This window comes from Aethalodelphis obliquidens, unplaced genomic scaffold (genome assembly GCF_003676395.1).
Source record: "Aethalodelphis obliquidens isolate GAN/ISIS:26980383/991018 unplaced genomic scaffold, ASM367639v1 scaffold18, whole genome shotgun sequence".
NCBI classification, from domain to species: Eukaryota; Metazoa; Chordata; class Mammalia; order Artiodactyla; family Delphinidae; genus Aethalodelphis; species Aethalodelphis obliquidens.
The window spans coordinates 11,672,234-11,798,116 of record NW_020837962.1 but is presented as its reverse complement, the minus strand read 5'-3'; the positions used below and the strand labels follow the sequence as shown (position 1 = coordinate 11,798,116).

Genomic DNA, 125,883 nt, shown 5'->3' with positions numbered 1-125,883 from the left:
CACAACACTGAAAACACCAGCCGGGACCTCCGAGCGCCCGTTACGCGCGCTCATCCACTCCCAGCGCCTCTGTCCCTCTCCGCCACCGCGGTTTCCAGAACGCCTGGCACACAGTAGGCACTCAATAAATGCGCATCGCCTCCTCTCGTGGAGTTACCAGGGCGCCGGCGAGGAGTGGCGGCTAGCTCTCGCTGTCACGGTGGTGACGCCCAAGTTGGGCCTCACCTGGGCGGTGAAGTTCAGCCTCCCGGCCTCCCGCCGGCCGCTGGGCATAGGCTGCGCTCTGCGAGCCAGGAAGCCCACGTCCTCCCGCTCCGGCCGCAGTTTGCCCGCTCTTTCTGTTCACGGCGCAATGTACTCTGTGCTGTGACTCTGCCAAGGGAGATTTTGTTTCTCTGTGTGCGCAGGATTTGATTACGAAACTAACGCAGGTGGTGGGAAGAATCCAAGCCGAACAACATGTATGAACCCTGAAAACATGCTAGAAGCTAGACAAAAAGGACCACATATTATATGATTCCCTTTATTTAAAAATGTCCAAAACAGGGGCTTCACTGGTGGCGCAGTGGTTGAGAGTCCGCCTGCCGATGCAGGGGACACGGGTTCGTGCGCCGGTCCGGGAAGATCCCACATGCCGCGGAGCTGCTGGGCCCGTGAGCTATGGCCGCTGAGCCTGCGCGTCCGGAGACTGTGCTCCGCAACGGGAGAGGCCACAACGGTGAGAGGCCCGCGTACCAAAAAAAAAAAAAAGTCCAAAACAGGCAAATCCATAAAGACAAGAAGTAGATTAGTGGCTCCTGGGGCTGGAGGGAGGGGGAATGGGTAGTGACTGCTAATGGGTGTGGGGTTCCTTTTGGGGATGATGAGAACCTTCTGGAATTAGATAGTGGTGATGACTGCACAGCCTTGTGCAGTGTACAGGCTAAATCACTGTGCAGTGTACTAAAATCACTGAATTGTGCTTCCTAAAAGGGTGAATTTTACGGTATGGGAATTATATCTCAACTTTTAAAATAATGAAGAAATAATAAAATTGTTTGACCATTGGGCCACGAGTGGATACCTGACCCACCCTGGTCAGATGAGTCCCTCCTCCAGAGCCTGGACAGAGTGGTCACAGGGAGGAGGTCCCCAGACCCCCATGTGAGCAAGGCCTCTGTACCACTGTCTGGAGACTTGGTGTCAGGCCTCATCCTGAGACTTCCCAGCTTCCTCTCTGTGCTCTGTCTCTGCTTAAGCTAGCTGGAAACCTCAACTAAACCCACAGGTGCTGGGCCCATGTCCTGCTGCCACTTGCTGGGGGAGTCCAGGCAGGACCACTGTGGGGCACACTGAAGCTCTGCTATTCACCTGGGCATGAAGCAGCACCCAGATGCCTGCCTTTCTCATCTGGGTAATGAGAATAGTAAACCTACGTTTTAGGGCTGGGGGAAAATCACAACAGCTCAGAGCCAGCTCCCAGGAAAGACCCAAAGAAGAAAAGGTCCCCAGCACAGGCACAGGCCAGGGATGAACAGGGAATAGCCTGCCATGTCTCACAGGTCAAACAACCCAGGAGCAGACAGAGGATCTCCAGCCTGTGGCCTGGGGTAGGGGAAGGGGATGGTCCTGCTCCAGCAGCTGTGGTCCATTCTCAAGACTCAGTTCTCACAACCCCCTTTGTCTCCAAATCAGTATCTTGGAGCAGTTTGGGGGAGTGACTTAAGTTAGACATGAGGAGGAACTTCCATCCTAACAGGGAGGGATTGTGAAATCTGCAAACCTTTTGGGACTCATGAACCTTTTTACACAGAATCACAGAGGGAGTGCTTGGGAACCCAGTTTGGAAACACTGGCATGGGGGCTAAGCCAAGGTGGGGTTGATGGGATGAGACAAGGGGAGGGGGAAGGAGCAGGAGGCCCAAGTGGGAAACAGTCTCAGGACTGGTTGTGGGAGAAGTGGGAGGAGGAGGAGGCTCAAATGATGCCCTGCCTGGAGGTTGGGAGCCAGAATGGGTGGAGAAACTGTTTGCTGGGGGAAAATGGGGGATGGGAGGATGTCCCAGGGAAGGAGAGATGTGGAGGGAAAGGTGAGGATGGGGTTCTGGACAGATGGTGCTGGGGCCACTTGAGAAGGTACCCAGAGCGTAGCTGGAAGTGGGGTGTGAAGCTGGAAGGGGGTTGGTGAGAGCACCTAGGACAGGTGGAAAAATCCAGAGGCAGGGAACCCCAACCTAGAGTTGGGGAGGAGGGAGACCTTAAGGGGAGTCTAAGTGAGACAGCCAGAGAAGTAGAAGGAAACTGAGGCACAGTGTATGGAAGTTGAGGGAACAGCTACAGGGGAGAAGTCAACAGGGGCTTGGGCTACAGGAACAGAGCAGGGCTGGGCAGGCGCAGCTGAGAGTCCCTCCCTGATCCCCCCACATACTGCACAGGCCCACATGTACCTCCACTTGGGGCTTCCAGAACTCTCTACAGCCTCACACCACCTGGACTTTCCCCATGTTCTTTCCTTTGCTTGGAATGCTTTTCCATCCCACCCCATGCAGACTCAGCTGAGGTGCCTCCTCCTCCAGGAAGCCTCCCCAGCCCCCATCTCATGCTCATTCACATCACACAGCCATTCAGGGGACACATTTTTGAGCTATCTACTGCAAACCAAACATTTGTCCCCCAGTTTGTCAATACCCCTACTGGACAGCACTCCTCAGGGTCAACCTGTGCCTCCACCCTGCCATGTTGCTGCACGAAACTGAAGGCATGGTGTTCACCAGTGACCTTTACTGAGGGCACGTTGAGTGGAGGGGCTGGTAGGAAGACATATGCCAGCAGGTTGGTAGTAAGTGAGGGGGTGTAGACATGGCTTGTTTCACTGTTTCTAGAAGATTAGACATGAAAGAAAAGAGTCAAGGGACAAGAGAGGGACACAGAGCAATGGCAAAAGTTTTTTATTTTTTTAAATATATTTTTAAAAATATTTTTATTTATGTATTTATTTGGCTGCGCCGGGTCTTAGCTGTGGCATGCGAACTCTTAGTTGCAGCATGTGGGAGCTAGTTCCCTGACCAGGGATTGAACCCAGAGCCCGCTGCATTGGGAGCGTGGAGTCTTAGCCACTGGACCACCAGGGAAGTCCCGAAAGTTTTTTAACATGGGAGAGACTTGAACCACTTTCCAGGCTAAGGGAAGAGTGTCAACAGAGAGGGAGAAGCAGACCACAGAGAAAGAAAAAGACTGTGTGCACAGGAAGTGAAAGGATTAGTGGTGAGAACTTCTTGAGAGATTGGAGGGAGGAAACCCACATCCTTCAATTCTACACCCATTCATTCATTGCCTTATTCCATTGTCTCTTCACAACTCTGGGAGGTGGATTCTATTATTATTCCCTCTATTAAATGAGGTAACTAAGGCACAGAGAGGTTAAGAAATTTGCCTGGTCACACAGCAGGTAAGTGAAAGGACAGAGATTACTTTCCAAACCCAAGCTTTTAGTTCCAGTCAATGACAAACTGATAAGATTCAAGGACTCAAGATGAGAGAAGGTAAACCCATAAGAGGCAGTGATGTAGGGGCTTCCCTGGTGGTCCAGTGGTTAAGAATCTGCCTTCCCATGCAAGGGACACAGGTTTGATCCCTGGTCAGGGAGCTAAGATCCCACATGCCGTGGGGCAACTAAGCCCACGCACCACAACTACTGAGCCCGCACTCTGCCACAACTACTGAAGCCCATATGCTCTAGGGCCTGTGTGCCGCAACTACTGAGCTTGTGTGCTACAACTACTGAAGCCCGCGCACCTAGAGCCTGTGCTCTGCAACAAGAGAAGCCACCAGTGCAGCCAAAAAAAAAAAAAAATTAATTATCTGGAAATCAAATTCTGTAGACTATTTCAGCAAACCACCTGGTGAGTCAGAGGAAATAAAATGTGCCAAAGATCTTGTCTGATTCAGAGAGTGGGACATGAGAGAGATGTTTAATTCTTGATAAAATGTAGATTTAAAAATTTTTATTAATAGTTAATGATAACTATTAACATAAAATAAAGGGGAAAACTAGAGGTGGGGGGAAAGAACCAAGAAAACTTGATCAGCCCAAGCAGGAAAGAATTAAAAAAGGAAATAGTGGATCAGTGTATTAATCAGAACACAAACTAAGACCAAGCATGTGGGTGATCATTATAAATATAAATAAGTTAAATTCCCCTGTTAAAGAGCAAGGATTCTCATAATAAGAAGACACACTAAATCCAGGTAAATGTGGTTTACAGGGACACAGCTAAGACAAATAACCCAGAAGGCTGAGAGTAAAGAAATAGAAAAATAAAGACACAAGAGGGTGGGGTGGCAGTATTAATACTAGAAAAATAGAACCTAAAGCAAAAGATAGTAAATGGGGAAAGAGTCCAATTTTTTTAAACTAATTAAAGGTATAATCTGTGTAGAACATATAATGCTCAAAAAATAGAACATCAGAGCTTCCCTGGTGGCGCAGTGGTTGAGAGTCCGCCTGCTGATGCAGGGGACACGGGTTTGTGCCCCGGTCCGGGAAAATCCCACATGCCGCGGAGTGGTTGGTACCGTGAGCCATGGCCGCTGAGCCTGCGCGTCCGGAGCCTGTGCTCCGCAACGGGAGAGGCCACAACAGTGAGAGGCCTGCGTACTGCAAAAAAAAAAAAAAAAAATAGAACATCAGCACACACAACTAAACTGTTGAAAACTCACAAAATCATTGTGGAGGCTTTCTTACACCTTCCTTGGAATTTTACAAATCAAGTAGACAATTTTTTTAAAAATTCAGTAAAGATATGGAGAGTTTGAACAGCACAGTTAACAAGTTCTAGTTTATGTAACAGTATTTTGTCAAGTATCTGGAAATGAATAGGCAATAAAATGGCCTTAGGAAACACTGCCCCCTAGAGGTGCTCTGGGTCCTTTCACCTGCTAACTCCACCACATCATAAGTCTAGCCCACAGCTGGGGCTCCCCCAAACCCACCCTAACCCAGGGATGCTCACCTGAGTAGAAGCCTGAAGAGCAATTCGCAGAGAATCTTCAGACAAGGCTGGACATCCAGACGACTCAGATAATTGAAAGGTAAATGTGGAAGTGATGGATATTGTCATTATCTTAATTGTAGTGATGGTTTCATGGGTGTATACTTATGTCAAAACTTATCAAATTGTACACTTTAAAAATCTGCAGTTGGGACTTCCCTGGTGGTCTAGTGGGTAAGACTCCACACTCCCAATGCAGGGGGCCCGGGTTCGATCCCTGATCAGGGAACTAGATCCCACATGCATGTCGCAACTAAGAAGTCTGTATGCTGCAACTAAGAGTCCGCATGCTGGAACGAAGATCCCTCATGGCGCAACTAAGACCCAGCGCAGCCAAATTAAAAACAAATAAATATATTTTTTTAAATGTGCAGTTATTGGATGTCAACTAGACCTCAATAAAGTTGTTTCTTAAATATCTAACCACTTACAGTGACAAAAAGCAGATCAGTGGTAGCCAGGGGCTGGGGTTGGGGTAGGGAATTACTGCAAAGGGGCATAAGAAATTTTGGGTGACAAAAATGTTTTATAGCATGAGTATGGTGATGATTAAATAAATACATTTGTCAAATCTCACCAAATTGTTTAGTTAAAAATGGTGAATGTTGGGCTTCCCTGGTGGTGCAGTGGTTGAGAGTCCGCCTGCCGATGCAGGGGATGCGGGTTCGTGCCCGGGCGCGGGAAGATCCCACATGCCGTGGAGCGGCTGGGCCCATGAGCCATGGCCGCTGAGCCTGCGCGTCCGGAGCCTGTGCTCCGCAACGGGAGAGGCCACAACAGTGAGAGGCCTGCGTACTGCAAAAAAAAATGGTGAATGTTAGTGTACATAAATTATGCTCCAGTAAAGCTGATTTTTAAAAATCTAACCCTGTAGAAATTGAAATACCCTCTTTTAAATCTTTTAACTTTTAGAATTTAACTTTAATAATTTTAAATCAAAATTAAAATCAGATTATTAGAAGTGACTAGTAATGAGCATACATCTTATCAAATCTCTGGGATGCAAAGTTATATTGATACATGGAGAGAAACTGATAACATTACTTAAAAAAAATTTTTTTTGGTATTTATTTATTTAATAATTTATTTGGCTGTGCCAGGTCTTAGTTGCAGCATGCGGGGTCTTTAGTTGTGGCATATGGGATCTAGTTCCCTGACCAGGGATCGAACACAGGCCCCCTGCATTGGGAGCGTGGAGTCTTAGCCACTGGACCACCACAGAAGTCCCTCACTTTTTTAAAATTGATGAGCATGAAAAATCAAAATAGTATATAAGTTGAACATCCCTGTCAACATTCTAGAAAAACAACTATAAAATAAACCAAAAGAAAGTAGAAGGAAGGAAATTAGAAAGCTAAGAACAGAAGTTAGTTATTTTAAAAGAAAGAGAATTGATTAATAAAATCAAGAGCTGTTTTTTAAAATTAATTTATTTATTTTTGGCTGTGTTGGGTCTTCGTTGCTGCACACAGCCTTCTCTTGTTGTGGATCACGGGCTCTAGGCACGTGGGCTTCAGTAGTTGTGGCACACTGACTCAGTAGTTGTGGCTCGCAGGCTCTAGAGTGCAGGCTCAGTAGTTGTGGTGCATGGGCTTAGTTGCTCCGTGGCATGTGGGATCTTCCCAGAGCAGGGATCGAACCCATGTCCCCTGCATTGGCAGGCGGTTCTTAACCACTGCACCACCAGGGAAGTCCCTCAAGAGTTATTTTTAATATACAAGGCTATTAATTTTTTTAAAAAAACCTGTTGGCAAGTGTAGATGAAAGAGAAATGAAAATAAAATATAGCGCATTAAGATTGAGAATGAAGGTTTATTCGCAGAAATAGAGAGTGAAAAGTTACAAGACAATTATGTGTAACTGTTTTTCGTTTTTTTTTGCGGTACGCGGGCCTCTCACTGTTGTGGCCTCTCCCGCCGCGGAGCACAGGCTCCAGATGCGCAGACCCAGCGGCCATGGCTCCCGGGCCCAGCCGCTCCACGGCATGTGGGGTCCTCCCGGACAGGGGCACGAACCCGTGTCCCCTGCATCAGCAGGCGGACTCTCAACCACTGCGCCACCAGGGAAGCCCAATTTTTAAATTTATTTTTGGCTGTGTTGGGTCTTCATTGCTGGGTGCAGGCTTTCTCTAGTTGCAGCGAGCGGGGGTTACTCTTCATGGCTGTGTGCGGGCTTCTCATTGCAGTGGCTTCTCTTGTTGCAGAGCATGGGCTCTAGGCACGCTTAGTGACTTAGTGTGGCTTCAGTAGTTCTCGGGCTAAGTAGTTCTGGCTCGCAGGCTCTAGAGCACAGGCTCGGTAGTTGTGGTGCATGGGCTTAGTTGCTCTGCGGCATGTGGGATCTTCCTGAACCAGGGATCAAAACCGTGTCCCCTGCATTGGCAGGCGGATTCTTAGTATTTGTTTTGGTTTTTTTTTTTTTTTTTTTTTGGCTGCATTGGGTCTTCATTGCTGTGCACAGGCTTTCTCTAGTTGTGGGGAGTCGGAGCTACTCTTCGTTGCGGTGTGCGGGCTTCTCATTGAGGTGGCTTCTCTTGTTGCAGAGGCACAGGTTCTAGGGGCGCAGGCTCAGTAGTTGTAGCTTGCAGGCTCTAGAGCGCAGGCTCAGTAGCTGTGGTACACGGTCTTAGTTGCTCCGCGGCATGTGGGATCTTCCCGGATCAGGCCTGGAACGTGTGTCCCCTGAACTGGCAGGCGGATTCTTAACCACTGGACCACCACAGAAGTCCCTGGCAGGTGGATTCTTAACCACTGCGCCACCAGGAAAGCCCTAGTCCAGATCTTTTAATGGAAAAATCCTATCAAATGTGGAAAGATCAGATAGTTATGATTTTATTTATACTCTTAGAGAACAAGGATCATATCTCAATGTACTTTATGCATATTTATGCATAAATATGCAATGTGTTTAGTAACATAATTTGGATACCTAAAAAAACTTGGACAAAGATAGAAAAAGGAATCCTTAGTCCAGTGACTTTTAGGTCTGTTCAGCCACAGAACCCTTGTTTCAAAGTCCCAAAATAGAAAACTTGAATGGCCCTGTTGCAGCTGAATAATGGACCCCAAAGATATACAGGTCCTAATCCCCAGAACCTGTGAATGTTACCTTCCATGGCAAAAGGGGCCTTGCAGATGTGATTAAATTAATGATCTTGAGGTGGGGGATGATCCTGGACTATCCAGGTGGGCCATAAATATAGTCACAAATGTCCTTATAAGGAGATTTGGGAATTCCCTGGCAGTTCAGTGGTTAGGACTCTGCACTTCCACTGCCGAAGGCCTGCTTCAATCCCTGGTCGTGGAACTGAGATCCCACAAGCCGTGCAGCATGGCTAAAAAAACAAATAAATAAGCAGATTTGATGGCAGAAGAAGAGAAGGCCAAGTGGCTATGGAAATGGAAATTGCAGTGATGTGGCCATGAGCCAAGGAAAGCTGGAGGCCACCAGAAGCTGAAGAGGCAAGGATTCTCCCCTGGAGCCCCCAGAAGGAATCAGCCTTGCTGACACCTTGACTTTAGTCCCATTAGACTCATCTCACACTTCTGGCCTCTGAGTGTAGGATGATAAATTTGAGTTGTCTTGTGCCACTGTATTTGTGCCACAGCAGCAATAGGAAACTCACCCAGGAGCCATTACCAAACCTAATAGTGGTTACTCCTGAAGGACAAGATCTGGTGGGGGAATGAAGACTTTTATTCTTGCCTTTCCCTTTTGTGTTGTTGACATGCCTGCAAAACTCATATATTATTTTTATAATTAAGAGAAAAGAAAAGACAATGCAAGTGAAGCACTTGGCCCACTCCAGGGGTACTCCAAGTGCGCAGACTTCAGTGGTTGTCATGGTTACACCAGGGTTCATTTTATTCCTTTACACCAACACCGATGACTCCCCTGCCATGAGGCCATGTGTGGTACCCTGGAGCCACGAGGCAGCTGGCGGTGTTCTGTGCTGCTGGAGTCCAGAGGTCTCACCCACATGGGGCCTCAGTGCAGAGTATGGATCAGATTGAGGCCTCCCCCCGCACCCACCACTCTGCGGCAGGCACGTTTTATGTCCTGAGACCGCCAAGAGTATTCAGGTGTGAGTACCTGAGCAGCTGTGGGAAGCAAGGACAGAGGGCGGACCTACAGGGAAACAGCCCTGTGCTCCAGCCCTCCCACCAATTGGTCCTTTTCCACTCAGGCAGGGATGGACACCCACCCCTTACTACCTACAGGGCCTCAGTGTCACATGGGGGAGGGCGGGGCAGGTAGGTGTGTCCTCTTGGGAGCAGGACACTCAGTGTGGCCCCTGTGTACCCGCGCCTCTGGGGCGGTGCGGGGAGGGCTCCTCTGACACGAGCTGCTTCCTCAGGTAACTCTGGTGGAAGTCACATTCCGTGCTGCTGCAGTTCCTCTCTGATGTCTCCATAGCAACGTTCACAAGGATTTCATAGAACATAAGGTGTTTGAGCTGGAAGGGACCTCAGAGATCAGTTCCTCCCGCCCCCTCATTTCACAGAGAGGGGAGGAGGCCCAGACTGTGTATGCTACACGCCCGAGGTCAGTCAGCAAGCCAGGGACCCAGCCGGGGCCTCTGCCTTCTGGCACCACTCCCAGCCAGGGTCCCTTGTCCTCAGATCGCAGACAGCTGAATTCCTTAGGACTGTCTTCTTGGGAGGTGCTCTGAGGGCACAAGTTTTGGGGGCTCTGCCCTTCCCCCTTTGCTAAAGGACGCTGAAGCCCAGCCTCACTCTGCCCTGCTCAGTCCTGTAGCTCTCATTCCTGTGCTTGGTGAGGGCAGGAGTGGGCACGATGGGCACTGTACTCTGGAAGCTCACAGGCTGGCGTGGAGGCAGTGAAGTCCCCCAAGAACCACTGGAGAACAAACATGTTTCCGTATCTGCGGAGCAAGAGTTGGGGTGGGAGAAGCCCGGGAAGTTTGTCCAGAGGAGGAGGCTCCAAGCAGAGCCTGGGACAAAGGTCGAGGAGGACTCTCATTCCTGTCTAAGGCTGCCTGGCTTGAGGGCCACACCCTGTGACTGGGTGACTGGGAATGTGAGCGTGAAGCTTGAGGGCTTGGAAAATCGGGTTCCAGAGAGAGACTGCCCCAGGTCATAGGTTCCAGAGGGTTCTCGTGTCTGGGGACTCATGGCACACATCACTCTAGGACAAGTGGGTCAGACACATGGAAGGGCAAGTCAGAGGGCAGAGTGTAGGAGCTGAAGGCCCTGGACATGAGGGGACCAGGAATCTGGGCCAGCAGAGGGTGCTGGGATAAGGGTCCAGAAGTGAGTCCTGGAGTTGTTCCATCCCTTTGCTGGGACATGGAACCATGTAGCCCCTCCCCTGTCCAGCAGAGCCAGCCCTATACCGGAAGGGTTGAGGGCTTGTAAGTCTGTATCCCCCTCCCCAGGGACACAGACCTCACTCCTCACCTGTACCTCAGCCCCAGGGCTCACTTCAACTCCAAACCCTGCTTCAGGGACCTGGCCTGGCCTGTGGGAGGTCTTCTCTCTAGATTAGAAGATCCCGAGAATCTAGGCATTCCCAGATCCCGCCAAAGCTACCTTCCTGAACTTTCCCACCAAACTGGTCCCTTTTCTCCCCCTTGCTGGGTACCTGTTCTCCTTCTCTATGCCATGTGACAGACATTTCCAAATGCTCAGAGTCTGCAGTGTGGCCGGGACGCAGTGCTCGGTGGGGACAGCTCACCTTGGCTCTGCATGGAACCTGCCAGGGTGTCTTCTTCACTCACGTAGATGGCAAGTGGGGTCCTCTCCACCTGGGCTTCTCCATGAGGCCACCTTGGCTTTCTCACAGTATGGCAGCTGGGTTCCAAGAATAAGTGTTCCAGGAGACAGGAAGGGAGAGCTGCCAATCTGGAAGGTCTGGGTCCAGAAACAGGCACAGGGTCACTTCCATTGGTCAAAGTAATCACAGCTCCTGCCAGGGTAGGAGACATAGACCCTCCCCCTCACTGGGAAGAGTAGCAAAGAATTTGCCATCTTTAATCCATCTTAGCACCCTCTGTCTCTGCCCCAGGGGCTCTGACTCTTTCTTGCCTCCCCTCTGGGCCTGCAGATTCTGTCTCTCCTGGAGTTCTCCTCCATCCCCATTACTTCCCCATGGGCTACTGCAGTCCCCTCAAATTCATCTCCCTGTCCACAGGCTGCACCATCCATCCCCTCCTGGCCACTCCCTGTATTCCTATAGCAGTGCCCTCTCTCCATTGCTCTCCTCAGAAACCATGCATGGCTCCCTACTTCTCACTGAACAATTTCCAAGCTCCTAGGCAAAACATTCAAATTCACCTTACAATCTAGCCCCCTCCTATGTTACCTATTGAATTAGCACCCATTTCTTCCAAGCCACTGGACCACACTTTGGCCTCTTCTGCTCAGGCTCTCTGAGCCTGAACATATTCACTCTCTCCACCTGGCAAGTTTCTCTATCTCCACCGCTGTTGGACTCCTGCTCAATCTTCAAAGCCCAGTGCAAATGCCCCTCCTCTACAAAGCCTTGCTCTCACTACTCATCACACTAGTCTTACTCTCATTGTATGTTGAGGCATGTTCTCCCTTAAATCCTTATTGGTAATGATGTGTCCTCTTGAAGTGGGGCCCACATTTTTAATTCATACTTCTTTCACCAATTTAATAACTGTTTGTTGCAGCCTGGAGCCAGCTGCCAGGGATATGACAGTGAGCAAGACAAGCTGTTTCCTGTGCCCAGAGAGCTTACATTCCAGAGAGTGAGACAGATGGCAAATAGAGGAACCAAGAGACATAATGATCAAAGATTAGGAGGACTGTAGGAAGGCAAGAAAGGCAAGAAGCGGTGCTGCGAGGCAGGGACCAAGAATTCCCTCTTTTCAAGAGAAATGAGAGACCTGGATTTTTATATACTCTCCTAATTTTAAAGGTTGCAAGGTCAAGTCTTTCTCCTCTGCTCTCAGCTTCTCTCCCCTCCTAGCTTCCCACTCTCTCTGGAATGCCTGCCTCCTTCTCTCTTCCTGGTTACCCTATCAGCAGCCCACTCCCCAACTCAGGACGCCCCACCCCTAGGGCACCCAAACTCCTCTGTGGTTCCCATGCCCTGGCCATGCTCTGGCAGCAGCTGGCAGGAGGATGTAGGGAGCCCACTGCCTAGGATGCTAGGGCCAGTGGGCATCCCCTACCTGAGACCCTGGGCCAACCTCTCTGATGTTGGCCTCCTGGGAGTGAGACACCTGGAGTCCCCAGGGCCCCAGCAGTGGGAACCCAACACCCCCACTGCAGGCTTCACTAACCGCATCTGGCCTGGAAGAAGTGAGGAGCCAGAGGAGCGAGACAGAAAAGGACGCCAGGGGACTCTCAGAGGGCTTCCTCAGGTTGGTCCCCAGCTCTGACAGAGCCCTGAGGGATAGGTCTCTGTCTCCAGGGAACCTCTGGGCAAACCCTGCCGGGAACAGTTTATGCTCTCTGGAGCCAGAGTTCCCACGTAGAAATCTCGGCTCTGCCACTTCCTGCCTGGTGACCTTGGACATCTCCTTTCCCCTCTCTGGGCCTCAGTTTCCCATCTGAACACTGGGGATCAGAGCAGCACCCACCTCACAGGATAGTTCTAAAGATGACATGCACCTGGCACACGATGGCGCTCGGTGAAGGGCAGCTTTCCAAAGCCTCTCCCATGCAGGGCCCTGCCAGGCCCTTTCGAGGAATTGCTTTGTTGGGCGGCATCCTTCCATCTGTGTTTTCCCAGACCTCTGAGCCCTAGAGACAGCTTCTGCCCATTATAATTATTTGGACTCTGGGCACTGCCAGCTGAGAGGGCTCAGGCCTCTGAAGGGCCCAGGCTCCCAGTAACAGCTGTCATGTCTCAGGACAGAGGAGGACAGAGCAGGAGGGCTGCCCTTCTTCTGCACCTGCTGCCCCCAAGCCCTGGGAGAGGGGCATCTCTGCTCACCACTCCCAGGATTCCATGACCACCTCAGCCTCACTCTCAAAACCCAGAGCATCTTGGGTGGGTGGAAGTCCTGGGACAGAGCCCCAGGAAGTCCAGGAGGGGAGCAGGTGCCAGGTCCTGGAGAGGAGTCTGCCAGGGACCAGCATAGGGTTTGGATTATCAGCACTTGAAAGCACTGGAAAGCCAAGGAGACAGCCACAGCCTGGCAGAGGGGCCTCCCACCTCTTTCACCTCTCAGATCCCTGAGGGCAGAACCCCAGGGGAGGGGACTCTCAGAGGGCCTGCTGCTGGCTGTGACAGTGACTTCCCTTTCCCCAAGGATCCTGAAGCTTCAGCCCAGCAGGCAGAAGCTGCAGGGTAGAGCGCCCTGCCGGCTCAGCCCTGCCGCTCAGCCTGGCCGCTATGTCCTGTCTCTGATAACCAGCTGTCAGCTGAGCCCCGAGCGGCGGGCGCACCCGGGTTTGTTTGCCAAGCCCGAGTGTTGGAGCTTCCTGGACCCTCCTGCCCTGGAAGGGAGGGGGTCGGTGCCGCAGCAGGCTAGGTGGCATCTCCGGCGGAGAAGGGACAGAATCCCAGGGTGCCTATCCCACGCAGGTCCACTGCCTCAGTGCCCCCATCTCACGGCACTCTCCTTGTCCCAGGCCCGGAGGCAGTCCAGTGGGGGTCACTGGGCAAGGGGCAGAGCCGGGCGGGGTGGTGCACAGCCAGCAGAGGAACGACAGGACGCTGGGTACTCCCTCCCTCACCCACCGCCCCCAACCCGCACCCAGGGCCGATGCAGATATGGAAGGGCGTTGCTGGCTCTAGGGCAGGGAGGTAGCTGCCCCCAATGGACAGAGGCGCTCGGACCCCGAGCACCCAGGGCAGGGCCCGGACCTCCTGACCCCGCCCCCGGGGAGGCCATCTCATTTGCATGGCCCCGCCCGAGAGCGGCCATTGGTAGCGGCGGCGGGAGGCCGGGCCTGAGTGGCTGCGGGGCTGCGGGGCGGTGGGGGCGGCGGGGGCGGGGCAGCGCGGAGCTGGGCGCCGGGGAGGTAGTTGCAGACGCCGCGGGGACAGTTTCGGCTTAGGGTCTGGGTCTGGCTCCGAGGGCGCGGGGAGCAGGGTGTCCCGGGGCGCGGCGGCTGCAGCGGGAGCGTACTGAGCGCCCGCCAGCCCGCCTGCCATGTCCAGGAAAAAGACCCCCAAGAGCAAGGGGGGTAGCGCGCCCGCTACCTCCGCACTGCCCGCCACCCACGGGTCCCAGCCCGTGCGCCCCGGGACTGCGCGCCCTGGCCCCGAGGCACCTCCCAACAGGCCCCCGCAGCCCGGCCGGTCTTCGCTTGGCGGCGGCGGCGACTTCTACGACGTCGCCTTCAAGGTGAGCCGGGCACCCCCAGCCCCATGCGAGCGCAGCAGGTGGCGTCCGGTCGGAGCCGAGTGGGGAGGGTGCAGGGCCCTGCAGACCTTTGGCGAGGAGCTGGCTCGAGCGGCACCCCGCAGCTGCAGTTGGCATGGCTGGCGCGGTGCATCACACACACACACACACACACACACACACACACACAGCTGTCAAACCCGGGTTTGGGATACCCAATATATGACAGGGCCTGCCCCCTCCCCCTCCCCACCTAGCTGGCATGGCCGGACAAGGGGTCCTGCGGAAGTAAGAGCCTGGCAGGTGTCCTCTCCCTGTTCCCTTATGCTTCTGCCCCCACCCACGCCCATCATTTCCCACATGCTGCCTTCTCTCACCCCCAGGGTCTTTTGGTCTCTTCTCTTTAGGAGGCGAGACTAAGAAGAGGTTTGCCAGTTTGGTGGGGAATGCTGGGGCCTCCTTCAGGCCAAGGCAGAAGCTTGTGAATTGTGGGGGCGGGGGTGGCAGGCCCATCTTTAGGTTTTGGAGCCTTTGGCAACAGGCTGGGGGAGGGGAGGAGAGGGAGGCCTGACTGCCCCTCCCTGTCCACAGACGTGGTCTGAGCCTCTCCTCATGTCAAAATCTGACCTTCACTTGGCAAATTCCTCTAGAGCCTTGCTGGGATTGGAAGAAGCCCCCTGGCACAGAGGCCCCCCACCCAGGCCTCCCAGCGGTCAACCCTCAGGTTCTGCTCCCCACTAAGCCCCAAATGCTCCCCTTCCAGACCAAGCATGGTGTCCAGGTAGCAGCCCCTGGATGAAGGCAGCTACTCCCACTCCCCACTGATGGAGACAGGCCAATGTTCAGGAGAGGGGACAGAACCTTCTAGAGGTGGAAGATGGAAGTCCAGGCTCTGTGTCTCCCCCAGGCCCTGCTGAACCTGCAGACTTAGGATACCTCCCTCCACTCCTGACCCTCACCCACAGCCCATCTGACCAGGCCAGCTCAGAGAAGACCAGACACCCCTCCGGGTGGGCCAGCACCCAGGTCCCCTCTGCTCTTTCTTTGTGCCCCAGGTCATGCTGGTGGGAGACTCGGGCGTGGGGAAGACCTGTTTACTCGTGCGCTTTAAGGATGGCGCTTTCCTGGCAGGGACCTTCATCTCCACTGTGGGCATCGACTTCAGGGTAAGAGTGGAGGCTGATGTCCCGAGCACTGACTGGGCCCAGCCGATGCCCTGGGCCCCCAACACCAGCTAATAGCTGCTCGAAACACCCCTGGGCAGCTGGTTCTCCGGTTCTCCATTATCCCTGTGGCACCGACAGGCTCATGAGGTGGAGCTCCTGGCTGGACCACCTGGCTCCCACGGTCAAGGTGGTTGAGGTGAGATGCCTTAACCACCAAGCTGCCTGCCTCCCGACATCTCAAGGTCCTGGAGAGAGGTGTTGGCTGTATACAATCGAAGCAGAGATGGTACCCCTGTGCCTGGGGCTGGCACGACCCTGGGGGCTGTATCTTGTGCACTGGGGGCGGTGGATGCTGGTGTCCCCATGGAAACTCAAGACCCGTGTCCACTCAGGAGGCCAGCATCGCTGCCCCACTGTACAGAGGGGCCCTGAAGTGCCAGGTGGCCTGCCCAGGCCATACCAGACAGATGGCTGAGGCATTGAAGCACACACCCAGTCTCAGAACCAGGGAGAAGTCCCTGCCCTTGGGTGAGGAGGCTTATGGGAAATGCTCCCACCTGGATGCTTTCCCTGGTGGAGCCCCCTCACCACCTCACCCCCTGCTAGAGGGCTATGTCCTGGGGTCCTTCTGGGGTATGTCCCTCGACTCTTGGCTCCCCAAGTGCCCTCCAGCACCCCAAGCAGCCTGTGGGGTCACAGGGGAATGATGGGGGCCACAGCCTTAGGCATGCAGAGCTCAGGCATCAGTCTAAATTCCACGTGCTGAGGTGATGTGTTCTCAGCAAATCCCAAATTTGCATTTTTCTCACCCTTTCATTAGACCCAGTCAGCAGAAGGCTGGCAGGGAGGCTCCTTCTGGGGACTGGGAATGGGGGGCTCCGTCCAGTCTGGGGAGCCATTCTCTACCCTATCTGTGGGGGCAGAGCCCCTCAGGTCCTCTGGGATGAAGTAAGGGTTGAGGTGACAGAAGGGGGAGGTTTAGGCCCAGTCCTCTGCCTGTTCTGGCCTCACCTCCCCCCTTCTCACCTCCCTCTTGGCTCTAGGGCAGGTGGTGAGGCTGTGTGGTTCACACCCCTGTTCAGGGTGCCAGGGAAGGCGGGATGTCCTCCCCAGCCTCCCTGCAGTGGGACAGATGGATGCACCCAGTTCCCTGGAGACCCAGAAGCACCCTGACAGCAGGCGCTGGGTGAAGAGGGAGGTGGTGCTGTTTCCGCTGCCTGGGGCCTCAGCTGGTGGTTAGCAGCTCCTGTCCCCACCCCAGCAGATAGGAACCGGGGTTGAGCCACTCCCTGCCCTAGTCCTGAACTGGGAGGGCCTGGCTAGGGAGCATCATCAGCCAGCAAGCAAGCACATAATGAGCACCCACTGTGTACCAGGCCAAGTTCTGGGCTCTGTGCTTACTGCATGGGGCCCTATCCTCAGGCAGCTGCCGTCGGAGCAGGAAGAGAGGCTTTCAAATTACAACAAACACTTTAGCTCGTACCAGGCCAGACTCGTTTCTCAGTGCTTTGCATACAGTAGCTCATAAAGTAATCGGGGCAGCCAAGTGATGAGCACCCTGGCTACCCCCATTTGTGGATGGGGAAACTGAGGCACAGTGTTAGTAATGAGCCTGGGGTCACACGACTTCAAATTAAGTCATGCAAGTGGCTCTAAGCAAAAGGAGCAGTGTGTGCAGAGCTGTGAGAAGTGCTGGTGGCCTGGGAGAGGGGGCTGGAGCAGGGCCTTGAGACCTAGGAGCAGAGTACAGGGGGCAGGCGTGCAGTGTGAAGCTGAACCGGCAAGTAGGCTCAGGGAAGCCACCGGGGCTGGGCACCAGGCGGAGGAGGGCAGCTGCGGTAAAGGAGAGGGGAGGGGCTGGGTGCAGGACTCAGTGAGTGACTGGGGTGGGTGGCGACCGGGGGCCCTGCAGGGCAGGGGAGCTGGTGGGGCTGTGTGTCAGGCCTCCAGGAGGGGCAGAGGAAAAACCACCCGGCCCAGAATGGACACAGCTAGCCATGGAGGGCGGCAACCTTCCAGTCCATCAGGACAGCCAGCTAAGCGGGGGCGGCCTGAGCACCCTCTGTGCACAGGTCACCAGGAGGGGCTCAGCAGCAGGGGATGTAGGAGGTATGGGGGAGAGCTGGGTGGACACCAGGACTTGGATTCAAGGGGAAGCATTACCTGTAGGTAGAGGGCAGTGAGGTAGTCAAGAACCAGGTGGGCCCTGGAGGCAGAGCCAGCTGAGGCCAGGGATAATGAATTAGGGACACACCGGGGTCCCCTCAGTCCCAGGCTCAGTCCTGGCCTGGCACCGCCTGCCTCCCCCACCCTATCCACCCCCTTCCCCCCCATCCCCCACTGGAGGGTGGCACCGGTCTAGCTGCTGCCTAAGATGGTGCACTCGGCCCTGGGCCCTCCTTGGAGCTGGCTGGTTGTGTTTCAGAACAAAGTTCTGGATGTGGATGGCATGAAGGTGAAGCTGCAGGTGAGAGGTGACTGGGGGAGGGGGAATTGAGGGCAGGGGGCACCTGGGAAGGACTGGGCAGCCCTGACAGCTACACTATGCCCTTGCTGCAGATCTGGGACACGGCTGGCCAGGAAAGGTTCCGCAGTGTCACCCATGCCTACTACCGAGACGCTCATGGTGAGCTCATGGGCACCGTACCCTAGCTCCAGGGAGTCGGGGCCACACTCCCGAGGCTTCTGCTTGGAGTAGAGCACCCTGGGTGTGAGTGGGCAGAAGTGTGAAGGGTGCGATGCATGAGGGTGAGGGTGATGGGGAGCCGCTGTGGGCTCTGCAGGTATCCTCACTGGCCCTCTGCCCCCAGCACTGCTGCTGCTCTATGACGTCACCAACAAGGCCTCCTTCAACAGCATCCAGGTCAGTGGCTTCCTTCCTGGTGGTGGAGACAGGCCGAGATGGGGCCTGACCCCATCCCCAGCCTCCCTCAGGCACAGATGGCATCAGGATCCCAGAGAGTTGAGGTCCCTACTGACAGTGTGGAGAGGAAAAGACTGCCCCTCTGGGCTCCTAATGGCCTAAGTACAGTGGTTCAGGTTGAGAATGAGCTGAAGGGGGCTGGGGTGACCTTCTAGTCCACCAGCCCAACTCCTTAGATAAGGTACCTGTTGGATCGCCCCTGCACAGCACATGGGGAGCACTAGTTCAGGGGCCCTCCTGTTAGCCAGACACTGACAGGCACTCTGTGGGGTGTGTCCTGGAGGGGGGCAAGGGGTGCCAGGAGCTCCAGCCTCCAGCCTGTCCTCAGCTCTCCCCCCACAGGCCTGGCTGACAGAGATCCAGGAGTACGCCCAGCATGACGTGGTACTTATGCTGCTGGGGAACAAGGTGGGCACCCCAGCCTGTCTCATCTACCCTGGCTCTACAGAGGGTGGAGGGAGGTAGGGGAGTGAGCTGGGGCCAACTCTCACCAAGACTGCTGTGCCAGGTGGACTCTGCCCAGGAGCGTGTGGTGAAAAGGGAGGATGGGGAGAAGCTGGCCAAGGTGAGCTGTGGTTGGGTGGGCAGCCAGAGTGCCCCTGGGGCTGCAGGGCCTGAGCTGTCCCCACCAGGTTGCCAACGGCTGTTTGCAGGAGTACGGGCTGCCGTTCATGGAGACCAGCGCCAAGATGGGCCTCAATGTGGACTTGGCTTTCATGGCCATAGCAAAGTAAGTCCTGGCAGTTATCAGGAAGACCCCCAGACCCAGCGTCTGAATCCCCTTGTTGGGGGTACAGGCCACCCTATTCCATGGTCATCCCTGCCCCACAGGGAGTTGAAGCAGCGCTGCATGAAAGCTCCCAGTGAGCCTCGCTTTCAGCTGCACGACTATATCAAGAGGGAGGGCCGGGGGGCCTCCTGCTGCAAACCCTGAACCTGGCTGGGGATGGCCACCAGGGTGTTCTCCTGGAAGACTGGATAGAGTCTACACACCCCTGACTTCACCACCCAGCAGCCAGTCCCAGGGTATCTGTTTCTAGGAATCCCAGGCTGAGCCTTGCCCTTCCCTCGTCTGGGCAGCCACCCAGAGCCTCAGCCCCAACAAACAGGCTTCAGGAAGCCAGAGGGTCCGCAGCCCTCCTTCACCTGCTGCTGAGGGCTGTGCCCCCAAGGCCTTCACAGAAGAGCAACCAACTTCTTCACAGGAGGGCTACCCAACAACGTATAGACTGGCAGGCACCTGGTCCTCCGGACCACGGTGCCCGTGCCCTGTGTACAGTGCCTGAACACCTAGAAAGCCATGTCTGCAGCTGCACATCCTGCCCAGGCAGGATTCCTGCCCACACCTGGGGCAGAGGGCTTCACCACGAATCATATCAAGGACCAGAGCTGCCTGCTACCAGCCCACCCACCAGGAGGCCCTGGTTCAAACATCTACAGGGTCTTTCATGTTACCCTGGAGGATGCCAAGGCTGTGGCTTTGTAATGCAGTGAATAGCATGTGGGAAGCCACAGAAATGTCAGGCAAACCAGGACTGCCAGCCCTCGCCTGCTGACCAGGGCACCATCTCAGCAGGCTGATACAGGGCCTGGGCTTGGCAAGGTCAAGCCAGGGGGGTGGGCAGGGCACTCCACCTTGTACTAAAATCTTGAAGTGTTTTGATTGAGAGTTTTTGTTTCCAGTCCTAGTGAATAAAGTTGTGTTTTCTGGAGTGCCTACCTTGTCCATTGAAAAAAAGCAATGCTCAGGGACTGTTAGTGAGGAATTACAGGAATTCACCACCCACCCCAAGGCAAAGGCACAAAAGAAAACCTATCCTTACAGGTAAAAACAGAGAAGGCTGTCCAAATGGGTGGCAAGTCACTGGCGCGAACTTCCATTTTCATGCTCTGCCCCTAACCGAGACTGCCCAGAGATGACCCAGTCATCCCATGGAGTCCTCTGGGGTGCAAACAGGCATGAAAATAAAGACACGTGTGCTCCAATCAACTCACCACCTTTGCTTTATTGCTAAGCACTTCAGAGACTTATAGATGTCTTTGAGAACAGAATCCAACGAGACCAAGAATCCAGAAGAGACCAAGACTGTGAAACAGATGTGTTGGGCTGGAAAATCCCCTTGACCCACAAGAATGAGGAAACTGTAGTTACTTTGTCTTCCACCCAGTCAGGGCCCGAAGCTCCTGCTACTACCTTATCTTGAAGTGTCAGCAGGAGAAATGGTTGCAGCTGCTCAGCCACCTATCTCTTACCTCAAATCTCCCAAGAACTCTTTATTGGGAGGATGAGGGGCGGAGGTCTGTCTTCTGTAGCTTCTTCAGGCTGGCACTGGGCTCATGGACCCTACCTAATTGGGGCCACGGAACTCTTGCCCTGTTTTGTCCAGGGGCCCCAGGGTGACTTCTGCTATTCCAGTACGATCTATTCAGGGAATGGCTGGAATCCCTATATCACCATCATCTTGATGTGGAACTGTTGCAACCTGGAAGCAAACTTAACAAGCAGATTAAAAAGGCAGGGGCCAAAGTTCAGTAAAAGGATTATGGCAACTAGAGGTCCAAGCAGGGGGCAAGAACCAGGTCTCACTTGGTAACATCTCCTTAATTGCAGTCTAGGTCAGCGCTTGGGTTACCCTGTCTGAAGGAATTAAGCCATTTGGCGTGGTCACATTTTCTTGACGTCCTCTTCTACTAGCCCAGAGTTATTGATGTAGGTGCAACATGTCTTGATAACTGCACATACTCCTCCTTGTTTGGCTAGGAGGAAGTCTAAGGCCAGTCTATTAGCCATCACTTTACTAGCCAAGGAACTTAGAGACAATGAGAGTCTGGTGAGTGCATTCCCTGTGGATTCACTCAGGACAGGGCATCTGAAAGACTGTGGAGCACCACTTCACGATAAACAAAGCTTCCCCAAGGGGCCACCAAACCAATGGCAGCTCCATTTTCTGCCGAAAGGAGACCAATTGCCCTTTTGCCCCAGAGGTGGGTGATGTTATAGATGGCAATACCTGGGTTTGTTTGGTTACTCAGTTGGCCTAGTGTTACATTGTCCTGTAAACAGAGCACTGTCTATGCAAGGAAAGGCCACAGCTAATCCCAGAAAAGGGAAAGAGGAATTGGGGTTTTTTGAAAAGGACAGTCAGTTTGCACCTGGACCACAAAGGAATAGATGTCTGGGAGGGGCACATGCCTGACATACTGTTGTGGAATTAAACCACTTCAGTAGAGTCTGCCCAAGGGGGGGGTTCCAGTACAGTTGGAAGAAAGGATCCCACCACTGAATAAGGGTGTATGAGTCTTTTCGAAGGCTTTGGGAGAGGCAAAAAACATGTACTACACGCAGGGAAGATATGTGTTAGACGCTTGGCGCCAGGCCTGTCCAGGAGACACATCCCACCAGCCAGCTGATCTTGGAGGAACCAATGGGTGGCGTTAACTGTTTGATCTTCGCAATTAAAATTAGGGGTAATGGCGGTGATGTCAACTGCTGGTGCATTGCAGAATTTAGTCCAGGCTTCTGGCATGGGCAGCAAGATGAGTTACCTTCATGACAGAGTAGAAGACAAATATGCTTTGATGGGGGGAGCTTTGTGTGCTGGATACACTAACGAGAGGGGTCAGGTCCCGGCATGGAAGCTGTGCCAAGGGCTGGATGTGGACTGAGGGGAGCAGGGGTTGCAGGACCTTCAGCCAGAGTAAGTTCAAGGTCATCATTACTGGATGTGTAGCTTAGTTCTTTAAGCTTATAGGCGTCGCTTTGAGGATTGGGATGTTAGAACCCAGCACTGAGACAGATTCTCTCCCTGAACAATAATTCTTGAGATTTACTATTGCGTTGGATCCTCACTCCCCTGACATGAATCCCCAAAGGAGGAGGAGAAAAGTTGGGGTGACTAATAACTTCATAATGACATCAGAGTTCTAATTTAGGAAGCAACCAGAATGCAAGTAGTGTTGAAAGAAATCCTGCAGTAAACAAGAGCCCAGTAACAAATACGGGCTCCCAGCCTACCGTCACTTATCTTGCTTTTGTTACCCAGAGAGCCCGAAATAAATTAATGTCAAAGTGAGAGTTTACTTATCAATGTAGTTGTCACTGGCTTGGGGATCACCTTCTTGAAGAGGTATTTGAGGTCTTGGGCAGGTTCACAGGAATAGCTGGGATGTGGGTCTTCAGGTTCCTGTAACAGATCAGTGGAAACAGGTTTAATTCTGGGTAGATGAACCCAACTAGTGACTCCATTAAGTTTAATCACTGTAGGGGTGCTTACCAAAACTTGCTAAAAGACTGTTTTGCTTTGGGAGTAGCTGGTCACCAGGGGACTCATTTTTCCAGGTCTTTAAGAGCACCCAGTACCCAGGGTTTACACTGGAGTAACTGGGGCTGTTATCTGGGGAGAGCTGAACTGTTTCCATTCTTGAATAGCCCCCTTCCGACCTGGCCCAGGTTAATAATGTATTTAAGGTGTGCCTAGCTTTCTCAGCTGGTTACCATGTCCAGGGTGAGGAATAGCCTACCATGTCATTTCAAAGGGGCTCAACCTAGTTATTTTAGGGGCTGCCCCGCTGGCAGCAGGTGGCACCACCTGCTATTACCAGGTTCTGATATTTCCTGCTAAGAGCTTACCCAAGGTTTTTTTTAGGGTATGACTGGTCTGTTCCACCTTTCCTGAGGACTGAGGTCTGCAGGACAAATAAAGGTAGTATCTATTTCCTAGGGTCTTTTGGGTAACCTTTGCTATGAATTGAGGGTCCACTGTCAATCTGGAGGTGTCAGGGCAACCCAAACCTAGGGATAATTTCCTTCAGAAGTGCTCTAGCCACTTCAGTTGCCTTTTCTCTCCTAGTGGGAAAGGCCTCCACCCATCCAGTAAAACTACCCACAAAGACTAATATTTGAAGCCCTGGAAAGAGGCCTTCTGAGTGAAATCCATTTGGCAGTCCTCTCCTGGCTAAGGCCCACGTTGCTGGACTGGGCTAACAAAAGGGGGGCGGGGTTTGAGATGCCCTCCTTATTTATGGGTGGCACAGGGCACAGGCTCAAGTAACCCTTTAATATCTGGGAGTCATTTTCTTGTGAAAAGCCAGAAAACCACTGTACACAGTATCCTTCCCCAGATGGAGAAAAATCACGTAGCCCTTTGATTTTCCATTGGTCAGAAAAAGCAATTTTTGATGCATCACCAGCCTTCTGTTCCCTTAGTTCACCCTTTTTCTTGCGCCCAGGTTTCCTCAGTAGTACCTGGGCATGTTGTAAGGGGTAAGGGATGGGATTGTCATTTGTTGTATCAGGACTTTCTCTGCTTCTCCATCCGCCCTATTGTTCCCTTTGATAATTTGGGAGATTCCCTTTTGGTGTCCATGGCAGTGAATGACTGTTACTTGATTTGCTTGGTTTTTGAGCCGCCTCTGTGAGATCTCAGCCCCATACTTTACAGGGGAATATTTTGCATTCAAGTCCTCTTTCCATATAGCTCCATTGGCATGTAGAACGAGGTAGGCTTATTTAGAGTATGTTTACAATTTTTCCTTCCCCTAGGATTAAGGTTTGGGTTAGAGTTCGGCCTTCTGGGCTGCCATGGGCAGCAAAAGTTTTCACCTCTATGATGCTCTACCCTCCTGAGCCCGTCCTTAATGAACTGCCATCAGTAAACCATTCTTCCTCAGGATTGTCAATGTCTTGATCTGTCATATCAGGCCTATAGGGATAAACCTGGTCAAGGTAGGAATGTATTACCTTTGGGATTTCAGCAGGCATCAGTGTAGTTGGGTTGAGGGTGTAGCAAGTTAATTTTATTGACGTACAGTTGATTTACAATGTTGTTAGTTTCTGGTGTACAGCAAAGTGATTCACTTATATGTATATACTTTTCCATCTTTTCCGTTATGGTTTATTACAAGATACTGAATACAGTTTCTTGTGCTATACAGTACCCTGTTTATCTATCCTATATATTAGTTTGCATCTAACCCCAAACTCCTAGTCCTTCCCTCCCCCAAGCCACCACAAGTCTTTTCTCTGAGCCTGTTTTTCAGATGTTCCTTTGTATAGTTTGGATTCCACAAATAAATCATATGGTATGTCTAACTTACTCCGCTTAGTATTTCTAGGTCCATCCATGTTGCTGCAAATGGCATTATTTCATTCTTTTTAATGGCTGAGTAGTATTCCACTGTATATATCTACATCTTTATCCACTACTCTACTGGACATTTAGGTTGTTTCCACGTCTTGGCTGTTGCAAATAGTGCTGCAGTGAACACTGGGGTGCATGTATCTTTTCAAATTATAGTTTTGTCTGGGTATATGTCCAGGAGTGGGATTGCAGGATCCTATGGCAACTGTAGTTTTAGGAACCTCCATACTGTTTTCCATTGTGGCTGCACCAATTTACATTCCCACCAACAGTGTTAAGAGGGTTCCGTTTTTCTCAGTGTTGGGAGTTTTGAGGGTTACCTCTGGGGAGTCAAATAAACCCTGGTACTTAGTACAGTGGCCTCCAGTTAGCCAGTGGTGGCCTTTGATCTCTAGAAACCTTTGTACTTGATGTTGGGGGGCGGGGGTCTGGACTTCCAGTGGCCGTCCAAGGTAAGCTTGTTAGCTTCCTCCACTGATAAAGTGGTGGCAGCTGCTGGCCGAAAGCAGCCAGGCCAACCTCAGGGCACACTATCTAGTTGTGTGGAAAAATAGCCTATTGGCCGAGGAACTTCTAGTTTCTTTTAGGTCGCCCAGAGCTTTTAGGGGGTTAGGACTTCTTACAAAATGAATGGCTTTTTAAAACTGAGGAGACCCAGAGCAGGAGCTTTAATGAGGACCTGTTTGATGCTATTAAAAGCCTTTTCCTGTGTTCCTCAGCCCAAAGTAATGGTTCGGTATCTGGGCTTTTAATGGCTTCATACAGGAGCTTAGACATTAGCCCAAACCCTGGGATCAAGAGTCAGCAAAACCCTGCCTTTTTACCTTTGTAAAAAGGTACAAAGAAACGTCTTTGGGGCACTTAGGCCTAACATACTCGTTTTCTATCTTGCGACAGCTGTCTACTTCCAGGGTTTATAATGTGTCCCATGTATTTAACTTGTTGCATTGAGATTTGTGCCTTTTTCTGGGAGATCCTGTAACCCTGGACCTCAAGGAAATTAAGAACTTCAATGATGTTCTCACTTGAGTCTCCACGGTGCGGCTACATATTAATATATCATCTGCATGCTGTAGCATAGCCCCTTTTAGGCCTATTTCCCTTGGTTCCTTTCCCAGGGCCTGGGCAAACACTGTGAGCTGCCCCCAAACCCGTGGTAGGTAGTGTTGTCCAGGTGTATTGTTGCATCTGGCCCGAGTGGGGGTTAGTCCACTCGAAGGCAAACAAATATTGTGAGGGATGAACTGGGATGTAAAAGAAGGCATCCTTGAGGTTGAGCACAGTAAACCATTTAGCATTTACAAGGTCTTGGGCTAATATATTATAAGAATTGGCCACAAGGGGGAGTATAGGAACCACTGCCTCTTTTACTGCTGAGGTCTTGCACCACCCTATATCCCCCCATTAGGCTTAACTGACAAAATAGGAGTATTGCATTGAGACTGACAGGGAACCAAGAGGCTATGTTTTAAAAATTTATGTATGAGGGGTTGTAACCCCTTTTTTGCCTAACCTAATGGGGTACTAGTCTCTGGTTAGGGTAAGCAGCTTCTGGCTTAAGGCTAGTTTCTGCAGGTTGGGCATTTATAGCCCTCCCAGGGACTCCTTTGTCCAGTTTGCTGCAAGGTTCATTGCTTGTAGAATATCGCTGGGAACAAGCCCTTGCTCCTGTGTTGATCTGCCTTAGCCAGGGTTAAGATAAGGGGCTGCTCTGCTCGGGGCCTCCTAACAGTATCGCCTTGAGGGAGCCCAGAAGATCTCTCCCTAGTAGTGGGGTAGGATACTCAACTAAAAAGGCATGTTCAAAATGGCCAGTGAGAGCCCCAGAGAAGTGAAGGGTACGAGGCTTTCCATTGACACCAGTCACTGCAGTTTTTAGAGGAAAGAGGCCCAGCGTGAGAAATCAGGGCAGAGCAAGTAGCTTCTGTATCAATTTAAAAAATTGATCTTACCTGCCACCAGGGGCTCCTCAAAGGAGATAGACATCTCGTGGGGACGGGGGGAACCGCCAGAATCCCTGGGCTGCTTCAGTTATCCAGCATGGCCATCTCAGGAGCAGGAGCCCCCATTCCCCTTGGGGACCAAGGGCAGTCCCATCTCCAATGACTGGTCTGTTTGCAGACTGGGCAAGGCCCGGGAGCTTCTTCTGGTACTCATGGGCCCAATGGTCAGGTGACTTGCATTTGAAGCATCCCCCCTTGGTCTTGCCTCCGGACTGATGGTTGAACCGTCTTCCCCCTTTGGGTTGCCCTGAGGTTGCAAGGCACGGCTGACAGCAACAGCTATCAGTTTAGCGTGAGCCTCGGCGTGCCTTTTTCCATGTTGAGTTCTATCCTCTTCCTCAGTTTGATCTCCATTATAAAAAATCCAAAGGCCACCTCTAGGAGTTTGTGGGCCTAACTAACTTTTGGAGTTTTTGCCTAATATCAGGGGCAGCAGGGACTGAACCCTGGGAGCAGAAAGATCTGTTAGCAAATTTTCTAAAAAGCCTCCACAAGCTGTCCCTGAAAGAGAACAGGGCTTTCTTCTTCCTCTTGGGTCACTTCCTTGACCTTTTCATAATTGACTGGCTTCCAAATGCACTTTCTCGTTCCTTCTAATAGGCACTGGACCTCGTGATTCCTGGCCTTCCCCCCCCCCAGGCAATTATAATCCCAAATGGGCTTATGATTTGGGACATAAATGTTGGGCTGGTCCCTGGCAAACTGGTCGGCGTACACCTGTGCTGCTGCCCATATCCTCTGCTTCTCCTCATGGGTACAGCAGGTAGGTAAGATCACTTGGACGTCCTTCCAAGTTAAATCAAGGGCCAGGGTTAGGGCCTGAAATCCCCCGTGAACCTACTAGGGTCTTCAGAAAATTGGCCCAGTCTTTGTTTGCATTGGGCTAAATCGGTTAAGAAGAAGGGCGCATGTACTCTTGATTGTGCATTTGCCATATGCCACTTCCCTAAGTGGGCGTATTTTCCCTGGTCCTGGGCGATAGGAAGTTCCACTATGGCTTACTCCAGCAGGACCAGCACTTTCAACGTGGGGTATCGTTGGGTACAGAAGAGCATAGGGAAGAAGGGTTTGGGATTGGCCAAGGGAATCCGGAGAAGTACAGGTACTTGTAGAGTAGAAAAGGCTCTGTTTCCCCCTTAAGAGTTGGAATGTAGCTAAGATAAGACTGTCTAGAAAAACGGGAGGGTTCTCTGATTCCCCACGTCTCGTGATTACAGGAGCTGCACAGAGTGGGATTACTGGAGTTGGGCACACTGGAAGGTGGCACGAGGGCAAAGGAGTGTCGGTAGATGGCGAGATAGGAGACTAAGCAACAGAAGAGTCCAAAGTCATTCACCCTGCTTTCTTGGTAACAAAAATAAAACCTGAAGAGTCCTGTGAATTCTACCCGACACAGCACTGGATTTCGCAATGTTGCGGGAGCAGTTTAGGAATGAGGTTCAAGAAATCCTTTCCCCAAATGGTGCAAAATCCCAGCTTCCCGCCAAAGAGGGACGCCTTAAAAAAGAAGAAAGGCAGAGAGAGGGAGAAGTCAGAGGTCTCCACGCGCAGCTGGGCAAGGCCCATGATCTACCTTGAATCCAGGGATCCGAGTCAGGGCACCAAGGCCCCTAGACTGATGCTGATTTACCTCAAGGTCTCCAGCCGGATCACCGACAGTCCTGGAAGTCAGAAACCGCCCAAATGCAGACAGATGCCCAATCCTGCCATTTCCGGCAAGACCTGTTTTCACCCCCCAGGCCCTTCCATCAAGAAGGCGCACCCTAAAGCCTCAGTCTTGCAAAATAATCAGACTGCGCGTGCAGTTTTCATGCGAGGTGTCAGAAATTAAAGCAATTCATCACAGGCTCGGAACTGAATTTGGGAAACCAGGCCCAGCCCAGCCTTACCTATACAGGGAAACAGATCTGGAGATTGCGACTTCCCGACGGAACTGGGGGCAGAAACGTGTAGAATGCTGAGGACCAAGATGGGTTTCAGGCGGAGGCTGGACCCGGGGTCTAGGTTGGCAGGTTTGGGCCACTTCCCCAACCCGCTCTGGGCCCGGTTCCTCCCTTGACCGTGACGTACGGAAAAACAAGAAACAAACCTTACGACCTCGTACTTGATTCGGAAAGAACGCAGAAGCCTGGGGCTCAAGCTCTTATAGAAACTGCTCCACCTCTGCGATTGGGCAATCCCAGCGGAAGTATCTTCCCTCTTCACCGCTGATACGCTCCTTTCTCTACTCTCCAAGTCTCCACCAATCGAGCCTTGACATTTCTTTTGGGGGCGGTCTCCCTGACCCGACACCCGAAGCTCCACCCTTTTGCAGAGGCCATTGAACTTAACTGTGAGCGACGGATATATATAGCCAATCAGAGTCCGATCTGCAACATAGAGTGATTCTGAAGCCACCAATCCCGCCCCGCAACATCTGAGCCGCCGGAAGTCGTAGTTTCTGAAGAGCCTCGAGTAAGGCGGCCGCCTGGGGCCCCGAGAGCCAGGGAACTGCAAATCCCGGCGGGCACAGCGCCTGAGCGCTTCCGTCTCGAACGTCCTGTCCCTTTCCCGGCCAGCGGTAGAGGGGGCACGATGAAGCGGGAGGGTGGCGCTGCGATTCCCGAGCGGCCACGGGCGGGTGAGTGTCCTAGCGGCGTGCCGGGCCTGGGGCTCGCGCCTTGGGCCCGCGCGGTGGGGCGGAGGGCCGGCGTGTTGGTGTCTGGGGAATGGGTCGGGCCTGGGGGGCGGGGCTGAGACGCTCCGGGGTCTCCCCGGTCAGTCCGTCTGTCTGTCAGCTGGTCCGTCACTCATTCCCTTTCTCCATTCTCTCCTTTATTCATTCCTTCTTCCTGCGTTTACTGATCGCCGCCGGGTGCCCAGCACTGTGGTAGGCGCGGGGAGACTGCGGAGAGCATGATCCCAGTTCTCCTAGGCTCTTCTCGTTCAGGGTTTGTCACAACCTCGCCACTCTTGATACTTCGTGCCCATCATTCCCTGCTGTGCCTTGTAGGGTGTTGAGCAGTATCCCTGGTGTCCACCCACTGGATACCAGTAACCTCCCCCACCCCCGAGGTGACAACCAAAGATGTCTCCAGACATTTCCAAGCATACCCGCTTTGAGAACGGGTGATCTAGAGAGAGGTGCGGGATTGACAATGCACAGACACAGTCATGAGGATTTGTGATAGGTGCCATGAAAAAAAGAAGCAAGGTGTTAAGAAAGAGAGTACCAGGGGCTCCTGAATGGCTTGGGGAGGGGGCACCTACAGTGAGCATCCCGTCCTGGAAAGTTGCTGGAAGAGCTTTTTGGGCAGAGGTAGCAAGATGTGCAAAGGCCCAGGGTGAGGAAGCTCAGCGGACACCCGCGGGTACTGGCAACGTCATGAGAGGTGAATTGGTGAAGACACACCAGAGTGCAGGATGGGGATTGTATTGTGCTTACAAGGGAGGCTGTTGGAGGACTCAAGCACAGGAGAGAGGGCATCAGGTCTAAGTCTAATAAAGAGCCTCTGGTTGTGAGTGGAGGATGGACTGCTAGCTTCAGTGGGGAAGTAGGAGAGAGTGAGGAGGCTGGCTTGTGTGCAGAGGAGAGTGGGTTGGGGCCCTCCTCTCCTAGTTCTCACTGGGTCTGGCTGCCCGGGCCTGGTTGTCTTGAGCCAGGTCAGGGTGGTCAGCTGCGGATGAGTCTGGGGTCCTGCTGGATGGCACCCTGCTCTAGTGGGGAGGGGTTCCACCCTACTTTGCTGTGTCCCTTGCTTAGAGCTCTATGCTGCCCAGCCTGTCAGCACACCCTTCTCCCATCCCTCAGACCCCTCCCCCACAACAGGCCCCCTCTCCTGGGACCTGCCCACCCCCTGGCCTTTGCCAACTATGTGGCCTCTCTCTTCCTCATTCCTTTTCTTGGGCCTCTCCCTTCCCACACCCCTTCCCCTCTCCGTCATAAATTCCCACTTTTCACTGCTCTGCGGATTCAAGTTTCTCCATGGAAACCCCAGGCCCTGTGTCTCAAGGTGCCTGCATCCTATAGCAGTACTATCTCCAGGAAGCCAGAACCTCCCTCGGGGGAAGAGCAGGGAAAAGGGCAGTCTGGCTGAAAGAGACAGGCTGGGAAGGAGCGTAAGGCCTGGCCTGCAGTGGATGTGAACCTTAGCCAGTTGGCTGGACAAAGGAATGGACAGTTTGGGAAATGGAAGAAGATGCAGTTGAAGGGCCTGAGCCACTTGGGAGGCTTCGGCAGCCCCGACACAGTGATTTGGCCGCTAGCTGGCATGGCTTGGGCAGGGGCTGGCTTACATGCAAGGTGGAGCTCCTCAGCTTGCCTGCGGCAACAGAGGAAGCAGAAGGAACAGGGCTTTGGTCAGCCTTGGTCATGACCCCTCGCTGGCTGTCTGTGCCTGGGGTGGCCTCTCAGCTTCCATTTTCAGTTTTCAAGGAGGAGCTGATGTCAGTGGAGCCTTCACTGTTAACTCACATGGCATCTCGCACAGTTCCTTCCAGACTTGGGTACATCCACTCCATTTAATAGGTGAGAAATCCGAGGACCTGGCAGGCAAGTAACTTGCCCAGAGTCGCACACCTGTTAAGTGGCAGAAGCAGAATTTGAACTCAGGTCTGAGTCTGGCACTTGTGGGTGGGCACCTAGGACTTCAGACCTCTGGCTCAGACCCATGAAGATGGACCCACCAACCCCTCTCAACAGATGCCTTCAGTGTCCGCTGTGCACTGGCTGTGGGGCAGAAGAGGTATGGATGCTCCCCAGAGGAGCGTGGAGTCAGGTGGGGCAGGCGAAGCAGGAGGTGGGCATTGGGGTGGTGCTGACGTCACTGTGCATACCTGGCCCTTGGCCGCCCTAAGCAGGAGGAGGCGGGCTGTCTGGAAGCCTTTTGGAGGGGTGAACAATCCCAAGAGCACCTAGGGAGGGCACCCGGCGGGGAAGGAGCAGCCCAGCAGACACCAGGACTGGAGGAATGTGCCAGAGGGCTGGATGGTGAGGGCTAGACAGAGGAGTGGGCTGGGCCAGACCTCTGCCCTCCACGCTCCCGGTCACCTCCAGACCCAGATCTGGCCCAGGGACTGCGTGCCCTTCCTGACTTCTACAGGGGAGCAAGAAGGAGGAAGCCCAGGAGACAGAAGCCACGCAGGGAGTGATGAGAAAACGGCCAAGGGAGCCTGGAGGTGCAGACTGGGCCCAGGCACTGCTGGCCACTTGGCTCTTGGGTGAAGGCCCAGGGCCTGTTTCCATGAGTTTAGACCCACTAATTTAGGGACATGCTTCCCAGTTCCGCCCCTGCAGTCGAAGCTAGGCTGGGCACTGAAGTGGAGGGAAGGTGTGGACAGGAAAAAGTGGCCCTGCAGCCGGACACTGAGATAGGGGGATGAATGCCACCTCTTCCCAGAACATTCTCTCCCTGCTCTGGATCTGGCCAACTCCTTCCTCCAGGAAGCCCTCTGCATGTCCCCCAGGCTGGGCCAGGTTCCCACCTCATACATGGCCATCAGATGTGGGAGATAAAGGATGGGGAGATGAGGCTGGCCCCAAGGGCACTGGGGAAGGGAAGGCATTCCCATTGCCAAGTGGGGGTTAAGGCCAGGCCACAGAGCAGGAGAGACTCCCTCCCTCTAGCACAGGGGCCCGGGGAGGCTGGAGAGGCTGGACCTGGACAGGAAAGGCCAGGAGCCTGGGTGGAGGGTGCAAGGGGGCAGAGCCCTTGGGAGGGGAGGTCACAGCAGGTGTCTAGGCAGGCAGCTTTGAAACCTCTGGGGAGTCCAGGCTGTGAATACCGAGGGAAGGATGGCAAGGTGAGGGCAAAGGTCTGGGCTGAGTGCTGGGAGGGAAGGGAGGCCGGGCAGACCTCAGATCAGGGCCTGCTGAGGGGGTTCCCAACATCACACCCTTCCTGTTTGGGATGGAAAAGGCATATGAAGGGGACTCCAGGAAACAGCCAGGGGAAGTGTGTGTGGCTTTGCTATGGCAACCGGGCCTGTGTCTATTGGATTTGGCAACCTGGCCTGGGCTTGGGCCTGGGGACCTGGGGGACCAGGGAAGGGCTTACTGGGGGGCTGTGCAGTCTGCAGGTGATGCCAGGGGCTGCACCTGGAGCTCCGGCCACAGTCCAGCCAGCTGGCCACCCACGGCTCCGTGGCAGGAAGGGCCGAGGATTCCCGAGCCACCCACGCTCCTCCCTGGGGCAGTCGGTGCCAAACGTGTGGCCTGACGACATTTATAGGGCAGTCCACCCCCTCGCTGGCTCAGCATGTGCTGTTCAGGGAACCCCACCACATCTGCTGCCTAGGGCTATCAGAGGAGCTGCCTTGAGGTGGGGCTCGGCCTCGTCTGGCCACCCCACTGCCCCCAGCTCTGGCATGGCCAGCCTAGGCCACCGCTCCACTGGCTGCCAGCCACGGGACCATGCCTAACCCACACCCACTCTGGGTACTTACTAAGGGAAAGGGGGGTCATGTCCCACAGTCCTGAGGGTGAGGCCCCAGAAAATCCCTTTGGGCTCCCTCCAGGGGACAGGCTGAGGAGGGGCCCCGATAGAGCTGGCCTGCCCTCCTGCGCAGGCTGCTCAGAGAAGGGGGCTGGTGAGGGGCTTTCCTGAAGAGGGGCTGTGGTGGAGAAGTGCAGGGGCTGGGGCATTCTGGGCAGATCGCTGGTTCCTCATTGGGTGGTGAGTGCACCGCAGACCCCAGGAGCCCCTTAGACATGGATGTGGGTGGACAAAGACCCCTGGGTCTTGACCCCTGGCTCAGGCGAGGCAGGGGACGGGCTGCTCCTGCACGGACTCTAAGCATCCGTTGGTCCCACTCTCCCATCAGCCTTATCCAAGGTGGACAGCCCCATTTCCATCAGGACCTGGGGGCTTTTCTCTTTCTGGGATAGAATCCCTGAGTCCCTCCCCTGGGCTCTGCTGAGGCACCTGGGAACAGGTGTGGGGACTTGGCAGGGAGTGGGGAAGGACTGAGGGGAAGCCCTTTCTCGCCCTCCCCAACCCCAGGTCTCCCTAGTTGGCCCATCCCACACGGCTTTTCCCAGTTTGAGAGAGGCCAGGCTCTGGGTTGGCTGAGGATTCTTGCTCTAGTTGACAACTTCCTGCCTGCCTAAGAGCCTCAGGCTGACTGTGGGGTGGGGAAGAGGCCTCCTTCTCTGGGGGGCCAGGGCACACCCCCAGGACGGCTGGGCCCAGCCTCCCTGTAGCCCCAACCAGGGGAGTGCTCCGTGTGCTGTTGTGTTTCTGGGGTTTTGGCCTCCAGAGCCAAAGGATACTGGGGAAGACTATTATTGCGAAATGCAGCCCCCAGGGACCGGCCTGAGGGCAGGCTGAGGGCATCTTGCTCAATTCTGAGATGCTCTGGATGCAATCTCTGGTTCTGGTTCCGGGTGGGCGGGGCGAGCAGGGTCTTCCCCCCACCCCCCCTGTCCAGGGCTGGGGCTGCACACTGAACCCTGTGAACCGGGAAATGGTTCCCTCCCTCCTTCCCTCACTCAGCTTGGTTCACTGGCCGGTCTTGTACATCCGCTACCGGGCCTGACCGCTATTGGCTGTCTGCGGACTTTCCGGCCTGATTTGCATGTTGCCCTGCGGGCCCTGCGTGCCTTTCTGTTTACTTCACTTCAGAGTGCAGGACAGCCAGACGCCAGCTCTCCCAGGCTGCAGCAACAGGCACTTGGGCACCCGGCACCGAAGGGGGCCAGGCAGCGGGCTGGCTGAGGTCCTGGGGGAGCGCCTGCTGTGGTCCTGGCCACCCGGACCGTGGGTGCTGCTTGCTGGAGCCAGCAGCTGGCTTCTTGGCCCTGGGAGCTTGCACTGGAAGGAGCAGATGGATTGTAAAATCCAGGTCAGTGTCAGCCAGTGGCCTCCCTGTGACACCCCCCACTTCCGCCCCCGTGGTGCTAAGGCTGGAGCCAACCCTGGGTTTCCCCAAAGGATGGAGCTTTTCATGCTGATGTGAGGAATCTTGGAGCTCCTACTCTCCACTGTCTGGGCCTCACTGCAGCTAGAGTGTCCTTACCCCAAGCAGGGCGGCCTCCAAGACTTCCTGCTTAGCGTGCAGACTCGCAGCGGGGCTGGAGGTGGGCTTCGGGACAAGCCCCTTTCACCCCTCTGCCTGAGGGCCTGGCGCTGCCCACTCTCAGGAGCCCCCGTCTCTCCCCTGAGAGGACAAGCCACCAGAGAGCCTGGGCTGGGGCAGGCAGCCAAGCCCCTCGAGTCACACCAGGGAGAGTGGTGGGCAGGACAGGGGGGCTTTGGCCAAGCTCTCAGGACCCCCTATATAGCCAGACCCACAGGGGCTCAGAGCCCTGCGGGGGAGGTGCCTCATGGCAGTGCCAATTGCAGGGGCCAAGAGCCACCCTGTCAATGCCTGAGTCTCAAAGTTTGGGGGGGTGGCGTGCAGGTGGCATTTGAAGGGGTGGGCAGCTTGGGAGCACAGTGCAGAGGGCCGGGTATGCTTGAGAGCCCACCCCCTCCCTGCAGACCTGCAGGCCGGGTTGGGGGACCATTGGGTGGGCCCCAGGTCACACTGCTTGGCCGTGGGGGGGTGGGGCGTGGACATCGCTACATGGTCCAGGTCAGGAGGACCTGGTGTGGAAGGTGCCAGAACCAGCTGGACTGTACAGTTGCTCTCTGCTGGACTCACAGTAGGGGGCAGAGAGCATCTCCCGCCTTCTCCCACAGTGTGGGGGGCTTAGCAGCCCTTTCCCCCTGGAGCCTCACAGTCCTGCAGGACTCCAGACCACAGAGTGGGCCCCTGCCTGCCACGCGGCCCCAGGAGCAAGATGAGCCTGACCTCCTAGAGCAGTTCCTGATGCTGGTCTGATGGCTGGGCCGGGCACCAGGCAATGAGCCCACAGTCCCGGGGATGCTGCTGGGGGTCTCCTGAGGTGGAGAGCTCAAGTGGGCCTGTTGACAGCAGTCCTGAGCGTCTGGCCTTCCTCCCCGTGGGGAGCTTGGCTTCAAGCCGGCGGTCTCGTGGCTCTCAACACAGCCGACTGCTGCAGGGGGAGACTGTGCTCCTGGCTACAGACTGTTGAGGGTCCTAACATGGGGAAGACCGCTCCCAGGGGGTGCCTGCTGATAGGGCCACCACAGGGTGGGCACTGTCTCGGGAATGGAGCAGCTCTCCCTGGGGTCCCGTCCTAGTGTGAGCTGCTGACTGGGTCTCCTTTTCTTTCTAATCTCTTCCTACTCTGTGGGTACACCTGGGCCTGGCCAGCTCTCTCAGGGCCCATCTAGCCCCTCTCTTCTTGGATGGGAGTCACCAGAGACCTGGGATGATTCCCACTGTGCCTTCTCCCTGCCACCCCATCCCTTGAGACTGGGTCACACTGGGGCACCCTTTGTTCCTGGAGTGGGTGACCTGTACAAGGTCAAGAGTCGGAGTTCTTCGCTCCTCCCCCACCCGAAGGGGCTTTCTGCATGTGATGAGGCTGGTGAGGGGCTGGGCTCCAAGTACGTCACCCACAGGTTCTCTGCGGGCACAGCCAGCATCCCCGACATCCTGCAGACCAGGTGGCTTCGGCCTGACCACACCTGCCCTGGCAGGAAACAGGCCTGTGGCTTTGTCCTGCTGTGTATACCCAGCCTTGGCCCCAGGGACATTCAGACCTCGGACCCAGAGGAGCAGACAGAGCAGGGGTGAGGGGCTCTCCAGCTCTGGGGTGGAGCTGGTGGGCTTTTCCAAAGGGTTAAGCCTTAAAGCAAGGTAGAACTGAGTGTCAGCTGCCTGCTTGAACCCAGGGTCTCCTCCTTTTCTCTGGCCTGTGCACACCTGGGACGGGAGGGAGGGGAAGGGACTTTGCCCGCATGGACCTGCCCTTGTTGGGATTGGTGGTGGAGAGAGACTGAAGCGTGCCTTGTGGTGGACTGGCCAGAGGGGGCCTGCCTGTGTGGAGCGGCCCCACCAACCGACAGGGGCTTGGCCACCATCTCCAAAGCCCTTCATTTGTGCTCCACCCATAGGGGATGCTGCCCGAGGACCTTAGATGCCTCTCTAGAGCATGAGCTCGGGCAAGAGCGCCCGCTACAACCGCTTCTCCGGGGGGCCTAGCAACCTTCCTACCCCAGACGCCGCCACCGGGGTAAGGGGGACACCCTCGGGGAATGGTCTGCCTCTGTGCACACCCCACATACCCAGGGCCCCAGAAGAGCTACCAGAGCAGTCCTCTCCCTACCTGGAGGTCCCTCGGGTGAGCCATGCCGTGTGTGTGGTTGGCACGTCTGAGTATATGCACGCATGTGGACTCGTTAGTGAGAAAGCATGTCAGCTCATGTCCACGTGTGTGTCCACATCCTCGCTGGGGTCAAGGCCAAGTCTCCTCTGTTCTCTCTCCAGACCAGAATGGAAACGACCTTCGGGCCCGCCTTTTCGGCTGTCACCACCATCACAAAAGGTGAGCCTGTGAGCCCAGGCCAACCTGGGCTGGGCAGGAGTCCCCCATCCTGCTCCCTCCTGTTCCACTGCCACATCCTCCTCCCACAACCCCACATCCTCCTACACCTGCCTCCCGGGGCCTCGCCTGCCACCTCTCTGGGGTGGGCCGCCCGACTTCTCCGGCACCACTTTGCACACCTGTCCTTTATCAAGCGACCCCTGACTCGTCCCACACAGGCTTCTAGCAGGCCCTGAAAGGTCAGGACTGGGGACCAGGCTGGGCATGGGGAGGTGATAAGAAGTACTCACGGGGTCCTTTCCCGAGTCTGGTCCCATGGTTGAGCCCGCAGCACTGTGTGTTCTGGGAGGTGGTGAGGAACTAGACCACGAGGGCACAGCCTCGTTCCCGAAGACATGAGGGCATGGGGCCCCTCCTGTCAGGACCGGTGCTTCTGGGGAGCAGTGTGTGTTCTTTTGCCTTTTCAGGACTGCCCTTCGTAGGAGAACACCAGCTGCTAATTAGTTTTTTAATTGCTTTTCCACGGTATCTTCTGGATACACTTTTCAGTGGGGTCACCAGGCCGCCATGGACATCTGCTCACACAGGCTCCTTTTTACCACTGGGTGACCCCCTCAGGGGCTGTGCAAGAGCCCTCCTTTATTCTTAGATGTTCTTTTCTGAGGAAAAAACAAATATACATACCCCTTAATCGCATCACCCGAGTAATTGCTCTTTAATTTCTTATCCAGCTTTAGAAACCATGTAGCACCCTGTCGTGGCAGTCAAAAGCTCCTGGGCAGAGAATAACGGGGGCCTGTCTCGCCCGTGGCCAACCCAGCGACTCCCTCAGTATCAGGGATGGTCAGAGCCAGTGACCAGGCACGAACAGTTGCCTCGCCCAGCCCCTCTCATTACAGACAGAGAAACTGAGGCCCAGTCACAGGGCAGCCATTTGAAGCCTGGATCATGAACCAGGCCTTTGGGGCTGGTTGTTGTGACATCTGGCCCTGGCTGGGGCCTGAGACCAGTGTTGGCCACTGTAGGCCTCTGGCTGCTGCCTTCAGGGCCTGTGAGGCTGGCTCCTATTCCCACGTGGACCCCTGACCAGTGCCTTCTCTGGGCAGCTGGGGTGACGTGCAGGAGGAGGAGGACCATGCCTTCAGCAGCCTTCCCTGTAGGAGGCCAAGAGGGCCTGTGGCCGGTTCCTGATTCTGGCCGCACCAGGGGAAGAGGTGGGCGGAGAGGGGACCTAGACCACCAGGCTGCCATCCTGGCCCCACCACGTACCAGCTGAGGGGCCTCGGACCTCTCTGCCTGTGGGTGGCAGGGCTGGGGCTGGGAGCTTCTGGACTCAGCTCTGGGACTGTCCAGGGCAGGCTGAGCCCTGCAGGTGAGCTGCAGGCACTGGTTAGACCTGGGGAGGCAACCACAACCCCCAGCCCAGCCTCCGCCCCTGCCTGGCCCATCTGCGAAGGAGCCCACTGCCTGCCACGGTGGTCAGGCCTCCCCGCACGGCCCCGCTCGCGGCATCTCAGCCCTGTTTTCTTCGCAGCTGATGGGACCAGCACATACAAACAGCACCGCAGGACGCCCTCTTCCTCCAGCTCCCTCGCCTACTCCCCACGGGACGAGGAGGACAGCATGGTAGGTCTGCACCTCGCTCCCCCCTCCCCACCCCTCCAGAGCCTGCCTCCCACCATGCCCTCCCTCCAGGCGCCCAGGGCCCAGGAGGAGCTGAAGGTGGAGCCTCAGCCGCGAGCTCAGGTCTGAGGGTGAAGCGAGCTGGTGTCAGAGGCCCAGCATGTGCGACACCCTGAGGCCTGAGCACCCATGGCTGGGTTTCCAGAGAGAGGCGCTGGTGAAGGTGGCTGAGCCAGAGGGTGTGGCGCCTGCAGGCTGAGAGGAGGCAAGTTTGGCTCTATCTTGTGGGAGTGGGAGCCACAGAAGGTTCATTCGGGAGGGTAACTAGATCAGATCCCCTTTTAAAAAATATTTATTTATTTATTTTGGCTGCATTGGGTCTTCGTTGCTGCACATGGGCTTTAGTTGCAGCAAGGGGGGGCTACTCGTCTTTGCAGTGCGCAGGCTTCTCATTGCGGTGGCTTCTCTTGTTGCGGAGCACGGGCTCTAGGGTGTGCAGGCTTCAGTAGTTGTGGCTCACAGGCTCTAGAGTACAGGCTCAGTAGTTGTGGCGCACAGGCTTAGTTGCTCCACGGCATGTGGGATCTTCCTGGACCAGGGCTCGAACCTGCGTCCCCTGCATTGGCAGGCAGATTCTTAACCACTGCACCACCAGGGAAAAAAACCCATTTTTAAAGCTTCATCTGTTGTTGAGCAGAGGATGAATGGGTAGGTTGCCGGGTAGAGGCAGAGGCCCCGAGTTTGGGGTTCTTGACGAGGGAGACGGGGTTCAGCAGGTGGGGAAAGATGGATAGGCCCAGGCTGGGGTCAGTGAGGAAGGGCTTTGGGTCAGAGTTGGAGCTGGCTGTCGGTACCCAGGCCGTGTGGCCAGGGTCACAGTGGCCATTCCCTGTTTGTCGGTCCTCGCCCGGCTCTGGGACTGCTGCGGGAAGCGAAGGCTGGCCTGGCTGGTGGGGGTGGGATGCGAGCAACCTCTCACTGCCACTCACCTCTCCTGTGCCTGCTTTCTGCTTTCCCTCAGAGCCCCCGACAGACCCCGGTCAGTGCTCCAGCCCTTCTAGCCTCCCAGCACCGAAGGCTTCTCCTCATGCTGGGCAGCCAGGCCTTTGTTTCCTATTTAATAGAGAGAAAAAAAGTATTTTTAATTATTCAAACAAACACGTTTGTGTGCCCAGCACTGCACTAGGCCCTCCCTAAACACGAGCTCCCCCTTCCCTTGGGCTCTGCCTGCCTCGGTCTCCGGGACCTGTGACCTGCCCATGGAGTGAGGCTGGGAACAGAAGGCTCGCCTGCCCAGCTGGGCCTTGAAGGAAGTGAATTCCCCGTGCCTGTGGTTTCTGGAATCCTTGGGTTTTGGTGGCTCTAAGGAGGTAGGCGTGTGCTGTGAGGGCCCTGAGCCGTGGCCACCTGGGCACCATCTCTGTTGGATGTTCGGCCCCCACAGGCTGCCCCCTCTGCTTGCCCTGGGGAGCCAGGCCTTCCCCCAGGCTCTGTACCTTAGGGCCAGCTACCCTGCCCCCAGCCCAGGCCTGGCAGCCACAGCCTCTTCACTCAGGAGGAGTGGGAGCCCAGCAAGGGGCAGGCAGGCAGGGGGGCAGGGGGCTAGGGGGGCAGGGGAGAACAGAGCCAGGCCAGGCCCCGTATGCTTAGTCCAGCTCCTGTCTGGACCTGCTCTCACCCTCTGGTTTCCATCGCTGCCCTGGGGATAACTTGACTCACTTCTTCTGATTTCCCCTCTTGTTCCTCATGTGGCATTTCCATGCAAACATGCCACTTCAGATGCTGTGACGGGAGGTGGGTGCTGCCCTGGTGAGGGAGGTCCCTGTCTGCGGGCATGCTGGGGACACTGATCTCTGCTGCACCCGCTCGGGGAAGCCGGCCCCTGGAACTGCCCGGCCAGCCTCCCTCTGCCCGCTGTGGGTCCCACACCCCGGGCTGGCGGGGAGGGGATCATTCCAACAGTCCCCACACCCACAGAGGCTCAGACAGAGGCAGCCAGGTCCCAGAGTGGCTGGGACCTAGAGGGGGCAGGTGGGCTGGGCGTGGAGGCAGGAGGTTTATGGCTCATGAATGAAGCTTCGGGGCAGGAGGGGAAGAACGTGGGGAGCGATTGCTCTTGGAGTATCTCTTCTGGAGGGTTCCAGGCCCAGAGGGGAGGAAGGGACAGTACCCCTTGCCCTGGCACTCCCCCAGATCCGTGTTTCTGGTGGCTCAGACAGAGACGAGCACCCGTGGCCCCCCCTCCTGCTCTCAGAAGCTTGGTTGGGGTTTGGTGGGGGTGTCCCCACCTCCCCTCAGGGAGCCTCACTGGCCTGGGCTAGTGTCCCTGGCCAGGACGGCCAGGCGGGTGGCTGAGCCCAGCGGGCACCTGGAGCCCTGCAGCTTCCCGCGGCCAGCCTTCCACCCCCTTCCCTCCAGCAGTCTGGGGGCCGTGGCCACCCCTGCCCCGGGATTGGCTGGTGGAGGTGTCCCCTCTGCGGCCTACATTCCCTCACAGGAAGCAGGAAGCAGGCCGAGCGTGTCCTCGTAGAATTGAATAGCAGGAAGTCTCTCCATTTACACAAAGAAAGTTGGCAGATGTAAGCAGGCGTCCCAACCACAGGGCCGGGACTGCCAGGCAGGCGGGGCCTGGGCGTCACACCGGCTCCCCGCGCACAGCCGGGCTGTGGGCTAAGTGGGCGCCCACTGGGACGGGGGTCCGAGCCCGGCCCTCCTGCCAGCTGACGGCCTCCTGTCTGCCCGCAGCCCCCCATCAGCACCCCACGCCGCTCTGACTCGGCCATCTCCGTCCGCTCCCTGCACTCGGAGTCCAGCATGTCCCTGCGCTCCACATTCTCGCTGCCCGAGGAGGAGGAGGAGCCGGTAGGTGTGGCCGGGCAGGCTCGGTGCAGACTCCAAGGGACCCTCCCCGTCCTGGGGCGGTGGGGGCACCTTCCCCTCAGGCCCTGATCGGGGCCCCTGATCCGCACGGGTCCACGTCAGGGACTCGGGGGGCTGGGCTGGGTCCCCCAGGCACCTTCTTCTCACTCCCCACCCTAGGGGCTGCCCAGGCATCAGCTTTGGGAATGAAAGGCGGGTTCCACGTGGGGCCCTTTCTAGTCTCTGTCCCAGGGAGAGGGTAGGTGTCATGGGGTGAGGGCATGGCTGGAGGGGTCCTTCCTGCTCAGGTCTGCTGGAGCTCAGGCCCAGCTGTAGGCTTCAGCGGACTCCTCCTCTCAGGACACATCCTGGCAGAGGTGCTTCCACCCCAAGAGGGCAGCCCAGGCCCGCAGAGGAAGGGGCTGGGGCCCTGGGTGCCCGCACTCATGTCAGCAGTCCCAGGCCCCACCCTCACCCAGCCCTGCCTGTTCTAGGAGCCGCTGGTGTTTGCCGAGCAGCCCTCGGTGAAGCTCTGCTGCCAGCTCTGCTGCAGTGTGTTCAAGGACCCTGTGATCACCACGTGTGGGGTGAGGCTGCCCCTCCCCGACCTGTGCACCACCGTGAGGCCCCTTTCATGAGGAGCCTTGGCCTCGCTCACAGGCCTGGTCTGGCCGCCCAGCAGGTGCCCTTTGCAGTGGGCACGGGGTGGGGGCAGCTCTGCGGCCACACCCCAATCCGCCCATTGTCTCCACAGCACACCTTCTGTCGAAGATGCGCCTTGAAGTCAGGTAGGGCCCTCTCAGCCTAGGCTCGGCCAACTTTATTCCCCAGCGGTGGGAGGTCCCTCCGGGGACGTCCGGCCTGGGTCCAGCACTGATGGAGACCCTGGCTGCACAGCCGCTTCTCCCTAGTCCTCCTGCGGCAGTGGTTCCTGGGTGACTGCTCAGGCCAGGCTCGGGCCAGGCTCAAGACCTTGACGAGCACGGCAGCTCAGAGCCCGAGCACGGCAGCTCAGAGCCCGCCCCACGGCGGGTGTGGGTGGGCCTTCTGGGCACAGTGCCCACTCTCTCGGATGCTGCCCCTGCTGTCAAGGCTGCCGGCCTCACCGTCTCAGGCCTTAGCAGCTGGCCCAGGACTGGCCCTCTCTGTGCTCTGTCCTCAGCTCTCTTGGCCCTGCCCCAGACTCTCGGGTCAACTGAGAGGCCTCTGCCACCACCTGCTCACCCAGTGGTCATTCTTGGTGGCCCAGCCGTGCACCCTTTCCTGTTACGGGCACCCCAGAGGGGAAGGTAGATGGGTGGATTAGGCCCCTGACAGAGGCTCAGCCCACCCAGCTGGGGGAGCATGTTCCAGGCCTGCCGCCCACCAGGGAATGGTCTCCCCCAGAGCAGCCTGGCCACAGTGCCCAGGGCAGGGCTGCCAGGGGAGATGGTGGCTGGGTGGGCTGTGGGGTCAGCATGCCCTCCCCCCCAGAGAAGTGTCCCGTGGACAATGCCAAGCTGACGGTGGTGGTGAACAACATCGCAGTGGCTGAGCAGATTGGCGAGCTCTTCATCCACTGCAGGCACGGTTGTCGGGCAGTGGGGGGCGGGAAGCCCACTGTCTTTGAGGTGGACCCCCGAGGGTGTCCCTTCACCATCAAGCTCAGCGCCCGGAAGTAAGTGCCCCCCTCCATCCCCAGTCCCCACCCCCCAGGGGTACTGAGAACCAGTGCCCCTGGGGACTCAGCCCCCCCCCCACGTCCCACCTCCTCCAGGGACCACGAGGGCAGCTGTGACTACAGGCCTGTGCGGTGCCCCAACAACCCCAGCTGCCCGCCCCTTCTCAAGATGAACTTGGAGGCACATCTCAAGGAGTGCGAGCACATCAAGTGTCCCCACTCCAAGTACGGGTGAGTGGGCGGGGGTGGGCGCACGGGGCTGCCCCGGGGTGGGGGTGGGCGGACCTGAGGGGGCGAGTGGGCCTGGGCTGGCATTCACGGTCCCTCCTTCAGCAAACCTTGGTTGAGATCCACTTGTCTGCCAGGCTCTGGGGAGACGACCTTAGCGGGAACCACACCATCGTCTATGTAATTACAAACTGAGGTACAGGTGCTGAGGAGACCTGCGCACCATGGGAACACGGGGGATGGAGCGGTCAGGGAGCTGCGGGTGGTTGGGGAAGGCACGAGCTGAGAATGAATGCATGCGTGGGCACGAGCCAGGCAAAGACCTGGGTGAGGGCTTCCGGCAGCAGAGGGGAGGTAGGGGTGGGAGAAGAGGCAGCAGCTGGCTCTTTAGGGCAGAAGCTGGTGAGGTGGTGGAGGAGCCCTTGAAGAGCTCTGAGCAGGAGTGAAGTGACTGGATTGCTGGGTAGAAGCAGGGTGGGTAGGTGGGTTGGTGGGCATGCAGGTATGCAGAGGATGGTGGCCCATTGGAGCTGCAGTGGGCACACAAGTGGGATTTGAGAGAGATTCTTGGGGTTGGGGAGGCAAAGGGAAGGGCCCAACTGGGCGGGCAGTTGAACAGGTGGGCAGGGCAGCTGTCCTGTCTCTCCAGGTGCACGTTCATCGGAAACCAGGACACGTATGAGACGCACTTGGAGACCTGCCGCTTCGAGGGCCTGAAGGAGTTCCTTCAGCAGACGGATGACCGCTTCCACGAGATGCACGTGGCACTGGCCCAGAAGGACCAGGAGATCGCCTTCCTGCGCTCCATGTTGGGCAAGCTCTCAGAGAAGATCGACCAGCTGGAGAAGAGCCTGGAACTCAAGTTCGGTGAGAGCCTGGCCCAGAGGTGGCAGGGGTGCAGCCCCTCCTCCTGGTCCCTGACACCCTTCTTCTGGTCCCTGCTACACAGATGTCCTGGATGAAAACCAGAGCAAGCTCAGCGAGGACCTCATGGAGTTCCGGAGGGACGCGTCCATGTTGAATGTGAGCGGGCAGGGGCCTGATGCAGGGAGGTGGGGTGGGGTGGGGGACACAGGACCATCTCTCAGCTTGGGTCCCAGCAGGAGGCTTGTTCCCACTTATGATTAGGTGTCTGTGCTGGGAGGGCTGTTGCTGCATCTGCCCTGCCCTGGCAGAGCTCAGGCCTGGGGCCATGGAGGGCTGTGGAGCCCCGCCCACCCCACCCTCTGCTCTACTCTTGGCCTCGCAGGACGAGCTGTCCCACATCAATGCACGGCTGAACATGGGCATCCTAGGATGTGAGTATGGGCCCACTGCCGCTCCCGCCGCCATCCCCGAAGCCCCTTCCAGTTCCCCCATCACCAGTTCCCCCATCTCTCTGCAGCCTACGACCCACAGCAGATCTTCAAGTGCAAAGGAACTTTTGTGGGTCACCAGGGCCCTGTCTGGTGTCTCTGCGTCTACTCAATGGGGGACCTGCTCTTCAGCGGCTCCTCTGACAAGACCATCAAGGTGGGTAGGGTCCTGCCTAGGGGCTTGGCAGCCTGGCGGGGCAGGGGTGGGCATTGCACACCAGCCTCTGCCGGCTCCAGGCCTGCTCATGGATGGGGCTTTCTCCCCTCCCCCCATGCTCACGTCATTCCTGCCATGGTGCCCCCTGCCACTGGGCTGACCCTGCTGGGACCTGCCCTGATCCTGGTCTCTGCAGGTGTGGGACACGTGTACCACCTACAAGTGCCAGAAGACGCTGGAGGGCCATGATGGCATTGTGCTGGCACTCTGCATCCAGGGGTGAGTGCAGGCACACGTGTGTCCACAGACCACGGGGCCCATGTGGAGCCAGGGATGGGAGGTCCTGTGGGCTGTGAGCTTGAGTCCGTGGCTGCACGTGTCCTAGAGTGGCTCTTGTCTGCTCCTCCTGGGAGACGCCCTCGACCCTGAGCAGGGCTGAATCATGGGTGGCAGCATGTGGGCCTTCCACCTCTGAAGCCGTACATTCACAGAGCAGAGCCTTGGCCCTGGAGAGCCTCAGGCAGCCAGAGGACAGAGGTGGGACCAGAGAGTGGAGGCAGGGCCTCAGCTACTGCTGGCCGACAGCCAGAGCCCGGGGCGCAGCACCACAGAGAAGCCTGCCTGGCCACCCCCTCACCCCTAGGGTGCCCCTTCTAGACCTTCCCTCCTGTCTTGTGTCATGAGGCTTCTTGTGGGCGTGAGTGTGTGAGTGTGTGTGTATGAGAGAGAGATGCTGGCTCACAGGAAGCAACAGCTTGACTGCCAACAACACTAACAGGGGTAATTACCTCCCAGCTCAGCTGTCAGATGCTTGCCAGGCAGGCACGGGGCTGGGCCTCCACTTCCAAGGTCCCCTCGCTAAGGCAGGAAAACCAAGGCTGGGCTCAGCAGTGATCCTGGCAGTGGCCCAGGCTGCTGGTTCCCAGTGGCCAGTGCTCCCCCAGCCTGGCCAGGGCATTGTCAGCAAGGGTACTGGCTTCTCGCACCCTGACACCTTGGCTTTGCTTCCCCAGGTGCAAGCTCTACAGCGGCTCAGCCGACTGCACCATCATCGTGAGTGGGGCCGGCGGGCGGGCCGGGACCCCCAGGCTCACTGTGCCATTGGGGCCTGGGCTCGGCCAGGGCCTAAGGCTTCCCGTCCTCCCTCCCGCCAGGTTTGGGACATCCAGAACCTGCAGAAGGTGAACACGATCCGGGCCCACGACAACCCGGTGTGCACGCTGGTCTCCTCACACAACATGCTCTTCAGCGGCTCCCTGAAGGCCATCAAGGTCAGGCAAGGTGGTGTACGTGTGTGCGGGGCGGCAGGGTGCCGGTGCCTGCCCCCCAGGCCTGCGCTCACAGCCACTCCCACAGGTGTGGGACATTGTGGGCACCGAGCTGAAGCTGAAGAAGGAGCTCACCGGCCTCAACCACTGGGTGCGGGCCCTGGTGGCTGCCCAGAGCTACCTGTACAGCGGCTCCTACCAGACAATCAAGGTGCGCCCTCCCTGTGCCGGCTCCATCTGCCCTGCCCCCACGCTGCCAGCGTGGGGAGACCCTCACATGCACCCTGGGTGGTGGGCTGCTGAGAGGCCCAGGGGATGAGGCGCCTGGCCTGGGACCAAGTGGCCCGCACTTGCCCATAGATCTGGGACATCCGGACCCTCGACTGCATCCACGTCCTGCAGACATCTGGCGGCAGCGTCTACTCTATTGCCGTGACGAATCACCACATTGTCTGTGGCACCTACGAGAACCTCATCCATGTAAGAGTGGATGCCAAAGGGCAGGGTCTGACTCTGGGCCCCTGTCTTCCCCGTCTGTGTCTCTGACCTGCCTGTGCCACCCCCTCAGGTGTGGGACATTGAGTCTAAGGAGCAAGTGCGGACCCTGACAGGACACGTTGGCACCGTGTATGCCCTGGCGGTCATCTCGACGCCAGACCAGACCAAAGTCTTCAGCGCATCCTACGACCGGTCTCTCAGGGTGCGAGCTGGCCTACCGACAGTGGGAGGCTCAGGGCGGGTGCCAGGCCTGGGCGGTCCTCATGTCCCATGTGCCCCCAGGTCTGGAGTATGGACAACATGATCTGCACGCAGACTCTGCTGCGTCACCAGGGCAGTGTGACTGCGCTGGCAGTGTCCCGGGGCCGGCTCTTCTCAGGAGCCGTGGACAGCACCGTGAAGGTCAGTGCCTTGGCTCAGGCCATCCAAAGGGGCTGCATGGGGGGAGCGGGGGTGGGGGAGTTGGGATCTAGCGGCCCTGGGCAGGGGGCAGTGAAGGCAGGTATGGACGGCAGCTGGCTCTGGGACTGGATGGCCAAAGGGGCACCTGAAACAGAGCCTTTCCCCTGCAGGTGTGGACTTGCTAACAGAATCCAGGCCAGGTCTTGGCTTCCTCTGGGCCTGACCTAGGCCTGTCCAAGTCCGGCGAGCCACATGACTGGTCTTGGGGTCTCTGCCTACCCCATAGGAACAGGCAGGCAGACTCAGCCAGGCAGACAATGCCCTCCCTGCCCTGCGCCCAGTGAGCCTCTCTCTGCTTGGCCTTGTCATCGTCACTGCCAGGACAGTGCCCAGACCGTCTGGGTGCCAGGTACGACGCTCACCAGGCCCACCCTCCATCCCCACTCCAGATGGACTGTGGGCCTTTTTACTCACCTTTTCTACTGTTTTTAGACTGTGTATAAATTTGATTACTTCCTGATTGAAATAAAAGCTGCACAGACTGTGGCTTTGAATGGGGATGGTCCTCAGGGGGAGGAAGAGGCCACCTGAGGACACTGGGGAGCACAGGCACCAGCAGCCAGTGTGAGAGAAGCTGGGGTGGGAAGCTGGGCAGGGACCACAGGAGGCTCCTGTTGATATCCCCAGGATGTACACTCTTGGTGACTTCTCCTCCCTGTCGGGAACAGGCTAGCCCCCCACTTGCCCCAATGTACATACCCCAAAAAAGTGAGCCAGGCAGCTCCATATTCTGCTGTTTATTGACAGCTGACAGTAGCTCCCTGCCCGGACCCCCCCTCCCCACCTGCTGGCCCTGGCCTGGGCCACCCACTGAGGAGAGGCCAGGTAGCTGGCCAGGCCCACCCACCCGGGGACATGCCAGCACATGACCACTGGAAGGGGCCCCACACACCCAGGCACCACCTTGGCAGACCCCCTCAGCCCACCCGAATCACAATCGCTGGTTTTCGGCGCTTTTTAATTCTCTTTTTTGTTAAGAAATGTCAAAGTTGTGCCCAACACGTGGATCAGCAGACACGATAGAGGAGGCCAGTCAGTAGTTTTTGGAGTGGGGAGACGGAGGAAGAAGGCGAGAACGACCACACAACACGGCCTCAGACCATGAGCAGAGCGTCTGTAGGAACTGGAGCGGGGGTGGGCTGGCTGCGTGGGGCCAGCTCAGGGCCCCAAGGAGGGAGGGTTGGGCACACCCTCACACGCACCACACGCAGCCTGGCATGCATGCCCTGCACCCACTGCTGTCACCCAACTGACGCGCCCACGTTCACCACGCTGTGCACACAGCTCCCCTGAAGCCCAGATGCACCCTAACACCAGCACCCATGGGAGAGGCAGAGCCCTCCCCACTGTCTCCACGGCGTGGATGACACAGCCCAGCGGCGAGCAAGGCACATCCTTCAAGTTCTTCAGATGCAGAGAAGTTAGGAGAGAGAGCAGAGGGAAGGCCCTGGCGGAGCACAGACCCCTCCCCCAGACCCCAGCCTCCTGTTTGTGCTACTGGGCCCGGGGGTCTGGCCACTCCTGGACAGAGGGAGGGAAGGATACACAGACAGGTGGCCGGGGCCTCTAACAGCTTTTGTCTTGAGCTGGACTCCAGCGTCCTTGCAGTTGGTAAATGGTTTTCTATAGAATCAATAATATTTCTTCTTTCTTTAAATATATATTTGTTAAAGTTATACCTTTTTGTTTCTCTGGGGAAATCTGCCTCAGCTTATTCCCAATAAATTAATACTCTTCAATAGCTTATATTTAGGGAGGGGGGTGCAGTGGGGCAGGGGGCCCAACCCCAGCCCCTTGTGCTGCGCTGGAGTGGCTGGCAGAGGTCCCCAATGGGCAGTTCTGTGCTGGGCATAGGCCTGTGCTCTGCCACAGATTGGGGAGGGGGCTACAGCAGCTGCCCCCCTCCCGCTGCCTCCCAGGGTGGACCCAACCTGGACTCAGGGCAGGCGGTTCAGGAGTTTCCCCTCCTCCACCCACAGCGGGCAGAGCCTGGTGGTGGGTGGGCAGGTGGCCCAGCAGTTATTGCACAGGGAGCAGCAGATAAGGAAGGGCACCCACAAGGCAGCAGCATCTGCCCAGAGCCCTTGGGTCCTCCAACCAGGCAGTCCTCCAAGCTGGGCCCAGGGGCAGGAGTTGTGCTTGTGCGGGGTCTGGACAGAACGGCCCACCCCCGCCTCGTGCCCGCGGCCGCCTAGCGGGCTGCCCCCTGCACCCCTCCCCCTTGGTCCACCGCCCTGCCCGCTCGCGCCGCCCCCAGAGGTACCCATCCTGAGGTAAAGGTCAGTGTGCGGGCCGGAGCCCAGGCGGCGCGGGTGGGCCGAACTTGGGCGGCCGCGTCACTCCAGCATGGCGTCCAGCTGGTCGGCCAGGTCGTCAAACATGCTGCCAATGTCGTCCAGGATGCTGCCGGTGCTCTTCTCGGCGGCCGAGGGGCTGGGGGCGGGCGCAGCGTGAACTGGCTGGGTCAGCGCAGAACTTCCAGCCCCCATGTCCCGCCCATTCAGCGCGAAGTCCCGCCCCTCGCGGAGGCCACGCCCCCGCATTCAGGGGCGGGGCCGGATCAGTCCACGTACTCCCCACATCTGCCCCGCTCCGCCCCCTGCCCACTCACAGTAGCCTCTGTCGGGGACTGGGGCAGCTCGTAGAGCCGCGCCCACGCCAGGCCGTGCCCGGCGCAACTCGGGCCCGGCGCAACTCGGCCCCGCTCTCGCCGGGCAGCCTCCAGGTGTGCACCCGCCGCGGGAGCGCACAGCCCCCCACCTACGCCCACGCCGGACCGGGTCCTGCACCTACCGCGAGCCTTGCGCGTCCTCCTGCCGGATCTTCTCTTCTACGGCTTGCAGCGCCGCCGCCAGGCACGCGCTTGTCTCCTCAAGCTTCTGCCTGGCGCTGTCCCCCGGCGAGGCGCCGTCGGGCGCGGCGGGGGGCCCGGCTACCGCTGCAGCAGCGCGCGGCGGCTTGGCGGGCACGTGCAGCGCGGGCACACCGGGGGACGGGGGCCTGGCCGGGCTGGCACTCAGCGAGGGTGGCGTGCTGGCGGGCTTGGTGAGGGCAGCAGGCGGCTGGCGTGCCGGCGAGGGCGACGGGCTGGCGCTGCCCGACTGCAGCCCCGCCGCTGCCTTGGCCGGCTTGGGCGCCGTGGGCGGTGGTGGCGGCTTGGGAGACACGGGCGGCGGCGTGCCGTGGGCACGCTTCACCTCTGCGGGGAAGAAGAGAGTCGCACCGGGGTGGGAGGTCGCGCGGCGCGCGCGCTGCCCATCCCGGCATAAGCCCTGCCCAAGCGCCCTGCCTCGAACCCGGAATTAGAGATAACGCCCTTTGCACTGCCGCCGGGCTCCAGCTCCAGCCCTCCGCCCCCGGCCTCCCTGAGGCTGCCAGGGAGCGCGCTTCCCTGTGCAGGCCTGCTTGGGTCACTGCTTCCAAACCCCGCCCGGTCCGCCCCCGACCTCCATTCCCCTCCAGGTGTGGCCTGTTGCAGACACCGGCCCTTCCGTTGCTTGAATGCCACAGGGCCTTTGCACCTCTGATCCTTCTGCCTGGAAGTCTCTCCCCTCCCTCCTGTGCTTGGGTCATTTTACAGCCAGGTCAGAATCCTCCCTTAGCCTTCCAGCATCGTGGGCCTGTCCTCCTTCCACAGGTGCTGCTATTCATGGGTTTCTGTGTCTCCTTCGCTGAGGAATGTAAGGATCATCCACCCTTGTCTCAGCTCTCGTTGGTGAAGTGGTCCAGTAGGTGGATGAGCGAGAGGGTCTGAGGATACTTTCCCACCCCACTCCACCTGGCCTTCATCAAATCCAAGAAGTGGAAAACCCCTCAGACCATGGCATGGGGAGCTGGAGGAGGGCCCTTCCCCAGCTGGTTCCCTGCAACCTACCTGGGCTGCCAGGACCTGGCAGTGGCACCTTCTTGGAGGCAGGTGTGGGTGAGCCCTGGATCTTGGGCACGGGCTGAGCCAGAATGGGCTTGGGAGAGACAGGTGGCTTGGCCGGCTTCCGGGCATCACTGTCTGGCGGGGGCAGCGGGGGCAGGTGCAACAGGTCAGAGGGCGGGGGCTCAGCGGGTGGCGGTGGCGGGGGCAGCTCTGGGGGCCCAGCCTGCTCAGAGGCCGGACGGCGGCGCACAGTGCCTGTTCCATTCTGGTACACGGACAGTGGTGGTAGGGGAGGCTCGGGACCTGCCTCCCTCTCCTTGGCCTTGGGCCGGCGCTTGACCGTGTCGGACTCAGTGAGGATGAACTTGACATTCTCCTGCTGGCTCTGCTTGGCTCGGATGCGCCTCTTCAGCGTGGCACTGGCCTCCACCCTGGCCAGTGGTGGGCCCTCCACACCCGCCTCACCCTTGGCTGGACCTCGAGGCCGCTGCCGGGTAGCGCCATCTTCCACAACGTGGCCGTGATCTGCAGGCCCCCCTGGCTCTCCCGGACCCCGGCGAGCAGTGGCCAGAAGTCCTGTGACAGGCCCACTCAGTGTGCGGCGCCGGTTCACCACCTCGCCGTCAGGCCCAATGGCCTCCTTGTGCTTCACCGAGGCCAACACCGTTGCCACCCGGCCTGGCTCTGGGCTGGCGGGGCGAAGCATGGGGTGGCCCTCAGGGGGCCTGCGGGCTGCCCGGCCCCCACCCCCAATGGATGACAGCTCGAGCATGGCTGCAATGCTCTTCACGCTGCCAGCGCTTCCTGTGTCCACACTGCCAGCCAGGTCACTAGCCCGCCGGCGCTGTGCCCGGACCCCCAGCCGGCCGTCCTCAGCCCCAGCCACCTCAGTCTCCGCATCTGGCACTGACTCATCAGCCAGGTTGGCACTGGCCATGGATGAGCTGGAGCGCTTGGGTGGGGGTGGGGGGGGGCCCTTCTTTCGCGGCCGCACAGCGAACGACTGGCTGCGGTTGACGTTCTTGTCAGCGCCAGCAGGTGCCCGCACCGAGTGGCTGCGGCCCACGCGCCGCTGGACTGTGGCGTAGGGCCCCACCGTGGCCGGCACCAGCAGCTCGTCCCGCTCCGGCTCGCTGTCAGACGCCGCATAGCGATTCAGGCTGTGGGCACGCTTCTTGGGCCGCCCTGACTCCATGTCGGCCTCAGGGGGCAGGCACAGCGTGGGCACAGGCGCGGGCACGGCCGCAGGCACAGGCCCCGGAGCAGCCGGCCCTGTCTCGCTCTCCACGGGTTGGGGCAGCACGTAGGCAAAGCCACGGTGTGTGGGTGACTGAGGCAGCGAGCGGGGTGACATGGGTCGCTCCATCGGTGGCAGCAGCTGTGGGGTGGGCTTCACCTTGGCTGTGGCTGGGGCTGGACCATGAGGCCCCCCCAGGGCTTGCGGGGAGCCTGGCCGGGCTTTTGTGGGAGTCTGGGGGGGCGTGAAGTGGCTGGTACCTGGTGGAAGGACCTGCCGCGGCTTGCCAGGCACTGGGGGCACACTGGCCCGCTTGACGCTGTGGCCGTGGCGGCTGGGCCGGGCCTCCTTGGGGGGGGTACCCGGGGCCGGCCCCTCCTCCAGCAGGTACTCCTGGCTTCGTGACATGGGGCTGCCAGGCCCTGGGGGCCCGTCGCCCAGCAGCTCCTGAGAACTGCTCATGTGCCGTGCCCGCCCACCCAGGCTGGGCTCCTGCCGCATGGAGGCCCTTGGGGTGGGTGGCAGGTGGTTGGAGGGCTTCTCAGTAGGGGCAGCGGCAGCGGCAGCCCCTTCAGCCGGGCCCGTCAGGGCAGCCTGCAGCTCACCGCTGAGCTCACTGTCCTGGAAGGTGGTCATCTTAGGAGACTGGCAGTCAGCCGGGGCAGGCTCGGGTGGGGGTGGCGCCTCGATGGCCATCACTTCAAGTGACTGTGGTACCTTCCGGCGCAGGGGTCCCCCCTCATACTTGGCGTACTCTGCCTTCTGCAGCTCTGCCAGTTTCCTCACTGCCAGCATCAACTTCTTCTGGTGTCCTGAGTCGGGCGGGGGGCAGGTCAGGCCAGGGAGGGTGGCGGGGACCAGGAGGCAGTGGGGGCGGGGTGGGGCCTCACCCAGCTTGGTGATGCCGATCTCCTGCAGGTCTTCCCAGGTGATGTCGGTGATGAAGTCGATGTTCTCATAGCCGTTGTCCACCAGCACCTTGTAGTACTGAGCCAGGCCAATCATGGACAGCCACATGGCCAGGTTAGCCTACGGAGCAGGGGACACAGAGGGCAGCCCGAGCTGGCTGCCCACACCCTGCCTATTACTCAGAGCTGTCAGAGGAGAGGGCACCGGGCCAGCCTGGCACAGAGAGACGGAAGGACAAACAGACAGGCCCGAGGCGTCAGCTTTGGAGACAGTGCAGCCTTGACAGGAGCCCAAGGCCAGCTCACACACACTTGAGAACATATGCAAACACACACAGAGGGGTGACTCTCTCCTCAGGATACCCTTTGGGGGAGGGGGAAGAATACACTTCTGGCGGAAGAATGCACTTCCTCACCTGCCCAGGCAGCCATGGGGACAGCATCCACGTGGACACACCACACACGTCATGGACACAGATACACAGCACCACCGACCAGATACGTGTATACACACACCCTGCATCCCAGCCATCCACGGGCACTGACACCCCTCTGAGTCACGCTCACGCCCTCTCACCACTTCCCCACCAGCATCAGGCACACGTCACACAGCCTCGTCACACGCCTGGCAAATATCTGTGATGGTCTTCACCCAGAACCACCGGTGGCTGGCTCCCTGAATGGCATTCACCCGTCCACACTCCCAGCTGGATGTCACTCATGCACCAACACAGGACACTCGGTCACCTCCTTGGGTGCACAAGCAAAGTGAAGCCCCTGGGACCCGGATGTGCTGGCTGGGAGGACCCCTGAGCCGCTGACTGAGTGGGGTGAGGCAGAGTGGATGAGCACAAACCCACCTGTCACCAACCCACAGCCCTGGGGCTCTCGGTGGCCATGGCATCTCCCTCACAGACGGGTGGGAGCCCAAAGCACAGCGCAAGGCCCAGAGAGGCAGCATGGATGTGACAGGCCCTGGGCCCATCTTCTCCCAGCCCAGAGCCTGTCCCACCACAGACTGCCTGTTCGTGACAGCACGGGCCGCGGCTGGTGTGGCTGTCAGCCAGTGTGTGCAGTCACCAGTGGGTGCCTTGAATGTATTTAGCATACGCGTGCTGGGTACCCGAAGCACACACAAGCGTCTTCCCCATACATGTGCCTGGGTGTGTGCAAGCACGTCCCATCCCCATGGCCCCCTGCAGTGTCTGGGTGGGTGTGTGATGGGCAGTGCTGTGGTGTGCCGGGTGGCTCCGGTGGCCCTGTGTGGCTGCCTGAGTGTGGAACACACAGTGGAGATGGGGACTCTCCAGGCTTCAGGCTCCCCTTGCCCTGACAGCCCTCAGAGGTGGTCACCACTGCCCCTGCCCCTGCCCCAGGGAGGCAGGCCCCAGTGACCCTGACGGACAAACAGAGGTCATCCTCTGCTCTCCTCTCTCTGGACTCCCCGGAGGGCAGGGGTGGGCTGTAGCCAGGGAGGCAGGCTGTCTGTCTGTCTGTCTGCCCAACCTGGGACTGGCCACTGGGGTGCAGGGGGCCTTACGGGTTTGTGCTCAGGCAGCCAGTCGGGGATGCTCAGGCCGCTGATCTCTGCAGTGATCTTCTTCCGGTGGCCTGGCTTGGTGACCCCGATGGCCGTGAGGTCCTAGGTGGAGGAGAGGCCCATTAGCAGAGGCTGGGGGCCCATCTCTGGGTCAGCTGGTAGATAGCCTTCGGGCAGCTCACCTCAGGGGTCATGCGGCTGATGGTGGGCAGGTCATAGCCGGCGCTGATGAAGTTGGGGGCGTAGAGCTGCAGCTGGAACGTGGCAAGCCACTGGCTGACAGCCTCGGCGCCCTGGAAGACACAAGGCACCCGCTGCAGGCTTGCCCGCCTGCTCCCCCGCCAGGCATGCACCCCAGCCACCGCGGCGCCTCCTTCTCTGCTCAGCTGAAGACCACGCAGTGCAAGCTGCTGTCCGCTGGGCCGTCTGCAGCCAGGCCCCGTCAGCCTGGCCCGGGTGCTCCTCCTCGCTCTGTGGTCCTGGGTGCCGCTGTCTTGAGAACTGTCCAGCACCTCGGCCTCCTTCTGTGATCTCCACCAGGAGGGTCCAGCTGCTGTCCACATCACAGGCCTCCCTGACCATCCCCCCCATTCCTGGACCAGAGACACCCTGCAGTGTGGCCCCGTGTGAGGGGCTCTGGGAATGGGGCCTCAGGCAGGGCAATTTAGTGCTTCCCCTCTACACACCAGACGGTGGGCTCTACCCAGAGGAATGCAGGAGGACTCAGCCAGCAGCTCACGCCCGCCCTAGCACGCAGGTGCATGCACACAGGACCTGTCTCACCCACATACACGCCTTGGCTTGACTCACATCCATGCCATTCCACACACACACACATGTGCACATGTGCCCGCATCACAATCACACCAGCCACACAAACACACCCCCACTCACCTCACACCTGTGTCACACTTCCTAGACACACTAGCTTACACGCACAGCGTGTACAAGAGACAACAGCTACACACACAGACTGACAGACCAACAGAAGGACGGGCCCGGCCTGTCAAGGGCCCTGGCCATGCTGCGGCCAAGCCAGGCAGGCTGCCCTGGGTGCCCCCCACCTGCAGCCGGCCCAGGCCTTGTACCTTGCCCTCCGATGCTGTCTCCAGCTTTTTGGATGGCTGCTCCCCATAGACCTGCCCGGCATGGGTCACTGGAGTCTGGGACCGGGTGGCACCTGGGGACGAGAGGGTATGGTGGGGCAATGGCTGCCTGGGGGCTACCTCCCGGCCAGGCCAGCAGTGCTGTGTCCTTGCTCTTACCTGAAGAGCCCTCCGGAGGCTTGACAGGGCTGTCCCCGGGGCTGGAGTCGGAGACAGACTTCTGGGAGAGCACCGTGGCCAGGAGCTGCAACCCAGACAGGCTGGCTGGCCAGTGCTGCTCTAGACACAGGCCATCCTGGTCCTGCCACCAACCCACCTACCTTGACCCCTTCAGAGCCTGCGTGCAGGGTGTGGCCCCCGCTGCTCCGGCCACTGGCCACACTGCTCAAGCTGCCACTGCGGTCCCCGCCTGCCAGCAGGAGGGAGCAGCATCAGCTAGTGCCAGCCCTGCATAGCCCAGGTGCTGCCTTGCAGAAGTGCCACCACCACCACCCTCCAGAGGCCCCCACCTACCTGCAAATGGCTTCCTCAGCACCCAGATCTCCTCGGGAGGTGCAGAGGGCCCTGCTGAGCTGCATCCCTGGGGTGGGCTTGGTTCGGCGCCTGCTCGGGAACCTGCTGGCCAAGCACAGTCTCCCTGAATCCTGGACTGGCCCAGGCCTGGGGCATCCCCTGGCCTGGCCCCCAAGTCTGCGCAGAGCAGAGGCTGGACACACACGTGCCTGGGGGGTCAGTACAGCCTCCTCCTGCCCTGTGTTCGAAGAGCTGAGCGACCCTCAGAAGGCCCTTCCCAACCTTGGACATTTGAGAGCAGGAGAGCATAGTAGAGAGGGGCGCAGGCCAGGCTATCCTGTGGTCCTGTAGGTGGGAGTAGGGAATTGCAGGAGAGTGCAAACCCCTCTGTGCCTGGGGAGCAGGGGGAGGGAGGAGGCCCCCAGGAGCCTGGGTCCAGGCTCCTCACCCCAGGGAACTCGATGACCTTGGGTGGATTGGCCACACCTCCTAACTGGCTCCCCTCTGCCCTCTCACCCGGCCTGTCAATCTCCATATCCTCTCTGTGGGGTAAACCAATCACACCAGTCCCCCATCTGAAGCCATTCCATGGCCCTATGGCCTCATCCTGCACCCCCTCCCTCTCTGTCACCAAGTCAGCCACACTGGGCTCCTTTGGACCCTTACACAGTCACACTCTGTCCTGCTTCAGTGCCTTTGCACGTGTGGTTCCTGCTGCCTGGAATGCCCTGCCTGTGGCCAGCCCCTCCCACTTCTCAGGGTCTTCTCTGTCCACACTTGTCTAAAGTGGGTCTCCATCTGCAATCTCTGTGTCACTGGTTGGTACGTTTCCTTCCACATTTATTTTACTGTTCCCTTCTCCCCTCCCTCCCCGAGGGCAAGCTCCTTGGGAGCAAGAATGACGTCCATCTACTCCTAGTGCCTGGCATGCAATGTCTGTTGAATACATGAAGGAGTGGGTCTGGGGACGCTGATGAGGAGACAGCTGGCAAGACACACTCTGGACCCCACACCTAGCAATGACTAGAGCTGACAATCCTTGCCCTACCACCCAAAACGCCGTGCACCTGCTTCCTTCTGGCCCGCGAGCCCATCCCCAGGAGGGACTTGCCTGCTCGCTTGATGATGGCCTCGCCCAGGGAGGAAGGGAAGTAGCCCACACGGTCATTGCCTGTCCTGTTGTCATGGATACAGCCCTTCCACCGGCCGTCTGGATGCTGCTCGAGGACCTGGTCAGATACGGTGGGAGGAGCATGCTCAGGGAGACACCCCTCCATGTCAAGTGGGTAGGTGGCCTTGGCCTCCTGCTCATACCCCCCAGTTGCTGCCAGGTGTTGCGGGGAGCATCCCAGGTCCCATTCATCCCTGTTCCAGCAGCCCCAGGCCATCCTTACTGTGATAATGTCCCCGGCTTTCACGTTGAGGCTGGTCAGGTCGTAATTGTTGCAATAATCCTTGGTTGCCCGGACCTGCAGGGCTGCCGAGGCCTCTGGGGACACAGGAGGTGGCAGACCCCCCAGTCCTGTGAGCCGGCCTGGCCCAGGCCCCAGCCCTGCCCCCCTGCCCCGCCCGGGCCCACCTCGCAGCAGCTGCTTGATCTCCTTGCTGGCCTGGGAGGTGGTGAATTGGTGCACGATGTCCAGGGCTGTCTGGCTGTAGGTGTTCCTCACGTGGGCATTGATCCCGTTCTGTATGTGCCAGAGAGTGAGGACTCTCAGGAGCCCCCTACACCCCCACTTGACCCCAGCTCCCTCTGGCCCCTAACTCACATCGAGCAGCAGCCGAACCACTTCCGTCTTCCCACAGAGTGCGGCCTCGTGCAGGGCCGTGCCGGACTTGGTCTGGCGGTTAATGTCAATGCCAGCTTGGAGGAGGAGTCTGACAGGGAGGTAGGAGGAGCAGGCAGGGCCCTGCACAGAGAGCCCTCTGCCCCAGCACCCCCAAGCCGGGCTCCAGTTCCTGGGGGCTGAGGATGAGCTAACCCTGTCCCACATCCCCGACAACCCCTCCCTGTGTTAACCCTTCACACTCCTATCTCGTCTCATCCTAGTGTAGGCAGTGCTGCGATGCCCACTTTAAGGATGAGGAAACTGAGGCTCAGAGAAGTTAAGAGTCTCCTCAAGGTCACCCAGCAAGTGGCACAGGCTGTGGGGCTATAGAAGACCACTCCCCACCCCCCTCCAGTACATCCTTTATGTGGGCGGCTTGAGGCATCCTTCGTATCCAGAGACCTCACCACATCCCCATGGCTCCCTGGCTGCTCCTGTCTTATTGCCAAGCCAGGAGCAGGAACCCCAAGGCTGGGTGCCCCTTACCCCGCCCCCTCCCCACGGCCATACCTGATGATGTCGATGTGGCCGTTCTTGGCTGCCAGGTGCAGGGGGCTGGTGCCATTGGGGTTGGTGGTGTCCCCTGGCCGGGGCTCTAGCAAGGCCGCACACATGTTGCTGCTCAGGAGCAGCTGGACCACCTGGAAGGAGGGGTCAGAGTAGGGGGGCCCAGGAATGGGGTGGGGAGCTGCAGTTTGTCTCCCATTCCCACCCCAGGAGTTGTTGGAGTCCCACTCAGCTCCCTGGGGAGACTTACCCCAACGCGGCCGAACTCACAGGCAAGGTCCAGGGGCGTCTTCCCCGAGTTGTCCACCATGCACGGGTTGGACTGGTGCTGGAGCAGCATCTCAGACTGCAGGGACCACAGGGTGTGGTCAGGCCCAATGCATCCGTCGGGCTCATTCTGCCCCAGGCACCCTGTCACCCTTGAGGTGGTCCTTACCACGTCGTAGTGACCATGCTGGGCCGCCAAGTGCAGGGGGATGTGGCCCTCATCAGACGGGACATTCACCGCTGAGCCTGCCTTCAGCACCAGCTTCATGGGCTCCTTCCGGCCCTGCCAGGCCGCATAGTGTAGCGGCCGCATGCCTGGGGGCAAGGGGGCGGTTGGGAGCTAGCCCCTGACCCTGAACCCAACCCTGACTTCTAGGACGCTGATCCCATGAGAACCTGCCTCAACCCAGACCAAGACCCGGGGCTGAGACCTCAGTTGAGGGGCCATCCTGGCCTCCAGGGACCCCAATTTTGACCTTGACCCCCTGCCTCTGGCTCTGAGGTCCCTGACAGGCCTTGCCTTTGTTGTCCTTGATGTCCACAGCAGCCTGGGCCTCCAGCAGCAAGGTGATCAATTCCGTGTTGCCATTCAGGGCTGCGTGGTGCAGGGCAGAAAAGCTGGGACAGGTGACAGACATGTATGGGCAAGGAGCCGGGCAACCTGCCTTCCCCAGGAGTCCTTGACCCCCATACCAGACTGACATCTCCCCGGGCTGAGAACTCACCCATCTGGGTCTTGGAAATTGACATTGATCTTCTTGGTGGAGCCCAGGAGCTCTGGGGTGGGAAGGAGACATGGTGAGGGAGGCTCCGTCCAGCCCCTACTGAGGCCTACCTGGGTCCCAGCCCCCTCTAGACAGAGAGCAGGCAGAGAGCGGCTGGCTAGTTCCCTGGCAGGCTCAGAGCCAAAGCTATCTAGGTCTTTAGTCTAGAAACGTTCATTCATTCAACCCTGTTTCCAGCACTCAGCATCAGGTACCAGCTTTTGGCCCTTGGTTTCCCACTGAACTAAGACGTTGGGAGGTTCATAGGCCCTGTCCCTGTCTGGGAACAGAAGCCAGGGCTGTACACCCACACAGGCGCACACATGTGCACATGAACCCCCCTCCCTTGAGACGCTGGCTGAGCACCTGCCAATGGTGGGAGGGAGAGAGCCGGCCCAATCTGTCTCTCAGAAGGACCCAGATGGGGCCGGGGGTGGCCCAGGAAGGCTGGAACACCCGGAAATGGGGGTATCTCTGGGGAAGATCTGCATTTCCAGGGTTCAGCCTCCCCCAACTCCCAGCCCCGGGCCTGGCCTGTGTAGATGAGCCCCATTTGGCAGGGCAGGATGGGGAGGCAGGCAAGTGGGCCAGTGCCTCCAAGCAACCACATTACAATGGCCCCCTCATCTATGGGGGCATGCGCAGGCCACAGGGTCAGCCCGCCTGAAGCCCGAGGGGCTCCAGCCCTCCCTTGGGGGTCCCAGTCTCCTCCCGGGGCGTCCCCAGTCCTGGCCTCCACCAGCCGCCTGCCAGAGGAGGGGAGCCCACCGATGCCCTCCCCGTGGGCTCAGGTCCAGCCGGACTCGGGCCAATCCCCTGCCTGTCTGGGCCACGATTACATAAACCATTTGTGGGTCAGTCACTCTGTGAGGGAGGGGCTGGCAGGACAGAAGCCCCTTTGTCCAGGCTCAGGACAGGGATGGGGGCAGGGGGCTGAGGGAGTCGAGTCACAGAGGGGCTGCTGCAGGGCCTGCTCTGTGACCAACAGCAGCCCCAGCTGCTCCGGCCTCAGTTCTCAGCTTTTGGATATAGGGTGTGGGTCCCCCAATGGCCCACAAAGTCAGACGGGCCTGAATTCAAATCCTCCCTCTGCCCCTTACTAGCCCTGAGGCCTTGGCTGTGAGCTCGAAGGGTCTAACAGGGCCAGCCTCACAGGCTTAAGGGCGCCTCCAGACAACACATGAAGGGTCTGACACAGAGTCAGCTCAGCACGTGGCAGTTCCTAATACTAGCCCTATAGGAATCCCACCCCACCCTCCCCAGCAAGGGGCTTCTCCGGTGAAGAGCCGAAGAGCTGAGGCTCCAGGACAAGAGGCATCTCCACTCCCCTGCCCCTCCCCCCGCCTCAGACACTTGGCTGATGCTACCGGCTGTCTAAGTTGGCAGCAGTGCCACCCCTCCTTCCGCGTGGTGGTCCAGGGAAAAACCTTGTAGGCAGCCCTGGGTCCTTTCTTGAGCCCTTATAACTTCTCCATCGGTCAATCCTGTTGGCTCTACTTTCAAGACACTTTCAAAGCACACCTGGAATCCTACCCTTTCTCACCAGTACCATCATCACCACCCTGGGCCAGGCCAGCATCCCTCGAAGGACCACTGCCATCACCTCCCCCTGGCATCCCCATTTCCACCCTGCCCCCTCCAGTCCATCCTCCATACCCACTGAGGTCAGGGGGACCCCGTTAGAACATGGGTCCGGTCCCATTGCTCCTGTCTCAATGGGGTTGGAGGTCAAAGCCGGACAATAGCCCTGTATGATGCAGCCCTCCTTTCACTTCGACTTCCTCCTCACCCCTGTTCCAGCCACCTGAGCCTCCTTGATGGCACTCCAACACACCTGTCTCCCCTGCCACAGGGCCTTTGCACATGCTGTGTGTGTGTGTGTGTGTGTGTGTGAGCCATTCTTCTCTCAATTATCCCCATTATTCCCTCTTCATGTCCTTCAGGTCTCTATCCAAGACCTGCTTGTCAAAGCCTCCTCCCCCATCTAAAATGGTAATCCCCTGGGAGTTTCCTGGTGGTCCAGTGGTTAGGACTCGGCACGTTCACTGCCATGGCCCAGGTTCAGTCCCTGGTTGGGGAACTAAGATCCTGCAAGCTGTGCGGTGTGGCCAAAAAATAAAGAATAAAGAATAAAGAAAATGGTAATCCCCTTCCCATCTCATGTCTGTTGTATTTTTCTCTTTAGCCCTCATACCACCATTTATCTTGTTTATTGTCCATCTCCATCACTAAATTACAGGCTCCAAGAGGACAATGGTTTTTATCTATTTTGCTCACTGCTGTATCCTTGCTGGCTAAAACAGTACCAGGTGCACACACAGTGCTCAGTAACTGGTGACTGAACTGTACCCTCATCCCACACACTTTGTCCACCTGCCAGAGCCGGCTTCAAGTGTGTCACCTGTGCAACCACTCAGAAGAGCCCCACACCTGGCTGGATGCTCTGCTGTCGCGAGATTGTTATTTTGTTTGTTTTTGGGGTTTTTTTTTGGCCCCATCTTGTGGCATGCGGAACTTCCCTGACCAGGGATTGAACCCGTGCCCGCTGCAGTGGAAGCATGGAGTCTTAACCACTGGACCACCAGGGAAGTCCTATTATTTTTTTGGACAAGTCACCCCCCCACCATTTTCATTTTGCGCTGGGCTCTGTGGATCATGCGGCCGGGCCTGCCACGGTCCCTTGTCGTAAAGCTGAAGGGAGCCCAGGCATCGCTGTCCCCAAGCACCCCTGCCTTGCTCAAGCCCACCCTCAGCACATTCCCCCACCAAAAGGCTCTGCCCCCCAACTCTAATGTCTGCTGCCCCCCACCCTTCTTAGTTCCCATGTAGCCAGTTCTCAGCTTCTCCCCACAAGACTTCCCAGGCCAGCTCGCTCTCCTCCCTCCCGCAGCCAGGGTGCCCAGGCAGCTACGGAGCCAGGTGCTCTGAGTGGCGCCCGAGGCCAGGCCCACCTGCTTGCCCAGTCACAGCTGCAGGTGCTGAAATCTCAGAGGGGCTGGAGATTGAGGCCCAGGAAGTGACACAGACACCAGTGGGGAGAGGGTGTCTCCATCCAGAAGGGGATCACTCCCCACAGGAGGAAGGAGCATCTTGCTAAGGTCATCTTCCCCGCCCCCCTTCCGGCCACTGGTCTCCTCAAAGAGGAAAAGTACTGGAATTGGATGAAGGGGGGCTTGAGGTCTTGAAGCACCCCCAATTCCCATGGGGACACTGGACACCCGGGAAGGTCCCAGAACTTCAGCCTGCCTGGGGCTGGGGGGCTGCACCTCATGGAGACAGGTGCCCTGAATGAAGCTGGAGCAGAGCACGGCTTCAGGGGCCTGGGTAGATGGGAGAGAGGAGGGAAAGTGGGGATAAGCTGAAGGCCCCAGGAGCCCCTTTCCCTTTTCCACAAGGGCACTAAGTCCTACAGATTGCCATCAGTCATAGTGCATATGCCTTGCCCCTGACCGCCCCCATGACTTGGGCTCTCCAGTCTCCTATCACCCCAGCCCTCTAACTGCTCTCCTGATACTACCCCTACCTTTTTTTTTTTTTTTTTTTTTTGCGGTACTCGGGCCTCTCACTGTTGTGGCCTCTCCTGTTGCGGAGCACAGGCTCCGGACGTGCAGGCTCAGCAGCCACGGCTCACGGGCCCAGCCGCTCCGCGGCATGTGGGATCTTCCCGGACCGGGGCACGAACCCGCGTCCCCTGCATCGGCAGGCGGACTCTCAACCACAGCGCCACCAGGGAAGCCCTACCCCTACCTTTGAAGTCACCTCCAAACTCCAGCTGCAGAGGCCCTGAGGGGAGCCCACCCCAGACCCTTTTCTGCTCTACCCTTGTGGCCTCCCTCCACCCCTCTGCCAAGATGCTCCTCCAACCACGGAAGCCACCCACAAGCCACCTCCACAGAGCCACATCTGTCTCCTACAGGGACGTGGTCTTGGCCTCCTCTGCTCCCACCTCAGATTGGCTGAGCCCTGTGGCCTCCAGCATAGAAAGGCACCCTCTCAAATCCCCCAGGGCAGGCAGCTCTGAGCCAGACGCTGGAAGGGAACTCTTAGTGGGCCAAGGTGAGTGAGCACAGGAGTGCTGGCCGTAGTCTTCAGTGAAATGGAAGAAAGGGGAGGTTGGGCCCGAAGGAAGGGCAGGGTATCTGCCCACACCCCAGAAGACCAACCTCCACCCCAGTATTTTCTCTCCCTGGCAGTCTCTTCTTCACTTCAAGGATGATTGCTAAGGGTGACGGTGCCTGTGCCTGTAAGTGGAGGCTCCCTTCAGGCAGGATAGGGGTGCTGACAGAGCCTGGGGTGTCACTGGGGTGTGGGGTGAAGGGAAGGTGTCAGCACAGGGAGGAGACTGTGGAAACAAGAATCGTGGCAACACCTCTGGAGTTGGGGGCCCCAGGGAGCACCGCTGGATGCCCCTACCCCATGGCCCAAACTCCAGCTGTACTTTGCTGAATCAAAATACATCTTACTCCAAAGCAGGCCAGTGTTGCCATGACAACCGAGCTAATTCATGGAGGGATTTCTCCATCTGATTTATTATGCCCGCCCCTGTGAGTCAGAGAGCCCAGATTCGGGTGCCAGGGCAGGTGTCTCTCCTACCCGGAGACCAGGCCATGCAGGGTCAAATGCAGAGATCTAGGCGGAGACACAGGTAGAGGTAAAGGTCCCCACACCTCCCCCAGATGGCCAGAGTAGAAGGGGGGAGGAGTCCCCAAATCTGATGCCCCCCACTTCCTTGGCGCACCGCCCTGGGCCGTCTAGGGAATGGCCACAGTTAGCACTTCCGGAGCACTTACTAAGTGCCTGAGCTTCATGCGTGTACTCGCTGTCCTTACAACAATGCTACGAAGCAGGGACCACAAACGTCCCCATCCTACAGATGAGGAGACTGAAGCCCAGAGACTGGAGATGCCTGTGCCCAAGGTCGATGGCCACTAGGTGGAAGACTTTGCCTTGCCTTCCACCTCTCAATCCCTGAGCCTGCTTTTGAGGCTCAGCTAAGGTTGCCTCTGCCTGAAAGCCCTCCCTTTCTGAACACTGAGGCCCTGAGGCCAGCCCTAACTGGCAGACTATCCCTGGGCCTCCGGTGTGGAAGGCAGGGCCCACCTGTGTATGTGTTCTTGCGAGGCACAGATGTGTAGCTCTCTAATTGCACAGAGCAGGTAGTAGCAGCCAGGCAGGGGCTGCAGTGGGAGGGGTCCTCCTGGGGCTCAAGGACCTACCCCCACCTGCCCCAGAGGCTGTCTCAGTTCTCAGCATCTCCCCTGGAGAGATGGGAGGGTACCTCCCTGGCTTACATACAGTCCCAGGGGGTGGCATGGGGAGTCGGGGCACCCAGACCCCACCTGCTACCCAGCAGAGCCCTGCCCGCGCCCGCACAGGTGCCCTGACACACTGACACGGCCATACATGCGCAGTCACACACGCGGCTGGTCCACACGCCCATCCATCCATCTCCAGAGTCCCCGGGGGAGGCTCCAGGCTGAGCTGGGATGAGTGCTGGGATCAGGGCACCAAGCTTCCAACCATCCCCTGGGACCCCCACAGAACAAGCCCAGGATGGCCAGTGGGAGACCCCCTCCCCCCCCAGTCTCATTTTCCAGCAGGGAAGCCAGAGAGGACCAGGGTCTGCACCTACCTCGAACTCAGCCTGCCCTGGGCTGGGCGACCTTGGGCCTCTGCTCCCCCTTCAGTAAATGGCCCCCAGCCGGCCATGCCTGGGCAGCCACACCCCCAGCATGGTCCTGCCACCCCCCCCTTCCTGCTAAGCACGTTATTAAACATGGGGCGGGGAGGGGGTCTGACAGAGACTGTCAGCCCTGTGGTCTCCCCTTACCGCAAGAGGCCCCTCCCTCTCTCCATGGCGTGGGGGGGAATCCGCCTCGCCCTTTAAAGGCCCAGAAGAGACCTCCAGCTGTCAGCCCGCAGCCCGGGAAGGGAGGGGAACGGAGGCAGGAGAGAGGGATGCGAATGCCTGCGGCCTGGAAGGTGGGTGCCGCCAGGTGCCCGCCGGGGGGCTCAGGTGACGGCCTGGCACTCGATACAGCCCCTCCTTCAGTGCTGGCAGCGGGGGGCGCAGACGGAGGGTCTGGGCACTGCTGGCCCCGCCCCGCCCCCAGGGACCCGACAGCATCCCCCTCCCCGCCCTGCACCGGGCGGGGTGGGGGGCTCGGCGCTGGAGACGGCCCCGGGGCGCGCCGCGGCTCGCGCCCGCTCTCCGCGCCCCCCGTACCCCCCGCACTCACTGGCCTTTCCGGGCCGCGGCCTCTGCAGCAGCCTCTGCGCGGTCCCCACGTCCTCCGCCTTCACCGCCTGCACCAGTTCCTGCTCCTTCCCCATGGCGCGACCGGGGCCGCAGCGACGCGGCTGAGCTCCGTGCGCTCGGCGCGGCTCAGAGGCGGCGGCGGCCCCACGGCACCCGCCGCATCCTCCTCCCTCCCCCGCAGCCTCCTCCGCCGCCCGCGCCCCTCGCTGTCCTCGGGCTCCGGTTCGGTCTCGGTCTCCCGGCGCGGAGGGGGCGGGGAGCGCGTCACGGGCGGGGGGCGGCCCGGGGGCGGGGGCCGGCGGCGGCGGGAGCGGGGCGGGGGCCGGCGGCGGCGGGAGCTGGGTGGGGGCGCGGCACCTGGCGCCACCTCCCGGACGCCTGGGTCCCCCTTCCGCGGCCGCTGACCTCGGTGCGCCCGCGCCGGCCGCGCGCCCGACTCCTTGGCTCCGCCCCTACATTAGGACCCGTCCTCCCGAGACGCCCCCTCCCCACGTGCGGGCCGCGCGGATCAGGCCCGGCCTCTGCGGACCCCCCGCGGCCCCGGCGACCGCCAGGGGCTAGGGACAGCAGCCGCCGGGGGGCCGGACACTGAGCCCCGAGTCGGCGGCGGCGCCAGGCAGAGCCTGAGAGAGGCTTCCAGAGGCTGCGGGACCCACGGGGGGAGGGACTCAGGCAGTGGGCGGGCGGGGACCTGGGCATGGAGATACCCGGGCATCGGCGGCACAGAAGCCGGCCCGCCGGGGGCTGTCAGACATTTCTGGCCCGTGGTTCCCGTGGGAGGTGTCGAAGGACTGTGAAGAGGAATCTCCCAATAATGAATTCGGTGTCAGGGAACCCGCCCTCCCCCTCCCGCAACTGCACCTTCATGCCCTGCAACCTCTGGCTCTCTCCACAAACAATGCTAGGCGACCCCCCACCGCCCCCTCCTCAGTCGAACCCCAACCTCAGTGCACCTGCCCAGCACCAACTGGGGTTCAGCCCCTCACACTTACCACTAAGAGGGGCTCGGCTCCCCCATCCCCAGCACCAACTGGGGTGTAACTCTTCAGGTCTACCACCCAGGGGGTTTCAGTCCCCCCATTCGCAGCACCAATGGGGTTACAGCCCTGCCCAGCAGCAGTATGAACCCCACAGAAGCCTGCTTACCCCCAGCCTCCAGGCACAGATTCTGGCAGCCCCACAGGGAACTGTTCTGCTTGACACTCACCCTCCCCCCACCCACCCCCCACACATCCAGAGGTCTCTCCCTTCTGACCTCCTGGGTCTTAGCCTCCGGTCTTCACCTTGTCATGGCTGCAGCATTCTAGAGACAGACTGGTTGGGGTCTGTGTCCTGGCCCAGGTTCAGTTTCCTCATTTGCAGGGAGGGGCATATCATCACCCCAACCAGGCAAAGTTGTTAGAACCTTGGGAAGGTTCACACATATGATGGCTGGACACCCCCCCCATCTCCCTATGGCCCAGGCCATCAAGCTGGTCCAGGAAGAAGGTGGCCAGAGTGTGGAGGAGGGCAAGCAGCAGGCACTGGGAGTCCCTGATCTGGACAGCTGGTCAGTCCCCTCCGTGGACTCTTCCGTGAAATTTAGGGAGCAAGCCTATGCCTCCCACTGTGCTGGGCTCCCACAGGGGTCCCTAAACACAAGGGCCCTTCCCCCCACCCTTTATGGTGACCAATTCCTGGGCACCTGCTGGGTCAGGCACCATGCTGGTCACTTCATAGATGAGCTTGGACTTACTGTGCCCTTTTTACAAATGAAGAAAGTGAGGCTCAGAAAAGCCAAGTGACTCACCTGAGGTCCCAGAGTCTCCAGGTCATGAGTCTGAGATTTGAACCCACATCGGCCTCTTCATTTGTCCCAGATCTGCCTCTTACCAGGTTTGTTTTTCCAGTCACTTTGTCTTTCTGAGTCTCAGTTCCCCCTCCATAAAATGGGGGAATGATACCTCTCAGTAGATTATTTGAGGATTAACTGTGATGCTATTCATAAAGCACCTCACAGAACTTAGTAAGTTCTCAGCAAATAGCTTCTGTGGATATTGTGATATTCTTGGGCCTTCCTACCTGGGCCATCTGGGTAGCAGTTGCATTTTATTCATCTTCGTGTCTGCAGAGCCAAGCAGTGTGCCTAGCACACAGGAAACACTACAAAAGAAAAAAAAAAGATAGTTATTATCCTTACCATTATTTTCATGTTTTGGCTAGCTAAGGCAAACCACTCTGGCCTGAGCCTAACATTTTCAGGGCTGGGGCAAGAGTACAAACAGAGGCCCACACACCAAATGTCTAAGTATTCAAATGTTATAAATCATGCTAATAATGTATTAAATAAAATATATTCTGTCATCCTACCTTGACAAATACACCTTCATCATGAACTGAAAGGCCAAGTTCTAGTTGCGAATTATCGCATAGCTCTGGGAAATGAATTGGCCCCTGCCTCCAGCTGCCTCACCTCCGTTCTCTGCCCACTTCCAGCTCCAGCTCCAACTCTACCCAACAAACAGGTAGCCCTTAGTCACTCCTCAGACCTAGGCTTGGGCAACTTGCTGTGTGGTCCACCTTCTGGAGGACAGACCTGGGAAGAAAGCTGTACAGAGTCTACTAGATTCATCCTGGTAAGTGAGGCTAACGCCCTAGGAGGAGTCAGGAATTCTAGATCCGCTACCCACCAGCCCAGTGAACCTGGGACAAGCTCCCTAAGCTCAGCTGCCTCATCTGGAAAATGGGTCAGCAGCTCTGCCTGCAGTCCAAGGCTGATGGGAGGGTCCATCTGGAAACAGAGATGTGAATCTTCCTGGGGTCCCCCCAGCCTGGGGACGGGGGCAGCACAGCAGGCCATCTACTCTGGCTGGGGGTATGAGGATGCAGAGGTGTGGGACTTGGGCAGCCCTCCAGGAAGTCAGACCTCCGAGGACGATCCCAGGAGGAGGGGCCGCTGAGCCAGCAGAATTGCTGAGGCTCAGCCTGGAGTAGAGCTGGCTGCTGCTTCACTGCAGCCTGGGCTGGCCCCCTTCCCAGCTGCACGGCAACCTCCCCCTTCCCCTGGCAGCAGCACAACCCCTGCTCCTGTCCACCAGCTGTGCGCCCGCTCAGGGACTCCCTGGTACCCCTCCCAGCCCCCCAGAGCCCTGACGCCCAGCCCCTTAAGTATAAACTGGGGATGACGAATGTACCCTCCTCACGGGCTGCTGGGAGCATGAAGCATGATAGCTGCCAAGGTTTCCATCTTCTCAAAGATGCCACCTCTGTAAAGTGCTCAGCTGATGCTTGGTACATAAGAAGGGATCAACAACCATGGGTCCTATCTCCCCTTCCTGCCCAGCAGAGATGCTGGGGCTGCTCAGGCTGGGCATGGAGCCTGGCCTGGTCTCTCAGTTACCCATAGGCATGGGACATGTGCAGCCCTCCACCCAGAGTCCCCACAAAAAGGCAGACAGCTCAGGACTTGCCCCCCTGGGCCACAGATACCCCACAGACATCTGGCTGAGTCTTCCAGACCTCCTTTGCTCTCACCTCTCTCTCCCGCTCTCAGGCTCTCAGGGTTTATCCTGCTCCGGACATCCTTCAGGTGCTAGGGTTCACAGGGCTCTTCCTCTCCCAGGCTTCCAAGCCCACATATCCATCTGCCACTCCCCAGAGCTGCCTCTGAGCCTGGTGGAGCTGCCCTGGGGAGCTCCTCTACGTAGAGAGGAAGATGAAGAGGATGTATGAGGTGCGGAGGTTGCCTGGGAAGTATTCACCTCAGCCAGAAGGGGGGAGATCAGGGGAGGGATGAGCCCAGCAGGATGGGTTCTGCCATGTTCTAGCCACGTGCCCTTGGATACATGACTCTACTTCTCTGAGCCTCAGTTTTCTCGCCTCCAAAATAGGGGGTGGTTCCTCCTTGGCAGGGTTATTGTGAGAACCCAATGCAGAATGTGGGTAAAACGCTCAGCATAGTTTGGCGGTTCCTCGAAAAGTTAAACATGGAATTACCACACGATGCAGCAATTCCACTCCTAGTATATACCCAAGAAAAATTAAAACGTGTACTCAAAGAGATACTTGTACAGAAAATTTCATTTGTAATAGCTAAGAAGTGGAAACAACTCAAGTTTCCATCAATGAACAGATGAATGGATAAATAAAATGGGGTCCATCCACACAATGGAATATTATTCAGCCATAAAAAGGAATGAAGTACTGACACAGGCTACAACCTGGATGAACCTTGAAAATGTTATGCCCAGTGAAAAAAGCCAGACACAAAAGGTCTGTTGTAGGATTTCATTTATATGAAATGTCCAGAAGAGGTAAATCCATAGAGACAGAAAGCAGATTACTGGTTGCCAGGGGCTGAGGGGAGGTGGGGTGGGGGGATGGCGAGTGAGTGCTTAACTGGCGGTGGGGGAGATGGGGTTCTTTGGGGATGATGGAAATGTTCTGAAACTAGATAGAAGTGGTGTTTGCACAACTGTGAAGGTACTAAGTGCCACTGAATTGTTCAGTTAAAAATGGTTACTTTCATGTAATGTGAATTTCACCTCAATTAAAACAAAACACCCAGTATAGCCCCCCACACAGAATAAGCTCTCAAAATGCTATGAAAAGTCCTGAAAAAAACAGTTCAGCAGTTGAAGAGGTAGAGGTGAAGCATCCTAGGTGTGGGCAAGCATTCAAAGAGAGGGTGTACTGAATTCTGAGACTGTTGTTCACTCATGGCTTGTGTAGTGGAGAGAAGGAGAAGCCGCAGGGTTGGCAGGGGCTGGGCCCAGGAGTCTGGAGGGTAACGGGGGACCCCTGTAGGCTTCTAACAGGGGTCAGACTTAGGTTTTTAGAAGACCACTCTGTAATGCGAAGGACAGCCTGGAGGGGGCAGGAGTGGGTGTGGTGAGGCTGTTCCAGGAGAGGGAGTGGTGGCCCATCTTGCCTCACTGTCATACATGGGTGGGCACTGCACACAGAAGGGGAAGCCTTTGGGGGCAGGTCGATCATGAACTGTCTTGGCCGTGGAAAGTGGTGTCCATGGGGCCTTCAATGGAAAATGTCAAACAGGGAGCCGGATGTGAGCTGGAGACAGGGTGGAAAGGCCCCGGACCAGGGATGGTACTGAAAGCCCTGAAGAGTGGGCAAGAGCCCCCAGGGATAGTGTGGAGACAGGAACTCTGGAGGCCACCAGCCTTTAGGGGAAGGCAGAGTAAGAGACTGAGTGCAGGGCAAGAAGCTGGGTGGCGGTCACGGGAGTTTTCTAGGAGCAGTGCTGTCAGCCACTGTGCAGACAGATGTGGCGAGATGCAGAAGGAAAAGTATCCACTGGGTCTGGCAATGTGAGATGGCCAGGGACCTCGTGAAATTTTCACTGGAGAGCTGGGAGTAAAAGACATGACAGGGTCAAGCAGTGAGTGAGAAGTGAGAACAGATCTTTGAAAGAGAGCAGGCTGGAAAGAGTTTTGAGTTGTTTTATGGTGTTGAAATGCTGAGGGGAAGGAAAGAGGGGAGGTGGGGAAGGTACAGGAAAGAAGGTTCCCGGGACCCAGGGCCTGGGTGGATAGGCAGGGGACATGGCCTTGATCAAGGGGCCTGAGGAAGGAAGGGGGGGTGGAGCTGCATTTTTAAGCATGGTGGGAAGAAACCATGGGAGAGCCTGTCTCAAGGACTCTTTCGAGAATGAGGCCACGTGTGTAGAGTGTGGGAAGGCTGGATGGAAAAAGCAGCAAGAGGGACCCCAGTTTTTGAGGGGTCACTGGGATTAGTGAGGGGACCCGAGGGTCAGCCCCTGGCTGGACAGTCCTGAAAGGGACCAGAGTAGGGTTGCCTGATCTAGCAAATAAAACCACAGGACAACTAGCTACACTTGAATTTCACCTAGGCGACGAAGAACTTTTTAGTATAAGTATATCCCATGAAACATTTGGGATATACTTATACTTAGCAAAACAAAACATGTTGTTTATCTGAATTCAAATGCAACTGGATGTCCTGTAATTTACCTAGGAATCCTAGCCCCGCGTGGGAATCAGGGGATGGATGGGAGGGAGTCGATGGTGCAACTCGGCCTGGAAAATGGGTCTCAGAAGGGTGAGGTGCCCGAGTGGGGAGAAGGGGTCGCTGCTTCGTCCACCGGCGCCGCCCGATACCGCAGAGGCCCGTATTGAGGAGCCCCTGCCCCAGAACTCTAGTCTCGTCCCCCGTGCCTGCTCCCCTTACGCCCCTTGGTGTCGCCCTAATGGCCCATCGATAACTCTACGCTCAGCCTCGGCCTCTATCGACTTGCTCCGGCTCCGCTAGGCGTCCTGGACCGCGGCGGAACGCAGAGCAGCAAGTAAGGTACGGAGGCCGCGGGGCGAGGGCTGGAAAGCGGCTTTCAGTGGCCGGGAGAGCGCGCCCGGGGGAAGCTGGCTCAGCGGGACGGAGTCAGGGTGGTCGACGGAGCACCGGGAAGCTCGAGGGTCCAGCCAGAAAGCGCCCCCGCCCATCAGGTCCAGCCACCGGCCTGCTACGCATGCGCAGCCGTAGCATTCAGGCTTTTCCCTCCGGCCTGCCCGCTTCGCTGCGCATGCGCGGCCCGGCCCTGCGGCGGAGTGGCGCCCCGGACGTGACTGTCCCCTGCCGGCCGCGGGTAGGGTGGCATTCCGGCAGGGTTCTTGGGACGGGGAACGGAGCATGCGCCTTGGAGCTCGGCGCTGTCCTTCGCCGGGTGTCACGCGTATCCCTGAACCTCTCTGAGCCTCAGTTTCCCCACATCTAAAATGGGGATGATTTTATTTTTTAGCACCGAGTAATCTGTTGTAATCTGTTTAGGACATAGAGAGTATTCCCTAAAGACTGCATTCCTCTCTCTTCTCCGGATGCTCTGATCTCTGACTCCTGCCGGTCAGAACTAGGGCCCTGTGTAGATCCGAGTCTTTAAAGCAGCCACACCATGAACACGTCTCCAGGTACGGTGGGCAGTGACCCCGTCATCTTGGCCACTGCAGGCTATGACCACACGGTGCGGTTCTGGCAGGCCCACAGCGGGATCTGTACGCGAACGGTGCAGCACCAGGACTCCGTATCCTCCACTGTGGAATTGGGGCAGGTGGTGCTGGGCAGGATGCCTGGTAGGGATAACAGTCTGGGCAAAGGCCTCCGGTGGGAAGGATGGGCTCTGTTTGTCATCTTCCTTAACAGACCTAGCAGGTGAACGCGCTGGAGATCACACCTGACCGCAGCATGATTGCTGCTGCAGGTACCTGTACTCTCGACCCCAACCCCTGATTTCTCATAGGTCCATCTAGGCGCAGCCACACTTCAGTTTGGCCTGTGCCCCTAGGTTACCAGCACATTCGCATGTATGATCTCAACTCCAATAACCCCAACCCCATCATCAGCTATGATGGGGTCAACAAGAACATCGCGTCTGTGGGCTTCCACGAGGACGGCCGCTGGATGTACACTGGTGGGGAGGACTGCACTGCCCGGATCTGGGACCTCAGGTGTGGGGTACTGGGCAGGAGGGGTCTGCTGCCTGGGTGTGTGGGGGTGAGGGCCAGGCTGGGAGACTGTCTTAGGTCAGGTCCCCTCCAAGCAGAGGCTGAGACGGGGTTTTCTGTGCAGGTGACTTACTGAGGGCCAAGTGAGGAAAGATAGGGCAGGGATGAAGACCCACAGAGACAAGCAGAGCCTCAGCCTGATCCAATAGGCAGCTCTGGAATGAACTGCATCAAACAATGAGCCCCGCCTTGAGGCAAGGGGCCACCCTTTATGCCCCTCTGAGTCAGTTATTGGCTTCAAGCTGCCCCTGGGGAGGGCCAAACCGCCCAAGTATTTCCTATGGGATAGCGCCCATCGTAGAGAGACAAGATAAGTAGCCAGGGAAAGGGCCTTTCGGTGGAGTACCAATGGCATCCACTATAGACAGAGTGTGTCCCCCACCTCGAAGGTCCCGGAACCTGCAGTGTCAGCGGATCTTCCAGGTGAATGCGCCCATTAACTGTGTGTGCCTGCACCCCAACCAGGTGAGGGGGAAGCACAGGGCTGGGCACCCTGGGGCTTTGGAGGGCAGGGGTCCTGCCCCACCTCACATCCCCTGCACCTCAGGCAGAACTCATTGTGGGTGACCAGAGTGGCGCCATCCACATCTGGGACTTGAAAACTGACCACAACGAGCAGCTGATCCCGGAGCCTGAGGTCTCTATCACATCGGCCCACATCGACCCGGATGCTAGCTACATGGCCGCGGTCAATAGCACTGTGAGTCCCAGGGACGGGTGTGCAGCTCAGCTCCCAGCCCCTTACCTCCCTTATTCCCTGAAGGTGGGCTTATTCCCCAGATGTCCCTCTGGCCCCTCCCCTCCCCCCACAGTCCTGCTTCCCCGTCCTGGGCTTCAGCTCTGACCCAGCCACCAAAGCCAGAAACCTGGGTGTCACTCCTGATGCTACCTCTCGCTACCTGCCATAGCCCACCCAGCAGTCCAGTCACCTCCATCTCCAGAGTCTTTCCAGTTGTCCGTTTCTTTCTCCTCCCTGTCTCCTCCTGATCCAAGTTTCCCTCGTCTCTCCCGACAGTGATTGCAGCCTCTCTGACCTCCTTCCTTCCTCTGTGACCTCCCCCTGCCCCTAACCCATTTTCCCTCGACTGCCAGAGCATCCTTCAGCAGTACCAGCCTGACTGCATCCTTCCCTGGGTGAACTGCAAGATGCCCTAGGCTCCTTACCAGGGCCTCAGGACACTGTGATTTGACCCCTGGACTCCTATCCAGCCTCATTTTCTTCCTTTAACGTCCATTCAGTCTCAGCAAATCAGTTGTTCCCGACATCCCCAGACCGCCCACTTCCAAGCCTTTGCCCTGCTGTTCCCTCTATCTGGGTGCTCTCCTCTCATCTTGTTCTTCACATTCTTGTTGGCCAGCGGCATCCTTCAGGAAGGCCAGGCATGGCCTCCTGCCCTCAGCTCATCAGGTATGGATGGCCCTTGGTTGGGGCCAGGTCACCCAGGTGCTCCTTGCAGGCAGGGCCAGATGTGCCTGTCACATGTCCCCTGGCCCGCAGATCCTTGTGCACAGCCACAATGTTGGATGGCAGCCCCTGGATCTAGGTCTTGCTGCCAGGGCATCCTTCCCCACCTGTCAGACCGGAGGCTCCGGGCCTCCCGTGACTTCCCTCCTACACCACAGGGGAACTGCTATGTCTGGAACCTGACTGGGGGCATTGGTGACGAGGTGACACAGCTCATCCCCAAGACCAAGATCCCAGCACACACCCGCTACGCCCTGCAGTGCCGCTTCAGCCCAGACTCCACGTGTGTGCAGGGCCTGGGGGGCCGGGAGCCCTTGCATGGCTGCGGGGAGGAAGCAGTGTGCCTGGGGCTGAGGGCCTAATGCGTTGGGCCTGCTTGGAGGACGGCAAGGGGGTACAGGATGGGAGTGGCCGTTGATGACACCCCTGCCACGCTCACACCCACCCCCAGGCTCCTCGCCACCTGCTCGGCCGACCAGACATGCAAGATTTGGAGGACGTCCAACTTCTCCCTGATGACGGAGCTGAGCATCAAGAGCAGCAACCCTGGAGAGTCATCCCGAGGCTGGATGTGGGGCTGCGCCTTCTCGGGGGACTCCCAGTACATAGTCACCGGTGAGCCCCGCCTGCCTGCCGTGCCTCCCCACGCCCGTTGGCCCGGCCTGGGGCTGCACTCTGAGCCGCCACCCACGCTCTCCCTCCCTGCAGCTTCCTCTGACAACCTGGCCCGGCTCTGGTGCGTGGAGACGGGAGAGATCAAGAGAGAGTACGGCGGCCACCAGAAAGCTGTTGTCTGCTTGGCCTTCAACGACAGTGTGCTGGGCTAACCTGTGTCCCCTCAGGATTGCAGGCAGCTGTCCAGGCGGCACCAGCTGGATGTGTCTGTCCAGCTGCCCAGATCAGAGTGACACCCCATGGCTGGTCTCTACCATCCTAGGCTCGCTGGACCTGACTGACCTACCCTGGTCCCTGGCCAGACTAGACTGGCCAGGCTGGTCCATCCTGGGACTCTCTCAGCCCCGGCTGCTTACATGGATGTGAGGAGGCTCAGGAGGCCCACCCTAGGCAGCTTGCATTCCCTTCAGAAATTCTGGACCCACAGGGCCTAGAGCCGCTGAGGGGGATCCGAGGCTGGTGCCCATCCCCAAGCCAGTGCCTCCTCCTTCCCCTCCCTGCCACTGTTTCGTGTCCCGAGGCCACAGAGGACACCGTCATGGCCAGGTGGAGTTGTTTATTAGCCCCGCCAGCGGCTACCCTCCATGGACTGGTGATCGCGCCAGCCAGCTGGCTGGCCTGAGGGGCTGCGCTGCAAGGGCTTAGTCCGGGAGGTAATAAAAGCAGACGGACATGCAGATGTTGCTTGGGAAGCAGATGTCGATGCATAGGTAGATCAGCCGCTGCCTCTGGGGCCCTGGGGGGAGGGGCCTCCATGATCCCTAAAGGACTCCTTCCCCACCCCGCCACCGACTGTCCTGCGGGAGCCCAGGCCCCTCCGCACAGCCTGCCCCAACTCACTCTCTGCTCGTCGGGCCCAGTAAATGGGGGTCTTTGCACAAAGGTTCCGCACAGAAGCCCCCACCTGGGCAGGGTCCACCTCACGGCTCCCAAGCACTGCCAGCAGCTCCTGGGCATAGTGGGTGTCCTGGCTGGGGCTGCGAGTCCCTTGGGGCTGCAGAGAAGGACACTCGCACTGCCCCTGGCTGGGTTGGGCCCACATGTCCCTGGACATGCTGGCATTGTGCCAGCCCTGCCCTGGCTCTTGTCAGCAGCCTCAACCAAAGGAAGATAGAGCTTCTGTTCCCCTGAAACTGGAGCCCCATCCTGCCCCGGGCCCAGACCACACACAGGACCCTTTGTCTGGCCCCTGGCTGGAGGCTCCTTACCCAAGAGGTGTTCACCAGCAGCTGCAGGGTCTCGCGGTCTCGGGGTTCCATCAGGCGGAGGAAGCAGGCCCGGTGCTCTGAGGGGCGGTAACAGACACAACCCTGGGAAGGCAGGCAGGTGAGGCAGGGCCACCTGAACATCCACCCCCGCCCCCACCCCCCTCCCCAGGCCACTCACGCTCTGCCCGTCGAACAGCACTGCCCAGCTGCGGTTGCTCTGAGCTGGAGTCACTCTGATGGTTGCCACGTTCTGGGCCACGTCCACCTGTTCGGTTTGGTTGGACCAGGGTACCCTGGGGCTCGGGAGGGTCAGACGGAGCGTCTGCAGCAGTGGCTAAGAGTGGGAAGCAGGAGCTCAGCTGGCCAGGCTGGAGCAGACCCCAACACTCCCCCAGCCCTGCTGCGAGGCTTCTAACCCCGCCACCCCTCTGGTCCTCCTGCTGTCTGCTCCGAGCCCTGGCTCCACTGCAAGTGTGGGCTATGCTGGTCTCTCCTCCTCCTCCCCACTGTCTGTGCCCTGCCCGGGTCCTGAGGGGGCCTCACCTTGAGAGGGCTGTGAGCGAAGCCAAGAAGCCCTCCAGCCACAGCCCCAGCGGTGGCCAGTGCCAGCAGCAGCAGTAGGAGGCCAGGAGCTCTCCAGCCCCCGTGGCAGGGCTTGGTCTTCACGTGGAGGCACATTGCAGTCAGTGGGGCCTGGAGTAGAGACCAGGCAACAGGCTGGCTCAGGGAAGGAAGGGGCTGAGGAGGTATGGGAGGTGGACGCTTCTCCTGCCCCTGCAGGACAGGCCCTGGGTCTTTGTCCAAGGAGAGGGCACCGAGTGGTGGGAGGCACTCACCCCGACAGGTCCAGACCCGGGTCTCTCGGCCCGGCAGCTCCCCTGCTCCATGATGCAGCCCTGGTGACAATGTGCTGATTGTCTGCTGCAGCCCGGGAAACCTCAGGACACCTCCGATGAGTCAAACAATCGACCTGGCCCCTTCCCCTCCTGACCCCCCTGCCTCCTCCCCAGCCCAGCTACCTGATATCCGGGTCAGAGACAGGTCACCTGGGGAGGCTGCTCGTCACTGTGCCTGGCTCTCCCAACACCTGGCCTGTGCAGACCAGAGCACACATGGTCACGGGAGGTCATGAGAGCGTGGCCACTGTGGAAGTCAGGACCCAGCGGCTGGCACAGAGAGCAGCTGAGGCCTGACCGACTTTATATAGGGAGTCTAGTTGGGGGCAGATTTAATTTTTCCTAAAGAAGCCTGTTTCTAGTCTCTCGGGTTACCTCTACACTCCCAGGACTGGGTACAGGGCCTGGCACGCAGCAGACCATTAACAAGTGCCTGTTTCATGAATGACAGGCATGGGACTCTGTGCCACTTCCCTTTCCTCCCCATGCACCCCAGCTGCTCCCAGCTGCTTCCCAGCCCCCACCAACACAGGGCACCCCCCCCCAGGTAGGTGCCTGCCTGAGACCAGGATGGCTTCCAGGAGGCTCCACTGCGGTGAGGACAGCTTCCTGAAATCTCCTGCACGCCCCAGGATGGTTAGGTCAGCCTCATGTCCACTGACCCCTGCCCTGCCCAGCGTGGCTTTCTCTGACTGGTGCCGCGCATTTCTAGCTGCTTGATGCTGTGGATCCCAACAGTTACTGGCCCTCAGCACTGGCAGCTTTCAGGAAGTGCATTCCTTAACCGGCTTCACCCCATGGCCCTTTCATACTTTCTTTGTCCCTTGTTTTTCCTGATTCTTCAGAACCTGACTCCCTGCAGTGGGCCTGAAATGGGGTGGAGTTGCTGTGGTCAGCGTCCCAACTCTGGAATTGGAATCCCAGAATGGCCTTGTACTGAATGTACCCGGCCCTGCTGCCCTTTCCACTGCCCAGCTGTGGTGAGACAGCTGCACCCTGTGTGAAGGCTGCTGTCTAGGCGAGAGCGAGGAACACCAGAGTCAGCTGGGGTTTGAGAGTTTAATATACCTTTGGGTTCACACAGTGCAATGGGGTGTAGACATGATGCACAGGGCTCCCGGGCCGCCACCCAGCAGAAAAGGGAGGTGTTGCTGGCTGCTGCACCTGCCGCGTGTTCCTGGTGTGGGTGACAACGCCCTGACAGGCCTGCTCAATATCCTGACCCACCTTGAGCCGACCTCGCAGAGCCAACGTCAGCACCACCAACCTCACAGGCGCCCGCTGCCCTCGTGTTGCCCACGGCAGAGTCCGAACCCCAGACACCCAGGCCTGGGGGGAGCTGGAGGCTCAGGACACCCTTTATTGCTCTGAGCACTCTTACGAGAGTTAATGAAGGAGCACTGTGACCCTGGGGCTAGGAGAAAAGTCACAGGATCTGGGCAGATGCCACTGGGTGCAGGGCGAGGCGCCAGGAAGGAGTCGGCCAAAAGGAACAGCTTCCCAGGCCCTACCCTACAAGTGCGGCCAGAGAGTCTGCTTATCAGGCCTATTCTCAACGGTCAGCAACTTAGGGAACAGGCAGAAAAAGCACGGCCCCCTGCCAAAAACCCTTGGCTAGCCAGTGGACCCTTCCAGTCCTCCAGATGGCAACTGACAAGGGACTCCAGGGTCAAAATAGGTGGCCTCATGGACCATTGACATATGACACCCATCCCAACCAAGACAGGAAAAGACTGGATGCTCTATAAAACGACTTCCTGTTTTGAGGGACACCTCTTTCCTCCTCTACCCAGAGGGAGCCTTGGGTGACAAGCATTCCTTAGCCAGCACATGCCTTTGGCCATACTGCTGGCTGCGGGGCACGGAGACTTCTTCAGTGGGATTTTCCCTACAAGACAGAGCACAGCTATTAATCGACACGCTTACGGTTCAATTCCACCACCTGACAAAGTTGTTCAAAAGTTTAAAAAACTTTTGGTACCAATGCTGCTCTGAGCTCCCTGCATGGCAGCCCAGAGTTCAACGAAGGCATTCATACCCTCCTGGCGCTCAGCAAACAATATGCTCAGTCCAAGTCACCTGGGTTTATATGCACATTTGGAAAAGATGAGGTTTAGCCAGGCTGAGTTTACAGAACTGCACAATCGTGCATGAGGAGTTGCAGCCCTGGGTATCTAAAACGGAACATACACTCAATTGTGACATCAGAGTGGTTTTTAAGGAAGTGTGGGGTGGTGGTGAGGGCAGCACCCACACCCCATGGACAGGGAGACACCACCTGAGACCAGCCCTTTCCTCCACTCCCAACCTGCAGGTGAGGGGCTGAGGCAGCAGTAGGCTCCTCTGCTGATGACCACACAGACGGGGCCCTGGGTTTCTCACAACAGTCAAAATAATCAGCCCCTCCTCCCCAAGATCCCTGAAATTTTCAATAAAATACATGACACCCCTAGACCCACCTCAGTCCCATTAGCAGGCCCCAAGGTTACCTGAATCCTAGACATATACTGAACCCAACTGCAAGACCAATTGGCACCTAAGGCCCAGGACCCCCACAATGCCCTCCAAGCTTAAAAGTGCATCTTAAAATATAAGCATTTGTAAAAATCCAACCCCCCAAACATTTACTTACAAGGTTAACAACTAGTACCTTTGCTTAACTCCAAGTAAGCAAACTTGAAGCCACCTAGCTGAGTGATGCTTAAGCCCCACCTATTAATTTGGGTGATTTTCAATTTTTTTTTATTCTGGAGATTAAAGACACTAAATCTTTAACCTTGAAGGGCAGGCAAAAGGTCGGCTATGCTGTCAACATAGAAGTCAGGGACCATTTTCTTCTTAGACAGGCAGTCACTTTCCTGATTACTCTTCACATCCCGCAGAGTGGAGACCCCAGTGAGGGTCAGGATGGTCTTCAGACCACAAGTGACGCCCAGGAGGATGTCTGTGTCCAGGCGATCACCCACCATGATGGTGCGCTCCGGGTTGATGCCATATTCCTGGGACACGCAGTCGAAGATGAAGCGGCTGGGCTTCCCTATGACGTCGGCTTGGCGCTGCGCGGCCATCTCCACGGCTCGGACCAGACAGCCGGTACCTGCGGGGCGGAGAAGGAAAGGAGGAGAGTGCCGGGGGTCAGAGGCCGGGAGGGACCCGTCGCTCGCCCTCCAGCCTCCCTCCCCCGGGGCGCACGGACCCGCGATGAAGCGGCCGTTCTCGAGTGGGAGCCGGTTGTCCATGTTGGTGCCCACGAGCAGGCAGCCGGGCTGCTGCAGGTAGCGCACAGCCTTCGTGAGCTTCATGTAGCTGAAGTGTGGGTCGAAGCCCACCACGACGGCGCGCACATCAGGCTCCAGGGGCTCATCCAGCCAGGCGCTGGGGCCGTCGCCCTGCAGCGGCTCGGGGCCCACGCCCACGCAGGAGACGCCCACGGCCTCCAGCTCGGTGGCCAGGGCCACGCTGCCCAGCACGTAGGCCTTGGGGGTCGGTAGACCGGTCAGGCGCTGGCGCAGGTAGAGCGCGGTACAGTAGGCCGTGCCGAAGACCTCGCTGCCGGCGCCGGGCCCCGTCGGGCCGCCGAAGCCCAGGCGCCGCAGCTTCTCGGCGTAGGCCTCGCGGGTCTTGCTGCTGTTGTTGGTGATGAAGCCGAGGCGCTTGCCGCGGGCCCGCAGCGCTGTCAGGGTCTCGGGCGCGCCGGAGACCGCCGTCTCACCGCGCCACAGCACGCCGTCGCAGTCGAACAGCACCGTGTCCACGTCGGCCAGCAGCTCCTGGGCCCGCTTGGCATTCAGCCGCACGCAGCGGCCCTCGTCGCCGCCGGCCTCCACCTCCGCCATGGCCCGCCGCCGCCGCCGCCGCCGCCGCCACCGACCGCCAGCTCTTCCTCGCAGCCGCCCGCCACCGCCCCCGCCCCGCCCCCGGCTCACTCATTGGCCACGCGCCTCGCACTTGCCGCCCATTGGACACCGCCTGCGCCAATCCGCCCCCGCCTCCCGCGGGCTGCAGGAGCGCAGCGCGAACCTTCACGGTCCGGCGCGGGCAGGCAGGCAGCCATTGGCTGCCAGGCCCTAGGCGCCCCGGTGACTGGCTGGCAGGGAGCCAACCGGCATTCTGCGTGGGACACTCACTGCGGAAATTCAGCGGAGGAGCTGGAGAGTCAGCGCAGGACGTAAGCCTGCCGTTCATTGGCTGCCGCGGGGCAGCTCGCCCATTGGAGGCTCTTGGTCAGCTTAGGTGACGGAGGCCCTTAATCCAGTGACCCCCCCCCCAACCGGCCGAGCCGGCTGCTGATTGGCTGGCTTGTCTCCGATCTTGCCGGCGGGGCTCACCGTAGCACCGCGGCAGAAGGCGGGGCCGCGGTCCCCTTTTAGGCCGGAGTCACGTCCGCACCTTTGCCAGGGCGGGGCTGGGCTGTGCCCTCCGCCGTGGACACAGTCCGGACAGTGTCTGCGCGTGGGCCGACTACGGCCATTCCTGAGAGCCAGCCGCAGGCTCCTTCCCAACAAGCGTCGCGTTCTCATTTCCAGTCGTTCGCAAAAACGCTTTCCTTGTGCCTTGGTGGTCATGTGGACGAGTAATTACAAGACAGTGGCTTTAGGGTCTAAGAGAAGGGCAGTAGTGCCTAGAACAAGCACTCAACAATTGGTCGCTATTATCATCATTATTAGGTATTATTAACTTTTATGGAGGCGTAACATACAGTAAATTGCATAAATTTTAAGTGTGCAGCTTGATGGAATTTTTACATCCCTGTTATGCATGCGTAAACATAGCCCAGGACTTCCCTGGTGGCTCAGCGGTTAAGAATCCACCTGCCAATGCAGGGGACACGGGTTCGAGCCCTAGTCCGGGAAGATCCCACATGCCGCAGAGCAACTAAGCCCGTGCGCCACAACTACTGAGCCTGCGCTCTACAGCCTGTGTGCCACAGCTACTGGAGCCTGCGTGCCTAGAGCCTGTGCTCTGCAACAAGAGAAGCCACCGCAATGAGAAGCCCACGCACCGCAATGAAGAGTAGCCCCTGCTCGACACAACTAGAGAAAGCCCCCACGCAGTAACCAAGACCCAACGCAGCCAACAATAAATAAATTTATATATGTATATAAAAACATACCCTAGGTATAGAATATTTCCATCACTCCAGAAAGTTCCCTCAAGTCACAATCCAGTCCATAGCGGTACCCCTCCCCGAACTGCTTTTCTGACTTCTATCACCATAGAGTGAGTCATAGCCTCCTTTGCCTGTTCTAGACCGTCTTACAGGAGCTTACCCTGTGTACTCCTCTGAGTCTTGCTTCTTTTGGATCAACATAATATCTGTGAAATCCATTCTTCTGTTTTTTTTTTTTTAATTGCCACATGGGTCATTGTAAGAATATACTCCCCTGATTTTTCTCCAGGTGATGGACATTTGGGTCGCTTCCAGTTTGGAGCTATTGTAAATAATGTCCCTATGAAGGTTCTTGTTCCTACACACTCATTTGTGGATGTGGGCCCTCATTTCTCTTGGGTATATACCTAGGAGTGGAATTCCCAGTTCATAGAGTAGGTGTATGTTTCTCCTTATTACTTTCACTAGGGCCACGTGACAGAATAGCAGGCCCCAGCTTCCTGAGCGCTTACCCTGTGACAGGCGATCCAGGCCTCCAACTCCTAGCATGTCAAATCCCTGCTCCTCTCTTGGGCCCCAAATCTCCATAATGTCTACTCTGGACACCCCTCACCCCCAAACCCATGAGGTAAAGCCAGTAACCTCAGTACCCTTAAGGCCCTGATTGTTTACCTTCAGCCTGTTCTTTGGTCTTGGCTGGCCTGGGAACACCTGGAGGGCAGGGGCCATGGCCCACGAGGGCAGGATATGCAGTGTTCCTGCCTGGCGCACCCACTAGCCAGGAGGGGAGCAGCACCTTCCTCCCTGTGTCTTCCCACTCAGTTTTGTTGGTGGAGCCGACTGACACTGGGAAGAACTGGATTTGACAGAAGATCACAAATCCTGCTTTACCACCCGGAAACATTCAGTGTATGTGGTTCACTGGCCAGAATGAGAAAACACTGCTCTGTTCAGCCGTAGGCTGCCTGGTGCAATACTTGCCCGGTTGCCTTGGTTTACTGGGCACTCAGTAAGCATCTAGGCACTGAGTGCTGCTTCTTACCTGCATTACCTTGTCAGAATCACAGGACAACCCTGAGAGGCAGAGACAATTAGTGTCCCCATTTACAGATGAGGAAACTGAGCCACAGAGAGTCACCAGCTGAACAATGCAGAGTTGGGATTAAACTCAGCTGACCCCAAAGCTGAGCTCTGTTTGGTTTAACATCCCCTGTAGGTTGTAGAGTCTGAGCTGGCATAGTGGGAGAGATGGAACGGCCAGTATCAAGAGAGGGGATGGCTGTGGACAAGGTCCTGAAGGAGGTTGGAAAGGACGGTGCCCTTTATTGGGGAGGACTGTCCTTGGACAAGGTGCCACGCATCTGGATGGGAGAGGAGCACAGCATGATCAATCGCTTTGTGTCCCTGACACACAGTAGGTGCTCATTATATACCTGCGAATGGACGGCACCAGGGTCCTCCCAAGTGAGGAAGCTGGACCACAGGTGGAGTGGGGCGTGGACTTAGGTGGTACAAGGACACTAATCTTCATAGCATTGCATGGATTTGAATTGTATTAGAAAATACCAATAGCCACTGAAAATGTTTTCACAGATGTTATCACTTCCAATGAGCTAAGCAAAAAAGGGTGTCATTGAAAAAGGACTGAAGGGAATTCCCTGGCAGTCCAGTGGTTAGGACTCCGAGGTTTCACTGCCGAAGGTGTGGGTTCGATCCCTGGTTGGGGAACCAATATCCCGCAAGCCGCACGGCGCAGCCAAAACAAAACAAAACAACAACAACAAACCCTTAAAAAAAAAAAGAAAGGAAAAAGGACTGAAGTGGCAAAAAAAAAAATTGGAAGCAACCTAAATAATCTTCAACATGGGATTGGTTGAATAGATTTAAGTACATCCAAGGAAGGGAGATTGAGTAGCCATCATAAAGGATAATGGAGTTCCTGTCAGGCTCTGACCACAGAGAAGCCATTATTGACTATCAAACACACAGTGTGCAGGTGGAGCCCACGCCGAGGGCAGGGTGGGAAAGGAGGCCATCTGGAGGAAGGAGGACTTTGGGGAAGGGAGAAGGCCTGCCCCTGGCCACTCCGCCTTCCAGTGACCTCAGGCCCACTCCTGTTGCCGCTGGTCTGCCTGGGCTTCAGCTGAGGTGGGGCCTAGAGCTCACTGGGTCAGGATTCCCTTTTCTGATCCCCAGGGAATAACCAGGCAGGAGCCCTGGCCCGTCCCTGACAACTCTGTCCTACAGGCTCTGGAGCATGGAGCAGGGCAGGTTGTCTGTCTCCCCGGGGCCAGCTCCTCCTCATGTCCATCCACAGCCAGGCTGTGCTCTGTCTTTGAAATCCACCCCCACTCCATTCCTCTAGTGGTCTTCCTCTTCCTCTCTGATGCTGGCTTTCCCATCACTCCCCCACACATCCTCAAGTGAGGTGTCCTCCTGGTCCTCTCTTCCCAGGTGCCCCCTAGATCCCTCCTGCTCCATAAGTACCCACCTGCTCCTCCGCCTGTTTGTCCCTCTCAGAGACTGTCCATCCTAGATCTTCCTTTCCTGCACCACAGTCAGGAGGATCCTTCTGAAACACTGTCACTCTCTGTTTAAATGCCTGCAATGGTGAGCAAGCCCCCTGCAGAAAGCAGCCCCATTTTTACCCCAGCCTGACTTCTGGTGATCCAATCTGTGCCTCACACATCCCAGCTCCTGACAGGCTAAGGGTCCTCAGTTCCTTAGCTGGGCAGCCCCAGCATGCAGACAATCTCTGCTGGTGTCCTTCCCAGGGCAGAGCTGCCCACTCTCTGTCTGGGCCCTGTGTCTGTGCTTGGTCTTTCCCGGAGATTGGCCTTCCTGGAGGGAACTGGGTCTGATTCACCTGAGTCTTTGGAATCTAGCACTGGGCTGAGCCACAGAGAATAACCAAGCTGGGAGAGCACGACCTGTGGGTTTCTAGCCCATGACTCTGGACAGACCTGGGTTAGATCTTTGGTCAGTTTCTTTGGTCTGCCCTTGGGCAAGTGTTCCATCAGTTCTGTGCCTCAGTTTCTTCTTCAAAATGGGGATGATTGGTATCGTAAATGAGAAAATCCTAGAACGCACTTAGCTTCAAAGAACTAATGCTACCTTAAAAAGAATAAAAAGAATCTGTATGCACATGTTCATAGCAGCACTATTTACAATTGTAGATTAGGTGGAAACAACCCAGACGTGAAAAATGAAAATCAGTCTATTCATATAATGGAATATTATTCAGCCACAAAAAGGAATGAAGTACTGCTGCATGCTACAACCTGGATAAACCTCAAAAACATCATACTAAAGTGAAAAAAAACAGATGAAAAAGACCACGCGTGTAATTCTGTTTATATGAAATGTCCAAAAAAAGCAAATCCACAGAGAAAGAAAGTGGTTTGCTAGGGGCTGGGGGGAGGGGAGAATGGGGAGTGACTGCTAATGCGTACAGGTTTCCTTTTGGAATGATGACAACGTTCTCTAACTACATGTTGGTGATAGTTGCACAACATTGTGAATGTACTGTCACTAACGGTAATTTTTATGTGTACTTACCTGCTATCTAGAGCTCGTGTGCCACAACTACTGAAGCCGGCACGCCTAGAGCCCGCGCTCCACAACAAGAGAAGCCACTGCAGTGAGAAGCCCGCGCACCGCAATGAAGAGCAGACCCTGCCCACCGCAACCAGAGAAAGCCCGCACACAGCAACGAAGACCCAACGCAGCCAAAAATAAAAATAAAAAATAAATAAAATAAAAAATAAATAAAGAATGAAAGGGTTAGTGAAGCTACCCGTGAGCCATCCCCAACTCGGGTTTTCCCCTGTGGCTGGGTCAACCATCAAGGGAGGTTCTGTCACCCGAGGGGGTCGGGGGCGGGCAGCGAGCACCACTCTACTGGTCCGAGCTGGGGCGGCGTCTCGGCAGCCGCCCACTCGAGCTCGGATCGCGGCTGGGCACCTGCGGCGGCAGCACCGGCTCAGGGCCGGTCAGTTGGCGCCGCCAGTTCGCTAGAGCCTTGAAGGAGCTGCCGGAACCCAGCCCCAGCCACGCCCAGCGGGCCCTCCCAGGCCCCGATCCTCCTCCTGTCAGTCCTCTCCACCGTAACTACACCACTCCCAGTAGTCCCGCCCCGTCTCTTCTCTCCCTGAGCTTGGCCCCGCCTCTGCGGTTCCAGGCCACACCCTTCGGACTCCGCCCCGCCTCCTGCCAATCAAACCCATCCTGGCTCCGCCCCATCGCCCTCCTCCCGTCTTCTCGCTAGCCTTGGCGCGGCCCGTTGTTATGACGACACGGTCGTAAATCCGCCATCTTCCTGCGGCGCGTTGCGACATGGAGGGCGCGATGGCAGTGCGGGTAACAGCCGCGCATACGGCAGAAGCCCGGGCCGAAGCCGGGCAGGAAGCGGGCGAGGGCGGGGTCGCGGCGGCGGCGGCGGCGGCGGCGGCCTTGGCCCCCGGTGGCTTCCTTGGCCTCCCGGCGCCCTTTAGCGAGGAAGGTAACAGGGACGGACGGGGCCGGGAGCGGCCAGGGTGGGGACGGCTCAGCTTGGCTGGTGGAGGCCCCGAGGGCCTGAGCTGATGGCGCGACAGACCCTCGCAGGCCCGGTTCCTTGCAGACCTCACAGGTCCCCACGGCACCCCTCATAGCCTTCCACGAGCCCCCTGGTTTCCTCAGATCCTCAGGCCTAACCCTGGAGGGGCGCCCATCACCCCCGTGGGCTCCAGTGCCCACCCGCGGATACTCACCTGTGTCCAAGCCACCGGGGCTGTCAGTGTAGACCTCGGCGATTGCCTCCACTGCCTGCCCCGCCCTCAGGCCAGCGGCCCGGCCCCCCTCTGCCTCCCAGTCTCGACAGGGCCCTGCCCTCCTCCGCGCCCCCTCCCACTTCACCTGATGGGCCACTGGGGCCCTGGCCGGGGTGTGACTGGAGGCTCCGGGAGGGCGGGGCCTCGGGTCTTTCCAGCACCCGGGGGGAGGCAGCAGAGCCCAGTGCTGGAAAGCTGCAGCCAGCTCTGTCCCAGACCTGCCACTTTCTAGCTGTTTGATCCTGGGCAGGTAACCACATACCTCTCTGAGCCTCCATTACCCCTTACAGAATAGGGATGCTACTGTTGAGGATAATGTATCGAGTACTTTCCATGCATCAGCATTTTTCATTCTCAAGCCAGCCCTAGATGCCATTATTATTATTACTATTATTATTCTCATTTTGTGGATGAGGAAAATTGAGGTTCAAAGATGTGAAAGTGACCAGGTCACCCAGCTAGTAAGTACCAAGGACTTGTTGGATACCAGGATTGTGTGACTCCTCAACCCACTCCCTTAACTTCTGGGTTCTGCTGCCTCATAGGATGGTGGTGAGAATCAAAATAGAGGATGTATGTGAATCTCTGAGAACAGTTCTGGGGACACACAGGGGCACTGATAGCTTTTGGAGACAGAATTCTGGTCTCTACCCTCTGAGCTTGTCCCAGGAAGCTTTAGACTGGGCCAGGCAGGAGGGGGTTGGTGGTGATATCGGGGTGGTGGTCTTTGTCCCCACAGGATTTGTAATTCTCAGTACATCATTTCTTGCTCCTTATTCCAGCTTGGGTAGGTAGCTTGGCATGGGGGGCAGTGCTACCCGCAGAGGGGTCTCTTTGGAGGTTGCTGTGCCCTGCTGGGCTTACCCAGGGCCTTATCTCACTCAGTGTTACAGGGGCCGGGTGTGTCCCCTTCTGTGGTGGGGATTCCTTCAATGGCAACACGCTGGTGCTGAGTCAGACTTGGGGAGTGGGGTGGGAGGGTTAGGAGGGTACAGTCACCTCAGTGCTTGGCTTGTGACTGTGAACCATCTGGAGGGGACCGTCCTCTGTCAGGTGGCCTTCTGTGAGTCTTGGCTGTGGTTTGGCCCTTTGCTCATTAATCCAGTAGACATCAACTGGGCTCCTTCTGTCCTCCAGGCCTGGGTTTGACCTTGATGTGGGACTGCAGTGAGGTGGTGGGAACTGGCAGACGTTTATGAAAGCAGAAGGAGCATCCCCCTATCCCTTGGGGTAAACAGCAGGGTGTCTGGGGTAGATCCTCAAGTTCAGGTTCTGGCCCCAACACGCACCAGCTGGGTGGCCTTGAATCTCAAGTTGTTTTTCTAGAGAGGGAATAGTCACTTCTGTTTCCTCAGGGTGCTGGCCGGATTTGCTGTTGGCCCCAGTAAGATGCCCAGCACATAGTAGGGGACTCAGTGAGCCGGAAGTCTCTCCTGCAGGACCTGGGGCAGGCACTGGCTGGTCAGCCCAGATGGTGAGGGGCTCAGGTGCGGTGGCCCATGGCCCTGGGGTGTGGAACCCCTCTGGGAAGTCCCACCCTGCGCGTCTTCACCAGAGTACAGAGGTGCTGCCTGTTTGGAACCAGTGAAGCAGAAGTCAGAGTGAGAAAAGAGTGGTCATGGGTTGAGGGTGCCCTACCTCTCCCATGTTTGCTGAGGACTGGCCTCTCAGCTAGAGCCTGTACACACACACTGAGTCAGCCCATTTTACAGATGAAGAAACAGACCCAGACCTGGTCACTGAGGTGCCCAAGGGCACATGCAAACCCCAACCAGTCTTAAACCCTGGTCCTCCACTGTCCCCAAACCAGCTTGGCTGGATCCCTCTGCCTCCCAGCTGCTCCCTGGGCCTCTCTCCCCTTATCTGTGAAGTAGGGGCTTTGGATCCCTACAGCCTAAGTGCATGGTCAGGGTTATCCCCTGCTGGATGCTGCTCTTCCTAGGGTGGGCACTGCTGTAGACCCCCGGAGAAGGCCTGGCACCCTGGGCTCCCAAGAGTGTTCTCAGCCCCTTTGGGAGGGCTGGGGAAGGCGTCTCTGGTTCTGATGCCACCCTTGGGTGCATCTGCCTGGGGCTGGAATCCCTCCCAAGCCCCACTGACCGCAGGCTCGTTGCAGATGAGGATGACGTGCACCGATGTGGCCGCTGCCAGGCGGAGTTCACCGCCTTGGAGGACTTTGTTCAGCACAAGCTCCAGAAGGTCTGCCAGCGGGTGCCCCAGGAGGCCCTGCCTGCCACCAATGCTACTGCGCTGCTGGGTCAGGAGGTAGCATCCCCCTACTGCCATTGCACACGTGTGTGCCCTCCACCCTGCCCCTCGGCGGACAGCAGGATGAGGAGGTGGAGGCATGTCGAGATGGACCTGTGCCACCGGGGTGGGCAGAGGGCAGGCATCCGGCTGTGGGTGGGTGACTCCCGGCGGTGCTCTGGGCTTTCCCGGATGGCCTGGGATGCGGGCCCTCTCAGCAGCCTCTGGTTGAAGCCTGCACGGTTGGGGCCTGGGGTCCCTCCTTTTTTGAAGCCTGAGGGCCTGCCCTGGCTTAGGGATATCATGGTGGCTTTTGTCCTTTTGTCTCCTGTCCTGTACATATGGTTCCTGGGGATCCCACAACTCTGTCATAAAAATGGCCAACTTTGTTGCACTCGGTGTGTACTCGGGCTGTATACGCACAGTCTACTGAGGCCCATGGCACCCCTGTGGGCGCTCTTGTCATCCTCATCCTATGGAAGTGGGAAAGGAGACTCCAAGAGAAGTCAGGTGCCTCTGGTCACCCCGGGAATGGCCCAGAGGAGTGGGCCCAGAATTGTCTCACTCTGACTCTGTGCTCTTTTCCTGCCCCTCCCAGAGGTGTCCTCTCCTCCAGAAGGCCCCCGGCCCCACATCCCTGGGGGGCCTTTGCCCCGATCACCTGGCTGGGCTGTAGGTGGAGGTGCTCACCTTCATCTCTGCAGAGCCAGCTGAGCCTCAAGCTGGAGCTTCTAGTCACTTCATCCTGGAGTCCTCCCTGAGGGTGCTCAGGGCTCCCCATGGGGCCCTTGGTGGCTGGAGGCATTAGAGTGATGGGGCCGACCCCTGGGCCTGGGGTGGAGGGTTCAGGCTGGGAGTCAGGCTCAGAGCAGTGGTCCGTTAGGGGAGATGAGAGGCCCCACCCCAGCCATCCTGCATGGACATAAACCTGAGCTCTGGAGCCTTGGAGACGAGTCTCCTCTGTCCCCTGTCACCCAATGGCAGGTGGAGCCAGCAGCAGCAGGCTCAGAGGAGCCCATCACCGTGGCCCACATCGTGGTGGAGGCAGCCACTCTCACGGCAGACATCAGCCACACTCCTGACATTGTCGGTAAGCTGGTTTGGCCCCACCATGGCTGTTCACGTGTGGCTTTCTCAGTGCTGAGGCATTGCTGACCTGTTAGTCATCCACGGTCAAGGCTGGAAGCTGGGGACCTCTGCTGCCTGTGCCCCTCTGCTGTCCCGAGAGCAAAGCCTGGCTGAGGAGGGGCTGAGACCTTGTGTGCACCTTCCCCAGGGCAGGGCCTGCAGCAAGAGCAGGCATTGGCCACCAGGCCCTGCCCTGCCCAGAAAGCGGAAGCCCAGAACCAGGGCAGCCCTGGGGGACACCTGGGCCTCGGGGAGTCTTCACTTTGTGCATAAATCATCAGCTGGCTGCTCTCTCCTGCTGCTGCCCCGGACTGTCTCTGCCCTGGTTCTTCTGGAATCTTCCCTACTTTTTTGCCACCCTCCAACCCCAACCCTGGTTCCTACTTCCCACCCCACAGTTGGCTCTGGAGGGTCAGGCTGGGGTGTGCGTGGGGTGCACCTGCTGCTCCAGCTCTGCCCTGACCTGCTGCCCGACCTTGGCCTTCACCTCCCCAGTGCTCACTCCCTCCGGCGTGGGGGTGGCGATTCCTATCCTGATTCTCACATGGCCTTTAAGAGCATACAACGCCAAGTCAGGCTCTTTGATGGCTTTTTTAAAGTGCAGTAGGGCAGGGAGTGTTGGGGTGTTGAGCGGTCTGGATTGGGTCACGTGCTGCTTAATAGGAGGCAGGTGAGCGTGCAGCTGGGACATTCAAAGGGCAGCCCGAGGGAGCCGGGGGCTGGGTGTGAGTGTGGCAGTGCAGGGAGGCTGGACTGGGCCTGATGGCACGGGAGGTTGGGAAGGGAATGGGCAGGGGCCTTGGCAGGGACGTGAGTAGGTGACTGGACAGGAAACAGGTTTGGGCAACAGGTAGAACTTGGCCTTGGGAAACCCTTGGGACCAGCTGTAGTAGGAAGAGGTGGGGAGGCGACCTGGGGGAGGGGAACCTCAGAGCAGGCTGTTCTGCCAAGGTCCCATCCCAGGGAAGCTACAGGACCTGTCCCTGTCTCCACACTGTCTTTCCCCCGACATTCCTGTGGACGAGGACGGTTGCCTGTTGCTCCTCTGGGATAAGAGGGCTGACGTGGGAGGTGGGGCCATGCCCAGCCCTGGTGTGGAGTTTGGCTTCTTGGGTGGTGGTGTCATATGGGAAAACAGGTTCCCTGGGTTCAGGCAGCATCTCCAGGCTCTGGCCCCCTGGCTAGCCAGGCCCTGCCTACCATCCAGCCTCCAGCTGGCCCAAGCCCGCGGCTGGGCAGCTCCTTGTGCTCCAGGGGCTCCTCTCTGGGCACCCGCAGCCTCTCTTGCACCCTTGGGAGTTTCCCCTTTGGGAATTTCCCCTTTGCAGGCATCCTGGGTACCCCAAATGTCCCTTTGGCGTCAGCTGCTCAGCGATCTGGAGCCCAGGCCAGAGTCCTAAACCACCAGCTGCTGGCATCACAGGGCTGGGGGTTCTCAGTCCTTGCTGGGCTGGGGGGTGCAGTTCCCAGGGACTGCACAGGGGGCTGGATACCCACTGCAGGCTCTCCTGCCTCTTCCCTGGAAACAAATATGCATTCTGTCTCTGGACTCGGGGCAGCCACGTTCCCCCCTTCTCTGATCCCTCTGTCTGCTGTGCCACACTCAAACTCAAGTTCTAGCCTGGCAGAAATCCCTGTTCTTTTGGAAATTCACTCCTGAGGGGGAGGAAAAATAAAGCTTCAAGCATGTCAGCTAGGGCAGGAGGGAGAGGTGCCCTTAATTGTTTGAGTCACGGCACTTCTGTTCTGTTTTGGGAAAATGGCTTGTCAAAACACGATGCCAGCCTGATTGAGATGGTTTCTAAGAAGCGGCTTCACAACCGATTGCCACGTGTTGTTTTCATGAGCAGAAATTGTGAAGTGTGTTTACAGCTTAGCTTTGCACAGTGTCAGATTTCTTCAACCCCCATGAGAGCTGCAAAAGCACAGCCTTCCTTCCTCAGACTGTCCTAGGCGTGTCGAGCGCTCCCTCTCCCAGGCTGGGTCTCTTGCCTGCCTGTCTTGAAACCAATGCTGGTGGGTGATCCCCAGAGGCATTTCCTCCTCACGTTAGCCGGAGCCGGAGCAGCGAGGAGGCGGATGGTGGCGAGTTGGCCTGTCCACTGCCTCTGTGCCGGAACTCTGCCGCCCTTGGACACGGCGGGACCCCTGTGCACATCTAGTCGTGCGTGCCTCTTGGCTGAGGGGAGGGGGCATCCGTGCTCATGGTGGGTTTCCCTGCTGAACACATTCTGGAGGCCTGGAACTCCTCTAGGCAGCTCCATGGAGTCAGAGCACAGTACCTCCCACCCTTTCAGGCTGAGCAGGCGCCATGTGCTGGGGCTGGGGGTTGGTCAAGACAACTCCACTGTGCCACAGCAGTGTCCTCGGGCTGGGATCCGAGGAAGCAGCAGGGCCCATGGCATCCCAAGGCTCAGGCTCATCTGCCTCTCCTCAGGTGGTGGACACATCAAAGAGGTCATCGTGGCCTCTGAGGCGGAGCCGGGGGACAGCGGGATGGCAGAGGCCCAGGGCAGCCCCAACTGTCAGGGGCCTGGGCTCTCTGGGGAGGGTGAGCAGGCCCAGGTCAAGCTGCTGGTGAACAAGGACGGCCGCTACGTGTGCATGCTGTGCCACAAGACCTTCAAGACGGTGAGGCCCTGGGGCCGCGGGCGCACTGGCTGTGGGAGCCAGGCCTTCCCGCTCCTGCCCAGGGAGGTGCCTGAGCCTCGCCGCCCCTCCCCCACAGGGCAGCATCCTTAAGGCCCACATGGTCACCCACAGTAGCCGAAAGGACCACGAGTGCAAACTGTGTGGGGCCTCCTTTCGCACCAAAGGCTCACTCATCCGGCACCACCGGCGGCACACAGGTGAGCCGGCCTTGGGCCTGGGGCCGGGAGCTGCACAGCACACTGCCGCTGGCCCTGGGGGTGCCCCGGCTCCTAGGCTTCGTGGCCCCTTCCTCCTGGTGGTACTCCAGGCCTGCCTTCCCCTCAGAACCAAGTCAGCGTCCCGCCCGAGGCTGACGCCATTCTCTCTGCAGATGAGCGTCCCTATAAGTGTGCCAAGTGTGGAAAGAGCTTCCGCGAGTCGGGTGCGCTGACCCGGCACCTCAAGTCTCTCACCCCGTGCACAGAAAAAATCCGCTTCAGCATGAGCAAAGATGTGGTTGTTGGCAAAGAGGACACTCCCACAGGTCAGTGTGGTCGGGGGCTCCCTGCCCCGGCCCTGCCTGCTCTCTGAGTGCCACCCTGGTTGGGTGTTTCTTCATGGATTCTCTTGGTTCTGCCTTAAAGGGCCTGGTGCCTCCACCGTGGGGACTGTTACATCATCGGCAATGACAGGTGGGCCCATGGAAACTTCGCCTGTGATTCACCTGGTGACAGATGCCAAGGGCACTGTCATCCACGAAGTCCACGTCCAGATGCAAGAGCTTCCCCTGGGCATGAAAGCCCTCACCCCAGAGGTGGGGATAGGTCAGGGGAGGCCTTTGTCTGCTCAGCACCAGGCTCTGTTCTGGACACTGGCTCCATTGGGAACAGGACTGACATGGGCCTGCCTTCCTGCTGCTCAGTCTGGTTGCTGGGTGGGGAAATGGGAGACCCAGGTCATGGCAGGGAGGGGCAACGGAGAGTGAGCTGGGGATGAGGTGGGGCAGGGGAAGGCAGGTGGAGTGGGCTGTGGGGCTCCCAGGGGCATTCCTGAGTGAAGATGCCAGGTATGCACGGGGGTCCCTGGGGCTGCCCTGTGCGGTGGTGGCGGGTGGGTGCTGCGTGCCGGGCTGCCTGGCCAGCCTCCCTTTGCCTCCCCTGCAGCCCCCCGGCCCTGAGGAGCTTCCCTGTTCCAGCGAGGGCAGCCGTGAGAACCTGCTGCACCAGGCCATGCAGAACTCTGGCATTGTCCTTGAGCGGGTCCCTGGGGAGGAGGGAGCCCTGGAGCCAGCCCCTCCCACTGTGTCCAGTCCCCAGCCCCTGGGAGATGGTCCCCCAGAACTGCCGCTGCTGGAGGTGGAACAGGTGGAGACAGTAGGTGCCTGCGCTGCCGGCGTGCCCCTTCTGGGGGGCTGGACCTTGGGTACAAAGTCACCATGCTATCCTGGCCGCCACCAGCCTCCTTGCTGTGCTCCCTGAGGTGGAAAGTTGCATCACTGTCTGCAGTGACTTTGTCCCCTGATCTATTTATCGCCTTCCTTGGGCCCATTATGGAGCCTCCCAGGGTCAGGGTGCCTCGGTCTGGCCTCCACGGTGCTGCTTGGGCCCAGCCCGCAATGGGTACTAGAGGTGTGCTGTGGTCCCCCAGCAGGTGGCCAGTGAGGCCTCAGCTGTGCCCAGGACCCACCCGTGCCCTCAGTGCAGTGAGACCTTCCCAACGGCGGCCACCCTGGAGGCCCACAAAAGAGGCCACGCAGGTGGGTGGCAGGATGGTGGGGGTACTGGGCAGTGGACGGCCGTGGGTAGCCAGGAGGGGCTCTCGGGTGTGCCGTGGATGGTCAGGGTTGCCTGTGGGCAGGTGGCTAGGGTGGCGCCCTCGGGTGGTGGTCCCGGCCTGACCCGGAGTGTGGCCCCAGGGCCGAGGCCATTCACATGCCCGCAGTGTGGCAAGGCCTTCCCCAAGGCCTACCTGCTCAAGAAGCACCAGGAGGTGCACGTGCACGAGCGCCGTTTCCGCTGTGGGGACTGCGGGAAGCTCTACAAGACCATCGCCCACGTCCGCGGCCACCGGCGTGTCCATTCAGATGAGAGGCCCTACCCCTGTCCCGAGTGTGGCAAGTGCTACAAGACCAAGGTGGGCCCCTGATCCCCCATCTGTGGGCTCCCTGCTCCCTAAGCCAGATTTGTCTCTTGTTCCGTGCCCCCAGACCTCCCTCCTCACCCCTCACCTGACAGCCTGCTCAGTCCTAACCGGGGCCCTCAGAGGGGGCTGGGAGAGCCAAGGCCAGGCTGGCCCTGATGGTGGGTCTCCACAGAATGCCCAGCAGGTGCACTTCCGGACACACCTGGAGGAGAAGCCGCACGTGTGCCCGTTCTGCAGCCGAGGCTTCCGGGAGAAGGGCTCGCTGGTGCGGCACGTGCGGCACCACACGGGCGAGAAGCCCTTCAAGTGCTACAAGTGTGGCCGCGGCTTTGCCGAGCATGGCACACTCAACCGGCACCTGCGCACCAAAGGTAGGGCCGGGAGGTGGCAGGGACGGGGTGGGGGGCCGCGGCCGTCCAGCACTGACCGAGCTCCCTGCCACAGGGGGCTGCCTGCTGGAGGTAGAGGAGTTGCTGGTGTCCGAGGAGAGCCCTGCAGCAGCCGCCGCCGTCCTCGCCGACGACCCGCACACCGTGTTGGTCGAGTTCTCATCCGTGGTAGCCGACACCCAGGAGTACATCATCGAGGTGGGTATGGGGCCACCAGAGTTCGGATGGGGCCTGGGGCGGGCAAGGCTGACTTCTGATCCTCCGTCCAGGCCACTGCGGATGATGCAGAGACCAGCGAAGCCACGGAGATCATCGAGGGCACCCAGACAGAGGTGAGGGGCTGGGGGATGGGCAGGGTGGGGTGGCCTGGCACCCTCACCAGACTCATGGGCTGAGCCTTGAGCCACCCACAGGTGGACAGTCACATCATGAAGGTAGTGCAGCAGATCGTGCACCAGGCCAGCGCCGGGCACCAGATCATCGTGCAGAATGTGACCATGGACCAGGAGGCAGGGCTGGGCACAGAGGCAGCTGCTGCTGACACCATCACTATCGCCACCCCCGAGAGCCTGACGGAGCAGGTGGCCATGACGCTGGCCTCGGCCATCAGCGAGGGCACTGTGCTCACAGCCCGCTCGGGTACAAATGGCGCCGAGCAAGCCACTGTGACCATGGTTTCATCAGAGGACATTGAGATCCTGGAGCATGCGGGAGAGCTGGTCATCGCCTCGCCGGAGGGCCAGCTTGAGGTGCAGACAGTCATCGTCTAACACGGGCGCCTGCAGGGTCCCGGGGGGCTGGGCTGGGGCAGGGGGTGAGGACCCCGAGTGCCCTGCCCTTGCCTGCCTGGCCGAGTACAGAGAAGATGGGCATAGAACTCAGGCGTTCAGAGGAGATGTGGAAGTGTAAATACACAGAGTTTTTGGTTGCTTTACAATAAAACATGAAAACCCGCCGCTTGTGATGTTGCGGCAGTGGCAGCCTCAGGGGCTGGTGCCACTGCCCTGGCAGGTTCCTCTGTGGCAGCCCCTGCCCGCCCAGGGATCCCAACAGGGCTGGCGGCACCTTGGCAGTGTGTGGGTGTCATTGGTATGTGGACAGGCAGCCTCCTGCTGCTGCCTTGCCCAGCTGGAGCTGTGACCCCAGCTTCCTGAGGCCCATAGAGGTGGGTGGGAGGGGATGCTGCTTCCTAGCCTCCAACCCTGGGGCCTCCCTGGGGCCGGGGAATGAGACTGGGAGACCCAGGAGTCTCGGCTTTTTACCTTGAGGTGACAGCACGTGGAGAAGCAGCAGGAGATGCTAGGCCACAAATGGGGCCGGTCTTTCCTGATTGTGTTGACTTAGTTTCCCTGAAGAGATGCAGCTTGAGGGAGATTCTGGGTGACCGAGTTTCTCGGGGGCAGGGACAGGAGCAAGACCTGGACCGTGGGCATGTCTGGTCCTCTTTCCCAGTCCTGATGTAGCTCTTGGGCTGGCAGGGCCTTCTGAGTCCCTGTTCTAACAGGCTTGGGGGCACCACAGCAGTCTCAAGGTGGATCCCCTGCCGCCTTGCCCTGCGGGGGTGGGGGTGGTCTCTGTGGGAATGGGAGCTAGGAGTTACAGTGTCCAATTCGTGGAGGGGGCGGGACCCAGTGCAGTCCCGGCCCCTCCCTGGAGCAGGGTTTCAAATACTCACGGAGCTGGGGTGCCAGAGCTGCTGCTAGACCAAGCCCTTGCAGTCTGTCCTGTGCTGCAGACACACCCCCAGCTGGGACCTCTGACTTCTACTGGGACCCAGATCCTAAGCCTCTGACACAGCCAATCCACATCCCTCAGGTGAGTCTGGGGGGGGGGGGCGGGGTACTGAGCCGGGGGCTGGATGTGAATGGAGTCTCAATATTTGGGCCTCCGTTTCCCCACGGAGGAGAACGGCCACGGCCGTAAGCCCAGCCCACCACTTTGGGGAGACCTGGAGAGTGGCAGGGGGAGGATATGCCTTCCTGCCAGCCACCAAAGGGTGGCAGAACCTGCCCAGCCCCCGCGTCCCAGCAGCCGGGACTGAGAAGGGTGGCCTGGTGTGTCCGATTCCACGTCCGCGCTCACGCGGGCTGTGTCTGTCCCTCTAAGCCCGCCAGCTTTGCGCCATGGGCAGGCCCCTGGCCTTATTGGCTGCGCTCTGGGCGCTAGGGGCTGCAGGAGACGCGGCGCTGCGCATCGGAGCTTTCAACATCCGGAGCTTCGGCGACAGCAAAGTGTCAGACCCGGCCTGCAGCGGCATCATCGCGCAAGTGAGGCTGGGGACCCTGGGCGGGGTTGTAGCTGGGCTCCGCGGGCTAATTTGCCGCGCACACGTGACCCCGCACCTGCCGGCCCCTCCCCCAGATCCTGGCTGGCTATGACATCACGCTGGTGCAGGAGGTGCGGGACTCCGACCTGAGCGCCGTATCGGCGCTCATGGAGCTGATCAACAGGTATGGCGGGCAGGGCCCAACGTGGGGCCAGGTCTCCGAGCGATGCCTTGACCCCGGGCTTGGCCGGTGTCTCCGCAGCGTGTCCAGGCACGAGTACAGCTTCGTGAGCAGTAAGCCCCTGGGTCGGGACCAGTATAAGGAAACGTACCTGTTTGTCTACAGGTGAGGGGCGGGGATGCGGGGGAGGGGTGCGCAGGGCAGGAGGGGGCCCACTTGGGGCGCCCACCCACCCTCTACACCCAGGAAGGACACGGTGTCGGTCGTGGACACGTACCAGTACCTGGACCCGGAGGACGCCTTCAGTCGTGAACCTTTCGTGGTCAAGTTCTCGGCACCCGGGTCAGGTGAGGCCCCGCCCGTCCCGCAGGCCCCGCCCGTCCCGCTGGCCCCGCCCGTCCCGCAGGCCCCGTCCCAGCCCCTGACATCTACCTCCTGCAGCTGCCGAGGAGTTAGTGTTGATTCCGCTGCACGCGGCACCGCACCAAGCTGTAGCCGAGATCGACGCGCTCTACGATGTGTACCTGGACGTGATAGACAAGTGGGGCACCTACGTAAGCCCCTATGTCCGTGCGGCCCCGCCCTGCCCCACGGCCCAGGGTCCCGGAGGTGCGCCCTGGGGGTCGGCCACAGGCGTGAGGCTCTGCGCGCGCGGCCCCTCCCGCAGCCTCAGACCCAGTTCCGCGGTGCCCCACAGGACATGCTGTTTCTGGGCGACTTCAACGCCGACTGCAGCTACGTGCAGGCTCAGGACTGGCCGGCCATCCGCCTGCGCAGCAGCGAGGTCTTCAAGTGGCTCATCCCGGACAGCGCCGACACCACGGTGGGCAAGTCAGACTGTGCTTACGACCGCATCGTGGTCTGTGGTGCCCGCCTGCGCAGCAGTCTGAAGCCCCAGTCGGCCGCCGTATACGACTTCCAGGAGGAATTTGGCCTGTACCAGGCTCAGGCGAGTGCTGGGCCCAGTAGGAGCAAGGCCCAACCTCAGTACACCTGGCGCTCCCCTCCCTGCACTGTTTCTAGAAAAGGCCCTTAGAGGTTCAGTTCTGGCTGAATGGAACAAATCTGGGATGGCAGTACAGGAAGCTCTTTACCTCCCCAGAGTGGGGTCCCGAGGCCATGCTCCTACCGAACCCGCACAGCTGGGATGGATAGCCCAGGCCTCGCTGGTCTGTTCCCCCACCCCCAGATGCAGTGGTTTGTGGACACCCAGTGGGCCCCTTCCTGGGGGGAGATGGGGCAGTTTTCTGGGGGTGGAGCCTGAGGGAGGACTGGCTGCTCAGCAGGGCCTCAGAGTTGGCCCCTTCTCCCTTCAGGCCCTGGCCATCAGTGACCATTTTCCTGTGGAGGTGACCCTCAAGTCCTACTAACAGCCCTGAACCCTGGCCAGGGCAGGCTGCCTGCAGACTCTGGCCACAAGGAGGAAGCCCCACAGGGCTGCAGGGTAGGGTCAGCTGGGCCTGGACAAGTGATGGGACTACTCCGAGCCTGTTTCCCCATCGTGAAATGGGCCGCCACCACTACCTCATAAAGTTGTGAGAAGCACCTCGTAGAGCACTGGGCATACAGCTGAGCTCAATAAACAGTGAACCCTCAGCCAGGACCACACACACTTGTTGGCTCCGAAGCCTTCATGTCCTTTCTTAGGACTCAGCTCTTCTGGGGCACAAACCTTCATCTTGCAGCCAAGCAGGTCCCCGGTCCCAACCCATTTAGGGGACAGGGACAGCCTGGCCTGCCCATTCCACATCCTGCTGGGAACTGACCACCTCCAGACCAGGCTGGCTCCAGAAGGCAGCTCCTGTGCTCACTGGCTGAAGCTCCCTGCTCGCTCTTTGTGCAAACTAAATGCTTTCAAGCACCTGTACTGAGTGCAGCTGGGGTAAGTGCTCACACAGGGTGTAGGGTGGATGTGCGAGGCCAACCTCCCAGTCTTCAGTGTTCCTCCTATGGCCCCGGTTCCCAGGCCTGCAGGCCACTCACAGGCACTTGTGTATGAGGGTCCTTTCCTATCCAGCACTGCAGTTGGTGGGGGGGAGGTCAAGAAGGCTGGCCCCCTGCAACCAGCCGGCTGGCGGCGCTGGGACATGTGGAGAGCCTCCTCAGTGGTGAGCAGGCAGGTTGGGTTAAGGTCCTGTCCACAGAACCTGAACAGCTCACAGTGGTTACAGCCCCTTCAAAGGTGCCTTCCTGGTAGCTTCTTCCTCAGGAGCCCTGGGCTGGGCAAGGACTCAGCAGGGAGGACAGTGGCCTGCACCCTGAGTAAACCCATCACCTGAGGATTGGGAACAAGTAGAACTGGGGTACACAGTGTAAATGACAGGGGCCTGATGAGGTTTCTGGTTTTCGAAGCGTCTCACCTTCGGCAGGATTTAACTGGCCTGAATTGTATGGGAGAGAAAAACCTTTGTTTCAAGAATCTGAACAAGCTTTTCTTGTTAGATCTTTCTAAAGTCAGATTTAGGACACCTGTGATGTAAAATGCCTCCCTCCTCCCTCTCCAAGTCACCCAATTTCTCTGAAATTTATACAGGCTTTCCATCCAAACAAAAAACCATGGCAGCCCAAGGGCTTTTCCCTTTTCCTTTTCTTGTGTGGCTTGCCAGGGCCCACAACTACCTGGCCTTATGCCTCCAGCAGTCAGGCATCCCACCAGCCAGGGATGGGAAACTCAAGGGCTTTATTCTGCTCTGGGAGGAGACACTCAACAGTGACATCGCTGAGGTCCAGAAGGGTGCCATCTACCACTTTATGATTCCCAAATCAAGACACTGCTTGCCAGCTGTGCCCATCTGCCCACCCGCCAGGCACAAAGGGTACTCGTGAGTGGTAACAGGCCTTAGGACTATGGCTACAAGGAACAGGCCTTTTAGGGAGATGAGCAAAACAAAGAGCTAAAAGTACGTTTAAATTGGAAAACACCTTCTTTAAATCCCTTGGAACCATAGGGCCCCCAGAAGGGTGCAAACGGCTAAAAACCCTGCATGGCAGCCCAGCCCTTAGCCTTTCTTTTGTTTGAGCTTTTCTAAGTACATCTGCAGGGACTTCTGGATGGAGTCTCTGGAGATGAAACTGACAAAGTTCTGGATGTCCGCGTCGCGCTGCTTCACCAGGCGATCTACCGTGGTCTTTCGCATCATGTTCTTGGTCAGCTGTCGAGCGTGATCTAAAGAAGATGGGTCCCACCTGTGAAAACCCATGCTCTTCTCTGGGACAGTGGTATTCTCAAGCTTTCCAAGGGAGTTCCAACTGAAACTCCGGTAGAAAACTTAGAAAATTCAAATGAGCAAAGAGAAGAAAATAAAAGCCACCTGTTCCCTACTGTCCATCGATTTCCTTTAAAATCATACAGGATGATATTGTGAAAGTTGCCTTTTTAACCTGTTATTTTCCCTCAACTATATTGTCGGCAATATTTTCCATGTCACTACATACTCTTTTACAACATAATTAATGGCTGCACGGTATTCAGGCATTTGTCTGTGTCAGGCATTGGCAAACCTGGCCCCCCAGAGCTCAAGAGCCAAGAATGGTATTTACATTTTTATATAGATGGAAAAAATTTTAAAAGGGTAATATTTTGTGATACGTGAAAATTACATGAAATTCAGAATTCGGTGGCCTGGTTTTATTGGAACACAGACACGCTTGTTAGTTCACGTGCTCTAAGTCCGCCCTCCTGCTCTGGCGTTATGGCAGACACCATGTGACCAACAAAGCCGAAAATCTCCCTGGCTCTTTACAGACAGCCTGCTGATCCCTGGTTTCTACCATAGTTGATATAAGCAGCCCTATTTCTTTTTTGGCCACATTGCATGTGGGATCTTAGTTCCCTGACCAGGGATCGAACCTGCACCCCCTGCAGTGGAAGCAGGCAGTCTTAACCACTGGACCACCAGAGAAGTCCCAAGCAGCCCTATTTCTATACACAGACACACAAGCTGTTTCCAGTTGTCTGTGTAGTGGGTTGAACAGTGGACCCCAAAAAAGTATCTGCAAGAGACCTTACTTGGAAAAAGGTCTTTGCAGGTGTAACTGAGATCATCTTGGATTCAGGGTGGGCCCTAAATCCAGGGACAGGTGTCCGTAAAAGGAGAGGGAGCTCTGAGATATAGAGACACACTGTGGGAGAAGGTCATGTGAAGACACAGCAGGGATGGGAGTGACGCAGCCACAGCCAAGGACACCTGGAGCCCCCAAAACTGAAAGAGGCAGGAAAGAGCCTCCCCCAGAGCCTCTGGCAGGAGCGAGGGCCTGCCCACACCGATTTTAGACTTCTGGCCTCCAGACTGAGAGAGAATGCATTTCCCTTGTTTTAAGCACCCCCCTGCCCCGGAACTCCCCCTCTTGTGGTAATTTGTTACATCAGCCTCAGGACACTAGGTCAGTCTGCTATTGTGAATGGCTCATTTGTGAATTGCTTGAGAACCTCCTGTCTCACCAGAAGCTCCAGGCTGGGGAGGGGACGGGGCTCTCTACTTGCCCACCGGTACCCACAGCTGTTGCCCCCCCCCCGCCACGCCCCTCACCTGGAATGGCCATCCACCGGGCCATCACCGAGAGCGCTGTGCTCAGCACCTGGTCCTCAGGCACCACCTGGTCCACCAGGCCCACCTGGAGGGCCTCTGCTGGCAGAAAGAGCAACCCCAGCTGCAGGGCCTGCTCTGAGGCACGATGCCCAATGGTGTTCACAAGGGTGTCTTTGAACCTGGAAGCAGACACCCACTCACGGTGGGCTCAGGGCTCCCGGGGAATGGGGGTCCGGGGGGGGCGCGGTGGTGGGCTCAGCCCCGGGTCTGGTGGAGTGTGGGTGCAGCCCCCGGTCTTACCAGAAGGGGGCGACGATGCCCAGCAGGGTCTCGTTCAGCCCAATGAGGTACTTGGGGTTGTCAGCCAGGATCCGGTAGTCGCAGGTGAGGGAGATAAGGCAGCCTCCGGCCGGGCAGGCTCCCTACAGGGGAAGCAGGACCAACGGGCTCTGGGTGCTGCTGTGGCTGGTTCCGGTCATCTTCCAGAGACCCAGGGTCCCAAGGAAGGGCCTCAGGTGGCCGTGAGCTCTTGGGTGCTTCCAGCCCCCAGGATGCTGTACCAACACTGGGGGTGTGCGCACAAGGGGCTCCGGCTTGCCCATCAGCCTGAGGCCGCAGGCACTGGCAAGGTGGCCAGCGCTCAGGCCCAGAACACCCCCTCTTTTCTCACGCACATGTCAGGGCAGCAAGCGGCCTCTCCTCTCCTCCAGCAGGAGGTCCTCCGAGGCCCGACCTCACCCTGCCCTCATCTCATACATCCACTGCCCCAAACAGAGGCTGTCAGCGGCCACCACACCCCATGGAGTCTTCCTGACTCTGGCCATCCCTCCTCTCCACCCAGCTCAGGCCCTCCTGGCACCTCTCTGGCCTTAGCCCCACCCCTGCCTTCCCTAGGTTAGGCCAAAGTGATATTCCCAAAATGTAGATCTGATCCCACTTGCCCCCACCCTCATAACCCTCCTGCTGGACCACGTTGACCATGGGCCCTGGTTCCTGCCCCCACACTCACCCCCACCTCAGTGAGCAAGTCCCCCCCAGCCCCACCCCTTCACCTGGTCTGTAATGGCAAGCTGACCTGTGCACCTCTGAGGGTCTCCCGACTGCCCCCTGCCTCTCTGAGGGCTTTTTGAGGGCAGGGCCACATCCACACCCACCCTAAGGGCTGGCCCGCAGCGAGCCATGGAGGCCCCTCGGGAGCGGGGACACTCACGTTGATGGCGGCGATCAGCACCAGGTTGGATAGGTACAGCCGCAGCCACAGCTCCTGCACCGCCTTCCAGTACTCGGCGTAGTGGGCCGGGTTCTTCCCGCACATCTCTGTCAGGTCCAGGCCTGCGGAGAAGACCCTGGGGCAGTCCTGGGGAGGTGGGGGGTGGGGGTGGGCAGGGGCCCCGTCAGAGTCTGCCCCACAGTGCCAACACAGCCCCAGGGCCCAGGGAGCCCACAGGTGCTCAAGAGACAGGGGAACTGAGGTCATGCTTGGGCAGCAGGATGCTGCCTCCAGGAGCCCAGAGCTGGGGGCTCCAGGGAGGCAGCCTGGACTTCCCTTGGACTCTGTTCCTTCTGCATTCTGGGATATTCTTCCCTTTCCAGCTTCAAACTGGAAGAAAAGGCAGCAGGGCCAGGTGCTCCCCCAGGGACATAAACACACCGGACTCTGTGCATACCTCTGTACTCATCCTGGGCAGAGGAACTCAGGGGCGGGGGAGGACTCCTGACAGTCGGAGGGGACACATGTTCTGATGTACCCCAAAAGCAAACTGCAGACTCCGGTGCAGGCCAGAAGGAGCTGTCAGGACCCGGCCAGGGAAGGAGGGAGTGGTGAGCAGTCAAGAAGACAGACCTCGGGACTCCCCTGGTGGTCCAGTGGTTAAGAATCTGCCTTCCAGTGCAGGGGATGTGGGTTCGATCCCTGTCGGGGAACTAAGATCCCACAGGCCGCAGGCAACTAAGCCCGTGAACCGCAATGAAAGATCCCGCGTGCTGCAACTAAGACTCGACACAGCCAAAAGTAAATAAATAAAATAAAATGGTTTCTGTTTTAAAAAAAAAAAAAAAAAAGATGGACCAACTTATGTCATGGCTGCAGTCTGGTCATCATGCAGTTAGCTTTTTTTTAAAAAAAAGCAGACAGACCTCTGCCCTGGGCTGTCACACGTGAGACATAAGCCTGGGGAAGGATCTGTAAGGCACGTGTGTCCTGTGTGGACGCCCCAGGCCCCAACACAGCCGCTGAAGTGGGGGTGGGGAGCGCAGACCAAGGCAGAAGGTGCTTCTGGGCATGGGCACCAGGTTCTGGGTGCTCTGTCAAGAATGCAGGCCAGGGGAGGGGCAGCTCCCCAGCCCTCACCCGAGAACACCGCACCTGGGGTTGCTGATCACTAACCAGCACTGGCCGCGGTCACCATGTGCTGCTGCAGCAACGACCGAACCCCCTCCCCTGCCTGCAGTGTCTGTGAGGAGGGGCAGCCACACTCGAAGTCCGCTACATCCTTATATTAAGCGACAAAAGCAAGTTGCAGTGCAGGGCATAGATGCAGCCCCGTGTTTCTCATATACACACGTGCCTGTGTGTGCACTGACACCAGCAGGCTGGCCTTTTGTTTACGTGGAACGTGTTCCACTCCTGTCACTAAAAAGGCCCCACAGGGATGGAAAGACTGGCGGTCGGTACACCACGTCCTGCTGTCTCACAGGCCGAGCAGGGACCCGTGAGCCAGCGCCTGTTGGGGGTGGGATGGCAGGGGGATGGAGCTGCTCCTGCTCTGAAGATGTGGCAGGACTGACGTTCAGCTTTTCAGCCTTCCTCCTTAATCTCTTCCCACCATGAGCTCCTGGCTCCTCCCCTCCTCACTGCCTCCCCAATTCATTTTCTCAGCACAGAAGCTGGAGGGGCTGACAGCACTTGCCCACAGTCCTGGCGCTGGAGGGAAGCAAAGGCAAAGAACTCTATTCTGGATGCGAGAGAAGCGAACACATTAATCCCAGCTGGGGATGGCCTCTGCCAGACAGATGAAAATGGATGTGGGTTGGCCTATTTCCGTGATTTCTGTGATTCAGCAATGTATCTGTAGTGGGCCGAACTGTGTCACCGAAGAAGACAAGGTCAAGTCCTCACCCCAGTACCTGAGAATGTGACCTTATTCAGAAATAGCATCTTTGCAGATGAGATCAAGTTAAGATGAGGCCGTACCGGAGTATGGGGGTCCTAAATCCTTTGACTGGTGTCCTTCTGAGGAGGATTCGGACACAGAGATAGGGCAGACAGCCACGTGGAGACAAGTACAGGAACCCAGGGGCCCCCCGAAGCTGGCAGAAGCAAAGGATTCTCCCCCATGGCCTCTAGATGTGATTGGCCCTGTTGACACCTTGATTTTGAACCTGTGGCCTCCAGACCGTGAGGGAATACATTTCTGTTGTTCTGCCCCACTGCTACCCGTTGGTGGTCCTTCGTTAAGATGGCCCCAACTAACACAAGTCCTTCCAAAACATTTGCTGAGGACCCACTTTGGGCCAGGTCTTGTGCTACGTACACAGGAGGAACTTGATACAGAACACGAGGCACAGACACATTGCTGGAGGGGAGGACACTGTCACAAGGAGAACGCAGGCTCCGGAGGGACAAATGCTGGCTCCCTGTCCCCAGAGCACAGGGGCTGGGGGCCTGGACAAGTGACAGGTCTTCCCCTCTTTCGTTCTAAAGGTCCTATCTCTGGTGACACGCAATTCTCTCATTTTCAGAGCATAATAAAGAAAACGTCAGGCTATGAAATGACACCTTAAATGGAGTATTTTCAGGAATTATCCAGGGTGAAAAGTTCCTAGGCAATTTCAGCATCTCTAGGCAGGTTAGAAAGTTCCCTCAAATGATCTACACCCAGTATAAGTCCTACCCTTGGAGCAATAAGGTCATCTCACTCCCATGGGATGGGGCAAGGCTTGGCTCTGCAAACCCCAGCTTCACGGGACGCACTGGGTGCGTGCATCAGGCCAGCCCCTGAGGGTTCCCTGCTGGTCCGTGCCTCCAGCACAGTGATGGGTCCCCTCGTCAGAGGCAGCCAGGCTCTCCAGAGCTGCAACTCCAGGCCACCCCAGGACAACCTGAGGGTTTAAGGAAGCAGGTGCGAGCCCACAGTGGACCTTCCAAACCTTGGCCTAAAAGTGCAGGAAGCAGGCTGTGACCGTCTGCTTCCTGCACCTTTAATGACGGCAGGGCCAAGGTGTTCCCATTGGTCTCTAGTATCGTGGCACTTAGCTTTGGGGGACGCTTATGCTGTCTGTGGCTCCTTCTAACTTGAAAGGTGACCCCAGTGCTCTTCCTGACCCAACAAAGTCCTGTTGTTACCAGCATTTGCTGGCTTGTAGGGGAAATGCTGCCGTTCCCATTCCCCTCGAGAATTCAGAAGGGAAAAGCCTGCCCTCTGAGACCTCAACTCTAGGACCTGCCCAGATGGGAATGGAGGGCACAGCTTTTGGGATGAGCACCGTCACTGGGGCTGGCCTGGGTAGGTCCCCAGGAAGCTGTTGCCAAGTTTGCACAGGGTCCACCCTTCGTGAGGTCGAATGGCCTCAAGGGTATCCTGCAGAAATGTCACCTGCCCTCACCTACATCCTGGCCCTGGGTGTGGAGGGCCGAGGCTTGCCCCAGGTCTGGCTCCACAACCGCATGACCTGGGAACTAAGGATCAGCCTCCTGCGGGAGAACCAGCTGCCCATGGCACGGCCCCCTCGAGCCCCCACACCCAGGACTACAACCCCTAGAAGCCCTTTGTGGTGGCACCCACACCTGGGCCGCCTGGGTTTTCTCCACCATGTGAAGTGTGTAGGAGGGCTCCTGAGTCTGGACTTCGACCTGAGAACTTGGGGCCTTGGGGGAGCTAAGGAGCACCCACCGAAGTCAGGATGACGCCTCGGAAGGTCTTGTCATTCTCCAGCTTCTCCAGGCTGATAATGAACTCTGTCAGCAGCTCTAGGCTGAGGCTGTTCACTGGGGGGTTCTTGAACTTCATCACGGCGACCCCTAGTTTGAAAATGAAAAGGACAAAACTCATACCCAACATGGGAAAGGTACCCCCAACTACCCTGCACCCTCAACCAGGCCATGGGAAGCTACACAGATTTTGGGTTTTTTAAATTGAGGTGAGATTCATATACCTTATAAGAAAGGGAACCCTGTACCCATCAGCAGTTACCATTCTTCCTGTTCCAGCCCCTGGCAATCAGTAATCTCTTTCCTGTTCCTATGGATTTGCCAGTTGTGGACATTTCATATAAGTGGAATCATATGTGACCTTTTGTGTCTGTCTTCACTGTTTTCAAGGTTCATTTATGTAGTAGCATGTGTCAGTGCTTCATTCCTTCTTAAGATCAAATAACGTTCCATTAACTGTGTACAGCATGTTTTGCTTATCCAGTCACCTGCTGATGGACACTTGGGTTAGTTCCACCTTTTGGCCATTGTAATACTGCTGTGAACATTCATGTACAAATTTTTGTTGATCTTTTTCTCCCAGATGTAAGTCCTACATCCTCAGGGGAGTAAGAAATGGCCTTAGTTTCTTGAGTAAGTGAGCAAACACTAAACCAGATGTGCAAGGAGGAACGCCAGTGGGGGCCTCTGGTTCATGCTTGTTTAAGGATTGAGAGTAAGAATATCAGGGGTCAGATGTTCTTAAACACTCCATCTATTCATTTATACTGCCAGCAGCAGGGAAAGCAGGAGTGGTAGGGCCTGCCCTTGTGGACAGTGCAGCTGCTGGCCTGGGCCGGCTGGGGCCATCTGTTCTCACTGCCTGGCCCAAGGGCAGATCCCAAGGGCTTTAGAAATGCCACCGTTCACTTAGGGTACATCTCCCTGGTCAAGGCCTTGGAAATCTCTGGATAGTCAACACAAACCATTCTCTAGGAATGAGAATTAAGTCCTGAAGGCAAGGAGACTCTTTTGAGACCTATGATTTATGAGGAAGAGGTAATTATTAACTGGCTACAGGTATGTACATGTAAAAATAAGAAGCAATCAAAACTTTCAGAAGTGAGCTCCCCAAACTTGGTTCGGAGGTAAGTTTCTTTTTTCTTTTTTTAAAATTTATTTATTTATTTTATTTTTGGCAGCATTGGGTCTTTGTTGCTGTGCGCAAGCTCTTCTCTAGTTGTGGCGAGCAGGGGCTACTCTTTGTTGCGGTGTGTCGGCTTCTCATTGCGGTGGCTTCTCTTGTTGCGGAGCATGGGCTCTAGACACATGGGCTTCAGCAGTTGTGGCACGTGGGCTCTAGAGCACAGGCTCAGAGTAGTTGTGGCACACAGGTTTAGTTGCTCCACAGCATGTGGGATCTTCCCAGACCAGGGATTGAACCCGTGTCCCCAGCATTGGCAGGCAAATGCTTAACCACTGAGTCACCAGGGAAGTCTCAAATGAAAACATTTAAAAAAGTACTTTTATTCCATTAATTCCTCCAAGCCTCAAGATGCCTGAAGGTTACCCAGGTCTGGCAGTGAGGACAGAACCAAGCCTGGCTTTCTGACCTCAAACTCAACCTTCTACCACGATAAGCCGGTGAAGCTAGCGAGTTCTTCCATGGTGGGGTGGGAAAGCACTTTGGTAAAAAATTGTCTCACTGATAATTTTTTTCTTACTTGTTTACATAAAAGAAAGTCTACCATTCAAACCATTTTTAAGTGTACAACTAAGTGGTATTAAGTATATTCACAATCTTGTGCAACCACCACCACCTACTTCAATACTTTAAAAATGTGTTTTATTCAAGTTCTGATATATATTCAAATCTGTCACAGAAACAATCCTTTCAGAAACTCAGGTTTTTGTTGGACTCGTAGTTGGGCCCCTCATCACCTGGCTCGGGCAGCCCCCAACCCAGAGAGGAGCTAAACTAGAGAACTGAACCAAGGAACACGGTGGGTGCCCTGACAGCAGTCCAGGCACAGGCAGCGATGCACAACCTGTGCGTGTCTGGGGGGCTCTGGGGGGCTGAAACTGTAGCCCCTTTTGGGGAGGAGCTTGGCTCCCTGCCAAGCCAGAGTGGACTGGGGATGGGAGGCATCTTGAAAGGCTGAGGCCAGGAGCTGGGAGGTCATGAGACAGCTTGTCCTAAAATCTGACACTGCACGTCTCCGATGTCAAGCCTGCTCAGGACCCAGCTCTGAAGTGCCCTCTGGTAGAGAAAGCACTGGTTTCTCTTTCAAAAGTGCTTTTTCTATCTTTTTAAAATCCCCCTTGGAGACTTTTAGGAGGTGTTCTGATGGGAGTGGGTAGGAGTGACTTCACTTGTGGCTCCTGGCTTTAATTAAAAAAATATCTGCTGGGTTCTGTGCCACTTGGGAGTATTAAGAAAAATTAAAATATTTTATTCTGAAATACTTCCAATTATTTTAGTTCCCAATTTAACAGCTAAGGAGCACATGCCCCAAACTTTAAAAACTGAAATATTTTTATCTTCATAATGAACTGGGGGGCGAAAACACCTAGACTGATGACCCTTAAGCTTTGAACTCAACAGAAACTGCCTTTAAAATTGGGCTTTATCCCGTGGCCTTTAGAAATTCGAGCGTTCTCCCGAGTCTGGATTCCAGGTCTGGGCCTGGAGCTGGGGGAGATCAAACGCACTGCCCAGTGAAGCCCGCTCTGCTGCCAGCGCCCCCCTCTTTCCCCACAGCCGGGCGGCCGGGCGCTCGGGCGACCGCGCTCCGGGCGCTTACCTGCGGCTGCGTCCGGCTCCACCAGCACCCGCTGGGTCCCGAAACGCCGCGCGCTGTCCCCGCTGCCGGCCGTCGGCTCCGTCCGCCTGATGGTCGCGCCCCGGAGCAAGGCCCCTGCGGAGGGCAGCGCGAGGCCCGTTAGCCTGCCGCGCCCCTGCCCCCCTCCCCAGGCCCTTGCCCAACCCGGCCGCCGCCCCCAGTCACGCACACGGGCAGAGCAGGGCACGCGACAAGACGCGCGCTCCAACCGCCAGCGCCATCTTGACCGCACTGGGTCGGGGTCGCGGCGCCGGGGTGTGGCCTTGCCGCCCGCCCCGCCCCCAGGGCCTAGGCCTCTCCTCCGGGAGGCGGGGGCTACTGCACCCGGCCAAGGCCGCGGTCGAAGGCCCGAGCGGGCGGAGCCTCGGGCTTAGCTGAGCAGGACGCTGGGGCTGCGGGGTGAAGGGTCGCCGATAGGGAAAACCGGACAGGCCAGACGCCGCACTCCCCACGACCTCCCCACGACTCGCAGCTGCGCCACCACGCAAAGATCGAGCCGCCCAGACCCGGGACCACACGTAAGTCACGGAGTGTGCGAGTCCCGGAGAGGGTTGTGAACCGAGTGGTAGTCAGGGACTGTGGGGACCCCGGCAGCTTGCGGCCCCGCAGAGCCGTCAGCAGAGCTGTGGGCACTGGAAAGGATGCTAGAGGGGATGCTGATGGGGGCCAGTGTGAACTCCGCCTCCTGCCTGTGGGGGGGGACCAGGAATCTCAGCTGGTGGTTTAGCCACAGGCGTGGGGCAGCATAGCCTGGTGACTAAGAACTGACCCTTCACCTTCCCCAAGGGGTGAGGTGCTCTCACACCACTGTGGGACTGCAGTGCTCCCCACAAGGAAGGGGAAGGAGACATCTCGTGTTTGTATTTACTTGATCCTGCCTGAACACTGTTCTGACCATTCAGTTTGAACACTGGACACAGTAAGGGCCAAGGGTCAAGTACGGGGTGGGGGGGGCAACTGAGACTTGTTTTTGTAACATCTTAAGTGTTTTCAATTGTTCCTTGTGAAACAAACCAGTTTTTGAGGTGGAAAATAGCTTTTCCATGGCCACCTAAAATAGCAGCAGCAAATGAAATCCACATTTCTGGTCAGGTAGAATTCAAAGCTCCTGTAATATAAAGGTGATAAAACACCTCTTTCTGGGACTTCCCTGGTGGTCCAGTGGTTAAAGACTCAGCACTCCCAGTGCAGGGGGCGGAGGTTTGATCCCTGATTAGGGAACTAAGATCCTGCATGCTGCATGGTGTGGCCAATAAAGAAAAACAAAAAACACCTCTTTCTAAAATGTGTCTAGCCAAGGAGCAGCCCAACACTCATAAACACTTCCAGTGTTTTTCTGGTTGAGAGGTTTTGGAGCTGTGACTTTGGGAATGAAACCAAAACATTTTTTAGACAATCATGTTTAATTACCTCACAACTGAAGCTGCCTTTGGGGCCAAGGGACAGGAAGGAGGCAGCGAACCCAACACTCGAGCTGCACTCTAATCCTAGGTTTATTCAACACAATTCTTTTCTCTACACGACAAAGTACAAACACAATATTATCTAAAATGCTACAAAGTTACAAAACTCAAAACAGAAAATGTATAGTACTGACTGTACAATAAAAGCCAAAAAAGCAATGTACACGTTGCCAAAGTAACCTGCACGACCACCATGAATACCAACACAACGGGGGGTTCTGTGATGACCGGACAGAGCTGGCTCTCAACTTACAAGTTTCAGAGAGAAAGGGAGACATGGGTTTGTCTGTGTGTGTGTGTGTGTGTGTGCACGCACATGAGTACACCTGAAAAGAACCATTTTGGGTATTTGGCCCTAGAGGTCAGAAGAGGACTCAAGCAGGGGAGCAGGGCCAGGCTAACAGGAATGGCAGCTGCGTAAAAGCACACCCTTTCCTGTGGGACCCTGCAGGCCAACAGGTTAGGGCACGACCAGCCCACCAGATGGAACCCACGTCATCTGTGGAATGGGAAAACATGCTCCCAGGCTGGGGCTGTACCACCGCCTGGAGCCCCCTGCTCATCCCTGCTGGCTTTGCCACTAAACTGACTCTCAGGAACTAGGAATGTGGAAGCTTTCTAGCCAGAAAACTGGAAGGCATCATTATAAGCACGACCCCAAACCAACAACACTCCTGCAGCCGGAACTCTGCCGCCAGGGGAAATGTAGCAATTACTGCCTTCACCTTCGAAGCCTGCCCCGAGTGAGGGATTTCTTTCCTACCGATCCTCCTTCTGCTAGAAAAGTGACAAAAGTGAGTTGCATGGTATACAAGTCACAGGGCAGAGCTTCGGTGGCCCTGCTTATCGGGAGGAGTTGGAGCTGGAGCGGCTCCTGTGGCGGCGGCGGCCAGGGGAGCGGGATCGCCGGCGCACGGGGGACCTGCGCCGAGGGGAACGTGACCTGTGGGAAGAGGAGAAACCACATCAGACACGAAACCCACACCCCGGGAGCAGCTCCGCATCTGGAATCACAGGGGTAAAGCTGCCTTCTTTCGGGAACAATTCTACACAGCTTCACACTCCAACACTCCAGTCAGGACAGCTCCCTTTGGATGTCCCTGACGCAGAACCCTTGGGAGACACACAAATGTTCTGGAGACCAAGGGCATGACCCCAGGCACTCTCTTCTTCGAGGGCTGTGCAAAGTGCACCTTGACACCGCTAGCAGAGGACAGCCTGACACTGGCCTCTGCCAAGGGTGTTGTTAGCCTCTCCCCTACTCCTCTGACCCTTCCGGTTTTCTCATGGAGGGAGGGGAGGGGTCACACCTCCCGAGGGTCCCTCAATCAGGCAGCTCTTCCTTTCCCCAGCTGGAAAGAACACGATGAGCTCTGAAGACTGCCTATGCCAATGCTGCTTTCCCACCCCCATCATGAGGCACAGAGGACAGGCAGGGCTGGACAAAGTCCCGAAGTCATCATCCTAACTTTATGTTTGTAAATAAGATAAACGGAAACTGGCCCTAACCAGTCCCCTGTGAGACCCCGAAGTGATTCACCTTCTCCTCATCCGTGGGGGTGACCTGCGCCACATGGGAGGTGGTGGCAGCATTCTCCTGGGAGGGCTGAATCGCCTGGGGGGTGGCCGAGGCCAGGGGGCCAGCACAGCAGTGGCAGTGATCTCCTGGCCATCGATTTGTCCTGTTGAAAAAAGGATAAAGTCACAAAATATCTAACAAGCACCTACCCTGGGCCAGGCCCAATGCCAGCTATGGGCATACCATGGTGAGTGAGACAGAGAGGAGCCTGGGGGGACAAGGACAAACTACTCTGGTCACAGAAAGAACCTCATAATTACTGTTATTGGAGGTTTCATAAAGAAAACTACCAGGAAGCAGGGAACCTAATCTTAGTGCATTGGGATAGCCTTCCACGGGAAGCACCATCCAAGTCAACACCTAAAGAACAGCCTGGAATTTGCTAAGTGAGGGGAAGAGCTATGCTCCCGCCCTGAGCTGGAAGGTGGTGTTGCACTTGAACTTCCTTCTTAAGAGCAATGTGAAGGGGGCACTGCAGTGAGGAGACCTGGCAGGGGGCTTTGGCAGGACTGAGATGGGGGTGAAACATAAGAACTCAAGGGATAATGGGGAGGTATAATCACCGGAGCTTGGTGATGGATCAGGTGAGCAAGCCCAGGGGTGGGGTGAAGGATGATCAGCACCAGGGTTTTGGATGATCTGTGATCTCCTGAGAGGTGGGGCCCGAGAGGAAGAAGGGACTTCTGGGGTGGGGAACAAAATGAAAGGATGTTCAGGAGTTGTCAAGTCTGTCTAAAGAGTTTGAAAAAAGTGCTTCAGGGAGGTGAGTCCACGTGCAGCAAGTACTAAAACCACGTGTGAATGAAATCGTAGAATGGCAAGGGGAGGCAGCTCAGAATGGAGGCACAAGGAAACTGCAGGACCTCAGGGAAAGAAAGAGCAAAGGACACTGAGGCACAGACCCAAGAATCCCAGGGGATAAGGCACCCGGATCCAGTCCAGGGACTGCTCAGGGGACCAAGCACAGCCCGTGTACCCCCAAAGAGTGGAGGGTCTTCTATCTTCTCAGCTCCTACTTTCAAGGGAACTTCTGAGGTATTAAGGTGACTCAGGAATTTGGACCTATGTTCGCAACATACTTGAAAGGCTCAATTTAAGTAAACACGGCTTAAGGTTGCCCTGGCCTATGGCCAAAAGCCAGTCCAAGTCAGGGATTTCACAGGCACTGACTATGTAACAACAGAGGCAAAGTCATCCTCTGGCTAGCTACCAGTAAAGGCAAAGCCCCCCCCCCCCGCTTTCTTTCTGGAGACAGTGTGGAGCTGTTCCATTCAGTGGTGCACAGCACAATACACACAGGAAAGTCCTACCAGAATCTTAAGAAAACGTGGAATATTTATAATCACACACATCCTGAACGTGCCCAAGTCTCCCAAATTTTTAGCAAGTGCTCAGACTCTATCAAATACACAAGATCAACAGTCTCTAAAACAAAGGTGTGACTCAACAAAGCCAAGAGCTGAAGTGTGCAGAGGGATGGATCATAGTTTATGCTTAACTCATAAAACACTCCAGAGGGATTTAAGTAGATTGAAAGAGTTGTACCTCAGTACCAAGGAAAATTTTGTAGTATACAAACTCTACCAGAGCTCAAGGGCCAAAGACCTGTGAGGCTATTTATCAAATGTATAAGAGGGCCTCCAAGGATGTCAAGATTGTAAGGGGTTCAGAATCTCCTTCCCACTTGGCCTGGCAGCCCACACAGTGCTGTGGGCAGTCCCGGCTCAGCTCCAGCTGCCTAAAGTACAGCAGCAGTGAACTGGGGCACAGACAAATCCCATATTCCTTCAAATGCAGACTATTCGAAATTTGAAGCTATTCACAAGCGTTCAAAGGTTGACAAATCATTCTACCGAATAAAAAGTGGCTATGGGAAATGGGTAAAATTTGTGAATTCAGCGAAGTTATCCTAAAAATGCTGAAATGTTAGCAAAAGACAAAATGATTCAAGACTTCCCTAGCAGCGCAGTGGTTAAGAATCCGCCTGCCAATGCAGGGGACATGGGTTTGAGCCTTGGTCCAGGAAGATCCCACATGCCGCAGAGCAACTAAGCCCATGTGCCACAACTACTGAGCCTGCGCTCTAGAGCCTGTGAGTCACCACTACTGAGCCCGTGCTCCGCAACAAGAGAAGCCAACGCAATGAGAAGCCCGTGCACAGCAACGAAGACCCAATGCAGCCAAATAAAAAGAGAGAGAGAGAGAGAGAGAGGGAAAGAGAGGAGAGAGAGGGAGAGAGAGGGAGAGAGAGAGGGAGAGAGAGAGGGAATGACTCAGAGAGGATTAAAGAAAACATTTCCATATAAAAATGATGCTTCGTTATATTCATAATATACTCCTTGGGGGGGGGAACCGTTCATTTGATCCTTAAAACTTTGATTGATATTCATATTTGATGAATTTTTTTTCAAGAACCATGCTCCACAAAACATGTGTTTGGTAAACACCCACCCACTGAGTAAGAACTGGAATCTTGAAAGAGCTCCAAGGAGATTCTTACATGCAGCCAGGTTGAAAGTCGGTTTTAAACACACTATGCGTGGTGGGTAGCTGGTCGTGGACAGGGGACAAAGAAACAGGGGTTCAGAGGGGAGCTGGCAGGGCTTAACTCACCTCCGTCCATGTGCTTCAGCGCCTTCTCGGCCTCATCTGGATTCTCAAACTCCACATATGCATAGCCTTTAGACAGATGGGGGTGCATCCTTTCTACAGGCATGTCAATCATTTTAATTTTCCCATAGGTGGAGAATATCTCCATGATATGATCCTAGGGAGAAAGAAGAGTCACTAATGCTCATCCACTAATCACTTGTGTAAGAGTCAGAGAACCCACTACACAATGACTACAACCTTGGCACCTGGGGGTAAATCTAAACACATACATATAATATATTCCATTAAAATGAATTAACCAGTGCTCTACTTGGTCATGCACCACCAAGTCAGCCCTCCGAAATGCTACATTCTAAGTTCACCTTCTGGCAGAGGCTTGCTTCTCCAGCTTTCCACTTTGAAAATTTGCAAAACAGACACACCCCACTGTCCACTGGACAGAAACAGGATTCCTCACCTTGGTCACATTCCTGGTGAGCCTTCCAATGTGCACTTTGGTGGGTTTAGGGGAAGGGCTCCGCCTTTTCCTTTCCTTTTCATCTCTTTTGGGTGGTTTGGATCTGATTGAAAAAACAAAAAATCCTATTAAGACAGTAAAACTCCTTTTTTGGTCTATTTTTATAATAACTACGGTGACTTTACAGCCCCCCGTTTGTTAATTTAGGTCCCCAGGTAATTCACAGGTTTTGGGGGAGAGCCCTCAAGCCAATTACTCCCGGGTGGAGAAGCGGTGCTGGAAGGGAGCTCACTTCGAGCGGGAACGCCGCCTGTTGTCATGTCTGCGCCGAGAAGGACTCGGTGAGCCAGAGGAGCTGCTGGAGCTGGAGCTGCGGGATGTGCTGGAACTTCCTGAGCGGCTTGATGCTGAAGATGAGCTGGATCCGCTGCTGGAGCCTGTGCTGGTGCTGGAGCCTGAGCTGGAGGTAGAGCTGGACCGAGACCTGAGGGGCAAGAGGGAGGGGGTCACAGACAAGTGGTGGGAGCAGCATTTCTTCACTGAACAGGCAAGCCTGCACATGCTCCCAAGATGAACTGCTGGCCTCGTATTTTCAAAACCCACTGCTTTCCCCAGCGGGGCAAACACTGACATCCTCCGATCCCTGCCCTAAGCCAAAGCCCTTGGTAGGGACAGAAAACAGCATACATATTGTGCAGTGATAGGGAAGGAAGAATGAGCTGCTTCCAACCTACACAGAAGCCTTGCCTACTGGGAGGTAAAGAAGGAGCCTGGCAAGTCAGAGCCACTAACTCAGCTTGGAAGGCAGCTACTGACTAACACAGGCTGGTTTTCAACAGAAGGAAAAGGAAGCTCCAGGCTAGGGCAATCCAAGCACAACTCCAAATCAAAAGCACTTGACAGAAAAGCATACCCCAAGATGTCCCATTCCTTAACATCTCCAGAAAAGAAAGAATCCCAACACCATCCTCTGTATATAATGAGAGCAAACCCCAAACCAGTTTGCCATAAATTAGAGTCTCTATTAAAAATCTGAGTGTGTTCCTTTATAAGAAGACAGAGCACTCTGCAGGCTCTTCGGGAAGGAAGAGGGACACGGCTGTGGACGCGAGGCCCTGGCAATGCTCTAACCCGTCAGCCCCACCTGGTGCTGCTGCTACCACTGGAAGCGCTGCGTCTCTTTCGAGTTTTATCCCTGCCACGATCCTTCTCGCTTGACTCCTTGGTGGCCCCCTTATCTTTAGAGCGATCCTTGGACTTCTCATCAGAGCGGTCTTTGCGTTTGGTAGGAGAAGGAGCCCTGGATAGTGAGGAAGAGTATGAGATTACATGCCCCTTTGAATGAACCCTGAAACAACAGCACAACCCCAAAGGGCTACACAAATCCCAGGCAATCACAGGGCAAAATATCTGTGGCTTAGGACACTTTCACTGTAAAATTCAAGACATTTCCAATTTTCCCCTTTCTGAGGGTCCCTAGCAATGAGCACCCCCAAAGTAGCACTAGAAAAATCTAACAGAAGGATTACCTAGTGCTGGACTTTTTATTATTTTCTTTGACTCCTAGCAAGCTCTTCTTTTTCACTCCTGATAAATCCATTCTCCCCTTCTGAGGTGTTCAAAGCAGCAATGGCGGCCTCACTTATCTGAACTCTCACTTCTAACTTGAGTCTGAGAAACGATCCCTAATCGATTGCAATTTACGCCAAAGTGCAGCCTAATAACAAGATAAAAGGATTTACAGAGTAAATTGGCAAGGCAACATATCTACTTTGCAATCAAAAGCTGAGCACAGGAGAAGGCAGCAAGGAACACAGTAAGCAGCAAGCATCCACAAAGCCAGGAACACACGGGGGATGAGCACTGTTTCCTCAGGGGGGGAATCCCGCCCCCACAGGAGGCACAGGTAGAACCATCACCTCAGCTTGTCTTTTTCTTAAGGAACGGTGTGGATGGTGGTGTCCTGTTATTTTACAGGCGGTACAATACCCGTTTTTCATTCTTAAGTTTGATGATGAGCCCTCCACAGTCCTTTAGAAATACTACAGCACCACATTTGCATGCAGAACAGAGAAAAACCCAACTGATAGGATTAGATTTCTTGTTTCATTGCTGTAATCTTTGTAGGATACATTGAATATATGATATGACTGGAAGCAAAAACCATTTCAAAAGTGACTGGTACCGGCATCAAAACATTTAATACCCAAACACAAACAAATGAAACGTTCCCCATGAACACTTAAAAAGCAGTAAAATAAGCCGTTGAAGAATAGTCATTGTAAACACTGACTAATGTTAATGATATGCATATGAGTTAGGGGGGGAAGTATACCAAAGTCTGCAACTTACTTTGAAATGCAAGAAAAAATAAGATTGATGGGTGGCTAGATATAAATAAAGCAAATGTTAACAGAAATGTATCATGTAGAATCTAGGTGGTGGTGACGTGGCTATTCACTGCACAAAATTTTTTCAGCTTTTCTGTATGTTCACATTTTTTCAAAAATAAAATGTTGGAGGGAAAAAAGTAGACATTGGAATTGGATGAGGTACCACATGTAAGGGTTTAGCCAAGTGCCTGGACTGCCATGTACTCAGTGAACAAGCAATAGTAAATATTACTCAAGAACAAACAATTAATTATGTGCCCTGTTTCCTCAGGACTGTTGTCTTTAGTATTTCCACTGACGTTTTGTACAATCTGCTTGAGTTGCAAGCAAAGATCTCGGGATGTCAGCCTCAACTACCTCTAGCTCACCTTCCTGTAAGTAACTTGGACATGGCACACCAATCGGGATCCTGTTTCCATGTGAATAGTGCTGCCAAAATGCTGGATAAACATTCTGACTGAAGAAAAGAGTACCCAGCTTTGGACATGCAAGTGAAGTACAAAAGAGAATGTCACTTTTGCTGCTCTTTTCCAGGACTATAAAATTTTTAAAGATGTTTTGTTTTAAAATAATAAGGTACTATAGACACCCAGCAGGCAACATTGGATAAGGTTAGTGTCCTTGGACAATCAGGGAGTATAATTCAATGGTTAAGAGTCTGGAGTCAGCCTGCCTGGGTTTGATTCAAAGCTCTGTTGTGTGACCTTGGACAAATCACTTAACCTTTCTGAGCCTCAAGTTCTCATCAGCAGTACAGTGACACAGACAGTTCCTACACCTCATAGTTATCAGGGACATAAACCAAATTAACCCATAAAGGAGTTAATTTGGCACCTAGTTAAGGCTCAATAAACGGTAGCTAATGTTAGAAGAGAGGCTCTGGAGGCTCTTCTCCCACATAAATTCTTGACTCTAAAGTCACACACAGTCTCTGAATGCTCAACAGGGGTCCCTGGATTGCCCCTATTAGGGTCACCAAGAGCAGCACTGTCCAATAGAAAGAGTGCCAGCTACAAGAGTACTCTAAAATTTTCTAGTAGCTGCATTACAAAAAATCTTGGTTAACAGATAAAGTTAACTATTAGTAATATATTTATTTGACATGCTACACACCAAGTATTATCTTTTCACCAATCAGTATACAAATTCATTAATAAAACATCTACACCTCCCCATACTAAGTCTTTGAAACACCTCAATTTGAACTAGGTATATTTCAAGTACTCAATAGCCACGTGTGGCCAATGGCTACCTTATTGTTTAACTGTCCCAGAATGCAGATTCCTGGACCCCACCGCCGTCCTAAAGATCTGCCCTAATGTACTTTGTGAAAACAAGCACCACCGGTTATTCTTAAAACACTAAAAATTAAGAACCACAGAGTAAGTGAACGCTTTGCTGGGCGTGGCCTGAGTACTAGAAAGCAAAGGTTGAGGTTCTCTGTTTACACAAGTTCAGGTAACAGCACAGGACCTTGATTACCTCCCCCATCCTCCGGAAAGGTGCGCGTCCAACAGCCAGAGAGAGGAGAGAACAATTAGTTAAATCTCGAGTAGATGGCGTTTCAGCTCACATCTTCAGAGCACCTTCCCCATTTAAAAGTACATTTTAGGCACAATTCATGCGAAATAACAAAGAGAAAAAGCCATGCCTCTCCTCCATCGATTTTAACCTTCCCGTATCCTCCCTCCTGGGGTTACCCGTCAAACTGAGCTCCAAGACATTAGGGGCCTATCCCCAAGGACTAGCACCGAGAACGGCACACAGGAACCCGGCAGACGTTCGTGGAGTCGATGTTTGAATTAACGGCTTCGAAGGGAGGGTCAGTCGGTCACCCAGGGCATCCCACAAAGCAACTCCGCACCCACCGGCACCGGCCCCACACGCGATCTCGCCGCCCACCGTCCGCGTTCACTCACAACTCCCCAGTCCAGGCGCCGGGCCGCGAGCACTTCCAGGGTAGGGCCCGGCGTTGCGGGCCTGGGTCTCCAGCCCGGCGAGAAGGCCCCGAGGGCGGAGGCCGAGCTCCCGGCTGCTCCGAATTCCGGGGGCCTCACTGGGCCCGCCGCAGAGCGGACGAAGCGAGGGCGCCCTTCCGCCCGCCGCGGCCCCGACCACTTCCGGGCCGCGGCCTCGGCGCCTCCCACTCAGCCCGCCCCGGGCCACACTCTTTATTCTCAAACACTGTACCGCGCCGCTAGGCCGCCGTTGTCACCGCGTGGCCGGGGAGCAGGCCGGCTCCACGATGCGCCCCGCCGAGCCTGGCGGGCGGCCCCTGAAGCTTGGATGGGGTCGGATTCCCCCTACTTACATCTTCCCGCCGCCACGACCTCCGCTCGCTCTCCTCAGCCTCTGACGCGGGCGCCGCTCTGGCGTCAGGATTAGGGAGCGGGAAGGCACCCTCGTCCGGCGCGCAGCGATGACGTAGACCGCCTCAGCCAATGAGTGCGAGCGAGGAGAGGGTTAAAGGGCCAAGGCCTTTTTGGGGAGAGAGGAGTCGGGGCGCTTATACTCTGTCTCCCTCTCTGGAGGGGCGACTGGGGCTGTCCCGGGCTAGCTGCACCCCTCATGGGGTCGGCAAGCTGGCAGCTCTCTGGGGCTGGGAGGACTGCGCTGTGTGGGTAGCTCGCGGGCCGGCGCGGAGCGGGTTAAGGGGGCCGTGGCCCCGCCCCTATCCGTGCGCGTGCGCACCGGGCTCGCGGCGTGCCTCCCGGCTTGCCTAGGCGCTTGTCTCCAGACCCCGCAGCTTCGCGCTGGGAGAGGCCGGGCGGCGGGGTTAGAGGAGGGGTGTGCAGGTGCTGCGGCCTTTGGCGGCAGGCCGTGGGGACCCGCATGGCAGAGGCGGCTCAGCGGGCCGGGCCCATTGCGGGGATGGGTTCTTGCGATTACCACTAGTGGTGTGAGGGGTTACCGTGTAGACTCAGCTTCTGCGCCGGCGGAATTCGGCCTGGTGGGCAAGACGGGGTTGTGCAGCCAGAACGCACGGGCAGCAAACTGCAGGGTAGAAGATAATGTGCAGAAAGGGAGGCGCTTCCGAGGAGGTGTCACTGCAGCTGAGACCCGAGTGGAAGGGCGCGCCCGGCAGAGGGAACAGCTGGTGCGAATGCGCGGAGGCTCGCTGGAAGAAGCCGCGGCTAGGAAGGTGGAGTTTAGCGTTGGACAGAACGGGGAAGATGTGCAATATACGGCGCCATGGCGTCATCCCCTGGCCGGTGGACGGTGCAGGCGGGGAGGCACTGTCAGAGCCTTCTGGCGAAGGCAGGAGGGTGAGGGTTAGAGGCCCAGGACCAGGCAGGAGGCTGTCGGAGTAAAACCGGCGCTGAGTGCATCAGGGCTTGCAGGTTTGTTTACCGCTATGTCCCTCTTCCTCCCGCGCTGTGCCTGGTAAGCAGTCAAAACTGCGTGACTGTTAGTTGGGGGCAGGGAAGGTGCATCCCCGTCCCAGACGCCGTGTGAACAGGTGGGTGTCCCAAGGAAGAGAGGGGAACAGATCCAAGGTGCTGATTTGGGGGGGGGGGGGAGGAACCAGTGAGGCTTGGAGATGGATGAAATGTCAGGGGAAAGGACAAGGGAGTCCAGGATGAGTCTTAGTGGCCCCGATGGATGGGTATACCTATGTTTGTAGTCTGCAGGTCATTGCTTTCTGCTCCATGTGGTTTTCCCAGCCAGTGGATAGTGACTCCTTTCCTTCATCCAGTTCCTCTGGCCCTGTCCAGGGTGTCAAGTGTGCCCCTAACACCTCACCCTGGGCCGAGGAGTGTCTGAGAAGTTGGGGACAAAAGAGAGTCCTGGAGGAGCAGCCTGCCTTTTGAATCCTCTCTGCCTAGGCACCAACACACTCCTGGGGGTGGGGGTTGGCAGGCAGAGTCAGTGTGGGTCTGGTTCTCCCTTTGCATTTAGATTTGGGGAGGAGGGGGCCTTTATCTCTGCATCACTGTCACATCTGCCATGGCCACTAATGGAGGCATAAGTGGAACAGAAGGGTATCCCTGGCCGTGCATCAGTGAAGAGACCCAGAGGGTCGGTGTTGGGGATGGTGTGGCCTTGATGAGCCAGGCCTGCAGCACACAGAAGTCTGTGAGGAGGCCACGGCAGCACATTGGAGCCCCACATATTCAGGGCCACGTCAATGTGTGCCCGAAAGGCCCCAAATCCAGAGCCTTTGCCCAGGGACACAGTGACACCCTAGGTGGGGGTGGAGCAAGCCCATGATCCCCACTGTGGCAAAAGGAGGATGGGGACACAGCCAGCTGGGCAGATAGCCCCTTCTGGTTTTGGTTTTTTGGCTGCTGCCACACAGCATGCAGGATCCTTAGTTCCCTGACCAGGAATCGAACCCGTGCCCCCTGCAGTGGAAGCATGGAGTCTTAAACACTGGACCACCAGGGAAGTCCCCCCTTCAGTTTTTTTGTTGTTGTTAACGCTCTAAAGTAGTAGAATTTGGCACGCATATAAATTTTAACACATTTCGTATTAAATTTAAAAGCATGATTTATTCATTAATGAATTTAATCAAATTTGTTTCTAAATATTATTGATTTTATTATCGTGTGTTATCAGCTGTTGAGCTTTAATATTTGAGCATCTTGGCTTTTGCCATTTTGAGAATCAGCAGAATGTGTTTGGAAGGAACATGAGAAAATAAAACTCTGGAGGGCCCCCGACCCCAGCCTTCCAGGAGTCCTGGGTTTCTCCCCTCCCAACCCCCAGTGCTAACCTGCTGAGGCCATGGGAATTGAGGGCCAGGGAGCTGTGGTCTTCGGGGACCTCAGGAGGTCTTTGGCCCAGGTTTGATGGAGGGGGTGGGGCAGGGCTCCTTGGGACAGGGCACTGGGCAAACAAGCCCCAGGCCTGGAGCTTTACACCACAAGCATCCTGTGGGCTCTGGCCAGTGTCTTGAGCCCCCCTCCCTTTCCCCCAGGGCCGAGGGCCACCTGCTGACGATGTGGGGCTGCACTCAGTTTGAGAATATACCCACATCAAGGCAGAATATCCCCCTGCCTTTATTCTCTATGGGCCTGGAGGCCTCCGCAGTGCCTGCCCTTGGAGGCTAGTAACCTGGCACACTGAAAGGGCCAGGGATGGCCTGGGTTGTGTTGGAGGTCACATTGGGCCACACAGGAGCTTTGAGCAGGCATTGCATCTACTTGCAAACCATGTCAAGGAAGCACTTCTACCCATTGCTGACAGCCTCTGTGCCAAGGGCAGGCATGGTCTGGCCAAGTGGAAGAAAGGGGTTTGGGTGGGGTCAAGGCAGTTGTGATGTCTAGGTGACCCTGGAGGAGGCATCAGAAGAGGGGCGGGTCAAGAGGCCTGGCTTCTGTCTGTGGGGGTGAATGCCTGCAGCCCCTGAAGGAGCCCAGAAGGAGGCACCCAGGAGGAGGCACTGGCCTGTCCTTCTGGGTGGTCAGGCTGGATATGAAAGGGCCAGCCAGCCAATGAGGGTCTGGAGTTGTGGTGAGGCCTCCCTGGCTCTGCGTCTCCAAGGTGTGGGGGCGTCAGATCCTGGGGCCCCATGGGCGGAACAGGCTGCCCGCTGGAGGGGCTACAGGGCCTAGGGCTGCTGAGCGGTGGGCTTGGGAGCTTGTGCTGGTTTTCATGCCCTAAACCCCATGTCCATTTCTGCCCTAAGGAGGTCAAGGATAGTGATATCTGAGCTGCCCACCTTGGGGCTGTCACAGGGGACAGGGAGGGGCCCGGCCAGAGAAGGGGAGCAGGTGTGCTGGGTTCTGGGTGAGCTGCTCAGGCCTGCCCCATGCCTACTCTGGCCTCCGCAGCCAGTGGATTTGGGGCTTCTCCGACCTTGGAGGCATCTAATGCTGGCATCTTTGGGGTGTGGGCCGGGCCCCAGGAGCGGGGCCTGGGCAGCCCTGTGTGTTGAAGAAGGAAGGCAGGGCCCCCGCTCCCTGGGCCCGACCCCCAGCTTCAGCCCCTCTTCCAGCCTGCTTGAAGCCCAGGCCATGTGTGCCCATCATGTGTGCATGAGACTCCAGGGCCCAGTGCTGTGCTGCCTCCTGGCTGTCTCTCCTGGGGGGCCTGTGGGGACCTGGACTGCCGTCTTGGTGCCCTTTCTCAAGCAGTCTCCAGGCCCACCTTTACCCTGAAACCCCCTTAGGGTGCCCTGCCCTCCAGTGGGGATGGGAGAGGGGCTGCAGGAGCTTGCACATTCCAGGGTTTGGGGTCAGACCTGAGCTAAGGTTCAGGGAATGGGGCCTTGTGTCTGGAGGGGTGATGTTGCACACTCGGCCTGCTGGCCTCAGCTGTGGGCTTGGGTGAGCAGCCTAACCCTGACTTTGGTGTTGGAGGTACCTCATGGAACCCCTGTGGGTCTTTTCCTTGATGGAGTGGGTGTTTAGCCCCTCTGGACCCAGGTGGGCCCAGGCTGTCTACCCAGGAGTGTCCCTGTCTGCAGGTATGGCTCTGGCCCTTAGCACAGCCAGCAGGGTCTGGATGAGCATGGGTGGTGCTCACCTTCACACTGACAGATCTGTGTGGGAGTGAGGGTCCTACAGGGCCTTGCTAGCTTATGCCATGAGCATTACACTGGTACCCGGAGGTGAGCTGAACAGCAGCTGGCGCAGGTGTCACTCAGATGGAGCAGCA

At 57.3% G+C, this 125,883-nt stretch overlaps 10 protein-coding genes, 1 long non-coding RNA gene and 1 other non-coding gene across 45 annotated transcripts; 5 read left to right on the top strand and 7 right to left on the bottom strand.

The window, feature by feature from the left end:
* The first annotated feature begins 13,142 nt into the window (after positions 1–13,142).
* On the top strand, positions 13,143–19,382 carry RAB26 (RAB26, member RAS oncogene family). The gene is made up of 9 exons (XM_027117802.1): positions 13,143–14,319; positions 15,372–15,482; positions 17,908–17,949; positions 18,042–18,108; positions 18,293–18,345; positions 18,748–18,813; positions 18,914–18,970; positions 19,059–19,135; positions 19,237–19,382. Exons 1-9 carry the CDS (start codon positions 14,125–14,127, stop codon positions 19,337–19,339), a joined length of 771 nt encoding a protein of 256 aa, XP_026973603.1. The 5' UTR covers positions 13,143–14,124; the 3' UTR covers positions 19,340–19,382.
* Positions 19,383–20,386: 1,004 nt separating this feature from the next.
* Positions 20,387–28,665, bottom strand: LOC113626334 (uncharacterized). Of its 2 annotated transcripts, none has more exons than XR_003435118.1 (3): positions 28,438–28,665; positions 26,498–28,209; positions 20,387–22,589 (listed from the first exon to the last, which is right to left on the bottom strand). It is a non-coding gene; the product is annotated as an uncharacterized LOC113626334 (long non-coding RNA). The 2 variants fall into 2 exon arrangements; XR_003435119.1 differs by having other exon boundaries at positions 28,122–28,209; positions 28,438–28,663.
* LOC113626653 (small nucleolar RNA SNORD60) lies at positions 28,315–28,397 on the bottom strand. Its single transcript, XR_003435208.1, has one exon. It is a non-coding gene; the product is annotated as a small nucleolar RNA SNORD60 (small nucleolar RNA).
* Positions 28,666–29,042: 377 nt separating the features above from the next.
* Positions 29,043–47,519, top strand: TRAF7 (TNF receptor associated factor 7). 5 transcript variants are annotated; one of them, XM_027117798.1, is made up of 21 exons: positions 29,043–29,168; positions 36,493–36,611; positions 36,866–36,923; positions 38,458–38,549; positions 41,292–41,408; positions 41,900–41,992; positions 42,160–42,193; positions 42,879–43,062; positions 43,162–43,296; positions 43,943–44,160; positions 44,243–44,316; positions 44,543–44,591; positions 44,678–44,805; positions 45,002–45,084; positions 45,819–45,858; positions 45,960–46,076; positions 46,162–46,284; positions 46,434–46,553; positions 46,642–46,773; positions 46,854–46,973; positions 47,144–47,519. In XM_027117798.1, the coding sequence occupies exons 2-21, from the start codon at positions 36,531–36,533 to the stop codon at positions 47,156–47,158; spliced, it is 2,013 nt and encodes a 670-aa protein (XP_026973599.1). In that variant the 5' UTR covers positions 29,043–29,168; positions 36,493–36,530; the 3' UTR covers positions 47,159–47,519. The 5 variants fall into 5 exon arrangements, with proteins under 5 accessions (XP_026973599.1, XP_026973602.1, XP_026973598.1 ...); XM_027117797.1 differs by lacking the exon at positions 29,043–29,168 and adding an exon at positions 29,303–31,272; XM_027117800.1 differs by lacking the exon at positions 29,043–29,168 and adding an exon at positions 34,247–34,369 and having other exon boundaries at positions 43,162–43,290.
* Positions 47,520–47,818: 299 nt separating this feature from the next.
* CASKIN1 (CASK interacting protein 1) lies at positions 47,819–66,384 on the bottom strand. The gene is made up of 20 exons (XM_027117796.1): positions 65,815–66,384; positions 59,537–59,588; positions 59,332–59,429; positions 58,981–59,126; positions 58,795–58,890; positions 58,548–58,678; positions 57,978–58,086; positions 57,788–57,896; positions 57,603–57,697; positions 57,320–57,437; positions 56,209–56,310; positions 56,016–56,104; positions 55,855–55,939; positions 55,678–55,769; positions 54,772–54,882; positions 54,590–54,691; positions 53,032–53,170; positions 50,908–52,953; positions 49,827–50,232; positions 47,819–49,466 (listed from the first exon to the last, which is right to left on the bottom strand). The coding sequence occupies exons 1-20, from the start codon at positions 65,906–65,908 to the stop codon at positions 49,370–49,372; spliced, it is 4,317 nt and encodes a 1,438-aa protein (XP_026973597.1). The 5' UTR covers positions 65,909–66,384; the 3' UTR covers positions 47,819–49,369.
* A 5,591-nt stretch (positions 66,385–71,975) lies between these two features.
* On the top strand, positions 71,976–76,162 carry MLST8 (MTOR associated protein MLST8). Of its 3 annotated transcripts, XM_027117780.1 has the most exons (9): positions 71,976–72,140; positions 72,692–72,864; positions 72,990–73,041; positions 73,126–73,288; positions 73,735–73,810; positions 73,893–74,045; positions 74,969–75,093; positions 75,262–75,425; positions 75,519–76,162. In XM_027117780.1, exons 2-9 carry the CDS (start codon positions 72,736–72,738, stop codon positions 75,635–75,637), a joined length of 981 nt encoding a protein of 326 aa, XP_026973581.1. In that variant the 5' UTR covers positions 71,976–72,140; positions 72,692–72,735; the 3' UTR covers positions 75,638–76,162. The 3 variants fall into 3 exon arrangements, with proteins under 3 accessions (XP_026973581.1, XP_026973583.1, XP_026973580.1); XM_027117782.1 differs by lacking the exon at positions 71,976–72,140 and having other exon boundaries at positions 72,154–72,864; positions 72,993–73,041; XM_027117779.1 differs by lacking the exon at positions 71,976–72,140 and having other exon boundaries at positions 72,155–72,864.
* BRICD5 (BRICHOS domain containing 5) lies at positions 76,027–78,523 on the bottom strand. 4 transcript variants are annotated; one of them, XM_027117795.1, is made up of 6 exons: positions 77,530–78,523; positions 77,237–77,386; positions 76,872–77,027; positions 76,694–76,795; positions 76,326–76,479; positions 76,027–76,221 (listed from the first exon to the last, which is right to left on the bottom strand). In XM_027117795.1, the coding sequence occupies exons 1-6, from the start codon at positions 77,578–77,580 to the stop codon at positions 76,127–76,129; spliced, it is 708 nt and encodes a 235-aa protein (XP_026973596.1). In that variant the 5' UTR covers positions 77,581–78,523; the 3' UTR covers positions 76,027–76,126. The 4 variants fall into 4 exon arrangements, with proteins under 4 accessions (XP_026973596.1, XP_026973595.1, XP_026973594.1 ...); XM_027117794.1 differs by having other exon boundaries at positions 76,027–76,479; XM_027117793.1 differs by lacking the exon at positions 76,027–76,221 and having other exon boundaries at positions 76,363–76,795; positions 77,530–77,589; positions 77,713–78,523.
* Positions 78,524–78,634: 111 nt separating this feature from the next.
* On the bottom strand, positions 78,635–82,364 carry PGP (phosphoglycolate phosphatase). Of its 2 annotated transcripts, XM_027117784.1 has the most exons (3): positions 80,786–81,468; positions 80,556–80,686; positions 78,635–79,477 (listed from the first exon to the last, which is right to left on the bottom strand). In XM_027117784.1, the coding sequence occupies exons 1-3, from the start codon at positions 81,423–81,425 to the stop codon at positions 79,463–79,465; spliced, it is 786 nt and encodes a 261-aa protein (XP_026973585.1). In that variant the 5' UTR covers positions 81,426–81,468; the 3' UTR covers positions 78,635–79,462. The 2 variants fall into 2 exon arrangements, with proteins under 2 accessions (XP_026973585.1, XP_026973584.1); XM_027117783.1 differs by having other exon boundaries at positions 78,635–80,686; positions 80,786–82,364.
* Positions 82,365–86,780: 4,416 nt separating this feature from the next.
* Positions 86,781–97,000, top strand: E4F1 (E4F transcription factor 1). 10 transcript variants are annotated; one of them, XM_027117760.1, is made up of 14 exons: positions 86,781–87,200; positions 89,627–89,775; positions 90,742–90,847; positions 93,323–93,516; positions 93,614–93,734; positions 93,908–94,060; positions 94,161–94,330; positions 94,680–94,889; positions 95,164–95,272; positions 95,432–95,649; positions 95,831–96,029; positions 96,103–96,245; positions 96,317–96,379; positions 96,461–97,000. In XM_027117760.1, exons 1-14 carry the CDS (start codon positions 87,035–87,037, stop codon positions 96,815–96,817), a joined length of 2,358 nt encoding a protein of 785 aa, XP_026973561.1. In that variant the 5' UTR covers positions 86,781–87,034; the 3' UTR covers positions 96,818–97,000. The 10 variants fall into 10 exon arrangements, with proteins under 10 accessions (XP_026973561.1, XP_026973563.1, XP_026973562.1 ...); XM_027117762.1 differs by having other exon boundaries at positions 87,017–87,200; positions 89,627–89,709; XM_027117761.1 differs by having other exon boundaries at positions 87,017–87,200; positions 95,167–95,272.
* A 119-nt stretch (positions 97,001–97,119) lies between these two features.
* Positions 97,120–102,109, top strand: DNASE1L2 (deoxyribonuclease 1 like 2). Of its 7 annotated transcripts, XM_027117790.1 has the most exons (8): positions 97,120–97,862; positions 98,154–98,314; positions 98,409–98,497; positions 98,576–98,659; positions 98,741–98,841; positions 98,936–99,048; positions 99,192–99,443; positions 99,811–102,109. In XM_027117790.1, the coding sequence occupies exons 2-8, from the start codon at positions 98,171–98,173 to the stop codon at positions 99,862–99,864; spliced, it is 837 nt and encodes a 278-aa protein (XP_026973591.1). In that variant the 5' UTR covers positions 97,120–97,862; positions 98,154–98,170; the 3' UTR covers positions 99,865–102,109. The 7 variants fall into 7 exon arrangements, 6 of the variants coding, with proteins under 6 accessions (XP_026973591.1, XP_026973590.1, XP_026973589.1 ...); XR_003435117.1 differs by having other exon boundaries at positions 98,409–98,659; positions 98,936–99,035; XM_027117789.1 differs by having other exon boundaries at positions 99,192–102,109.
* ECI1 (enoyl-CoA delta isomerase 1) lies at positions 101,400–111,037 on the bottom strand. Its single transcript, XM_027117791.1, has 7 exons — positions 110,945–111,037; positions 110,737–110,850; positions 107,916–108,043; positions 104,234–104,380; positions 103,324–103,445; positions 103,024–103,202; positions 101,400–101,660 (listed from the first exon to the last, which is right to left on the bottom strand). The coding sequence occupies exons 1-7, from the start codon at positions 110,994–110,996 to the stop codon at positions 101,494–101,496; spliced, it is 909 nt and encodes a 302-aa protein (XP_026973592.1). The 5' UTR covers positions 110,997–111,037; the 3' UTR covers positions 101,400–101,493.
* A 1,207-nt stretch (positions 111,038–112,244) lies between these two features.
* RNPS1 (RNA binding protein with serine rich domain 1) lies at positions 112,245–121,735 on the bottom strand. 8 transcript variants are annotated; one of them, XM_027117773.1, is made up of 9 exons: positions 121,592–121,717; positions 118,417–118,604; positions 118,032–118,187; positions 117,180–117,371; positions 116,888–116,990; positions 116,431–116,584; positions 114,381–114,500; positions 113,779–113,920; positions 112,245–113,181 (listed from the first exon to the last, which is right to left on the bottom strand). In XM_027117773.1, the coding sequence occupies exons 2-9, from the start codon at positions 118,485–118,487 to the stop codon at positions 113,082–113,084; spliced, it is 1,038 nt and encodes a 345-aa protein (XP_026973574.1). In that variant the 5' UTR covers positions 118,488–118,604; positions 121,592–121,717; the 3' UTR covers positions 112,245–113,081. The 8 variants fall into 8 exon arrangements, with proteins under 8 accessions (XP_026973574.1, XP_026973573.1, XP_026973579.1 ...); XM_027117772.1 differs by lacking the exon at positions 121,592–121,717 and adding an exon at positions 121,200–121,580; XM_027117778.1 differs by lacking the exon at positions 118,417–118,604 and having other exon boundaries at positions 121,592–121,735.
* Positions 121,736–125,883: the final 4,148 nt, after the last annotated feature.

Coding starts and splice junctions, on each gene's coding strand:
- RAB26 (XM_027117802.1), top strand. CDS start 14,125: ATGTCCAGGAAAAAGACCCCCAAGAGCAAGGGGGGTAGCGCGCCCGCT. Junction 14,320..15,371: donor TCTACGACGTCGCCTTCAAG/GTGAGCCGGGCA, acceptor TTTGTGCCCCAG/GTCATGCTGGTGGGAGACTC. Junction 18,346..18,747: donor CCTCCTTCAACAGCATCCAG/GTCAGTGGCTTC, acceptor CTCCCCCCACAG/GCCTGGCTGACAGAGATCCA.
- TRAF7 (XM_027117798.1), top strand. CDS start 36,531: ATGAGCTCGGGCAAGAGCGCCCGCTACAACCGCTTCTCCGGGGGGCCT. Junction 36,924..38,457: donor TGTCACCACCATCACAAAAG/GTGAGCCTGTGA, acceptor TTTTCTTCGCAG/CTGATGGGACCAGCACATAC. Junction 41,409..41,899: donor CCGAGGAGGAGGAGGAGCCG/GTAGGTGTGGCC, acceptor TGCCTGTTCTAG/GAGCCGCTGGTGTTTGCCGA.
- CASKIN1 (XM_027117796.1), bottom strand. CDS start 65,908: ATGGGGAAGGAGCAGGAACTGGTGCAGGCGGTGAAGGCGGAGGACGTG. Junction 54,692..54,771: donor TCAGCCGCATGACCCCTGAG/GTGAGCTGCCCG, acceptor TCCTCCACCTAG/GACCTCACGGCCATCGGGGT. Junction 50,233..50,907: donor GCCAGGTCCTGGCAGCCCAG/GTAGGTTGCAGG, acceptor TCTTCCCCGCAG/AGGTGAAGCGTGCCCACGGC.
- MLST8 (XM_027117780.1), top strand. CDS start 72,736: ATGAACACGTCTCCAGGTACGGTGGGCAGTGACCCCGTCATCTTGGCC. Junction 72,865..72,989: donor CGGTGCAGCACCAGGACTCC/GTATCCTCCACT, acceptor TAACAGACCTAG/CAGGTGAACGCGCTGGAGAT. Junction 73,289..73,734: donor GCCCGGATCTGGGACCTCAG/GTGTGGGGTACT, acceptor CCCACCTCGAAG/GTCCCGGAACCTGCAGTGTC.
- BRICD5 (XM_027117792.1), bottom strand. CDS start 77,580: ATGGAGCAGGGGAGCTGCCGGGCCGAGAGACCCGGGTCTGGACCTGTC. Junction 77,387..77,529: donor CCGGGTCTGGACCTGTCGGG/GTGAGTGCCTCC, acceptor TCTCTACTCCAG/GCCCCACTGACTGCAATGTG. Junction 77,028..77,236: donor TCGCTCACAGCCCTCTCAAG/GTGAGGCCCCCT, acceptor TCCCACTCTTAG/CCACTGCTGCAGACGCTCCG.
- PGP (XM_027117783.1), bottom strand. CDS start 81,425: ATGGCGGAGGTGGAGGCCGGCGGCGACGAGGGCCGCTGCGTGCGGCTG. Junction 80,687..80,785: donor GAACGGCCGCTTCATCGCGG/GTCCGTGCGCCC, acceptor TCCGCCCCGCAG/GTACCGGCTGTCTGGTCCGA.
- E4F1 (XM_027117760.1), top strand. CDS start 87,035: ATGGAGGGCGCGATGGCAGTGCGGGTAACAGCCGCGCATACGGCAGAA. Junction 93,517..93,613: donor GCCACAAGACCTTCAAGACG/GTGAGGCCCTGG, acceptor CCTCCCCCACAG/GGCAGCATCCTTAAGGCCCA. Junction 96,030..96,102: donor CCGGCACCTGCGCACCAAAG/GTAGGGCCGGGA, acceptor TCCCTGCCACAG/GGGGCTGCCTGCTGGAGGTA.
- DNASE1L2 (XM_027117785.1), top strand. CDS start 98,171: ATGGGCAGGCCCCTGGCCTTATTGGCTGCGCTCTGGGCGCTAGGGGCT. Junction 98,315..98,408: donor GCAGCGGCATCATCGCGCAA/GTGAGGCTGGGG, acceptor CCCCTCCCCCAG/ATCCTGGCTGGCTATGACAT. Junction 98,660..98,740: donor ACGTACCTGTTTGTCTACAG/GTGAGGGGCGGG, acceptor CTCTACACCCAG/GAAGGACACGGTGTCGGTCG.
- ECI1 (XM_027117791.1), bottom strand. CDS start 110,996: ATGGCGCTGGCGGTTGGAGCGCGCGTCTTGTCGCGTGCCCTGCTCTGC. Junction 108,044..110,736: donor GGAGCCGGACGCAGCCGCAG/GTAAGCGCCCGG, acceptor TTTTCAAACTAG/GGGTCGCCGTGATGAAGTTC. Junction 101,661..103,023: donor CCGGTGGATGGCCATTCCAG/GTGAGGGGCGTG, acceptor CATCTTCTTTAG/ATCACGCTCGACAGCTGACC.
- RNPS1 (XM_027117773.1), bottom strand. CDS start 118,487: ATGGATTTATCAGGAGTGAAAAAGAAGAGCTTGCTAGGAGTCAAAGAA. Junction 116,991..117,179: donor AGGCGGCGTTCCCGCTCGAA/GTGAGCTCCCTT, acceptor TTTTTCAATCAG/ATCCAAACCACCCAAAAGAG. Junction 113,921..114,380: donor TGATCCATCACCAAGCTCCG/GTGATTATACCT, acceptor TTTTTTCAACAG/GACAAATCGATGGCCAGGAG.